This window comes from Leptodactylus fuscus, chromosome 7 (genome assembly GCF_031893055.1).
Source record: "Leptodactylus fuscus isolate aLepFus1 chromosome 7, aLepFus1.hap2, whole genome shotgun sequence".
Taxonomy (NCBI): Eukaryota; Metazoa; Chordata; class Amphibia; order Anura; family Leptodactylidae; genus Leptodactylus; species Leptodactylus fuscus.
Genome location: NC_134271.1, coordinates 107,078,690 through 107,222,868, shown reverse-complemented (window position 1 = coordinate 107,222,868; position 144,179 = coordinate 107,078,690). Strand labels below are relative to the sequence as shown.

The window sequence follows — 144,179 nt, the reverse complement described above, 5'->3', positions numbered from 1 at the left end:
ATATATTCTTTGAATTCCCAGTCAGAAACTGGCACTATATGGCAGTAGCAAGAAATGAGGGTATTTGTATTCCCAATATATTCTTTGAATTCCCAGTCAGACAATGGCACTGTATACCAGTAGTAAAAATTGTGGGTGCACGTAACCCCAATATATTCTTTGAATTCCCAGTCAGAAACTGGCACTATATGGCAGTAGCAAGAAATGAGGGTATTTGTATTCCCAATATATTCTTTGAATTCCCAGTCAGACAATGGCACTGTATACCAGTAGTAAAAATTGTGGGTGCACGTAACCCCAATATATTCTTTGAATTACCAGTCAGAAACTGGCACTATATGGCAGTAGCAAGAAATGAGGGTATTTATAACCCCAATATATTCTTTGAATTCCCAGTCAGACAATGGCACTGTATACCAGTAGTAAAAATTGTGGGTGCACGTAACCCCAATATATTCTTTGAATTACCAGTCAGAAACTGGCACTATATGGCAGTAGCAAGAAATGAGGGTATTTATAACCCCAATATATTCTTTGAATTCCCAGTCAGACAATGGCACTGTATACCAGTAGTAAAAATTGTGGGTGCACGTAACCCCAATATATTCTTTGAATTACCAGTCAGAAACTGGCACTATATGGCAGTAGCAAGAAATGAGGGTATTTGTATTCCCAATATACTCTTTGAATTCCCAGTCAGACAATGGCACTGTATACCAGTAGTAAAAATTGTGGGTGCACGTAACCCCAATATATTCTTTGAATTCCCAGTCAGAAACTGGCACTATATGGCAGTAGCAAGAAATGAGGGTATTTGTATTCCCAATATATTCTTTGAATTCCCAGTCAGACAATGGCACTGTATACCAGTAGTAAAAATTGTGGGTGCACGTAACCCCAATATATTCTTTGAATTACCAGTCAGAAACTGGCACTATATGGCAGTAGCAAGAAATGAGGGTATTTATAACCCCAATATATTCTTTGAATTCCCAGTCAGACAATGGCACTGTATACCAGTAGTAAAAATTGTGGGTGCACGTAACCCCAATATATTCTTTGAATTCCCAGTCAGAAACTGGCACTATATGGCAGTAGCAAGAAATGAGGGTATTTGTATTCCCAATATATTCTTTGAATTCCCAGTCAGACAATGGCACTGTATACCAGTAGTAAAAATTGTGGGTGCACGTAACCCCAATATATTCTTTGAATTCCCAGTCAGAAACTGGCACTATATGGCAGTAGCAAGAAATGAGGGTATTTATAACCCCAATATATTCTTTGAATTCCCAGTCAGACAATGGCACTGTATACCAGTAGTAAAAATTGTGGGTGCACGTAACCCCAATATATTCTTTGAATTACCAGTCAGAAACTGGCACTATATGGCAGTAGCAAGAAATGAGGGTATTTATAACCCCAATATATTCTTTGAATTCCCAGTCAGACAATGGCACTGTATACCAGTAGTAAAAATTGTGGGTGCACGTAACCCCAATATATTCTTTGAATTACCAGTCAGAAACTGGCACTATATGGCAGTAGCAAGAAATGAGGGTATTTGTATTCCCAATATACTCTTTGAATTCCCAGTCAGACAATGGCACTGTATACCAGTAGTAAAAATTGTGGGTGCACGTAACCCCAATATATTCTTTGAATTCCAAGTCAGAAACTGGCACTATATGGCAGTAGCAAGAAATGAGGGTATTTGTATTCCCAATATATTCTTTGAATTCCCAGTCAGACAATGGCACTGTATACCAGTAGTAAAAATTGTGGGTGCACGTAACCCCAATATATTCTTTGAATTACCAGTCAGACACTGGCACTATATGGCAGTAGCAAGAAATGAGGGTATTTGTATTCCCAATATATTCTTTGAATTCCCAGTCAGACAATGGCACTGTATACCAGTAGTAAAAATTGTGGGTGCACGTAACCCCAATATATTCTTTGAATTACCAGTCAGAAACTGGCACTATATGGCAGTAGCAAGAAATGAGGGTATTTGTATTCCCAATATATTCTTTGAATTCCCAGTCAGACAATGGCACTGTATACCAGTAGTAAAAATTGTGGGTGTATATAGCCCCAATTCTATTGCTAGGGGACTTGCAGGGTATTTCTGGGGTGAAGGTGGGGGGGCACACCGTTGGAACGGGTATCGGGGTATATATCGGGTATACGGGAATACACTGACAGTGTATTCCATTCAGGATCCTGGGAAAGCTGGGTTGCGGCGATTGAGCCCGTCAGTGCCACGTTACACTGACAAGCTTCTCCCTGGAATTTAGCTCTTACAAGAGCTGTTGGTTGTCTTCTCCTTCCTATCCTAGCCTGTCCCTGCCTACCCAGAATCTAAGCCCTAGCTAGCTGGACGGAAACCTCCGTCCTCGGTGAATTGCAAGCTCAGAATGACGCGAAGCTGGGCGTCGCTGTTCTTTTAAATTAGAGGTCACATGTTTTCGGCAGCCAATGGGTTTTGCCTACTTTTTTCAACGTCACCGGTGTCGTAGTTCCTGTCCCACCTACCCTGCGCTGTTATTGGAGCAAAAAAGGCGCCAGGGAAGGTGGGAGGGGAATCGAGTAATGGCGCACTTTACCACGCGGTGTTCGATTCGATTCGAACATGCCGAACAGCCTAATATCCGATCGAACATGAGTTCGATAGAACACTGTTCGCTCATCTCTAAACAGCTTCCATAGTCAATGTTACAATCACACACAATCCGAGTAATGTAATACCATTTCATGTGACCTAAGTGGAAGTATCAATGCATTTACTATTAGAAAATAAGAGGCGCCAAAACTCCCATACAAGACGACCAGTCATGTCTGCTACATATTTAATAGGTGTCTAATTGTGCGCTTTTATTAGAACGTAAAGTTGACCCAGTTATGACACAGTGGTTTGTAATGTTCAATGTCATAATGTAAGTAAATATAAGCAGACATCACAGTTTTGGCAACTCAGTAGAATCCAGAACTATAACTTTTACACCATTTTTTAGTTGGCTTAATTCTTGACAAAATTGTGGCCCAAAAATTTGCCGCACGAGCTGAAATTGTGATACAACTTATAAAATTGTGCCACAATGTCTGACTTAGAATATGAAGCCTCGCCCCCATGTTATATTAAGCACACAAACTGTTATGAAGTGTCAAATATAAACACATAGAATATTAGGTGTAATGCATGGACAGCAGTTTTTTGGGACAAATTACGCCACAATTCTGGTGTAAATTGCTTTAGGTGACATTTTGGATACAGAAACTGCAGCAAAATAGGGCAGGATGATTTTTTTGCAGCATGCTAACAAAAGAAACAGCTGTCACTGACTTCCATTGAAAGCTTTAGGCTCTGTACCCACGGAGCAACGCGACGCTCATTTAGACACGTAAACACGTGTTAGGGCGAGGCGCTTCAAAACAGATCCCATTCACTTCAATGGGTGCTGACTTACGCACGCTACGCATTGAAATCAATGGGAGGCTTTATAAGCCGGCACCCATTGAAGTCAATGGATTCTGTTTTGAAGCGCCTTGCTCTGACACGTGTTTACGTGTCTAAATGAGCAGCGCATTACTCCGTGGGAACGGGGCCTTAGCGTGAGCAAGTGTTTTTGGGGGGGAAAGGAAACACATCAAATCCTGCATGTGTGCACATACCCTTAGGCTGGTTTCACACAACATTTAGATAAAACAATTGTAGGCTCTTTGTGGTGTGTGTTTCATGGTGTGTTTTGTATGCTGTATTCCTTGTAATTTCCCCTCCATATTTTTATTTTTGTATTTTTCTTCCCAATATTTTGAAAGCCGTATTTTTTTTATTTTTCTGTTGACATAGCAGCATAAATGTTTATGGTACCACTCAATTCTCCATTTAATGGAAAACAAGACGATTTGTTAGGTGGAAAGGAAAGAATGCAGTTTTCCCATTGTTGTTTTGGGTCTTGTTTTTACAGTGTTCACTATGTATACGCATAACAAGTGGCTTTTAGACTGAGGCCCCACATTGCAGAAACACAGGAGTTTTTTTGTTGCAGACTTTGCTGCATTTTTTAGCGTTAAAGCTAAGAATGGCTACAAAAGTAATGGAAAATATATAGGAAATACTTAGATTTCTACCTTCAGCTCAAATCAACTGCTGGCTTTGGTTAAAAAAAACTGCAGTAAAATCTGCAACAAAATCTCTGTTTCAGCAAAGTGGGGCCTCAACCTTATTCTTTGGGTCAGAGTGTCTAATAGTGCGATTATTGTGATTGGTTGGTTCCCATCATTCAAACCTTAACCTATGAGCGTATTATCCCCTATTTGTGGCTAGGGGATAATATTAAAACTTGGTCCAACCCCTCTAAAGCATAACTCCAATTATAAACACCTTTTTACAAATGAATAGTACAGGGTAATATATGAAAAGTTGTAAGTAATAAGAATATATCTTATTAAAGAATTAGGTTTTTCTCTCCACTTTTTAGACAGAGTTACTTTCTGAACACTCGTCTATGAAGAGGGGAGGGGAAAACAAATTCTAGAAAATACACTCAAATAATTGTTGCTCATAGACTCTGCTACTCTGTGCTTATTTGACGCTGCTAGGTTGAAGTTAAGAGGCTAGTGGTGAACAGAATGAGACAATAAATCAATTAGACAAAACAACAACAAGTAGCTCAACCAACTATAGAGAAAATATCCAATCTGGTATGCAGAGCATGAACAATGGGCTGCACGGAGAAAATCGCTCTGGACTGCTAAGGACCTTGATACAATGGCAAAAAAATAAAATAAAAAAAACTCTAGCATGCCATATATAAAAAATATAACTTTTACTTTGTCAGATTAAAAAAGCATCCAATTCAAGAGGATCCAAGACATAATAGAATCTTAAGCTTTACATTTGATTGTATCATGTCTTGAATCATCGTCAATTGGATGTTTTTTTAGTCTGATGAAGTAAAAGATACATTTTATATATATATGGCATGCTGGAATTTTTTTATTTTATTTTATTTTTTGCAATAAATCAGTTACTTAGAAGCAGCCCCTATTACACCCCTCCCTACTATATAGAGTTGTATGTGTAGTTAAATACTGAGAGAAATGTAAATGATGTACACAAACAGTCAGATTGAAAATAAGGAACAGGAGAACAGCTTAATATCTGGTGAAGGTAATAGATATCCTTAATAAGATATATTACAAAGTTATTTATATTCACCTGTACTATTCATTTAAGAATACTTGTTTATAACTGGAGGTATGCTTTAAGGGATCTAGGTAGAAACCAGCTAATAACCAGGGCACTTGTTATAAGAAGAGGGTAGTTTTCCAAAGAAAATAACCTCTGCATCTACTATTTCTGTGAAGGATTACTTTCATATTACCATGTTGTCCTTATGTAAATGGGTTCAAAATCTAAAGTCATTTTGAAGTGCATGCAGTATGTTGATGCAAGTTAGAAATCAAGGGGATCACAATTGTACAGAGGTGATGTGAATATGCAGCCACAGACTGGCCATGCAGCTATTGTACACATATGGAAGCCCAGGATATAGCCATACTATCACAACACTAGATGTACTTCTTGTTAAAATAGAAGACCACTTTAAGGGAGCGTTAACACTACCGTCGGTGTCCGACAGCTAGTGTCCGCTGCTAATGTCCGTGCAAAATCTTGTGCGGACATTAGCAGCGGACACTAGCTGTGTCTGTGACATTTTGCATTGATTTAAATGGACATCGGGTGCGTTCTTTTACTGTCCGTGGGTGTCCTTAAGTGTCCGTTCCCAAAGATGTCCGACTTTTCAAACGGACAGCAAAAACCTACATGTCGGCTAGTGTCGGCACAAGATTTTGCACGAACATTAGCAGCGGACACTAGTCGTCGGACACCGACGGTAGTGTGAAAGCCCTCTTACAGTATATCTGTCTGAACTTCATAATTGTCAAATCTGTGGTGATATTAACCTTTTCCCTGCTGAGGGTGTAGCTCTACATCCTCCCAGGGTGGCACTTCTCTAGCTGAGGACATAGCTACTACGTCCTTACTTCTAATGCCGATATCTCTGGACTCGTTTGGTTATGAAGATAATTTTAGATTCATTTTAAAGATGGGAATGTCATCTTTAAAGAGGACCTTTCATCAGATCAGGCACATGCAGTTTTATATACTGCTGGAAAGCTGACAGTGCGCTGAATTCAGCGCACTGTCGGCTTTCCCAATCTGTGCCCGGTATAAAGCGCTATTGGTCCCGGTACCGTAGCGATTTACAGTCAGAAGGGCGTTTCTGACAGTTAGCCAGGGACGCCCTTCTGCCCAGCAGCGCCTATCGTGCTGTACTGTGGAGCGGGGAGGAACGCCCCTCCCTCTGCTCACACAGCTCGTCCATAGACGAGTATTATCAGGAGGGGAGGGGGCGTTCCTCCCCATTCTTAGAGCACAGCGCGATAGGCGCTGCTGGGCAGAAGGACGTCCCTGGCTAAGTGTCAGAAACGCCCTTCTGACACTAAAGCGCTACGGTACTGGGACCAATAGCGCTTTACACCGGGCACAGATCGAGAAAGACGATAGTGCGCTGAATTCAGCGCACTGTCAGCTTTCCAGCAGTATATAGAACTGCCTGTGCCCGATCTGATGAAAGGTCCTCTTTAAAATGATTCCAAGGTCTTCATGTTAACCCTTACTGTGCCGAAGCGATGCACTGTTGAAAACGCTATTTGGGATTGAGATCCCATTGAACCGACAGCGGTTTTAACAGTGATTCACTCCATATCTGTAAGGGCTATTATGAAGAACTTGATATCATTTTAAAGATGAGATTCTCATCTTTAAAATGAATCTAAAATTATCTTCATAGCCCAAATGAGTCCTGAGATACAGGACTCTAAATTGTCCTGTCACCCCCCCCCCCCCCGTTTCGGGAAGCATTTTGTGAACTGTAGTAGAAGGAGAGGGGGGAGGAGGAGCCCTACAGGCTGCACAGAGGTGAAGAATCCTTGTCATCTCTCTGCATAACCCGACTAGCCTTACTAGAGGAGTATCCTTATGTAATACCCTCTGAACATAACCAGGAAGTTTATTGGCGCTGTGACCCAGACATTTACCATTGTCCAGGTCACAGTGCAAAAAAAAAGTTGCGCAAACACACAACATATACACAAAGTCTTGGATAAAGTTTACATTTCACCCAATCCCTGTCCTGTCCATACCTGAGCTTTCTACAGTAAAATACGTCTCTAGCGATATCCGTTACACGCTAAAATAATAGTAATAACAATTATCACTATCGCTATATATGAACTTCTCACATATTGCAGTTTTTTTGGACAGTACATTTTGTTTGCAGAAAGGGATTGCTTGAGCCGCACTTTAGTGGCAAATTTGAGTTTTTGTGCAGTTTTCACTTGTAATCTTTGCCGCAAAGTTGCATGAAGGTGGTTGTATATATGAATTATTAAATTGTGTTTTTATATACGGTATGCTGTGCAATCTCAAAAAAGTTAGTTTTTGGTGTCACAGTCACAGTTTGCTAGGTGCAGTATACAGTAGATTTCTAACATATTAGTGAATAACAGCAAAATCCTGCTTGTCTTCTGTATCAGTATTTTTGGGAGTCCAAGGTCTTGTTGTAGTTGATGTTTATATATATATATATATATATATATATATATATATATATATATATATATATACACATTGTCTACACTTTAAGCTGTTAATTTTAAATTTATTTTGTATATGGATGTGAGATTGAACGTGAGCTTCAGGTGCAAATATGTGTTTTAGTGCATTTTTTCCAAAAATTATTTGTTTGTCACAGAGTTGCATGAGGTGGATGTGGCTATCGATGACCTACTGAGACATATGTAATCTTCAGGTTGTCTACTTTCAACAAATATATATTTCTTTCTACAATGTAAAATTTCTACATTTTATAGGATGATACTTTTTTAACATTTCCAGCTTCAAAGTAAATTTTTGTTCCTTCTAGTTCTTATGATTTTCTGAGGACACGTGCATGCGGGTGTCAGCCATAGTGATGTGTATGAACTCCGCACATGTTGAACTCTTATTTTTAGGAAGTTTGGTGCATATAATGTATTGTTTGGTTTCCATTTTTACCAACTATATACATTTACTTGCATTTTTTAAAAATAAAACATTCACTTTAAATCAAAATTGCATGAAGGTGCCTGTTTGCATACAGTACCAAGTAGCATTTTGACAATGCTGCAGGTGTCTACTTTGAAAAAAAAAATATATATAGGTATGGGGGGGTTGGATGATTTTTTTAATGTTGCAATTTAGGTTTGTCCATCTCAAAACTAGAGGTGCAAAATTTCCAGAGACCCTTGGCAGTGAAAGGGTTAATACCTCATAAGGCAGTGACTTTTGTCAGTCTTATGTTATGTTGTGGCACCATTGTGATAAATCCTCTTTTATGTTCTGATCTACAAATAAACAAGTAAATATGACATGGCTTTGCTTTTGGACGCATTTGTCCTTGGCACTTAACACATTTAATAGAGACATATGATGTGGTTGCCTCAATGTGTATAGCTAAGATATTGTGTACAGTATGAATTGAGACACGAAAGGCATCTTGTATGTTGTGGGAAAGACAGTAGGGATCTTTATTTCTATCACAGAGAGTAGATGAGGTTTACAATGTGTGGCAATGGAAGTTTAGAACAATACGGATGAAATGGAGAATGAAATAATTGGGACAAAGGAAGTAGCAATAAATGCCAAGGAGAGAGAGAGAGCTCTGGAGACAGAAGAAAGGTATGACATTGAGATGTGGCAACCATTTATCTGCACATTTTGTTTGAAGACATGAAAGTGTATTAAATATCTGACAGTATCTGAAGCGAAAATTAATCTTTAGTAAACCTAGAAGAATATAATAAGGAACTGATTAACAAAATAAGTATAAATAATAAAGCTCTACTAAACTACAAGGATACTACATAGACCTTGAGGACTTGGGTTCTGCATATGACCCAAAGGACTCATAGACAGAGCAGAGCCCAGTGCACAGAACGTATATCGCAGCGTGAGCTTGTATGGTTCCCTCAATATACATACCAACTTGTTGCAGAATTAATTTGGTATTCTGTTCACATACACTCCATAGATTGCTCACTGAAAATAGTGGACTGGGCAAGATGTTACTTAACGAGGAGCTTTCATGTCCTCAGGCACATACAGTGTAATACACAGCTAGAAAGCCAACTGTGTGCTGAATTCAGAGCACTATCGGCTTTCTCATTCTGTGCCCCAGGTGAAGAGCTATTGGGGCCGGTACCGTAGCTCTTCAATGTCAGAAAGGTGTTTCTGACGGTCTGTCAGGACCGCCCTTCCTCACAGTAGCGTCTATTGTGCTGTACTGTGAGAGGGGGCGTTCCAGACAGACTGTCAGAAATGCCCTTCTGACACTGAAGAGCTACGGTATCGGCACCGATAGCTCTTCAGCGAGGGCACAGAACAGGAAAGCCGATAGTGCGCTGAATTCAGCGCACTGTCGGCTTTCTAGTGGTGTATTACACCGCATGTGCCCAGAGGACGTGAAAGGTCCTCTATAAAATGAAGTGTTTGTTGATTCAATATGACAAAAGGCACCCTAGACACACACGTGGACAAAATTGTTGGAACCCCTTGTTTAATTTGAATGAAAAGCCCACAATGGGGGCAACATGGTGGCTCAGTGGTTAGCACTGCAGCCTTGCAACGCTAGAGTCCTGGGTTTGAATCCCACCAGGAACAACATCTGTATGGAGTTTGTATGTTCTCCCCATGTTTGTGTGGATTTCCTCCCATTCTACAAAGACATACTGATAGGAAAAAAATAAATAAAAATATATATTGTTATCCCTATATGGGGCTCATAATCTACAAAAACCCCACAATAGTCACAGAAATAACTTGAATCTTATAAAAGTAATAACAAATAAAAATTCTACGAAAATTAACAAATGAAAGTCAGACACTGCTTTTTGCTTCAACAGAAGTTTTAAAAAAATCAACCTCATGAAACAGCCTGGACAGAAATGATGGTTCCCGTAACTTAATATTTTGTTGCACAACCTTTTAAGGCAATCGCTGCAATCCAACGATTCCTGTAACTGTCACTGAGACTTCTGCACCTCTCAGCAGGTATTTTGGCCCACTGCTCATGAGCAAACTGCTCCAGTTGTCTCAGGTTTGAAGGGTGCCTTTTCCAGACCGCATGTTTCAGCTCCTTCCAAAGATGCTCAATAGGATTTAGGTCAGGGCTCATAGAAGGCCACTTCAGAATAGTCCAATGTTTTCCTATTAGCCTTTCTTGGGTGTTTTTAGCTGTGTGTTTTGGGTCATTATCCTGTTGAAAGACCCATGACCTGCAACTGAGACCAAGCTTTCTGACTGGGCAGCACATTTCTCTCTAGAATCCCTTGATAGTCTTGAGATTTCATTGTACCCTGCACAGATTCAAGACACCCTGTGCCAGATGCAGCAAAGCAGCCCCAGAACATAACAGAGCCTCCTCCATGTTTCACAGTAGGGACAGTGTTCATTTCAAGATATGCTTCATTTTTCCATCTGTGAACATAGAGCCGATGTTCCTTGCCACAAAGTTTAATTTTTGTCTCATCTGTCCATAGGACATTCTCCCAGAAGCTTTGTGGCTTGTCAACATGTAGTTTGGTTATTATTACTTTTGTCAGATACAAGTTATTTCTGTGACCATTGTGGGTATTACTTTCATTAAACGAGGGGTACCAACAATTTAGTCCACATCTATATCATAAAACAGATGAACTAGTTCAATACTAAGCAGAGAGTGTGCCTCCTTGTGTGCCCACTTATCACATATTGGGCAAAATACAGTACAATGTGTTATTTTTAGAGATGAGCGAACAGTGTTCTATCGAACACATGTTCGATCGGATATCAGGGTGTTCGCCATGTTCGAATCGAATCGAACACCACGTGGTAAAGTGCGCCAAAATTCGATTCCCCTCCCACCTTCCCTGGCGCCTTTTTTGCACCAATAACAGCGCAGGGGAGGTGGGACAGGAACTACGACACCGGGGGCATTGAAAAAAATTGGAAAAAGTCATTGGCTGCCGAAATCAGGTGACCTCCATTTTAGACGAATAGTGGATTTCAAATCCGGGTCATATGAGAATGTGAACTTTGTGACTATGAGACAGGGATAGCTGTACAGGCAGGGATAGCTAGGGATAACCTTTATTTAGGGGGGAATGTTATTAACACTCTATCGGGTGTGTAATTGTGATTTTTGTGAGATAAACTTTTTCCCATAGGGATGCATTGGCCAGCGCTGATTGGCCGAATTCCGTACTCTGGCCAATCAGTGCTGGCCAATGCATTCTATTAGCTTGATGAAGCAGAGTGTGCACAAGGGTTCAAGCGCACCCTCGGCTCTGATGTAGCAGAGCCGAGGCTGCACAAGGGTTCAAGCGCACCCTCGGCTCTGATGTAGGAGAGCCGAGGGTGCACTTGAACCCTTGTGCACCCTCAGCTCTGCTACATCAGAGCCGAGGGTGCGCTTGAACCCTTGTGCACACTCTGCTTCATCAAGCTAATAGAATGCATTGGCCAGCGCTGATTGGCCAATGTATTCTATTAGCCTGATGAAGTAGAGCTGAATGTGTGTGCTAAGCACACACATTCAGCTCTACTTCATCGGGCTAATAGAATGCATTGGCCAGCGCTGATTGGCCAGAGTACGGAACTCGACCAATCAGCGCTGGCTCTGCTGGAGGAGGCGGAGTCTAATGTCGGACCTGAATGGAGACTGGTGTGGAGCGATCTTAGACTCCGCCTCCTCCAGCAGAGCCAGCGCTGATTGGTCGAGTTCCGTACTCTGGCCAATCAGCGCTGGCCAATGCATTCTATTAGCCCGATGAAGTAGAGCTGAATGTGTGTGCTTAGCACACACATTCAGCTCTACTTCATCAGGCTAATAGAATACATTGGCCAATCAGCGCTGGCCAATGCATTCTATTAGCTTGATGAAGCAGAGTGTGCACAAGGGTTCAAGCGCACCCTCGGCTCTGATGTAGCAGAGCTGAGGGTGCACAAGGGTTCAAGTGCACCCTCGGCTCTCCTACATCAGAGCCGAGGGTGCGCTTGAACCCTTGTGCAGCCTCAGCTCTGCTACATCAGAGCCGAGGGTGCGCTTGAACCCTTGTGCACACTCTGCTTCATCAAGCTAATAGAATGCATTGGCCAGCGCTGATTGGCCAGAGTACGGAATTCGGCCAATCAGCGCTGGCTCTGCTGGAGGAGGCGGAGTCTAAGATCGCTCCACACCAGTCTCCATTCAGGTCCGACCTTAGACTCCGCCTCCTCCAGCAGAGCCAGCGCTGATTGGCCGAATTCCGTACTCTGGCCAATCAGCACTGGCTAATGCATTGTATTGGCGTGATGAAGCAGTGCTGAATGTGTGTGCTTAGCACACACATTCAGCTCTACTTCATCGGGCTAATAGAATGCATTGGCCAATCAGCGCTGGCCAATGCATTCTATTAGCGTGAACTGAGTTTGCACAGGGGTTCTAGTGCACCCTCGGCTCTGCTACATCAGATTGCTACATCTGATGTAGCAGTGCCGAGTGTGCATCAGATGTGTAGTTGAGCAAAACTGACTCAGCACTGCTAAGTCTGCATTCGCATAGGAATGCATTGGCCAGCCTTCGGCCAATCAGCGCTGGCTCTGCCGGAGGAGGCGGAGTCTAAGGTCGGACCTGAATGGAGACTGGTGTGGAGCGATCTTAGACTCCGCCTCCTCCAGCAGAGCCAGCACTGATTGGCCGAATTCCGTACTCTGGCCAATCAGCGCTGGCCAATGCATTCTATTAGCTTGATGAAGCAGAGTGTGCACAAGGGTTCAAGCGCACCCTCGGCTCTGATGTAGCAGAGCTGAGGCTGCACAAGGGTTCAAGCGCACCCTCGGCTCTGATGTAGGAGAGCCGAGGGTGCACTTGAACCCTTGTGCACCCTCAGCTCTGCTACATCAGAGCCGAGGGTGCGCTTGAACCCTTGTGCACACTCTGCTTCATCAAGCTAATAGAATGCATTGGCCAGCGCTGATTGGCCAATGTATTCTATTAGCCTGATGAAGTAGAGCTGAATGTGTGTGAAGTAGAGCTGAATGCTAAGCACACACATTCAGCTCTACTTCATCGGGCTAATAGAATGCATTGGCCAATCAGCGCTGGCCAATGCATTCTATTAGCGTGAACTGAGTTTGCACAGGGGTTCTAGTGCACCCTCGGCTCTGCTACATCAGATTGCTACATCTGATGTAGCAGTGCCGAGTGTGCATTAGATGTGTAGTTGAGCAAAACTGACTCAGCACTGCTAAGTCTGCATTCGCATAGGAATGCATTGGCCAGCCTTCGGCCAATCAGCGCTGGCTCTGCCGGAGGAGGCGGAGTCTAAGGTCGGACCTGAATGGAGACTGGTGTGGAGCGATCTTAGACTCCGCCTCCTCCAGCAGAGCCAGCGCTGATTGGCCGAATTCCGTACTCTGGCCAATCAGCACTGGCTAATGCATTGTATTGGCGTGATGAAGCAGTGCTGAATGTGTGTGCTTAGCACACACATTCAGCTCTACTTCATCGGGCTAATAGAATGCATTGGCCAGCGCTGATTGGCCGAATTCCGTACTCTGGCCAATCAGCACTGGCTAATGCATTGTATTGGCGTGATGAAGCAGTGCTGAATGAGTGTGCTTAGCACACACATTCAGCTCTACTTCATCGGGCTAATAGAATGCATTGGCCAATCAGCGCTGGCCAATGCATTCTATTAGCGTGAACTGAGTTTGCACAGGGGTTCTAGTGCACCCTCGGCTCTGCTACATCAGATTGCTACATCTGATGTAGCAGTGCCGAGTGTGCATCAGATGTGTAGTTGAGCAAAACTGACTCAGCACTGCTAAGTCTGCATTCGCATAGGAATGCATTGGCCAGCCTTCGGCCAATCAGCGCTGGCTCTGCCGGAGGAGGCGGAGTCTAAGGTCGGACCTGAATGGAGACTGGTGTGGAGCTATCTTAGACTCCGCCTCCTCCAGCAGAGCCAGCGCTGATTGGTCGAGTTCCGTACTCTGGCCAATCAGCACTGGCCAATGCATTTCTATGGGGAAAAGTTAGCTTGCGAAAATCGCAAACTGACAGGGATTTCCATGAAATAAAGTGACTTTTATGCCCCCAGACATGCTTCCCCTGCTGTCCCAGTGTCATTCCAGGGTGTTGGTATCATTTCCTGGGGTGTCATAGTGGACTTGGTGACCCTCCAGACACGAATTTGGGTTTCCCCCTTAACGAGTTTATGTTCCCCATAGACTATAATGGGGTTCGAAACCCATTCGAACACTCGAACAGTGAGCGGCTGTTCGAATCGAATTTCGAACCTCGAACATTTTAGTGTTCGCTCATCTCTAGTTATTTTATCTAGAAACACAGAGAGACTGCCCATACTGAGTGCAATACATAGGGGTAGATTAAGGGTTACATAGGCCTAGTTCAGAAAACACTCTCCCCTCCAATTCATGTCAAAGATCCCTTTAACAAAATAATGTCCCATAGCAGCCCTGCCCTCCATGCAGTATAATGTTCCATAGGGGCCCTCTACATAACATAATGTCTCTAATGTCTCATGGTGGACCCTCCACACAGTAGCAAAAACAATATAGAGATGACTGAGCTGGTTTATAAGAATTTTCAAAAAGATTTCGGGTTCAGACCTAGCTTATAATAATCAGAGGCCCAGGAAGCGTGAGTAAACATTAGAAACTGTGTTACTCACCTCCCTTGGGCTCCGCCACAGATCTTTCTTTGGGTTTCTTCAGACCTTCTGATTGACGTCTCAGCTATCTCAGTGGTCACGCTGGTGTCATTACACCTCTGTCATGTATGTTATGACACCAGCATGCCACAAATGGCTGAAGACCAATCATAGACCCCAGCGGTCCCTGATGAAGAGTTTAATAATAGCAGCTCCAGTTTGGACATGCTCCGTGAATGAAACTGCCAGGTGAACCTTGGAAATTTTCAAGAGACAAATCTTGCAAGGTTTGGCCAATGAATACCTGCAGTAACTCCCTTGCTCAGCTACCGTAATCAACTCTATCAGCAGATGCCAATACAAATTATTACAACATTGAAGTGTAATGAGGGTAAATGTGCGATTCCCCCACGTCCAAACCGCAGCACAACAGATGGGTATTCCTGCCCCTGTGTGCGGTTTAGGACAGGTGGAATTTTAATGAAATTAATTATAATAATTAACCCCACCTATAAGAAGGTAAGAGGAACCTCCTCCCCTTGTGTTTTTTTCTGTCCTGTGTGGGACAGGTGGAGGAGGCTTTTTAGCCTCCTGTATAGTTTGGAGAAAGATCTGGGTTTATATTCCAGTCTTTTGTCTTTCCTGTTACTGACATTTTTTCAGCTGTGTTTCAGCTTGTTCATTACCAGCAGTAAGGTAGCTACGTCCTCTCCAGTTTTTCCTGTGTCCAGTGCAGAAACTAAAACACTATTTTCTATTGCTATGTGCACTTGGTCAGCTGCCTGTTGTTTGTCAGTAGCCGTGCGCACTCACCTGTGCTGCTCAGCCGTGGAAGTCATTGCACCGCCATTATGGTAAGATCCAACCAAACTTTGTCTTGCAGTTTTTAAGGTGCATTTAGTTCCTAAGTGGAGACCATATGCTGTGGACCTGAGTATAGCAGTTCACATATACCTGTGTATATCTGACCATATATATGTACCTGACCATATCACTGCTTGATAAGTGCATATTTGTTTATTGCTCACTTGATTGTGTATTTAATGGTGTCTATCTTCCAGCCTGCTGTTGCAGACTCTGTGCTCTTACTCGGCTGACGGGCTGGTTGCTCCGCTGCCTTAAATCGCAGCTAATGTGAACAACAGCCTATTAATGCAGTGAGTTTAAGGATCACTGGATGCTCAGCGGCTTGCATATATGCAGATGTCTCCTCTTCTCCTAAAGGAGATGAAGCTCCGAGACGGAAAGTGTCGTCCAAAAGACCCTATAGGGAGTCACGGCCATTAACTTATCCTTCTGAAGGTTCCAACATGGTTGAAATTTCTTCTGATGAAGATTCTGCCTCTCCTAAAATCGCATTTCCAATGGAGAAAATGTCAAAATTATTTAAGTCCATCCACCCAGGCGGGCGCGATGTTGACAATGGGTTGAAATTTCTTCTGAGGAAGATTCTGTCTATCCTATAACCGCATTTCCAATGGAGGAAATGTCAAAATTATTTAAGTCCATCCACCCAGGCGGGCGCGATGTTGACAATGGGGAAGCCTCAGGTTCCACCTATAGAAGGTCTAGGACCTTTCAAGTGGATTCAGCCCTGGTCAAAGCTATGGAAGCAGAATTGGAAGCACCCAGACATGCGTTTTTCAAAAAATATAAGCTGAGGTGTCCCTTAGAAGGAAGTGGACGAACCAGCTGGCTTCCACCGCCAAAGGTTGATTTCGCTGTGTCCAAGCTCTCCAGGCGTACCGTAGTTCCATCCGAGGATGGGCAATTTGCCAGATGCCATGGATAGACACCCAGAGTGTGTCTTGAGGCATATTCACACTGTAGCTGCCTCTCAGGCTTCCATAGGTGTAGCCTCCTTTGAAGCCTACAGTCAGGCCTGGCGAAATTACAGCGGGATATTGATGATGGAGTCCCTCGTGATGATCTACTGATTTTCTGTCCGAAGCTTCCACGTACCAAGTGAAAGCAGCCGCCAAGGGTATGGCTTCATCAGTGGCCGCCAGAAGGCCTCTCTGGCTCAAGCCGTGGAAGGCAGACAATGCCTCTAAATATGACATTTGTGGTCTTCCATTCAAACCCGGCAGACTGTTTGGCAGACAGTTGGATGAGATCATGGAGGAATACAGATAGCAAGGGAATGTCCCTTCCTCAGTCCTACAGAGGTAGGCCAGTACATCATGGTAGAGGTTCTCAGCGCCAGTTTTCTTCCAGGCTGCTGTATGCCAGAAGATCTGGGTTCCAGTCCTGGGGATCTGGCCATCGTTTCTCCAAGGAGGAACCAAAGAAGTCATCTTTTTTGACAATCACTGTACCCCTCCTGTGGAGAGCTCTCCACCCGTCGGAGGTCGCCTAAAAAGCTTTCTTCCAGCCTGGCGCCAAAACATCCAGGACCCTTGGGTCCTCCAACTAATTCAACATGGATACCGCATAGATTTCGTGTCTCCTTCTCGTGCCAGATATATCGCAATCCGCTCTTTCTCCAGTCAAAAACAAGTGTGCCTGGAAGGTATGATCCAAGAGCATCTGGACAAGGCGGTTCTGGAGCAGTACCTCGAGACGAGAGAGGCGCAGGAGGGTATTATACAGTCTTCCTGGTACAAAAAGCATCAGGAGGCTGGAGGATGATAATCGACCTTAGGTACCTGAACCTCTTCATCTGCAAGTTACATTTCCGCATGGAAACTATAAAAATTGGTAGTCGTTTTTCTGCAACCTGGCGGCGTCCTCGCCACCTTGGATCTCAAAGATGCCTATCTCCACATCTCAATTTTTCCTCCCCACAGGAAATATCTGAGAATAGCTGTGCTATTAGACGGCCAATTATGTCATCTGCGGTTTGCGGCCCTGCTGTTCGGCATCACCTCAGCTCCTATATCCGGACGATTGGCTGTTGAAAGCTCACTCAGAGGAGCTACTAAGAAACCAAATACAAGTGACCACCTCCTTCCTCCAGAACCTCGGGTGGATAATCAACTGGGACAAGTCAGACGTTGTACCCTCCAAAAGGAAGTCTTTCCTAGGCTGCGTCCTAGATTCCATCCAGATGACAGTATCCCTTCCTCAGAGGAAGGAGAAAATCAGGACGGTGGTCAACCATCTCTCCCAGAGGCGCTGGGTGTCAATCTGAATGACCATGAAGGTCCTTGGTCTCATGTCAGCGGCTGCAGATGCAGTCCCTTGGGCACTTTGGCACATGCGTCCTCTCCTGAGCGAGGTCCTCCAGTGGTGGAACTGCAGCCCTCTAAGTTTGGATTCACTGATCCACCTATCCCTCAATACCAGTCTGTCACTCAGGTGGTGGTCCCATCTAAAAGACGGAAGGTCCACGGTCCAGCCAGTCTGGACCCTGTTGACTACGGATGCATCTCTTATCGGTTGGGGAGCCCATCTAGACGAGATGCACGCGAGAGGGACATGGAATTGGTCAGAGAAGGCCAAGTCATCCAGTTGGCGCGAGATCAGAGCCATCTACCTGGCGCTTCTACATTTTGCCCCCTTACTTCGGTGCAAGGCAGTGAAGGCATGTTCGGACAACCTAACCGCAGTCCTCTACCTGAACAAGCAGGGAGGTACCCGGTCCCCTGCCCTTCTGAGGGAAACAGATCTTATTTTCTCCTGGGCAGAAAAAGAATCTCGCTCATCTCATGGCGATCCACATCAAAGGGTCCTTGAATGTGTTGGCAGACCAGTTGAGTCGGAGCCTGACTGTGTCAGACGAATGGTCTTTGAACAAACAAGTTTTCAGCAAATTACCGAGATGTGGGGAGATCCAGATGGCCACCAAGTATATTACCAAGGTGGAGAAGTTTTGTTCCCTTTGGAGAACGAGCCCTTGGCAGTAGACGCCCTGTCGATTCCATGGAGGTTCAGGCTGGCATACATCTTCCCTCCACTTTCCATGATACCGAGGGTATTGATGAAAGTCAGACAGGAGCAGGCGTCAGTGTTAAGCAATCATACCCGTTTGACCAAAGAGGGCTTGGTTTACCCAACTCATTCAGATGAGTCGAGGGATATATTGGAGGCTCCCCCCAGTGCACAACCTGGTCACTCAAGGTGCCAGAGTATGCCAAGATCTCAAGAGGTTCAACTTGACAGCCTGGAAGTTGACCGGTCCATACCTGGACTAGAAGAGTTATCCTCAGCCGTCCGGAACACTATAGCTCATTCTAGAGCTCCTGCTACCAACCAGGCTTATCTCAGAGTTTTTAACACCTTCAAGTCCTGGTGTAGGGACAAGGTCTCATGACAATCCATCCACACAATGTCTGTTGGAATTCTTGCAAGACGGCTTGGATAAAGGCCTTACTCCTGCCACACTTAAGGTCCAGGTGTCCGCCTTGTCTGCCTGTCTGAACAGGCGCTTATCACAAGATGTCTTTACATCCCGGTTTCTGAAAGGCGCAACCAGGTTGAGGCCTTCTATAAGATCTCTGGTTCCCCAGTGGGACCTTTCTACTGTCTTAGCGGGGCTCTGTAATCCTCCATTTAAACCAATATAGGAAGCAGACCTAAAATTTATGTCTGTTAAGATGGCTTTTAGCTATAACATCGGCTAAAACTTGTAGGCGAATTACAGGCTCTGTCAGCCCATGAGCCTTACATAACTTTTTTCCCTGATCGGGTTCAGTTAAGATTTTTGCTGAGGTTTTTGCCTGAGGTTCTCTCCTATGTTAACCTGAGTCAGGTTATTTCCTTGCCTGTCTTTTTTCCTTTCCCCTCCTCTCCTGAGGAAGAGAAATGGCAAACTCTAGATCTAGTGAGAATCTTGCATATCTACCTAGAACATACTAAGAGTTTTAGGAAGGAGGAAAAACTTACTAGTTTCCTTTTTGGGGCGATCCAAGGGGGTTTAAGATCTAGAAACCCACATTAGCCAGATGGCTCAAGGAAGCAATAAAGCTGTCCTTTGTATCTCAGGGGTTTACTCCTCCAGATTTTGTTAAAGCCCATTCCATTAGGCAATGTCTACCTCTTGGGCGGAAAAACACTCGGTCTCCTTGGAGCATATTTGTTATGCTGCTACCTGGCAGTCTCAATCCACTTTTTAGACCTTAAAGGGTCAGAGGCTACCGCCTTCGGCCAAAATGTTTTGTCATCTGTATGCCGAGGCGGCCCTCCCTAGGGGTTATCTCGCTACATCCCCATCTGTTGTGCTGCGGTTTGGACGTGGGGGAATCGAGGGTTATGAATGATAACCTGTTTCCCTTAGTCCAAACAGCAGCACAAGAATCCCTCCCTATATTTGCTATTATTTTTTTACTTTATAACCAACACAAGGGGAGGAGGTTCCTCTTACCTTCTTATAGGGGGGGTTAATTATTATAATTTCATTAAAATTCCACCTGTCCTAAACCGCACACAGGGGCAGGAATACCCATCTGTTGTGCTGCTGTTTGGACTAAGGGAAACAGGTTATCATTCATAACCCTCGATTGCTTGCTACTGGGCCCCCCTTAGACCTATGGGCCTTGGCAACCACACATTTCGCCCTTGGCTATAGATAACTGATGCAGTGCCAGGTATAGCTATAGGGGCAGCAACTATAGGCTCTTCTAAACAAATCTCATCCACATGATGAAGAAAAAAAAAGTCACAGAGAACATATCAATTTACCATGTGAATGCTCACAGATGACTACAAGCATTGTAATGTATAGGGTGATCTGCAGCAAATTCACAGCAATTATGCAAGAATTCAGAAACAAAAAATGCACAGTTTATGCTGCTACAAATTTTGGGCAGATATGCTAAGCATTTAGCAAAGCTGAAAATTTTTAGCATATACATCACCAGTGCACATAAACTTAGGCTGGGTGTACAGGGTGTATTTAGTCAATGACATACAGATTGTCAGTGGTATTTCAAGGACCAAATATTAATCAGGGCAAAAACATCTGTGATGTTGGGAATCTGTGCCTCCTCATGGGAGTACTGTCGTGTAATTGTGTTTTTAGCATGGGACAGTAGATAGAGACAGAAGGAGAGGGGGGAGACTGTTCAGATGGTGGTGCGGTGATAGTGTTATTGGAGGTTGTAGGCCTTCCTGAATAGCTGAGTCTTCAGGGCCTTCTTGAAGCCTGTGATTGTGGGGGTCAGTCTTATGTGTCGTGGTAAGGAGTTCCAGAGTATGGGGAATGCACGAGAGAAATCTTGGAGACAGTTGTGCGAGGAGCGGATGAGCGTACAGCGGAGTAGGAATTCAGAGATATATGGAGGGGACAGGTTGTAGATGGCTTTGTATGTTAGCGTTAGTAACTTGATATTGGGGGGATATCGTCACTCCATAGGGAGAGAACCACCATTTAGCTGTGTGGAGTGTTATTAAGCCATGAGCGCTCCACTGTGCAAAGGAACATGCGAAGAATACAGGGAGATTAGGTCGGTGATATATGGAGGGGACAGGTTGTGGATGGCTTTGTATGTTAGCTTTAGTAACTTGAACTCAATTTGCTGGACAATGGGTAGCCAGTGAAGCGATTGGCAAAGGGGAGCAGCCGATGAAGAATGGGGGGCAAGGTGAATTAAGCGAGCAGCACAGTTTAAGGTGGACCGGAGGGGGGCGAGGGTGTTTGCTGAGAGTCCATGGAGAAGGGTGTTGCAGTAATCTAAGCGAGAGTTTGAGGGCCTGGACTAGCGTCTTAGAAGATTCTGGGGTGAGGAAGGAGTGGATTCGATGAGTTGGAGGCATTATTAGGAAGTGTTGAGGGATTGAATGTTTGCCTTGAAGGATAGGTCAGAGTCCAGGGTTATCCCAAGGCATCAGACCTGTGGGACAGGTGTAAGAGTGGTTCCGTTAACTTTGATACATGGGTCAGGTAGCGGGCAATACGGGGTGGGGTGAAGATGATGAACTCCGTTTTCGCCATGTTTGAGAAAGCGGGAGGAGAGAAAGGAGGCTATGGCCGCTAAGCAATCTGGAACTCTGGCCAACAAAGAGGTAATGTCTGGTCCAGAGAGGTATATTTTGGTGTCATCAACATAGCAATGGTATTGAAAACCATGAGATTCTATGAGTTGGCCTAGGCCGAGGGTGTAGCTGGAGAACAGGAGGGGTCCTAGGACGGAGCCTTGGGGGACACCTACAGAGAGAGGACGTGATGAGGAGGTGGTATGCGAGTAGGTGATGCTGAATGTGCGATTGGTGAGGTATGAGGAGATCCAGGAATGGGCCAGGTCTGAGATACCAAGGGATGAGAGAGTTTCTAAGAAGAAAGAGTGGTCGACTGTGTCAAAGGCAGAGGAGAGGTCAAGGAGGAGGAGGACAGAGTAATGTTGCTTGGCTTTGGCTATATGTTTAACAGAAAGTCCGCAAAGGAAAACACCGCAAACTTTCTATTTAAAGCACTGCTGGAAGAGCCGTGGTGTGTTGCCGCCGTGTTTTTTTCCCGCAGTGTTTTTTAGCTGCAGGATGTCCCGTGGGGCCTTAGTCTTAACGTTGCAGAAACAATGCTTTTGTTGTTGCAAATTTTGCTGTGGTTTTTGGAGCCAAGGTTAGGAGTGGAATGATCAGAAGGTAGAAGTATAAGAACTTCCTATATATTTCCCATTGCTTTTGTAGCCATTCTTGGCTTTAGCTCAAAAAAATCATACCAAAATCCACAAAAAAAGGTCTGCATTTCTGCAAAGTGGGGCCTGGTTCACGTCTACGTTCGGTAATCCATTCAGGAAGTCTGCATGCGGACCCCCTGAACAGAATACTGAACGCATTGACAAACAGTGAGCAGTGAAAGTACACAGACCTCATAGACTATAATGGGGTTCTTGTGCTTTCCGTGCACTGCCTGTATGAGTCATGCGGACAGGAAAATAGTTCATGAAACACTTTTCTGTCCGTATGTTCCGTGCGGACACCGCGCAGAAAGCATTATAGTCTACGGGGTCTGTGTGCTTTCATAAGTTCACCACTTGCCAATGCGTTTGGTATTCCGTTCAGGAGGGTCCTCACGCAGACTCCCCGAACGGATTACCGAACGCAGATGTGAACCAGGCCTCAATATGCGACCATGTTATGGATGTCTTAATGAAGCCAAAGTGTAAATCCAGTATCACTTGTCATCCTGGAGATGAATTAGGCCTTATTTCACGTCAGTGCTTTGCATTAGTGATTGTCAGAGACTACATAGCGATAAGCTATAATGGAAGCCTAGACACTTGTTCTGTGTTTTCAACCAGTTTATGATTTGGGATCCGAATACTCATGTGTGAATAAGGCCTTATAAGAGTATTTTTTTTATTACTCAGACGCCTTGTGTTGTGGTTCCAGAAACAAAGGGGCTGTACAGAGTCTGTATTGTATTCAGCACCATTGCCGCCTATATGATAACCCCTCCTGGCACGAAACCTGTGGCCATGTAATAATGCACTGCTATGAATGTATTGCCACATGTCGGTACAGCCTGCCATTGTACTGTGTGCTGCTCTCTGTGCACATCTCTGCGGGCTCCCGTCACATTGCGCGCCCCCTGCACCTCAGCGGGGGGATCAGGAGGAGGAGGAGGAGGGAGGTGAAGAGCAAATGGAGGCTGTGTCCACAGCACCGGCGCTGGGAGCCGCCTGATGAGCGCCGCGGCCCGCTAGCCGAGGGGGGGCGGGTGAGTGCAGCAGGACGGAGGGAAATGTGGGAAGGACCGGGAACGACAGACAGGCCTGAATAGCACCTGTACCGGCGGAGGGGGCAGCACCGGGCACTCTCTTATTATTATGTCAGGCCGCCATCACTAGCCTAGTTTAACCCCGTCGCGGCCAGAGGAATGTGCCATACCTAGTCTCGTTGTTGTTAGTAAATAGTCGCTCTGTGTAGTGTTATGTGTGTACACCGTGCAAACCGTCAGCGCCAAGGGTTAGTTACTGGAAAAAGGGAACGTTGTCCTATGAGGTCACGTTATAACTGTGTGACGTAAATAGGATGTGTCCCGATTTATGGGCTCTATAGGGGCCTCGTGTATAAAACTAGTGCGGAGCTGTTGCCCATAGCAACCAATCAGCTTGCGCGTAATGTTTTCTAACCCGCCCTTGAAAAATGAGAGCTGAAATCTGATTGGTTGCTATGGGTAACTGCACAATAGTGAAGCACTAGCTGCTATGCCTCTGTGTGTATGTATATATATATATATATGTGTGTGTGTGAGATATATATATATATATATATATATATATATATATATATATATATATATATATATATATATATATATATATATATATATATATATATGTATACAGTATTTGGATAAATCGGCCACACTTTTTTTTACCTGTTCTTTTTCCCAAAACTAGTAAACCTAGAAAATGTCTCTTATTGTTTTATGCAGGTGTCACAAGGCAATGTGTGACTACAGGATAACAATAGGGCTGCACAATAGCTCCCTTCACACAGGGTGGTTGTAGTGCAGGCGTAAATGTTGCCTGCACCTCAAATCACTTTTTACAGATTTTTATATGTACATTCATAGTAGTGTTTTTAAAATTGAGTCATTTTGTACATATTTTTTAAAGGGATCCTATCACACACACAATTTTTTCTAGGTACCACATCGGAATAGCCTTAAGAAAGGCCATTCTTCTCCTACCTTTCGTCGTATTCTCCATGCTGCCGTTCGCCTACAATCCCGGTTTTTCTCGGTATACAAATTGGCTCTCTCGCAGCACTGGGGGCGGCCCCCAGCGCTCAAACAGCACTGAGGGCGTCCTCAATGCTGCAAGAGAACACTCTCTAGCGCCGCCTCCATCTTCGTCAGCAGCATCCTCTTCTTCCGGCGGCGGCTTGTAACTTCTAGGCCTCGGGCCTTGGGCAGCGCAGACTGCGCATGCCCACAGGCCACGAGAAATGGCTGTTTGCACAGTATTGCAAGCATGCGCAGTCTGCTCTGCCCGAGGCCTAGAAGTCGAAAACCTGTGCCTGAAGAAGAGGACGCTGCTGACGAAGATGGAGGCGGCGCTGGAGAGAGTTCTCTCGCAGCATTGGGGACGCCCCTAGTGCTGTTTGAGCGCTGGGGCCTGCCCCCAGTGCTGCAAGAGAGCTAATTTGCATACCAAGAGAAACCAGGATTGTAGGCGAACGGCGGCGTGGAGAAGACGACAAAAGGTAGGAGAAGAGTAGCCTTTCTTAAGGCTATTCCGATGTGGTACCTAGAAAAAAATTGTGAGTGATAGGATCCCTTTAAGGTTCTGTTCACATTACATGTTGTGTAATAGTTTGAAATATACCATCAATGGCGCTGAGCTGTATCGGCACAACACTGTGCACTGTGGATAGAGCTGTCTGCAGCCGGCTCCCTTCACTGTGTTACAAGCAGTTAATTGGTCGTAGTTCCGGCTGTCAGACCCCCACCAGTACCATATTGGCGACCTCTCCAAAAGGCAGCCTTGGAGAGCCTATTTTAAGAGTAAGTTCAAACCGTGGAAAATAAAGAAGAATAATTCTCCATTTTCCACCATCGTATTCAGCCAAGGGCCAATACAGGACATTGGATTTCAGTAGCGGCTTTCCCCTGCCAATTCGGCACACATGAATGTACCTAATCTGCAGGGAGACTTGAGCCACGGAATCCACAGCAAGATTGAGCAGGGTGCTTATGGTTATTTCAACATCCTGCTGCGGTTTGCCTCCCATTCCAAATCCGTGGCAGATTCCTCTATGTGAACATATCCTAAGGGACCTTCACGTGTCAGAATTTTGCTTTGATTTTAAGGTAGATTTCATCCTGATTCTGCCTCACATTGTTTTCAATGGGAGACATAAATAAATGCAGGGCGAAAGTGTCCTGCTTGATTTTGCCATAGAACTCGTGGCACAAGACTCCCTGCTGCCTCGGCTTCCTGCCATTTCAAATGGAAGTGGAAGAGGAATTTTAGATTGGAGTCCACCTCAATTTCCTCTTCTATTTCCACTGTGTGAACATAGCCTAAGGATTGTCAGTGCCACATTTCACATAGCAATGCAAGTGAGTAGGGAAAGATGACACACTCTTTATTGAATGGCATAAATGGACATCAGACCCCCAGAAGTAGGATCTTTACATAACAGTCATTTATGACCTATCTTTTGAATAAGCCATGCATTTTTTATCTGGGAGTACCCTTTCATGGTGTTTGGCTATCAGAACTAAAAAAGACAGGAGCACAATTGGATGAAATTATAACAAATCTCATCTAGATATCACAGAAAAAAAAAATTATGCTGCTGAATTTCAGAGCAGATTTCACCCTTTGCTATATGAACTATAGTCTAACTTCCTATTAAAACAGTGGGATGCAGAATACTCTTGGTTTTCACAGAATATGATCCGAAATCCATGTGGAAAATCAGCCATGTGCACACGTCCAATGCAAAGAATAAAACATTGTTGCGTTTCCAGAATCAAAATAACCCTTGTTCTTAAGGGTTAACATTGCCCGGATGTTTATTCAGACCAGTCACCTGAATGGGTTGGTGTGCAGTGTCAGTGTTAGGGGTTGCTAGGTGTTCAGTTTACAATTACTAAGGGAACACAATAAGAGACAAATATGTCATGTGGAGAAAAGAGAAAGTTTCTGCTTAAGACACTTGCAAAAAAATGACATAGCAATACCAGAGATAGTGAGTATGTGACATGGTGGGAGGGTAAGGGTCCTGTATCTATGGATAGATTTCTAATGGAATACAATTATATTGTATATTATATATTACATTGTTCCATTGTCTCTTGTTATTGTTTAGCTTATTCTCATTTGTAAGCATTTCATATTACCCATATATCATATCTTTATAATCTTTCTTCTATCAACAGGAAATCCAAACCTTGTGATGCAAACTAGAGACACAAATCCATTTGTTTGGCAGGTACATTAGATACGAAGTCAATTCATGTTTATATGTCTGAGATATTCTCATGAGGTGTGACGCTCCCCTGGCTAGGGATTTCCTCACCTGCTGCAGTTGCCTGTGTATTTGTCATAATAGCTTGTTTTGGCTGCTTGGAGGTAGTCGTCATGCATATTATGAAAATACTATATCTAAATATATGTATGTATATCTTTTTCTTTATCTCTCTCTAGAGGAAAAACATGTATCCTTTAACGTGGGGTTATAAATAATTAGGAGAAAGGGGTATTATAAACTTGGTGCACAGATCTATTGGTGATAGTTAATGAGGCATTCTATTAGGTATGCCTAGGAGTTCTTCCATAGCTGAGAACTTCAGAGCTGTACACACTGCATGCCGCTATATTTTGTCTTTAAGTGACGTCATGTTAAAGGGTTTTTTTTCTGGGATCAACACAGGGCAGGTTATAAGTAATCACTGATGTTCCAACCCCAGTGTTTTTTTTTTTTTTTTTTGTTTTGTTTTTTAATGTAGATTGTGAGCCCCACATAGAACTCACAATGTACATCCCTATCAGTATGTCTTTGGAATATGGGATGGAAATCCATGCAAACACGGGGAGAACATACAAACTCCTTGCAGATGGTTTTATGTCCTTGGTGGGATTTGAACACCAGGACTCCAGCGCTGCACTGCTAACCACTGAGCCACCGTGTGGCCCCCAACCCCAGTGTTTACAAGAACTGGAGTTCCCAAGTCTTCAGATTGTCAAGTACAGCATTTGATCAGTTCATCAATTAATTCAATATCAAAAGCTCCTGTAAAATATGAGCTGTGTGACAATACAATATTGCCCAATAGACTGCTATGGGTGTATATTATGACTCCTTTCAACTTGGGAGTTCTGTGGAGTCAGGAATATACCTTTGTGCATGAACCCTTATGTCAATAGTGCGGTTCTAGCATTATCATAGGATGGCTTTTCTCCCATTGCCTAATGTTTATTGTGTTGTGTTTCTGTTCTCTCTAAGATATCATTTCACTGCATAAAAAATGAAACCAAACCCAAAGCTGTGATTCAGAAGAATGGGTCCTGATGTTCCTTTACTAAATGATTACAAGCAGGAATTCTTCTGGAAACGTTTTCCACAAACGGTTCTTGGCGGTCCACGATTCAAGTTGGGTTACAGTGCACCTCCATATATATACATCAACCAAGTGATCTTGTTTCTGACACCATGGGTCCTAGGTGGTGTGGGCACTGTGCTATACGAGGTCCATATCTTAGAAGACTATTATGCCGCCACACTTTCAGCAGGACTGATGCTCATCGTCTCCTTTGTCATTCAGCTTTTAAATCAGTATGCTCGCAGGAAGACATCCACCATAGAAAGACTACAGAATCAAAACACCCTCACAGATGAAGACGACTTTGACTTTTCAAGCTGCCTTGGCTCAGAGACTGTGAAATTTATAATACCGGGCAAGAAGTTTATAGCAAATCTGATATTTCATTCCATCCTTGCAGGGGGTCTATGTGGTCTGGGGACATGGTATTTGATGCCACATAGAATAGACTTGCTGTATGGAAACACAGGAGGAACAGTTATGATCTTTATGTTTGGTTGGTTAACAATTTGCATAGGAGAATATTCTTTAATTGTCAATTCTGCCACCGAGACGGCTACATTTTATGCACAAGACACTTATGAAATCACACCTCTTCTGAGACCCGTCTATATATTTGCTTTTATTGCTGTTGATATTGCACACAGGTAAAGTCAATATGATCCCAGGAGATTGATATTTTTAATGGGGGATTAAACTGGTCAGTGGGTATAACAGATACTAAATCTCTAAACAGACTATGAATTGTGAACATCATATCAGGAGAGTCCTATCAGGCTGTTGCTCTTCTACCATAAGTGATGGCAAGAGAGAAATTGTGACTTTTATGGACTGTTTGCCATTATTTAAAACGTCCCTGTCTGACACTGGCATGTTCACGAGTTATCTTCTAAAGTGATGGCGTATTACTCCACTAGGATTCCCCACTGACCCTGAGAATGAAGGGGTGCTAATTCAGCATTGCAGCCCCTTGACAGTCGTTCCCTGTACAAGTGCCCTCCCAAGAACTGCAGTGCACCCCTTTCAAGTAATTGGGACCATCCTGCAGTTAAGAGGTCAGACTGAGGGATTGTGCAGGGATGAAAAGTTGAGTAGCTGCCTTATTTGCAAGATTGGTGAGGGTCTTAGAAATTACGTGACTTGTTCAAATAGTAATATGTCACCTGTATGTGTTTTTGCCAATATATGGATTTGGAAGCCAACAAATGGGATAGCTTTCTGATTACTCGGAACTTAAAGGGGTTATCTACCTTTGGAATATTGATGGCCAATCCGTAGGACAGCATAGCTCCCAGTAATGTTTACATACAGGGAGCTGTGCTGTTCACTCGCCATACTATGTGTAGCAGGTACTGTAGTGCCTCACTGCAGTGTCTCACAGACTTTAATTAGACATCAGTATACCAAATGGAGATAATCCTTTTAAAGAATACTTGTCTTTTGGGGTGACTTTTCAGGATGATCTGCAATGTGTGCACATCAGGAATTACATTAATGCTGTTCACTAAGGTAGGTAGCTCTACACTTTAAGGCTAAGGCCCCATGGTGCGGAAACGCAGATTTTTTTGTTGCATATTTTGTTTCGATTTTTTAAGCCAAAGCCAAGAGTGGCTATAAATGGAAATGGAAATATATAGAACCTTATACTTCTAACTTCTGCTCATCTAGTCCTGGCTTTGGCTCAAAAAACTGCAACAAAATCTGCAAAAAAAAAAGCTGCTCCCTAAATCTGGACATTATTGGGAATTACTAAACAATATTTATACGGGTAAAGCACTTAGGATGAGATAGAAACTTTACCATCGGCTTCACTTTGCCAATGTCTCTGGTTCTCTCTCACTTGACTTCTATCTCTCACATGCAGTCTGATACTTCTATAAACAGACAGTTTGCTTTCATAGGCACGTGGACATATGCGGAGCCTTCAGTAGACATGAGTTTGTTGGGGATAAGGGAGTTCAGGCCAAATGATCTCTGTAGTCAGTGTTGAAACATACCGTGCCTTTCATTTATGTGAAATCTACAGTTTCAAAGATTATGTAGATGCAGTCCATTAAATTGCTAAATTGCTTCATATTAACAGAAGAAGCATTAGACGTTTTTATATTCAGCAGAGCGCAGTCTTCTAAATACGTTGAACTTGATGGACTGTTTTTGTTTTTTTTTTTCCTGTATTTTCCTTTTCTCTTATTTCTTCGTTAGTAGTTAGGCAACATACGTTATGTTTTGTGTTTGAAGATACATATTATATCCCAAGAGGATGACTTTTGTAATACTATACTTTGTATCTTTGCAGATTTATCACAACTCTACCAGCTTTAGTTTTGGCCAACAAAGTCTTACACGTAGTCTTTTTGTTCTTGCCCTTCCTTTGGGCCCTGGGCATCTTACCGCCTCTTGATGCACTTGTTCTCTGGGGAATGGAGCAGATACTGGAATTTATATTGGGAGGGTCACCAATGTCCAGTAATATAAGGTACTATTTATTTATATATGTCCTTTGCTGTGTGATGTGCTGATAATAGGTCAAGTTCACATCTGTGGATGGGTTTCCGTTCGGGGACTCCGCTTGGGGACCCCCCCAAATGGAAACATATTCCGCATAAAAAAGCGGTTACCTTTGGAAACCCGTGGACCCCATAGACTATAATGGGGTCCGTGTGGTTTCCGCTTGGTTTCTGCACTAAAAAGGCGGAGAGAAAAGTCCTGCTTGCAGCGCTTTTCTCTCCGCATTTTTCATGCGGAGAGGGGAACAGAGTGGCCCGAACTCAGATGTGAACTAGGCCCTAGTCATGAATGAAAAATACCTTTTTGTCTGAATTAACTTCCAGATTTCTTTGGATGATCTTTTTTTGTTCTTGGCAGCCATACACTTGTCTTATTCCAAAAGACTTTCTATTTTATTTAATCATATGGGAGTTCAGTCCCTTGAAAAATGTTGTCACTCGAGCTGTATGCTGTGCACAGGCAGAATATGTATGGGCCACTACATAGCAATAGTTGTCAGTGTAAGTGGATGCCTCGATTGGATCTTCAGCCAGTTGTAGGGTAGTACTTCATAAACCCACAGCTTTTTTCACTTATGCATTTCACTGAGAAATATGCCTTGTCCTGTAGTATTGGTTATTAGGTGAGTTTATATTTAAAATAGTATAAGAGGGAGACTGGCCAATGGTATACATGCTTTCTTCTGCAAAAAAACCCATGTACACTGGCAGAAAATTAAGAGTAATTTCATTGTGGCCATATAAAATATAAAGAAGAAGAAAAAAAACTGGGCACTCACCATCAAGAGGATACAGTAAAACTTTACAACTTTATTTTCAAAAATCCATTAAAAGTATACACGGGAGGAGGCACACCTGAGAAGAGGGAGCGACAGCTGTTTCGTGCTGTTTTAGCTTTGGCTTAAGAAACCGTGACAAAAATCTGCTATGTTTCCACAACATGGGGCTTCAGCCTAAGGGCCCCTTCACACGGAGTATACGCTGGATGATTCTGAACGTGTAAACATTCTGAATCAGAGGCGTTTAAAACAGATCCCATTGCTTTCTATGGGAGCCAGCATACGTGCACTCCCCATAGAAATGAATGAGCTGCTTTTTTCCATTCATTTCTATGGGGAGCGCACGTACGTCGGCTCCCATAGAAAGCAATGGGATCTGTTTTTAAACGCCACTGATTCGGAACGTTTACACGTTCAGAATCGGCCAGCGTATACTCCGTGTGAAGAGGCTCTAAGGCTGTGTTCACACGCAGGAATTTGCCATGGAATTCTCCCCTGAATCCGGAGCTGATTCCTCTTGCAATCCGCCTCCCATTGTTTTCAATCGGAGGCAGAGATCACAGCAGGATGTGGAAAAAAGAAGTGTCCTGCTCGATCTTGCCCATTCTTCCAGGCCTAATCAGTAGCGGGTGCCACAATGAAATTATACAAAAAGAGTGAGGTGACACTACTTAATGCAGATTTGAAGTAACAAGGTAGGATAAGGGGAATACACTATTGAATAATCCTAGCTCAATGAGCTTGAAAAAGTGCTAAAACAGCTGTCGCTCCCTCTTCTCAGGCGTGCCTCCTCCCGTGTATACTTTTAATGGATTTTTGAAAATAAAGTTGTAAAGTTTTACTGTATCCTCTTGATGGTGAGTGCCCAGTTTTTTTTTTTCTTCTTCTTTATATTTTATATGGACTATGTTGTTTACTGAGAGCACCACCATAGGATTATTCAATAGTGTATTCCCCTTATCCATTTTTTGGATCGGAACCTGAGGCTGCCTCCGCCTCAGGTTCCGATTAAAAAAACTCTGTGTGAACTTAGCCTTATATTTTACTAGTGTGAGCATTTTCAGATGTGACCTTAGTAATTGCGTGGATTTTTTTTTTTTTTTTTTTTAGTTTTATCTCTAAAACGGCAAAATGAGTGATTAGAAATTTTAATTTTAAGTAATTTTTAAAAACTTTTTAAAACTTTACTTATATTTTTAGTCCTCCTGGGGGACTTGAGCATATGTATGTGTGTTCAATACAATGCAAAACCTCTGTACTGCATTAGGCCGAATCCGGCTCAAAATCCTGACCAAAAAGATGGCTGCCATGGAAATCAATCCCGGAAAAAAGAAGTGACATGCTCATTCTTCACGCGGATTTACCTCGCTAATCTGCCTGAAGACACTCCCGACTAGGCCCATTCATTGGGCCTAATCTGGAGCGGAGTGCACAGCTACCCGTTTTTTTGGTTCAGATACTGAGGCGACCTCCGCCTCAGCTTCCGGACAAAAAAAAACCCTGTGTGAACCCGGCCTTATATTGCTGTTTTACTGGTGTTCTTGCAATAGTGGCATGCATCTGAAGAGTTGACAGGTGTAGATGATACCATCACCATTAGTGGTTGTTACCAGTGGGTGTCAAGGTTTAGGCACCTGAGCCCATGCCATATTCCTCTTGCATTCGCTTGCCATATATTTACATTGGGAGGTTGCAAAGCAGTTGGACAGTGTGCACGTTTGCAGAGAAGCAGGTTCTTTTAACACATTGTGCATTTGTCTCAAAGAATGGGGCAGAATTATGCTAGTCTTAAAAAAGACCTGACTAGCGCAAGGCACGCCCTGAATTATTAACAGGCTTCGGCCTATGAATAAATAAGGTGCACATGCCAGAATGGAAATGTACAGCAGTGAGGTGCTGACGTAGAATTCCTGCATAACTTAAGGCAAGAAGACTTGTGAATTATGATTAAGATGCGCCATATCACCTGTTTGTTTTTTTTTTTTTAAATCATTTATTAAAGCACTTTTTTTTTAAAAGGGCACCTTTTGCCCTTCTTGTCAGAGATTCGTTAAAAACTGGTTAAAAAGGCCAAACACCTGACTTTTTTTTTTTTTAAGTGTATTTTTGGACACCTCGGAAAAACAAATAGTGTAAGGGCCTCCTGAGGATACATCTACATAACTAGAATATGCTGCAGATTTTCTTTTGCAGATTCGTGGGTGGAAAATCTTCATTTTATTATAGGGGCGTCCGGGACTGTGGAGTCAGGACTCATTTTAAGTGGAGTCTGAAAAAAAAAGATTCCAGTTCCAGCTTCCAAATTCATTAATTAATTACATTATATAATTATTGATATTTTATAATTGGATGAATAGTTTGTTGTTCTTTCATGTGAATTTAGTGTAATGAATTAGAGCAGGGGTAGGGAACCTTCGGCTCTCCAGCTGCTGTGAAACTACAACTCCCATCATGCTCCATTCACTTCCATGGGAGTTCCAAGAACAGCAGAGCAAGTATGCATGCTGGGAGTTGTAGTTTTGCAACAGCTGGAGAGCCGTACGTTCTCTACCTCTGAATTAGAGGATCTTTACTGCCATCAACCATTTTTGAAGCACTTGGAGCAGTTGTCTGAGTTGTGTTGTGGAAAAATAGAGGAGTCGGAGCTGGTGGTTTTGTGTATTAACTGCAAAGCCCTGGTAGCAGCAGAGTAAATTAAACTTCAACAAAATTTTATCGACATGATATATTAAATATCTGTATGGTAATGCATGCAGATGTTGGCAGGGATTCATCACCAAAATGTGCAGCACAAAATAGTTATACATGCCACTTTGTGATATGATTGGGGTGCCGTGATGTAGGTTCCATAGTCCTGTCCTGTTGCAATAGCAGTCACTTACTGCCAGCTGTAATATAGGAGCAATACCATTAATGACACTGTGGATAGGAGAAGTGTCATATCACTGGGATATGACCACCGGGCCTCCAGCAATAAGGAGAACGGATGAAAAGTTCCCCATATATCATCCTTGTGAATGGAGCACCAGTGAACTTGTGCGAGCAACGCTCCATACACTTCTATGGGGGTGCTGCAGATTGCAGGTGGATAAGTGTCCTTTATTGCACAATAACTTTAATGATTTTTCCATAGTAAAGTTATGTCTCGTGTCATAAACTGGACACAGTTGATATTGTTCAATTTCATTAACTTTTACACTAAGGCAACCTTTAGAGTAGTATGAAGGCACCTTAGATCACTCAGTCCATTGCTATTAGGCTTTATTTTTCTTTGTTTCCTTTCTCCTGTTGTGTAACTTATATCTTTTTCTGTATCTTTCCAGGCTGCTGGTCATGTTTGTAATCTCAGTTGGCATAACCATATCAGCGTATTTCATTCCAAACTCCATTGGTCTGGTTCTGTTTATAGCTGGATTTGGCTTTATTCTTAGTCTTAATTTAACTGAGATTGGAATTGTGATCAAACATCATGTGAAAAAACAAGGGAAGTCCGCAAGTAATAATGATAGCTTCTTCTGGAAGATGACTTGGAGAGAACCTGTGATATATTGTGTCATTCTTATATTGGTTCTGCTGGAGTCTAGCTTGTTACATCACTACTGTTACTCCACCTATTCCTTACAAAGTCCTCAGGCCATTGTTGGATATTGTCTCATTATACTTCTAGCTTTTTTATGGATTCTCAAAGAAATTCAAGGTGCTTATATATTGGGGATTGTAAGAAATCCCTTTTTCCAGAATGATATCCGGATGTTAAATGTCTTCATGAAGAAACAAAACCGATTACAAAAAGCAGCTCTTGTACGGAGAATTCTGCTCATGCTAGGTAAGTAGTAGAGAATAAAATATAAATAATATAAAGAAGTGCATAACATATACAGTGGCCTAGAAAGGGGAAGCAGATAATTTTGCAAGTAAGTGAACTTTTGAAGTTTCCGGATTCCCATTATTTAGCTAAGGGTACATTCACATGACAGAGCCCTGCACTCGGATGTCAATAAAAGAACTTTTAAGACTGAGTGCATGTCTGAGGGTAGTCCAATTCTACAAATCCCTCATAGACTTGAGTCTAGTGAAGGATTTGTGAACTTCTTCCAAGAAATAGCAAGTTCTATTTTTTTTTTTTTTCCGGATTGTACGCAGACTGTTAAAGCCAATAGTCATGTGACTAGATCCATTAATGTCTGTGGGGATGTGAGCTGGCTGTTAATATCAGGTATAGCGTATGGCCGATGAGCCTTGTCATGTAAATGAGCCCTTAGGGTAAGTTCACACAGAGATTTTTGGACCTCCGTCTCAGGTTCCGGTCCAAAAGCAGGGTAGCCGTGGCTTGATGCCGTTGCAGTGCAAATGAATGGGCCTAGTCGGGAGGAGGGAGTGTCTTCAGGCCAAATCGCGAGATGACTCGGCCTGAAGAATGAGCATCTCGCTTCTTTATTCCGGGAGCTGGAAGAAACGACTCCCGGAAAAAAACTCCTGAGTGGCTCCCATTTATTTCGGCCTCAAAATCCTGACCAAAAATCTCAGTGTGAACTTACCCTTATGGAGGTTTTCCTAGGCGTTGAAGGCATATCCAATTCCTAAGTATCAGATTGGTGGGGACCCAGAGTTGTGGCCGCCGCATCTCCTTCATCGTTTTCTTGGCACATCACATACATTTTGTAGAGACTGTGTCTGATATTACAGTTCTTTGCAGCTTACTCCCATTCAAGTGTATGACTGAAGCAGCAGTACCAGGGCCAACCATTACTAAATATTTGGAGCTGTGCCTGGCAACCAATGAAGAGGATGCAATTCCTTCAATTGATGTGATTATTGGGGATCCTTGGAGATGGCGACACCCCCCCCTCCTAATCTAATATTAATGGAGTATGCTAATGACAGGCATTGTTATCAGAGTCCTGGAAAACCCTATTAAAAATAAAAAAAAATTTTCTCTTTTTAAGTGCTTTTCTAAAACCTTAAATGAATGTGAATTATGCTAATTATTTTTTTTATTTTTATTTCAGTCTCTCCTTTTGCAATGGTAGCTTACCTCTCTCTGGACACTTCACTGTATAACCTGCACTCTGTGTCAGTCTGCATTGGATTCACAAGGGCTTACAGGATGGTAATGTAGTCTTCTGACTAAACCATGTTCATGTGTATGACGAACGCTGCTGATGCTTCTGGTCCTGACACTGCTTTATTGTATCTAAGATTAGAACACTTCTCCACCAGCATCTTACTAAAACACTGGAAAATCTTTATTGGAGGCAGAAACACCATGTATCTGGCAATACCTGGTGTTTTTGGCTCAAATAAAGATTTTCCATCATTTTAGTAAGATGCTGGTGGAGAAGTGTTTCAGTTTTTTAGCTGTGGATGGGATCGGATTACTACCAAATGAAGACCCATATAGATTACCTATGCATTCCCCCATTCTGCCCTACGGTCTATTTTGTGATGACTACATCATGTCCGCATGATTCGTGCAGGCAATGCGCGGCAAGCACACGGACCCCATTATACCCTATGGGGTCCATGTGCTTTTACAGAACAGCGCTTGCAATTGTGTTTGTATTCCGTTCCGGGGTCTCCATGTGGACTCTCCTTGGACAGAATACAAAAGCAGATGTGAACAGGGCATAACAATAGCTGATTCACATAAAATGTAGTCTGTGACCGATTATATGATTCTTGATAGAATAGACAATTAGTCCTGTATATGCTTCAGAGGATATTCAGTGTCTTTTGTGAAGACTAATGATGTAAGAGAATAACCTTGGTTGTTCATGCCTGATGCAATTGTACTTTTCCTGCTTCTTTCAGATCTGGCAGAATACAGAGAATGCCATGCTTGAGATGGTTGTTGTATCTATTGTACAGCTGTTTGTGTTTAACACAAATGTGTGGTGGAATGTCAGCGTGGATACTGGCATACGACTCATTTTGGTAAGTCTGGAAGTAAGACATTTTCTCATTGGTGTGGTTGTCATGTCTCTCCCTAATCTCCTGCATGATCTTACAAAGGGCATGGAGAGAGGCTGATGCCATAATTGATGGTACAACTGAGGCAGTCATATGACCCCAGATACATTTCAGGCACTTTAGATGAATTGTAGCCAAGCTTGTCAATTTTGACAGGGTTTGCTCACTGTTAGGAAAGCTTGTCTTAACCCTTTCTTATTACTGTAGATCTGCCACTGTCTGAGGTGTCTAACAGCAGCCTACTACTCTCTCTGACCCACGCATGCATGCATATAGGGTTTTCATAGATTGTAAGCCCTTGTGGGCAGGGCCCTCTATCCCACTGTTAGACGGCCATCTCCCAACATACCGCTGCCTAACCTGGTACTACACTTAAAGGCAGTCTGTGAACTTAAAATTGCAAAAAAGACAAACACATTACCTTGTAGGGTTGTTATAAGGTTTTCCCATCTGCCTGTCTTATTTCATACCGCTGCCCTGTTGCAGAGATATTTAGAGTTTTATAAATGAACTTAAAATGACTTTAGTGTTGTGTAATCTGCAGTTTGGGCTTTGGCCAGCGCTGCAGATTACCACCCCTAATTCCCTCTGAGGTCCGCCAAGCACTGGATGAAGGACAGCTCTCTCATGGCTTTGGCAAGTGCAGGGCACGCAGTACTGATGACGACATAGTACACCTGAGAGCATCATGCTACGTACTGCACTTACTGTACCAAAGACTTTCCGAGAGCCTTTAAACAGGTCCTGATGGGGTCTTAAATAGTAACACTTTAAGTCCCTTTTCTATAGCTCAGTGTCATAAAATGTAAATACCCAATTTAGTGTGAAATAACTTGTGACCACCAACCTCCAATGTCTTTCATAACTCCTTATAGATTCAGTGTTTGACAACAGAGAAATAGATGTATGGTTGAAGAGGACCCATCCCCACGTCTGACATGTCCGTTTAAAGTAAATACTTGAATACATCATGTAATATCAATTCTGGAGTATTATTCCTTACTCTGCCTTGTGGTGTTCCTCTGTTATTCCTCCTGAATAAACTGGTAACACACAGTTGTTAGTTCTTAGAAGGAATAACAGAGGAATGGCACAATACAGAGTTCTAGGAAAAGATGTTCCAGAACTATATCATGAAGAATACAGGTATTTACTACAGTAGACATGTCAGAAGAGGTGACCGGTCCTCTCTAATTGGAGTATCGACAAAAATAGTGTTAATTTCTCATTGACTCTTAACCTCTGAGGGTCATTATTCCACTCAGCTAAACCTGTTGCATATAACATTTCTAAACATATACCACAGAATATGAAGAAACACAATAAACTGTAATGTGTAAAGTTTGACTATTACTCACACATTGCAAAATATGTGGAATACACTGCGATGTGCATATTGAAAAAAATTCACTGCACAATCCAAATAATGGTTTATATAATATGTAAATGATAAACTGGAACTTCCATGATGACGTCCATTCATAATAGAGCCATAACAGTTGTATTGATTCTGTTTCCTGACCCCATGGACTTATACAGGGGTCTGTCAGGTTTCAGTAATTTTTTGAAGGCATGGTAGGCTCTGCTGGCTGCAGTAAAAATGACCAGAACACTGACAACGGCTGCATAGTACAGATATAAAGAGAGCCTAATATATTGGTTTTATTTGTTTATGTAGCCCTTAGGGCATGTATCATGTGGATTAGGTAAAAGTTATGATTATTTCCATTCCCTGTCACATTACAGCTCACAGTGCTATCACACAAATCATGTTATTAATTGACTAGTGGCAAAGACTTCATGTCTTTGGCTGGGAGGCAGCTTGCTGCTGCATAAAACTCCTCCTTCTGATCTGTCTGCAATATAGGTCAAACAAGGCTACACTCCAATAATCGAGTGATCTTTCTCTGTAATTCCAAAACTTTATAACTTGAGAAAACCTGAGGTTCTGTTAACAGAACCCTTGATAGGAAACACTGATCACTGAGAGGGTCGGGAGCTAGCAGACAATAAACTGACTGATGGTCATTGATGTTACTTCTATTCATTGTAGGTGTGTAACTTTATCCTTTGCCGTTTCTTAGGTTGCTATAATACGTGACCGTCTCTGTCAGTTAGTGTCTAAGCTGCAGTTTGCATTAACTGTTCTGTTGACGTCCTGGACGGAAAAGAAACAGAGAAGGAAATCGACAAGCAGTCTGATCACAGTGAACATCATCTTCTTCCCCGTGGTGCTGACCTTCATTATCCTCTCTGCTCTGCTTTCCTCACCTTTACTGGCACTTTTCACTTTGCCCGTCTTCCTGGTTGGATTCCCACGACCAATCCGCAGTTGGCCAGGAGCTGTAGGTGCTGCAGCTTGTGTCTGTGCTGATACAGTCTATTACCAGCAAATGGTTCCAGGTTTTGCTGCTGCGTTGCAATATGCTTTTGCTTCAGGTAGTCTCGGTAGGTGTTCTTGTATGAGTGACAAGCATTGATATCTATTAAATATCCTAAAAAGCCACTTATTTTTGCATGAGTCAGTTCTAGGGATTTGGGCTTATGAGATGATGGCTTCTTCTACCTTCACTCAGTGATTGACAGATATTTAATATACATGCTTGTATAGGCAAGGCTGTCAGCCACTGAGGAAGATGGGACAACATATATAAAAGAGTATTCCCATGGTATATCCACAGGATATGCTTAAAAAGTCTTATATTCAGGGTTCCTATCTTATCTGGATACATCAGCTGGGAGATATTTTATCCTTAACTTTCATAGAATAAGGAGGTGGGACAATTTACAGATAGAATGTAGAACATTTTTTTACATCATATTGAATTTTATGTGTAAGATTAGTAATGTTCACAGGCTGTGCTCTCCATTGCAACTAACTACTACTGTCTCAGTGCAATTGTTACGTCTTGTTACGAAATTACGCACATATCTGTGTCATATGATCAAATAGTCATACTTATTAGGAAGACATGGATGACGGTAAATGGAATAGAATATCTGCATCTTCTTTTTTTTCATCTCAGAAGTATTGACAAAGGACAAAACAGTGGCTCAGTGGTTAGCACTGCAGCCTTGCAGCTCTGGAGTCCTGGGTTCGAATCCTGCCAGGAACAACATCTGCAAGGAGTTTGTATGTTCTTCCTGTGTTTGTGTGGATTTCCTCCCATTCTACAAAGACATACTTAAATGAAAATAAAAATGTACATTGTGATCCCTATATGGGGCTCACAATCTACATTAAAAAAAGAAATATTGACAAGAATTGAATTGACAAAAACAACTGCTTACATTTTTTTTCAGATTTACTGAATATGCTAAAAATGGATGTCAAACAGAAGGGCATTGTTTTACAGGGGGTTCAGTGTTCTGTTTTATCAGACACAACAGCTCGATAGACTACATGACCTGAACAAACCCTAATAAATACCTCAGCAGACTTTGTAAGAACTTATCCGATGAGGGCGATGCACTGACATGTCGTATGACTTTGTGTTGAAAGCCTTTTCTAAATAGACACATTTGAAGCAATAGTTGTAAAAATAAAAATGGACACTGTCCTACACCCTGATGTTTGATGAAAGAGGATGACTTTTATATTCTTTGTTTTCTAAGTGGTTTACTGGCGTCTCCATGGAGTGTTGCCACAGCACATGAGGGAAGTATGACAATCAGGCAGGAACACTACTCTCATCTTTCCAGTCATGTTCTCAATGCAAGGAATGGCAGCCTGGCAGATTATGTTACACACAGCAAGCAATGTTAGAGTTCAGAAAATGAAGGTGGATGCTGTTAGTGTTTTAGTTATAAGCAGATTTTCTCTTATACGTCATGTAGTGTGCTTGTGATTTGCTATGTCACTGAGGATGGTTGTTATCTTTATAGTACACCTGTACATCACAGAACGTACCTGCTACACAAGTCACAGGGTGACATATTGAGTTTGATCAACCTTACGTCTTGGAAACTATGCTAGTGTACAAAAGTTACAACTTTGGCACAAGCCTCATTTTGTTGCAACTTTTGTCCATTTCGTGTTTCTTTTGTCGCTTTTTAAAAGTGATGAGAAACATTGAGGTTTAGTGAGAAGTGAAAGGGCCTCCGGGAGACTGACAGATTTACTTTAATTGGTCCCGAACAGCCAAGAGATGTGCACACTATATTAAGAGGTGCTTCTTAATAAATATGGACGATATTACTCCGGCATACTGCAAATTAAAGGGATCTGCCAATAGAGATTGTGTTAGTAGAGTAGTAATGCCTTGATCTTAAGGGGCTTGTAATGACATTTTTAGGCACGCGTCTGTAGGAATTACCCTCGCTCCTAATGAGTTTTAATAATTTCCCTTTCAGTGCGCTTTATGTGGGCAGAGAAATAAGACTCCAGAGGTCAAACAATATCCAGTAAATGGCCCAATATTTATTTAATATTGGATTATTCATTGCCACCAGCATACATACATAGAGTTGTGACGGTAAATGTATTGCACTTAGAAATTGCTCAGATTTATATTTTATTTTATTTTTTATTTCAGGTCTTGTTACTCCGGGATCACATTTCCTTTGCCGTTTTCAGGACCGACTTATATGGCTACTAATTCTTGAAAGAGGCTACAGTTATTGCTGTGTTAACATAAAGGTAATTTCTTTGTATTTAAAGGATATGTGTACCTTAATAGGGGAATTCTGCATGATATGCCTCAGTGTCTGATTGGTGGGGTTTAAGAGGAGTAGGTGCTGGGGAGTGTTGGCCGTGCATGCCTGCTGCGCTCTGGTATCTATTTTGGCACTTATTTTGGCCGTTTAGAGGCCACCATACACATAAGTTAGTTGGCCAGTCCCACCAAATATGGCAGATTCACACCACTTATCTCTTATGTATTAAGGTGGACCCCCATATCTTATTTCAAAGCTCCATGAAATAGACTTTTTTAAAAAAAATCAGATTCTTTTTATTAACCAATCTTTCTTTACATAAAAACAAACAAACGACAAAACAAAATCAACATAACATCAATACAAGGTAAATATGGAGACATTATCTGACATGCATAGGGGGACTGTCCATTAGGACCCCCCCACTAAAACTCCCAAACATCCTTCGATTCATAGCAAAGAATAGCACTCTAGGGATAAAGAAGCAGGTAGAGTAGAAATGAGAGATCTATCCCTAATCAGAGACGGAAGACCAGGTATATCCAATAATGCCCCCCAAATTTTTCAAATTTAGTTTGGGCCTTTCTCTGTATGTATACTCCCCTCTCCAGCCTAAGGGCTAGTTCACACGTAGGCAAAGGGGCGGATTTTGACAGCGGATTTCGCTTCAAAATCCACCCCTTTACAATGGTGGTCTATGTAGACCACCGGGCTTTTTTTTGACATGCCCTTTCTTCAGGTGGAAGCCGCGCGGCTTCCGCCCCCGGCAGCTCCCTCCTATGTCGGCTCATTCATTTGAGCCGACAGCGGAGGGGAAAGCCGCGACCGCGATGGTCGCGGCAGGCGGGTTTTGACAAGAGGTGTCAAAACCCGCGGGCAGTTTACGTGTGAACTGACCCTAATAGTATTATTGACTCTGGATATCAATTCCACTAGAAAGGGAGGGCTCGGGTCAAACCAATGATAAGCAATTAATTTTCTTTCCTGGTACAATACCCTAGACAACCCTATAAATTCCGGACTTTCCGGGTCCACCCCCTCCCCCAAATGACCTAGAAGGCAAACTTAACAGTGAGCGCAGAATGAAATGGACTTTTACATAAAATATCAATATTTTTGACTCAGTAAGGCCTTGTTCAATCTGTAGGTATTTGCATGACTTAATCCTAACATAAAACAATTGGTTGTTTTCCAGGATTTTATATTGATGGACTGTGTTTAAGATTGGCCAAAATGTATAAATGTTGGACCTTCTCCAATCAGCAAAATGAAGACACAACTGCAGTACCAGATATAGTCTAGTATATATGGGAGCCACTTATTCAGAGCAGATCTCTATCTTGGTTCATAGATGGAGCTTGTTTTTATGGTCTCCTACGGGTTGCTGCATGAAACTACACCTATACCATTATTGCCCTGTAACTCTCTAAGCAACCAGAATCCAAACTTTATTATCACACACATACTGTATATTATTGAAAAAGCTATATTACATGATAGGAAGACATCCAAATTACTGAAAAGATGTATTTTTAGTAGGTAATATTTCTAACCCTTTTCCTGCCATAGGGACTGGAGTTACAGGAGACCTCCTGCCATACAGCTGAAGCCCGGAGAGTAGACGAAGTGTTTGAAATGGCATTTGAACAAGCAGAAAATTCTGGTCGATTGGCCCTAAATAACCATTTTGGGAACGTCTTAACGCCGTGTACGGTCGTTCCAGTCCAGGTGTATTCTGATGCTAGGAACGTCTTGTCTGGTATAATCGACTCACATGAGAACTTGAAACAATTCAAAGAAGATTTCATTAAAGTGCTTCTTTGGGTGCTTATACAAACTTGCTACAAAAAGTCGAGAGCACAAGAAAACACTGATGTCGAACAAAAGGAGTCGGATATTACGGCCCTGCCCGAAAAACACCAAGGACCTCTGGATGCACGTCCAGCAGAATATAATGAATCTTCAAAGGACATAGAAAGTTACAATGATGACATAGCCGATGAGTGGTCTGATGATGACATTTTTGAAATTCTTCCCCATCCAAAGAAAACTGGAGTCAAACCAGTTGTAGCTGCATCTGCTGATGGATTCTCCATTCCGGGCAGTGTTCAGACAGTACATGTTGACTCCTATGTAGAGCAAGATGTAGCAGTGGATAAACTTTACTCAGTGGTGGGCTTTGGTCTTCCCGCTACTGACAAAGGAAACGCAACTCTGGTTGAACGTTTCAAAATGGTGGAATTTAACTCCTCTTACTCTAAGTTTCTCAGCTTACCTCAGGACTGGATTTTAGGTTCCTTAATGGGTTCAAAAATAAGCGACATGAAGCAAATGTTCCCAACAGACTGGTATGAATTTGTTTTAACTCAGTTGGATTTCCACCATGTAAATGGAAAACCTTCTGTTTTACTTGAGGAAGGAGTAAGGGACAGAGCGCTAAGGGACCAATATATAAAAGGACTGACTTCTATTTATTTTGCTTTTTTCGGTATGGAAAATTCTTCTCCCAGTTCTGCTTGGCTCTTTAGAGCTTATTTGGGGGGTATACCATGGTCGGTTTCATTAGATTGGCTAACTGGAAATCCAGAATTGTTTCAACTTGCACTCAAGGCCTTTCGGTAAGGACCTGAATGGTAAATTAGTATTTTTATATGCTTTTATTTATGGAAAAAATACAGAAGAGGGCACAGAGTGAGTGGGGGTACAAAGCAAAGGATATACACCATGACAAGACAGTCCAATGCCTATAGTTACATGATCTGTAGTCACCAATTAGAAAAGCATTAAAACTAACCTGTTGTCACTGATAAGCATGGTCTTACAGGGGAGGGGGCAAAGGCTAAAAGGGCAGTGACTGCATAAAGTGGGGAGTAGGGTGACAGTACAAAAGGAAGACAAAGTCCATAAACAATGGAGGGGACGTCCAAAAACAATCATGTAAACTTAGCGGTTGGGGGGTGGTAGGTTGGTACCATTGACAACATATCATAGCTGCTTCATCCCCTGACCTACACCCTCAACATGATGGCAAAAATATATCAGAGCGGATAATCCATCATTCTTTGCTGCGTTTTTTTTTTAGTTAAAGGCAATAACGGCCACAAAAGGAATGGGAAATATATAGGAAGTTCTTACACTTCTCCCTTCTGCTCAATCCACACCTGGCTTTGGCTAAAAAAAATGCAGCAAAATCTGCAACAACAAAAAAAGCTGCTTTTCCACAACATGGGGCCTCAGCCTAGGAAAGAATATTATTTCATACCAAATTAAGAATGTTGTCTCAATTCCTTAGGGTGCTTCAAGTAGGGTCCCAATCCACATCACATACATGAAAGGCTGAAGTTCTAAGACTATATTTATTATATACATATTAATGTATTATATTTAGTTATCAAGTAGAACAAGCATAACGTTTCGGCCTACTAGTCCTTCATCAGACGCTTGTATGGTGGAGATAACCATGGTGTGATGATGGAGTGCTTTGGTAGATGTGTGTGGTATACCATACCGGTGCAGAGAGACAACTGGGGTATTAAGGACGTTGAAACCAAGTAGGTATGAATGGGAAGGTTTCTCATGTGGTGACCATGAAATACCTGTATCAGTAATTCTTTCTCTCTGCTCCTTAGTACATTACCAAAAAAACAAAAAAAGTTTCTGAATGAGCATGTATTGTTTCATAGATGTTGGCAGGACATCTGTGCAATCTAACAACACATGCTTTTGTTGACATATTGGCATATGTGTAGGTGTAATGCTATAGGCAATGTTTATATTGGTGTTTTACAACATAATGTAGTAGAAGAAAGGCAGAATATTTCAGTCTGACATAGTTCCTTTATGGACAGGGCTGTATGGTAGCTTGTAGCTGTCGGGATCAGTCGTGGTAAAATCGTAGCACTGGTGCGGCTGCAGTGGTTTCCTTCCCGCTATGCATTTGTTACCAGGGCAAAAAAGTTACCGACTCCAGCTCCAGCTTGAAAATAAAATGATTATTTGAAATTATATTCTACAATTATTGATATTGTATCATTAATTTGGTGAATAGTTTGTCACATATTTATTTTCATGGGAATCAATCACTGGATTTTTTTCCTGAATTAGTGGAGCTTTATTGCTTCTGTCTGATATTGGCTGTCAGTCATTTATGAAAGAATTGGAGCTGGAGTCAGGCTTTGGAAAAATAGTGAGTTCACGTTGTTGGTGACCGCCATAGATAAGTCTATAGTGGAACTTCCCCTTTAAAAGGAGTGCGGCGTGCAGTAGAGAATTATGTCCGACAGAGGTGTAGCAGTCTGTCAATCAGGACCATAGGAGAGGCACATGCTGGGTTTTAGTAACAGGAGCCTGAGCACTTGTCAGGCTCCCAAAACACCTTTTAAAGGAGCTCTATCAGCAAAATTATTCTGTATGTAACCCCCCCCCCTTCATTTTAAAATAAAAACATATATGTAAATTATACTTATCGTGGACAGTCATGCACGGTCCGACGTCATCTTCTGGCACGCCCTTCTTTCAGCGACGCACTCCGGTCCTGGCTCTTCCCTGGCTACTGCGCACGCTCTGGCGCCATTTTTCTCAATGGCAGTACGCTGGCATCCTCGAGGCAAGTGATACTGTGCACGTACCGGATTTGAACCAATCCTGACGGAACAAGAGGACGATGAAGCCGGGGAAGAGGTAGAACCGGAGGGCGTCGCTGAAAGAAGACGAAGGCGTGCCAGAAGATGACGTCGGACCGTGCATCACCACCCAGCGTGCACGCTAAGTATAATTTGCATATATGTTTTTATTTTAAAACGGGACGGGGGGTTAAAATAAGATTAGCGGTGCCTGATTAGCCTTTTTAAAGGCTTTTCACGCATATGTGGGGCTCATACAGTATAATTTTGCTGATAGAGCCCCTTAAAGTCCATCTACAACCACTTGAAGTGTATCTACTGTATTCACATTTGTGTTAATCTCTTTTCATCAGGAATTTCAGCACATTTCATATAAAAAATCTCTGTTTACAGCACCATTATTTCTATCAAAAACAGCAATACCTTGATCCTTAGAAATCAGTAGAAAAAAGAAAACTGGCATACAAGAATGATGTGCCTTAAAATCTGCCACATTAAGCCAAAATTGTACCACCAAACAGAATTGCAAGCCAACCCAGGTGTTGCAAAAAGTTAAACTGAAGCATCTAATGAAGCTCCAGATTTATCCCCCAACGCGAACCATTGAGATAAATTTGGCACATTTAGCCTCATTCTAAGCCGCCTAAATGAAAGGGGTTAAGGAATAGGAATTAGCCCTTAAACAAAACCCCCTCCACCCAACTAAATTCTAATTTACTTCTATTAAAAAAAATCTATAATTACCATTATCCCTGGGGTGGTCATGTGAATGGAACTCAAAATGGAACGTCACCAGTACTCTGTCCCCCCCAACCCCATCAATACTTACGTGTCTTCCAGTTTGGGAATGGCTGTACCCCTCTTCCTCTCTGCAAGCGCTTGCGCAGTCTGGAGGTGCCTGCGACTCATGCGCAGTAGAAATGGCACTCCTTCTCTACTACGCAGATGTCACAGGTACCTCCAGTCTGTCCACGTGCTAGGAGAGTCTCCAGCCTGTGCATAAGAAAGGAGGAGGAGGAGCCGTCTCCCAGAGAGGAAGGTAGGCACGTATGATGTGGTGGGTGGGGTGGGAAGGACTAGTAGTGGGTGGGTTAGCTTAGTTGAGGAGACAGGGAGGGGGGTGTAATGGATTGAGAGAGGGGGGATCAGTGATAGGGAGGTAGTGTAGAAGGTACACAGGAAGCATCACCATGTAAGCAAATGCAGAAGATACCAGGAGCTCCCAGAGACATCCAGAAATAATTGAAAACACTACTAGAGGTATATGGGTGTATTCATTAACCCATTAATAGCACTAACAGACTTTTTTTGGCCTAACCCTGGACAGAGGCTGAATCTATGAAGATTCACTATGAGAGCATTCCCCCTTCCCCCTCATATACTGAATTATTATGAATGAATTATGCTCAAAGAGTTCAGTTTTGTCCTCTTATATCAGTTTTTATCACTGCATGTGCTTAGAAACGGTTACCTTTGCCCACTATTTGACTTTATCTCATAGGTATACCTTCAAGCTCATGGTTGATAAAGCGAGTCTGGGGCCTGTCGAAGATTTCAAAGAACTGCTGAATTATCTTGAAGAGTATGATAATGATTGGTACATTGGTCTGGTGTCAGACTCGGAGTGGCAACAAGCAATTCTACAAGAGAAACCCTATCTCTTCTCCTTAGGTCATGATCCAAACATGGTAAGATATCATTATAGTATTTTGCTGAATCAGAATACATATGAATGCACCTTGTACTACATGTTTAACATAATAGCGACTGCCTATTGTCACTTATGTGTATGTATGTGCTAACCTTGCAGAAACCCTCCTGTATATAGCAGGAGCAGGTGGGGTCTTGAGCTGTCAGACCCTGGGGAGAAAGTAGAAGCAATTTATTATTGCTTTTTTTCTACTTCTTTACACACTAGATGACACTGAAGGAGTGCAATGTAGTGAATAGAGGAAGTCACAGAGTTGCTTCTATTGGACCCAGCAGTCATGTGGTCACCAGGTGCCTCACGGAGTAGCAGAGCCCCCGGGTCTTACCAAACCCATATCACCTCCGCCAGTGACGGTTGTCAGTAATAGTGGCTGTTTTCACCTGTAACTGGGACTCCTATGGATGCAATTAAAGAAAAAAGACTGTCTCCCAGGGGTATTTTATGACCTCATGGGAGGGACATATTCTGTAACAAAAGCACATACATATAAAAGAATTTACATCTAAATAAAAGCCCCAGCGTTGATTGAGGTGGCGAAAGCTCCTCTTCGAGGTACATGCACATGCAGGGTCAATGTATTAGATTAGGAGTGTCTGTTTAATCATCTCATAAGTGGCCCTCTCAAAACCCCCTTTACTAGCCGCCACATAAGACTCCTTGTCCCCTCCATCATTAGTATTACTTAAAAATTAAACAAAGACAATGAATACTCCCTAACTCCATTCCCACAGACACGCCTGCAGGCTCTGGTTGTAATGATGTTTGTGGCTGGACGCTCATCACACTTCCCTGCCGCAGACGTCATCAGTCAAAGGCAGGTCCATGCTCCACTGTTGTATTCATCTCTCTCTGTGTCCTAAAGACACAGATGGCGTTAAAAATGCTACCTGCTGCCCAAGACAGCAGGACAGCACCCGAAATGCAGGACTGTCCTGCTTGATCCAGGCCTGCTGAGGTGGCCTCCATTACCATAGGGTCCAGTGCAGATGCATCATTTACCCCCCTATGGTTAAAGAGGACCTTTCATGGTTTGGGGCACAGGCAATTCTATATACTGCTGGAATGCTGACAGTAGCTCTTCACAGTCAGAAGGGTGTTTTTGACAGACTGTCAGGAATGTCCTTCTCCACAGCAGAGCCTATCGCGCTGTACAGTGTGAGCGGGAAGGAACACCCCATCCCCTCCTGATAATACTCATCTATGGACGAGCACTGTGAGCAAAGGGAGGGGGCGTTCCTCCCCTCTCACGCTGTACAGCGCTCTAGGCGCTGCTGTGGAGAAGGACGTTCCTGACTGACTGTCAGGAACGCCCTTCTGACTGTAAAGCGCTACAGTACCGGGACCGATAGCGCTTTACCCGGGGCACAGATCGGGAAAGCCGATAGTCCACTGAATTCAGCGCCCTGTCGGCTTTCCAGCAGTATATAAAACTGCATGTGCCCTAAACCATGAAAGGTCCTCTTTAAAGCAGCCTTTTGCACACTTCAATTCAGAAAATGTGCAACATAATCCATAGGCATAGCTCCATGTCAATTTCTCATTCAAATGATGCAGATTTTTTTTTCTGTGCGGAAATTGACTTATGGTGAGAATTGTAAAATCCACAGCTTGTCAATATATTTCTTTTTTCCAGTGTGGATTTAAAAAAAAAAGATTACCTCAAAGTTCACACCAAAATCACTACATATACATGTGAATTCTGGTGTGGATTTTCTGCTTGTAAATCCTGATAGTGTGCATGTAACCTTAAAAGCATTCATTGATTTTACTCATGTAGAGACCGTAAAAACTGGGTTAAATGGGGTGATGATATCAGATGCTCCAGAGCTCTTGGCCCCTGACCCAGATTACACAATTGCCTTTTCACCCACTGACAAATTACATTTTGATTTTTTACAAGGCTCGCCCTGTTCCATTTATTGCACTAGATAAGCAGAGGGGGCATCACACTGCCAGGGCAGTGACATCTGATCATCCGCCAAGATAGATAGTTGATACATTTAGAGAATAAGTAACTACAAGCTTGTAAAACAGAATTTATCATAGTTTTTAGTGCTTGAGTTCTTGAAGCTAAGGTCTCATGCACACAGCAGAGCTATGACGAATCCGCTTTCGAACAATATTCGAATCCCCGCAGACCCCCTCACCTGTAAACAGATCTATTGGGGTCTGGTCTATTTGACAACATTAATAATGTTGCATATGGTGCCGTTATTGCTATGAATATACCAGATAAATTAATTCAGTTGTAGCTGTACCATAGATGCAACATATTGTTTAGAGCTGATATTTAGAGCTGTATCATCCAATGACTGTAAGCTAAAGGCGACCATACACATCAGATAAATGTCAGCCATTCCTGTTCATTTTTCGGCTGGCCATTTGTATGGCTGTGTCTCGATTTGCCAACAACTGTAGATTTCAGTCACACAGTACTGCACATGTTGGATTTCAACATGCCCAATCCTTTTGCCAGTGGCTTATTGAGGCTTACATGTAGTATAGCCCAGTATGCATGCAAACACGATTATAGAAAGAAAAATCATTCAGATTGGTTCATTAGTAGGAAAAGTAACAGCACCACTCTCGGCCCTTGCCTGTGTCTGATTCTGTAGCGTAGCCCCATTCACTTGAGAGCAGCTCATCCACACAGAACTTGAAGAAACCACTGTGGGGGCAATTCATCATGGGCCTAAGTGCAACAAAAGGCTGGCATAGATTGTGTGCCCATTATATCATGTAAACCCTAATGAATATGGTGCAGGTAGTGGCTGGAGCTGAAACGCCACTTGTGACTATTTTAGTTGCAAATCGCTATTTTGCACTACAAAAGTGGCGTAACCCTAATGATGAATTCCCTCTTGTATGGTGAATGAAATTTTTATGTGCATTAGTTATTTTCTTATTTAGATTTATGAAATTTCTGTTCCATACACTTGAATGCAGTTGCTACAAATTCATGCACATAGTGCTAAAAAAAAAACAACCTCCATTCAGAAGCGCATAACAGATTTTCAGATACACTTTTCTGCCAGGCCCCATATGTTCTGAATCCAGGTAATAGACTGCCTTTTACGTGTCATTTCCTAGATCCCAGCAGCACGTTATTATCAGGCTGGACACATGCCCATAAACCCGGCCCAGTTACTGATCTCCTTGTAGTTTGTTGACATCAGCACTACTGTATTTCCTTGCTGGGATTTCATGTAAATCCGGTTCTTCTTAACAAGCCGTAACTGTATTGGATAATATTTATCTTGTATGCAGGGTGTATACACTGGCAGAGTGCTCACCTTACAAGAACAGCTCGTGCAGATTGGAAAACTAAATGCAGAAGCCGTTCGTGGGCAGTGGGCAAATCTGTCCTGGGAACTGTTGTACGCCACCAATGATGATGAAGAACGCTACAGTATACAAGCCCACCCCGTGCTCCTACGTAACTTAACTGTGCAGGCAGCAGACCCACCTCTTGGATACCCCATTTATTCCTCTGTACCTCTCCATGTGCCTTTGTATTAATCCATATGTAATGTGTTTCTGCATGTTCAGTGGAAAACACTAGTTTGACCTAGTTACACAATTCTAGATGCTGCTGTTGGATTTTTTTTTTTTTTTTGTTGGTCATATATATATAATTTTCTTTTTTATTAAACTGCACGTACCGATGTTGTTCCCTCCACATTACCTCTTCACTTTGTTTTATATGTCCGATAGTAAATTTGACAGGCGACTTGAAATGGGTCATTGCTTCCTCTGTAAATAGGTGTACACTTTTCAAAAATGTCTGTCCAAAATGTGTATAATGTATAATATTTCTTTTATAAATTGTTCATTTTGATTGTAGTAAATCAGTTTGTTTATGTTGGTTTGTTACGTCAATTGCACCAGATGATGCAAACAATGGAGGAAATCTATAAGGCTAACTGCATTAGAATTTTTAGGGTTTGTTCACACAGCGGAATTTGCTGCGGCTTTCGCCTCCCATTAATTTCAATAGGAGGTGGAGATCAAAGGAGGACACGAAACACAGAAGTGTCTAAGAATGCACCAGATTTACAGTTTGAGCATCTTTAGGCTCCTTAGTGTAAGTTTACACCGCTTACAAGATTAGTTACGTTATTATGTTGAAAAGTCGAGTCAAGGATTTTTAAGGTCAATGTGCTTTTAAAAAAAAAAACTTTATTTAACACAAGGTCAAAATCTCAAATATCGTACCAGGAGAAAAATCTCAGACAGGAATAACTGTCCTACCATATTTCATATGTACTCATCAAAATTAACAATAGCCATTATTTAAGTCCTGAGTCCTGTATGCCAGATCCTGAGTCCTGCTCATGCCTTCAGTACCTGCCAGGACTTTCAGACTAGCAGGTAACACCATCTTGAGGAGCCGATTTTATTTTTTTTTTTTTCCCTTTGTTGATAAGTGACTGCTCTTACATATGCTGGCACGCCTCACAAAGTATGCTTGAAAAAAATTAGAGAAGGCTTCCTAGCTACAATGGAGATTTTATCATTTTGGTGGCCACATTTTAGATCCATATAAGGCTGTTAATTCAGTTTATAGAAGATTAGACTAAAAATTTATAAAAATAGTCAATTTCAACTACAATGAATGTCTGATCATATTTCAGACGAACAGGGTTAGAAATTTTCAAGATCTTTCATCCTTTGCTGGATGCCACAGTACATGCTCAGTAACAGCCAACATGTAGTTGTGTCTACCAAATGGTCATCAACCATCCCCCTACATCAGTCTGTGTACAATCGCCCTCCTACATCAGTTTGTGTAGAACCATCCCCCTACATCGGTCTGTGTAGAACCATCCCCCTACATCGGTCTGTGTAGAACCATCCCCCTACATCGGTCTGTGTAGAAACATCCCCCTACATCAGTCAGTGTACAACCATCCTCCTACATCGGTCCGTGTATAACCATCCCCCTACATCAGTCCGTGTACAACCATCCTCCTACATCGGTCTATGTAGAACCATCCCTTGGGTTCTCTGTTCCTACAAAGGTGTGCACTGCCTAAACCGCTCTCCGATCCTCCAGGTAGTTCTATTGACCAGTCACAAGAGCTCATGTTGGCACTTCCTAGCTTAAGGTACACATTATCCAAAATCATTGTGCCTGATGATATAGGCAGCTTAAAGCATTCTTGCACCTATGAAGTATTTCAGAAGATTTTATAGTGACATCAGGAGAGGCGCTAGGGAATACCATTTTGTTGTTGGAGGCAACCGATAAAATGCCAAAGCTTTTCTTGCAACTTCTAGAGGAAGGTTGTGCTTTATGATTTGCTTTAGCCAATGGCTAGGATCTATGGTGACCCGTGCTGTGACTAGTGTTATGACTGTAAAATGCACCCATACTATCACCATCTGAATGTTTATGCTGTTTGAGCTATCGCTGGATATTGACATTCATTTTGTGAGCATCTGAAAACAACACTGGTAGAAGAGATGACCCCAACCCTGCAGTGACTATGCCAACTAATGATTTTGTACATGGTATGGTCATGCTACCTTATACTAAATCTGACTTCTTGTTACTGCCATTAGTAGGTGTACGTTAAGATTTGTATGTATAAAAGAGCAAGTTAGATCAAGCCCAGAACAAAAAAAACAAAACAAAAAACCTGTATATGGTTTTGAATCACATGTCTATCCAAGATCAAGCTACTCTATCACACAAAAAGCATGTAAATCAAATAAAGCATATAAGTCTTACCAGAGGATCTTTCACCATCTCCACCAATTCCAGTTGTTAGCATCTGTTAATAGGCACTGATTCCAGCACAGTTGGAATTTTTCCTCTAGCCCCGCCCTAATGAAAGAGCCTAAATGGCATAATAACAGGCACCAAAACTAACACTGATTACTCGGGAATAGTGGGGGATAGAGAAAAGATTCCAACTGTCCCAGAATCAGTGAAGGGGCTGGATTTGTCAGACATGGTGAAACCTTGACTTGTGCAGGAGCATATATAAGAATTCGCTCATCTTGGAATGACATATTTTGATAATACTCTTCGTACCAATATGAGAAAAAAAAAATTGACTATGTTCTATATAGTTGGTCAAAGCATGATTATGTAGATAGTGCATATATGTTTATATCGGTGCTCTCCCTCACCGGTAGTGCAATAAAACATCAAAAATTGAAGCCAATAAGCGCAATCCATGACAGAGCCGGTAGCATTGCTCCGGTGTTACTTTCCTGTTCATAAGCATAATACAGATCTGCTGCTTCTCATAATGGCTGAGGACATTTTCATTTAGGAGGTTTTCTTTGAAAATGCAAAAGTAGAATCGGCATCCTGCAGCGAAAAAAAAATGCACAAGGTGTTAATACAAGGCTTGACACTGTGTGGTCATATCCTTAAACTTCCCACCAGAATGGTTGACCATGATCTTACATTATCAAGGGGGCATTTTTTTTTATTCCCCCACAATATAATTTAGTCCAGATTTACTACTGCGGTTTCAACTAGACACTGGGATAAACATGGCTTTAGTTTGTGGTAAAAGTTTGTCTAAGTTTACACTGTTGAAATATTAGTAAATCTGGACCTTTATTTCTAAACCCAGTTTAAAACCAATGACTTGGAGTGTTTTCTGCTGCTGAAAATTTAAAGCAAAAACTGCAGAAATTCTTGAGTCTTTCAGTGCAGTGTGGACATACCCTAAAGTGACAGTGGAAGGATGGGGAGTCCAGTTGGCTAGGAATCCTTAAAGCTACCCAAGAACCTTAAAGAGGTTGTCTAGGCTAAACAAGGTTTTCTAATTAGGCCATATGCGTCTGTCGCTGATACTGCAGTGTCCTCCCAGGGAGGTCCGGGCAGCTGCCTTCTTGTTGATGACTTTCTCGCCAACTTTTACGTTCCAGATCCCTTCCACTGGGGCCATTGATTGGCAATCAGGAAGGAAACCAGTGACGTTGCAGGTAGTGATGTACCCCGTTCCCTTCTTGAGACCGCTGATTGTCCTCAGTGGTCACGTGTGGCAGGTACTTCCGTCTGAAGACAGCGGAGCTGCAGGATTAGACTGCTGGTGGGAGGCACCAGAGACCTGTCACTATGGTTTTATTTATTTATTTTCACATCCGCTGGCCTAATTAATAAATAAAATTTTAGGCCGGACGACCCCTTTAAATCACCACTAGCTATCCCCCCCCACCCTATATATAAATACTTGTCTGAGACTACATGTGTTGTCAGGGCAGAATAAGCTGAGACACTGATTAAAATCCAAGAATTTCCAGCAACTTGCAATTCTACCATCACTAGCGACAACATTTGGAATTTTTCTGAAATGTGTATTCTGAACTTGCCACCTGCTTGTATGCTAAGAATTCTCAGCCTTCAGTTTCAGTGCTTGAGGGAAGTATAAACTGTCACGTTCTCATGCATACTTTTACTGTTCCAACATGTAGGAGACCAGGATACTTCATTAGTCTACATTAGATCAGGCCATGATGTGGTACGTGCAATTTTAGAAAATGACCTTACGATGCTCCATTCAAACAGAACGGAGCTTATTACATATTCATTCAATACGTACCATTGCAAAGTGTTATACTTTGTTTCGGGAACAACAAGCCACCAATGTTTGCATTTTGGGTTTACATGCGCTGCCTTTGACGGATTCAAGCCTGTTTCAGCATAAGATGCTATGTACATGAAGAGAAGAACTACATCTAGCTATTGTATGACTAATATTTAGCATTATTTACCAGTTTCTGGTAGAAGCAAGACATATATAGAGAAGTACTGACATGTACTGATAAGTAAAGTGTTCTGGCTGTGAGAGAAAGCAGCTTTTCTGCACCATGAGGCCTTAGCCTAGGTCTGAGTTTCTTCTCTGCCGTTCCTGCTCACTCCTCCCCCTTCCCTCTCCATAGACTTGTATGGAGTGTCTTTAGATGGATATAGAAGGGGTTTTTGGAGGAAAATTAATTTTAGCACAGGGAGGGGGAGCAGAAGGAGGCATTGCTCTCTAAGATGTATAATAACGTTTCTTAGAATCACCTATAATATTCATGTATGCAAAGTTGCCCAAATTGCATATATTCATTATATAGGTCTTCACACCCTAAAGTGGGTCATATGCATCACTTACTATTCCACTTTTGAAGTTCTGTATTCTCTTCTGACCACCTTTCTGAGTTAGCCACCATCCCCAGGTGGGAGCATACTGCCAGAGGTAATACAGCATGAGATAGGGCTGGTCTGCAATCCAGGCTTCATTCAGGTTGTTTGCAGTAGAAATCAAAATAAGACGAACGCAGCGGTCTGTTTCCATCTTGTGACTTTGGTCTGTTTTTGTTCCGACAGACTTGAAAGACAAGAAAAATGAGGTGACACCCATCCCGTGGTGGATCTTACAAGGCAGATTAAAACCGTGCAGATTTTGTTTAGTTTGCACATAGATTTATATCACAGAAAAAAAATTACTAAACCAAATCAATACATCTGAGTAGAATAGTTTTGGAGGCCAGTGCATGGTATTAAAGGAACTCACTAGCCTCCAGAACACCCTTATTCAGATGAGTGCCATTGATTTTAGTCAGATATTTGTACCATATAATCTGCTCTACGTGAACATACCCTTGAAGTCGTCCTTTGCTCACTTTCCTGTATCTCTGCAAGTTTTTCAACTTTTCCAGACAGGATCCAAATCCTGTTTTTTGGCACTACACATACTGACCCTGTATAATATGAACTATGCTATAAGTCCTTCAAAGGTAGACATGTCTACAATACTTGGAATAGTGTAAGCACACAAAATGCGCTATTAGTTAGAGTTAACTTATAAGCACCACAGGTATAAGGTAACCACATGAACATACATTGAGGTCCACAGAGAAATACACGTGCAGGATTTTACCGTTTCAAACTGTTCAGTACAAGCATTTTCCACTACTTTAGACTGTACGGGTCCTGGGCATATATTGATGACGGCGATATCTGGATAACATCCAAGCTCAACTCTCAGGCTATTAAAGAATCCCTGCAATATAAGAATCCACAAGACTATTAATTTATTACTTTTTATAGAATACACCTTAAAAAAATGATTTAATACAATTTAAGATTCAATTTGGTGCGTCATTTATAGGGTATACATATAGTCATTGCAATGTATGCAGTATATCGGATTGTGTACTGGGTGAGGTCAAAGTTGTGTAACATTATGGGCTACGGTCTGTATTGCCTTCAGTTATTCTTACACGTCTTGTGTTGCTGCCAGTTCAGAGCTCAGTAATTCTCTCTAAAGAACAATCCCCTTTTACCAGGGATATTTTGTGCACTTATTTCACTATCAAGATTAACATTAGCATCTTATTCAGTTTAATGGATTATTCTCATCTCAGCAAATCATGGCCGAGATGGGAATAAATGGGACTGTTCTGGAACAGAAGAGCAGTGCTGCTGTATGCTATTTCCTTAACTCCCATACAAGTTAATGAGTTGCAGAAACAGCGTAGAACTTTTAGCTATGCTGTTTCTGTAACTGTAGATTTATATAATTGCTTTAGTCCAGCTGTGTGACACTCTTTCCGTAGCTCCCATTCACCTCTATCGGAGTTACAGAAACAGTATAGAGCAGTGGTGCTCATCTGTTTTCTTAAAGAGTACCTCCAGGTACATTATCTTACTCAAGAAAAAGGTTTTCAGCTCCATTTTTCACATGTTAGTCTGTAAAGAGGGAAGGGGAAGCTGCTCAAATAACTGCTGCTGCTACATAAATAAGAGGCAATAAGTCAACTAACCAGTCAGCAGCAGCCTCCAGCTCCACCCCTCCCTTCTCCATAGAGTTCTATGTGTGAGGCTGAGCATGGAGTATAAGGCAAACAAGCAGTCAGATTGAAGATAAGGAGCAGGAGAACAGCTTAATAAGTGGTTAAGAAAACAGATCTCCTAACTTAATCAATTTTTCTTGTATTTGCATGCCAAATTAATATATGACTGGAGCTACGCTTTAAGTCCCCTTTCCCCCCCAAGTGGTCAGAACTTTTGGGCAGTTAATCCCACAACGGCCAAGATTTATAGAGATATTTATATTGTTGCAGTTATGTGTATACATGTGGACACTGATGGAGATTGTGACACATGGAACAGTATAGCAGTACATTCTAGCACTGGTTTATTGTTTTGTGCTCAATAACAAGTCCACAAACATTTGCCTTGATGATATGAAGCAACTCGTTTGAGCAATTAATCAAATAAACACTGATGAAATATTTACCTGAAGCGCATGCTTACTGGCAGCATAACCTGTTGACAGGGGCACTCCGATCAAGCCTGTAATGCTGCTTAGGGTGACGATCTTTCCTTTCTTCCTCTCAATCATGTGGGGTAAGACATGTTTCGTTATGGAGACCGTTCCTATATAATTCAGCTCCATCAATCCCTGATAAACATTCAGGCCTGTATCCACAAACAGCGAGCGCTGTGACCGCCCACCATTATTCACTAGTATGTCAATCTGCAGAGAATGAAATGACGTGAAAAATTATAACTTTTACATTCTGATAATAAAAGGCCTCTCAAAAATATTGAGAGCGACTACAAAGAAAATCTCATGATGGAAGATCTGGCATATTGCACCTCTGCACAGCCCAAAAACAGACCATGCAATACTTAATTTCTTCTATGGTGCTGCACCAGGACTGAATGCTTTTTGCCAGATTCTAACTTTATTCGGAAAATATTATTCTTAAAGTTCAAAATAACAATGGAAATTCATATCCATTACACATGTGTGCCATTGTGTGAAACATGCCACTCAGTGACATCTGTCAGAGGTCTACATCCAAGGGATGCTGAAAAACAACATGTGATAAAGTCTTAGGCTAAGACCCCACGTGGTGGGTTGCAGCAAAACAGTCATGCGGGGGAAAAAAAACACGGTGACAACACATCGCGGTTTTTCCACACTGCTGTCCGTAGGTAGAATTGACATGCTGTGATTTCCAAAATCATAATGGTTTTGGAAATCGTATGCATATTTTTCCCGCAATGTGTGGATGAAATTCACCTTGCAGAGAGTGTAAAACACCATTGCAAAATTGCAGCATTTACACCACGTGGGGCCCCAGCATTAGGAAGCCTGCACACGGAGTTATATTCCGCTCATTCTAAACTTAAAACTCGTTCAGAGTGAGCGGCATAAAAACCAGATCCCATTGATTTCTATGGGTGCTAGCATACGTGTGCTACCCGTTGAAATCAATGGGAGGCTTTTTTTCTATTGCTTTCAATGTGATACGCGCATAGATTCCACCTTTCATACCCTGTTAAAATGAAAGGGAGTCAGAAAAAGCATTTTGTGTAATCTCATCCATACATTGCAGAAAGAAAAGAAAAAAAGGTTAAGTTGCATTTTCCTTATATATTTAATAGGGGGAAAAAAAAAAGTCAGTGGAAATTAAAAAGACGTTTTGTAGCTGTGTTTCACTATGTGGGGCCTTATCCTTAATCATTTATATTTAGATTTTTTTTTTTTTTCTTTTGTGTAAGGTCACTAATGGTCCATATGATTAAGAACTTGGAAAAATGTCACATTATAGTGTATGCTTACTCTTCCAAAATGTTTTATGACTTTGTCCGTCGCTGCCTGGTGTGTACTCAAATCGGTCAGATCAAGAGGAACAATCAATAGATCCTTCTCTTCCAAACTGCTGATCTCTGATAAAGAGAAAAAAAACAAAAAAAAACCCCCCAAAACATATGATATATAAATCACTTTCGACCATAAGCATATTAAACAAGTTCCGCAATTCCTTAGACGACCACTCTGCATTTATAAACTACAGGCTGCTATAAGCAGCATATGTATTCTGCAGAGGGCAGCTATGGTGAATCTGCCTTAAAGGCAGCTATCTGGCACTTTTACATCAATTGTTCCTACTGAGAATAGGAGCCACAAGAGTAGAGATCTATTATGGTGTGGAAGATCACACCCCAACAGCCTGGCATTGAACCTCAGGTCATCAATATTCATAGAATTACATAGTGCACTAAAGCTGGCGATTATCAGTGACGATCGGCCAAGTAGATGATGAAAACATCCACTTGTGGCTGAGTGATGGCAGATTGTAGTCTGCCAAGAAGAGACTGACAATACAGGACATCATCGGTCAGCTGTTGCCTTAAAATACCAGAGTTTGGCTCATGTTCAGCCAACCTGCACAGACACATTGTTGTTTTTTTTTTTAAACTAAACTGCCCCCAAAGTTAAGGCACTTTAGCTGCTACTACAGATATACACCAGAAAACTGACATAAATGGTGATAAATCTGATGGGTCCCCACCCACACCATGCAACAATTTTTGCCACAATTGGCACTGAAAAAGTTGCAAGCTTGAGATTAGCTTTTTATGCCACTTTTCTGGTGTAGTGACATAATAAATCTGTCACAAGGTAGGGCCCCAACAGACCATTGCACACAGTGATGTCGATGCTAATGGAAATAGTGTTTTATGAACATTTGCAGCTTATGTAAGTATCTTACAATAACATTATTGCATCAGCTAGGTGAATAAATGATATAGAATAGATTTCCATTATAACTATCGGGCAAGGTGTGGATCAGGGCTGGTGGCGCGTGTTTGGCACAGGAAACAACATTGCACCAAATCACACTAAGATATTATCCCTCTAAGCCATAAAATTGATGCATTCCCTCTCAGTATATCTAGTACATGTATATTGGTACTGCTGCACACTGTGCTATTTAAGCTCCATACATTACTACTTGTACTTACCTTGGAGAGTTTTAACACTACATATACCCTACACATTTAGGTTCTCCTGACATATATGTTATATGTCAGATTATACCGACTAGCAGGCAGCATACACTGGGGATACTGCTTTTTCTTTTTTTACAGCATAGAATAGAGAATCATTGATTATAATCCATATACAATATACGTGCACCTATGGTTGGCAGATACCCCCGAGTAGTATGTATTAAATGTATATATTTCTCAGGTTTCCTTCTTAAAGGAATGCACGGACAGGCAGTGTACAACAAAGTGTTAAACATCCCATTGCCAAGAAGAGCCATAAAATGTGCTGTTTAATTGGAGACATGTGACACTTTCTGGCATGGAATACGTGCACAGTGGCGTAAATAAGAAAAATTAAATCCATCTTGCAGAAACAGTAATATACAGCGCCAATGTTAGTAGAAGTAATTCTATAGATCCTACATACCAAAAAAACTGCAATTATTTTTTTTAGGATCATTTTATACACCAGGTACAAACCTCAGTCATGTAACTCAAACATCCAGCCACCTGAGGATACCTGTATTTATTTGCACGGTTCTCCTTTGTGACATACGGTGCCCTTTATACTACAGGATGCACGTTTTGTTGTGTGACTAATCCGACATAACGCATAAGCACACATCACTTACATTATAGAGTTGCACAACTGTGCAATTGCAGGAAACACAGTTTAAAGGGTGAAGAAATGACATTTCTATGGACAATAAGGGTTAAGGAAATCATCACGTAGCCACCAGATGTGGATCCTATACTGTAGACCTCACATCTGTAGAGATGGGGCCCTCAGTGACTGTTTACATGCAGGGGCCACAGCTCAGCCTCACTACTGACCATACTCTTATATACTGGAAGATGTCATACCAAGACACTTTTTTTTCACCCTCAACAATTCGCCTTCTCTTCTGGCGGACAGGATTATTGAAGCGCCTAATTTTGCAAGTTGGTAACATAATTCCTCCCCGATACCACTGGACGCCCCAGTGACCCAGATGACGTTACCACGCAGTTTACTTTCTGTGAAGACAAAACACAAGTTACTTGTATTAAACTAAGTTTTACAAAGTATTTGGCACAGCAGAACATGATGCTGGCAATGGCAGTCCCATAAGTTACAGCTGTGGAACTACAAGTTCCAGCATGGCAGAAAATGACACTGGGAGTCTCATAAATTGCAAAGTCACAGTTTGTATAGTTGTAGAACTAGAAGCACCAGCACACCAGGGCAGTGACAGACCTAGAGGATGCAGAGCCACACTTTGCACCTGTCAGAGGGCAGCACATTGTCTTACATGGCTGCCACAATATACTGTCAGGATGGAGAGAATATTAAGCTTATTACACACTCGTCACGCAGCTTATCTTCTAGCCAGATAATTACCTGGGGAGACGCCAAAGCGCTCAGCCCACAACAAAGTCAAGTCTCCATCGGCTCTACCAATCCGGACGAGCTGTATGACACAGTATAGGAGGAAGCCGAGCACCAGTAACGTAAAGCAGGTGAGCAGATCCATAGCCGCACTGTGGACGTCGCTCCTGGCTCTGCTGTCAATCACTGGCCGTCTGGAAGGGGCGCGTCACGCTCAGAGCCCGCCCCCTGCTAATAATATGAAGGGCGTGGTCATCGCACAGCCCCTCCCATTGTGTGTGGAAGGTTAGGCTGACAACTACCTTCACAGAACCCCTCCCAGATCTAACATGGCCGCGGCACGCCATGTTAGATCGAGGAGGGGTTTTGGAGGTTTGTTGTTGCATAAGTACAAAGGCTTGCCAAGGATGGAGGAGAGACAGGGCTGCTGCTGAGCACATGACAGACATAGGGGATAATGGACGGCGTGCAGCACAATACACTGTACTCTGCAGAATAGGGGATTCTACAATAGAGTCACTTGTACATACATCTCATACACCTATTATATACAGACTTATATACACACACACACACACACACACACACACACACACATATATATATATATATATATATATATATATATATATACACAAGAATTCATTTTTATAATATAGAGAGATATATATGATATTAAAGGATTATCTTAATATATATAATATATATATATATATATATTATATATAGATAGATAGATAGATAGATAACATTTCCCTTCATTCTATTAAGAAGGTTTCTATATCCTTAGGATGGGATATCAGTATGTTATCAGTGAGGGGTACAACACCTGGGACTCCCACCAATTAGCTGGTTGAAGACGCCGCAGTCTTGGTTGGCATTGTGTTCAAACCTATTTACTTGAATGGGACTGAGCTGCTGCAGTACCGTATGACCAATGAACATAACAGCATCAGCACAGGGAAGATGTCACAGCAATCTTAAAGGGGTTGTCCCATCACAAGGATCCTATCTATACTGCTTGTTAATGTGGATGTAAGACTTTTCCTACATACACTGCTTCAGCAAAACGACTTTGTTTGTCCACTATCTTACTTTATTCATTTTTTTTTTTTGACACATCCCTTGACTTATCTGCTCATAAGTCAAGTGATGTATCTGCTGCTCTGAGGGAGGAGGAGCTAAGTGCTGCTATTCCGGGGGAGGGGGGGTAGGCCGGAGGAGCGGAATAACAGCATTGCTCCTGCCGCTGTTGGCTTCATGCAGGGCAGGAGCATAGCAATGTTGCAGGCATCTGTGCCGGCGTCTAACCCTCCCCCACATCCGCCTCTCTCTATTACAGCGGATGCCGGGTCTGTATTCGCATTGTGAAGGCTAGACTGGTCTCACCATCTATGAGCGTGCATGCCGCTGGCTTTGCATATGTAACCCCGCCCACCAATGATGCAACAAAGCAGGAAGAAGATTTTACAGCACCGAAGACTGGTGAGTATGCGACATGGGAATACCCCTTTAAAGCATAACTAAACTTTCGGAAAACTTTAGATTTTCTGTCAGTATTTGTGTCATTAATACATTTTGGATCCTTTCTGGGAAATCCTGCATTTTTTCAGTCTTTTCCTTGTATTCCTTGTCCTGTATTGACAGCAGTTTTTTTTTCCTCTCAGCGAATTATGGTGTAAAGTGTATGGCAGGGGTCTCAAACTCAATTTACCTGCGAGCCGCTGGAGGTAGAGTCTGCTGCCAAATCAGGTTTTCCGCAAGAAAAGCTCTTACAAAAGCATTCCAATGTTATCAATATCAATAGATATGTTTTAAGATTAGCAACCCCGAGATACAAAATTTATATGGTTTTGTTTACATTTTAACCCCTTAACAAAAATCCAAAACTGTGCCAATTTTTTTTTTCTAAAAGTCGCCATATTCTGACACCGACCAGAGGCATTAGCACTGGGTATCTACTGTGTAAAACAGTAGACACCTGGCAGCTATGGCAGCCACCCGACTCCCGGGCGACCGCTATAGTTTAACACCCGGTGTCTGCTGGGGGCCGCAAACTATTGTCACGAGGGCTGCAGTTGGCCCGCAGGCCGCGAGTTTGAGACTCCTGGTGTATGGGCTTGGAGTACGGGGCTATGTAAAATGTGGAGAAAATGAAGGTAGGGTCAGTTCAATCAGTTGTGGTGCAGGACTTCCAGAGGTGACTTCATGGTGTGCATTGCAATGGCTAACTGTGGAGGGCACCAGAACACCGGGGATAGGTGAATATATTTTATGTTTCACCTTCCCTGGCCTCCTCCCTGAGTTGTCCAATTCTTGGACAACTCCTTTAATTAAATTGTACAGCTGCTATGAAACAAATGGTGTGCAATGTAAAGCGTGAAGAGGTCACGGTGCTCGTACGATTGCCATGGACCCTTCAAACAACTGAGCAGTAGATTGATCTCTTATTAATGATCTTTGCTGAGGATAAGTCATCAATAATAATTAGCTGAACAACAACTTCAAGCCACATCCCCAAACCATGCCCCCTTTGTCACCCTGGCTGGTATTTTTTGGTGAAAAGCTGGCAAGCCTACTCTCAATGAGAACCTGCTCATCAACTTACAAGACAGACTTCTTCTTATTCCTTGTGTACAGTGTCTTCTGTGTGCTTGTAACATGCACAATAAAGTTATATTAGGAAGTGCTGTAGAAAAGGTGATGTTTATATACCAATGATAAAATACAAAGAAATCTCATCATGTTACTATTGCCATAGTCTGTGATGGATTCATACATTAAAGGGTTTGTCTGAGCTTAAGTCCTCAGCATAGGCCATAAATACCTGATCAGTGGGGGAGGGCTCACAGATGGCTCCTAGACCAATGGGCCGTACATAGCCATTTCTGGCGCCCATCCTATATACAGTATTATATTCAGTGCCAGAAGGAGAAAGCTCCGTTCCCTATATAGTATATGGGCGCTGTCACTGCAGCTCTACTGACTTCAATGGACTCAACACACTAGGAGTGATAACAGGGGGGTTATCCTCCATAAACTCACCAGCGGCTAACCCACTGTGATCTAGTAACATAGTGGATGAGATTTAAACCTGAAGTACAAAGTAAACTAAGCTGTGGTTCTCAATATCTGACTAAATGTCAAATATTGCTGTAAGTTATACCCACAATTCAAATGTATGTAGTGGCAGCTGCATGCAGATGAAAGCCAACATGCATGTGGCCAGCAATTATTACACTATTAAATGGGCAAACACCTGTATAATAATACAGTCATTGGCAGTCACATGCAGGTAGGATTGTGTCTACATGCAGCTGCCTCCATGCTAGAAAGTAGCCTAAAAGCTGTAGGAGGCCCCTAGCAATGCCCAACAGATGTCCTGCACAAAAACTACTTGATTGCAGGTGGGTTTCGTTTTGGCAACTTTCAGAGGGATGTGCTGTTGAATTTCCCTGAAATCATCAGCATGTTCATAATGTGTGGCTACAGCCTTACAGCAGTTTGCATTAAAGGGAGTCTATCACCTCCTCCCAAGCATATTCAACAGCCAGCACCATGTTAGAGCACATTATAATAAATATAATTACAATAAAAACTATATTTGCCTATCTATAACCCCTTATGTATGGAAGATCCAACAGTAGAGCGGGAACCAATGGCTTCCTCCTCTATCGTCTATCTGAACCTTATCAGTGTCCTGCAGATGCCAATACAGTTGAAAGTGCTTTTGGAGTTTATAGAAGCCCCCAGCTATGCCTCTGCTATGTAGTAGTCAGGGTACTCCCTTTATATCACTGCTGGAGATTTATTAAAACTGTCCAGTATCAAAAAAATGTGGTACAGGAGAATGATTTACTGTATATATGAAGTGTGGTGAGAATATCATATTTCTCAATGCAGTTATGCCAAAACTGATGAAATGTTTGCATGGTGTCTATGTAGTGCCACCATAATAGGTACAGGATCGCCTTCGAAGTCTTTCTAATAGCAGCTATTGTTGGACTTTAACACGTGTAGAGCCCCACCTCTCCATTTCAACTAGTGTCCAACTTACATACCTTTCCCCATTAAATTCAGCTTTGAAAATGACACCATTTGCCACCATGTTCGTCTTTTGTTTAAATTGCCATTGTGATGCCATGTCGTAGGCACATCCATGGGGGCCAATCATGGCAAAGAATTTCTTCCACTTCCTATCTCTTATTTTGATATTTAGAAATATATGTTCCCTATTTTGCCAATGACAATGTTACAGGACCATATGGGTAGAACATACCGTACATTCACATAATACAATATGTATATTATGTAATCCAAACTTATTTATTAAGCCTTAAAATGATGTTTGCAGACCTAGTTATACCTGTGCTTGAGTAAACCAGGTGAAGTATGTGACACAGTCCTGAAAGTACCTTTGTAGCTGGATCTGAGGCTGCTGTAGCTGTGATTACATAAATTGGATTAAAAGATTATATTCATCTGCTGCCAGATTATATTCAATAACACACAAAAATGTTTAATCTCTAGAAAAGAAATACATAAATGTTTGCTAGGGGTAAACTCACCTTTCGTGTGATACAATATGACACATAGATATAGAAAGCAGTTACTTAAACCTTTATACTTATGAGCTAAAGGAGTGCAAGATTTGGTAAAACATAGAAAGACTAGTGACTGGTAAGGGGTCCTAACTCATGTACCCCAATTAATGTCATCTTCAATCCTAAACCTCATTCAAGATAATAGTTAAATGTGGACCTACAGTGGCCCCCTTGACTTACAATTTTAGGTGGTTCCAGGAAACTAATGTCGATGACTAAGGCTGAGTTCACACCTGCACCTGATTTCTGATCTGGCATTCTGGTCTTCATTCCACCTGAAAAATGCGGAGAGAAAAGTCCTGCAAGCAGCGCTTTTCTCTCCACAATTTTTGGGTGGAAACTGGTCGCTCCCCATTATAGTCTATGGAGCTCTAGGGATTCAAATAAGGCCTGGTTCATATCTGCGTTCGGTATTCTGTTCAGGGAGTCCGTATGGGGACCCCCCCCCCCGAACGGAAAACCAAACCCATTGACAAGCAGTGAGCTTATGAAAGTACTTGGACCCCATAGACTTATAGTGGGGTCCGTGTGTTTTCTGCGCGGTGTCTGCACAAGTCAAAGTACTTCATGAAACACAGAGACCACGCAGAAAACACATGGACTCCATTACAGTCTATCGGGTCCGTGTGCTTTCATTGCTCACCGGTTGTCAACACGTTCAGTATTCCGTTCGGGGAGTCCCCATGCGAACTCCCCAAAACGGAAAAATGAATGCAGATGTGGGGGGGGGGGGGAGGTGGTTTGGGGTGGTTCTGGGGGTGGGGGTTAGGCAGGGGGTCCAGGGGGGTGCTTTGGGATGGGAGCGTTAGGGGGGAATGGGGGTGGGGGGAGGGAATAGGTAGTGAGGCCACACGGGGGAGTTGGTATGTGTAGCACTGGCAGGGGACGTTGTTGCGTGCCGCGGCTAGGTACCGGATTCTGTGTGTGGATGGGAGTGGCGGGCTTTGGTGCAGTACGGTGAGGAAACTGGCTCGGCTATACCGCGCATGCGTGGGGAAGGCAGATGGGTGCGCGGGGGAGTGTGGGCCTGTGTAAGTGGTGATTAGCGCAGGAAGTGAGGGCGGCGCGGACGAAGTCGCGGGTGATGCTAATATATATATATATATATATATATATATATATATATATATATATATATAATATATTCTGCCCAGAAAACCCTTTTAAACACTGAAAGGGGAATTTTATACTCTAGGAGTATAAATTAGGCATGTGAAAAAGAGTTCAGGAATTGATCTCAAGAATATTGAATTTTGTCTACCATCCTTATGTGCTCTAAGGCTAAAACGAAAGACCAAACAACAATTGATGTTGCTATTTCTCAAAGTTTGAAGCAGAGAGCATACCTGGAGCGCACACTATGTGCTTTCCCTATTACTGACACTTTAATTTCATAATCTGTTATCCTGTAGATGACAGCTCTGGAGTTCACAGGAAAGCCTTTGGATTTTAAGGCCCTATGGGCTCTATCCATTTTTTCTGAAATGTATCAGTAGTGCTTAGGGCTTTGTTGAACAGTTTGTAGGACTGATTTTAGGACTGTGTATATTATTACTATCCAAAAAATCCAAGATAAAACTTGCCAGCTACTGCCGAAGAGACTTCAATGGAAAACAAATATCTGTAGCTTTAAAATTTAACTTTTATTTTCGTCCATAGGTTAAAAAAGTTACATAGTAACTTGGAGTCTGGCCTGCTGTATACAAGGCGACGCGTTTCGGAACTACACGTTCCTTCGTCTCGGCTCAGCTCAATGCACTAACACAGGTGCTTAAAAACAACAGACAAGGTCCCTCCTCCTTACAAAAGATTTAACCCCATAAATAATACCCATTAACCAACAACATCATAAATATTGATACATAAACATATGCACATTTGATTACATAATCACATTAACTATGATAATAATAGGTATAAGTATAGGGTTGTGAACGAAAAAATACATATAAATACTGCACAAAAACTGATGCATATGCAGAACAATCGCTGAATATGAACTAGATTCAATATAAAGCACCATAAAAGACTTGAATCCATGCAATGATACTCATATAAGTGAAATGAACCTGGATCGGATGAAAGAAATGACCAACCCAGAAAATAAGAGTGTTATAATCGGCGATAACAATATCGCGTCATCAAAACACTCTAATGATTAAAGTACATAAATGCCAAAACACATTGACAGCATCAACAACAATGAAGAGTATATAGGTATAAATACTACTATAAGATCTACATTGTTAAAAAAAATCAATTTATGATATATAAACAAAACATATAAAGGAGCCAAAATAGTAACGGCACTACTAACCGAACATATCCCACACGATCTAGCTGATGTCATGTGATCATCAACAAACCCACATGACCGCTTTATTGCATGGTCCGAACAGCAACCCCATTACTAGGTAAGTATTAATACAATATATTGAACGATGAACGGCCATGTTAAAGAATGACTTAATATATATAGGCCAAATCAGATCTGATATTTAAACCATTGGGAGATCGAGTGTTTAGCGTTTTAATCCAATGGGCTTCTCTAAGTAATACCTTTTTATGCCAATCTCCACCCCTAAGAGGGCGTGCAACTTTCTCGATTGCATAAAATTTCAAATTGGAAGTGCTACCTTTATGTTTATGAATGAAATGTTGAGCTGCTCCTGAGATATTGGTTTGATTGTTGTTAATGCTGCCAATGTGTTCCGACATACGTCTTTTGAGCTGTCTTATAGTGCACCCTACATATTTAAGTTGACACTCCGAACATTCAATTATGTACACCACATGATCGCTTGAACAGTTAAGAAAAGATTTAATCGCATATCCCTTACTGTTGTCAGAATTATGAAACGTTGTAATTTTTGTCGCATAACGACACATATTACATCTCGCTGTGCCACATTTGTAGAATCCTTGAATGTTAAGCCAAGTGGCAGATTGTCTATGTTCTTTAATATAAAGACTAGGGGACAAATGGTCCCTAAGACTTTGACCACGTCGGGCTACTACCTGTACACCTCCTTCGAGAATTTTTTTAGTTGCAATATCCTGCGACAATATGGGCAAATTTTTCATAATAATACGTTTAATCTGAGAGAATTGATTTGAGTATGGTGTAGAAAATACCATTTTATGAGATCCATATATTTGACTCTTTTTATTAGTGGAACTACGTAACAAGGAATCCCGATTCGTATTATCAACTATATTTAATGCGCGTTTGAGGCTCCAATTCGGATATCTACTCTGGCGCAGTCTACTTAATGTATCATATTTTTGCTTCTGATACTCTGAAGGATTCGAACAGGCTCTACGGGTGCGCAACAATTCACCCACCGGTATTGCTTTAAGTGTATGAGCTGGATGTAAGCTGGTTGCCAAAAGAATATTATTTCCAGCCGTAGGTTTACGATATAAGGAAGTTTCAACTGCCCCTGTACTGCTGTTTCCTTGTAAGGTGATGTCTAAAAAGGAAACAATAGTTGGATCCGTGGTATACGTAAACTTTAAATTAAAGTTGTTTGAATTAAGATAGGTAACAAAACATTGGATACTCATAGGGTCTCCTCGCCATACCACCAAGACGTCATCAATGTACCTACCATACCACATGATGCTGCCAAAAAAAGGATTACTAACAGAAAAAACAAAATCCTCCTCCCACCACGCAAGAAACAAATTAGCGATGGATGGTGAAAAAGGGGCCCCCATAGGGGCTCCTTTGATTTGAAGATAAATTTGACTGTCAAAACTAAAAAAATTGTGCCTAAGCAAAAAAGCTGTAACTTCTAATACAAATTCCGATAATATAGGGGAAAATTTACTATATTTCTGTAAATGATATTCCAAAGCAATCAAGGCAGCATCATGCGGTATGCTAGGATAAAGCGCCTCTATGTCACAAGTAATCCAACTATAATTGGATCTCCATATAAATTTTTGAAAAAACTGAAGAACCATTTTTGAGTCTTTTAAGTAACCTGGGGTTTGCTGTACTAATGGTTGTATAAGTGAGTCCAACCATATGCATAATTTTTCATTTAAAGAGCCTATACCAGCTACTATTGGTCTCAATGGAGGAGGAATCCTCCCTTTATGAGTTTTAGGAACTCCATGTAGTATAGGCATGATAGGATGTGCCGGTATTAGGTGTTTCGATTGGGATTCCGAAAAGATACCCAATGTAACACCTTTATTGACAAGTTGTTGTAACTTCACCTGAAAAACAACAGATGGATCTTTGTCAAGTGGTCTATAGGTGGTACCATCTCGCAAGATCTCCAGACAACCTTCCCGGTAATCGTCACTATTCATTATGACGGTCTTCCCATCCTTATCCGCCTGCTTGATTACTATTTCTTTGCGCTTTTTTAGATCATATAATGTCTTAAACTCGTGTCTGGATAAATTAGGTTTTTTGTTATGAATTCGCATATCAACTCTAAGAGCTTCAAGGTCCGACTCAACAGCCGACTGAAATTGGCTGTACGACTGAGCCCGTGATCCTATTGGGTAAAAATTTGAATTGGAACCCGAAGCTCCTACACAATGTATAGAAGCATCATTCATAGGGACACTTTCATTTGATAAATGTAATAAACCTAACAGAGTGACCTGTTCCTCAAACATCATCCCAGCAAAATCATTAGTAACATCACCATTGATATTGCAAACAGAAACATCCTCAATCAAATCCTCACTAGCATTTGTAATGGACTCCATATAAAAATGTCGTTTAACCGTCAAGAGTCTTATAAATTTATTCACATCTAGTAGGGTCGCAAATAGGTCAAAATTTTGGTCTGGGACAAATTTTAGGCCTTTGGCCAGAATGTTAAGTTCAGACTCTGAAAAGGAAAAAGAAGATAGATTCAAAACAGAGTCCTTATGGTCCTGTAACTTTAATTCTGATGATGATATTTGTTGGATCTGGTTTGATACCGAACTTTTGGACGAGTGTTTACGTCCGGCTCTCCTTGATCGTTTTTTGCCATCCGGACATTTGATTTTCTCCTAGGAAAATATGTGGAAGATAATGCATCATCCTGGAAGTCTGACGAAGAAGCATTAGAGCTATCATTAAATGTAGAATTATCTGATCCAAACTCCGAGGAGCTAAAGGACACCTTTCGAGATAGATTTGTACCATTTGATTTATATTTATTTTTGTTTTTAAGTATGGATCTAGGTGTTTGTCCAATATTTTTTTGCGGATATACATAACCGGTGGTATAATCTTGTGTATCCCGTGTAAATTTCTTTTTCTTAACTGCCATAATTTGTTGTTCCGTTGTGTCCAGTTTTTTCGTAATATTGTCACGTAGACTATTATAATTAACCTCCTTTTCGAAGGAATGAATATGTGTGGCTAAATCCATTAGATCTTTTCTAATTTGATCCAATTTAATTTTTTCCTGCTGTATAATCAAATTCATCAGACGAAAAGAACATTCTGACAAGATGGAATTCCATGTCGTTATAAACTGTTCATTATAACTGAAAGTGGGAAATTTCTTGAGGCGTAAACCTCTAGGAACCATTTGGAATTGCACATATTTCTCTAAAGTTAAACAATCCCATGACACTCGCAATTCTTGATTCTTTAAACGCTCCCATTTATACATCAGTTGTTTCAAATCCTGGTTGGTTTCACCCAAGGCCATAGTATTATTGTCAAAAACAGTTGCTATTTTAGCTCCATCAATGTTAGAAATAATAGGTGCTGTAGGTTGAATACTGTTCGTTACCATGACGGAATTAGAAGATATATTAGAATCCATATTAGCGGGAGCACGATACTAAGTCCAAAAAACGTACCAATACAAAAAGAAAAAAGTATGTATCAGCTCACCGTATAGAAAACTTGATCATATAGAGTCCTCCGGGGAGCACGGCTTGCAGGTGGACACAACACTGCTGGTAATGATATCCAAAAAATCCAAGATAAAACTTGCCAGCTACTGCCGAAGAGACTTCAATGGAAAACAAATATCTGTAGCTTTAAAATTTAACTTTTATTTTCGTCCATAGGTTAAAAAAGTTACATAGTAACTTGGAGTCTGGCCTGCTGTATACAAGGCGACGCGTTTCGGAACTACACGTTCCTTCGTCTCGGCTCAGCTCAATGCACTAACACAGGTGCTTAAAAACAACAGACAAGGTCCCTCCTCCTTACAAAAGATTTAACCCCATAAATAATACCCATTAACCAACAACATCATAAATATTGATACATAAACATATGCACATTTGATTACATAATCACATTAACTATGATAATAATAGGTATAAGTATAGGGTTGTGAACGAAAAAATACATATAAATACTGCACAAAAACTGATGCATATGCAGAACAATCGCTGAATATGAACTAGATTCAATATAAAGCACCATAAAAGACTTGAATCCATGCAATGATACTCATATAAGTGAAATGAACCTGGATCGGATGAAAGAAATGACCAACCCAGAAAATAAGAGTGTTATAATCGGCGATAACAATATCGCGTCATCAAAACACTCTAATGATTAAAGTACATAAATGCCAAAACACATTGACAGCATCAACAACAATGAAGAGTATATAGGTATAAATACTACTATAAGATCTACATTGTTAAAAAAAATCAATTTATGATATATAAACAAAACATATAAAGGAGCCAAAATAGTAACGGCACTACTAACCGAACATATCCCACACGATCTAGCTGATGTCATGTGATCATCAACAAACCCACATGACCGCTTTATTGCATGGTCCGAACAGCAACCCCATTACTAGGTAAGTATTAATACAATATATTGAACGATGAACGGCCATGTTAAAGAATGACTTAATATATATAGGCCAAATCAGATCTGATATTTAAACCATTGGGAGATCGAGTGTTTAGCGTTTTAATCCAATGGGCTTCTCTAAGTAATACCTTTTTATGCCAATCTCCACCCCTAAGAGGGCGTGCAACTTTCTCGATTGCATAAAATTTCAAATTGGAAGTGCTACCTTTATGTTTATGAATGAAATGTTGAGCTGCTCCTGAGATATTGGTTTGATTGTTGTTAATGCTGCCAATGTGTTCCGACATACGTCTTTTGAGCTGTCTTATAGTGCACCCTACATATTTAAGTTGACACTCCGAACATTCAATTATGTACACCACATGATCGCTTGAACAGTTAAGAAAAGATTTAATCGCATATCCCTTACTGTTGTCAGAATTATGAAACGTTGTAATTTTTGTCGCATAACGACACATATTACATCTCGCTGTGCCACATTTGTAGAATCCTTGAACGTTAAGCCAAGTGGCAGATTGTCTATGTTCTTTAATATAAAGACTAGGGGACAAATGGTCCCTAAGACTTTGACCACGTCGGGCTACTACCTGTACACCTCCTTCGAGAATTTTTTTAGTTGCAATATCCTGCGACAATATGGGCAAATTTTTCATAATAATACGTTTAATCTGAGAGAATTGATTTGAGTATGGTGTAGAAAATACCATTTTATGAGATCCATATATTTGACTCTTTTTATTAGTGGAACTACGTAACAAGGAATCCCGATTCGTATTATCAACTATATTTAATGCGCGTTTGAGGCTCCAATTCGGATATCTACTCTGGCGCCGTCTACTTAATGTATCATATTTTTGCTTCTGATACTCTGAAGGATTCGAACAGGCTCTACGGGTGCGCAACAATTCACCCACCGGTATTGCTTTAAGTGTATGAGCTGGATGTAAGCTGGTTGCCAAAAGAATATTATTTCCAGCCGTAGGTTTACGATATAAGGAAGTTTCAACTGCCCCTGTACTGCTGTTTCCTTGTAAGGTGATGTCTAAAAAGGAAACAATAGTTGGATCCGTGGTATACGTAAACTTTAAATTAAAGTTGTTTGAATTAAGATAGGTAACAAAACATTGGATACTCATAGGGTCTCCTCGCCATACCACCAAGACGTCATCAATGTACCTACCATACCACATGATGCTGCCAAAAAAAGGATTACTAACAGAAAAAACAAAACATGGCATTGGCATTTATGTACTTTAATCATTAGAGTGTTTTGATGACGCGATATTGTTATCGCCGATTATAACACTCTTATTTTCTGGGTTGGTCATTTCTTTCATCCGATCCAGGTTCATTTCACTTATATGAGTATCATTGCATGGATTCAAGTCTTTTATGGTGCTTTATATTGAATCTAGTTCATATTCAGCGATTGTTCTGCATATGCATCAGTTTTTGTGCAGTATTTATATGTATTTTTTCGTTCACAACCCTATACTTATACCTATTATTATCATAGTTAATGTGATTATGTAATCAAATGTGCATATGTTTATGTATCAATATTTATGATGTTGTTGGTTAATGGGTATTATTTATGGGGTTAAATCTTTTGTAAGGAGGAGGGACCTTGTCTGTTGTTTTTAAGCACCTGTGTTAGTGCATTGAGCTGAGCCGAGACGAAGGAACGTGTAGTTCCGAAACGCGTCGCCTTGTATACAGCAGGCCAGACTCCAAGTTACTATGTAACTTTTTTAACCTATGGACGAAAATAAAAGTTAAATTTTAAAGCTACAGATATTTGTTTTCCATTGAAGTCTCTTCGGCAGTAGCTGGCAAGTTTTATCTTGGATTTTTTGGATATCATTACCAGCAGTGTTGTGTCCACCTGCAAGCCGTGCTCCCCGGAGGACTCTATATGATCAAGTTTTCTATACGGTGAGCTGATACATACTTTTTTCTTTTTGTATTGGTACGTTTTTTGGACTTAGTATCGTGCTCCCGCTAATATGGATTCTAATATATCTTCTAATTCCGTCATGGTAACGAACAGTATTCAACCTACAGCACCTATTATTTCTAACATTGATGGAGCTAAAATAGCAACTGTTTTTGACAATAATACTATGGCCTTGGGTGAAACCAACCAGGATTTGAAACAACTGATGTATAAATGGGAGCGTTTAAAGAATCAAGAATTGCGAGTGTCATGGGATTGTTTAACTTTAGAGAAATATGTGCAATTCCAAATGGTTCCTAGAGGTTTACGCCTCAAGAAATTTCCCACTTTCAGTTATAATGAACAGTTTATAACGACATGGAATTCCATCTTGTCAGAATGTTCTTTTCGTCTGATGAATTTGATTATACAGCAGGAAAAAATTAAATTGGATCAAATTAGAAAAGATCTAATGGATTTAGCCACACATATTCATTCCTTCGAAAAGGAGGTTAATTATAATAGTCTACGTGACAATATTACGAAAAAACTGGACACAACGGAACAACAAATTATGGCAGTTAAGAAAAAGAAATTTACACGGGATACACAAGATTATACCACCGGTTATGTATATCCGCAAAAAAATATTGGACAAACACCTAGATCCATACTTAAAAACAAAAATAAATATAAATCAAATGGTACAAATCTATCTCGAAAGGTGTCCTTTAGCTCCTCGGAGTTTGGATCAGATAATTCTACATTTAATGATAGCTCTAATGCTTCTTCGTCAGACTTCCAGGATGATGCATTATCTTCCACATATTTTCCTAGGAGAAAATCAAATGTCCGGATGGCAAAAAACGATCAAGGAGAGCCGGACGTAAACACTCGTCCAAAAGTTCGGTATCAAACCAGATCCAACAAATATCATCATCAGAATTAAAGTTACAGGACCATAAGGACTCTGTTTTGAATCTATCTTCTTTTTCCTTTTCAGAGTCTGAACTTAACATTCTGGCCAAAGGCCTAAAATTTGTCCCAGACCAAAATTTTGACCTATTTGCGACCCTACTAGATGTGAATAAATTTATAAGACTCTTGACGGTTAAACGACATTTTTATATGGAGTCCATTACAAATGCTAGTGAGGATTTGATTGAGGATGTTTCTGTTTGCAATATCAATGGTGATGTTACTAATGATTTTGCTGGGATGATGTTTGAGGAACAGGTCACTCTGTTAGGTTTATTACATTTATCAAATGAAAGTGTCCCTATGAATGATGCTTCTATACATTGTGTAGGAGCTTCGGGTTCCAATTCAAATTTTTACCCAATAGGATCACGGGCTCAGTCGTACAGCCAATTTCAGTCGGCTGTTGAGTCGGACCTTGAAGCTCTTAGAGTTGATATGCGAATTCATAACAAAAAACCTAATTTATCCAGACACGAGTTTAAGACATTATATGATCTAAAAAAGCGCAAAGAAATAGTAATCAAGCAGGCGGATAAGGATGGGAAGACCGTCATAATGAATAGTGACGATTACCGGGAAGGTTGTCTGGAGATCTTGCGAGATGGTACCACCTATAGACCACTTGACAAAGATCCATCTGTTGTTTTTCAGGTGAAGTTACAACAACTTGTCAATAAAGGTGTTACATTGGGTATCTTTTCGGAATCCCAATCGAAACACCTAATACCGGCACATCCTATCATGCCTATACTACATGGAGTTCCTAAAACTCATAAAGGGAGGATTCCTCCTCCATTGAGACCAATAGTAGCTGGTATAGGCTCTTTAAATGAAAAATTATGCATATGGTTGGACTCACTTATACAACCATTAGTACAGCAAACCCCAGGTTACTTAAAAGACTCAAAAATGGTTCTTCAGTTTTTTCAAAAATTTATATGGAGATCCAATTATAGTTGGATTACTTGTGACATAGAGGCGCTTTATCCTAGCATACCGCATGATGCTGCCTTGATTGCTTTGGAATATCATTTACAGAAATATAGTAAATTTTCCCCTATATTATCGGAATTTGTATTAGAAGTTACAGCTTTTTTGCTTAGGCACAATTTTTTTAGTTTTGACAGTCAAATTTATCTTCAAATCAAAGGAGCCCCTATGGGGGCCCCTTTTTCACCATCCATCGCTAATTTGTTTCTTGCGTGGTGGGAGGAGGATTTTGTTTTTTCTGTTAGTAATCCTTTTTTTGGCAGCATCATGTGGTATGGTAGGTACATTGATGACGTCTTGGTGGTATGGCGAGGAGACCCTATGAGTATCCAATGTTTTGTTACCTATCTTAATTCAAACAACTTTAATTTAAAGTTTACGTATACCACGGATCCAACTATTGTTTCCTTTTTAGACATCACCTTACAAGGAAACAGCAGTACAGGGGCAGTTGAAACTTCCTTATATCGTAAACCTACGGCTGGAAATAATATTCTTTTGGCAACCAGCTTACATCCAGCTCATACACTTAAAGCAATACCGGTGGGTGAATTGTTGCGCACCCGTAGAGCCTGTTCGAATCCTTCAGAGTATCAGAAGCAAAAATATGATACATTAAGTAGACTGCGCCAGAGTAGATATCCGAATTGGAGCCTCAAACGCGCATTAAATATAGTTGATAATACGAATCGGGATTCCTTGTTACGTAGTTCCACTAATAAAAAGAGTCAAATATATGGATCTCATAAAATGGTATTTTCTACACCATACTCAAATCAATTCTCTCAGATTAAACGTATTATTATGAAAAATTTGCCCATATTGTCGCAGGATATTGCAACTAAAAAAATTCTCGAAGGAGGTGTACAGGTAGTAGCCCGACGTGGTCAAAGTCTTAGGGACCATTTGTCCCCTAGTCTTTATATTAAAGAACATAGACAATCTGCCACTTGGCTTAACGTTCAAGGATTCTACAAATGTGGCACAGCGAGATGTAATATGTGTCGTTATGCGACAAAAATTACAACGTTTCATAATTCTGACAACAGTAAGGGATATGCGATTAAATCTTTTCTTAACTGTTCAAGCGATCATGTGGTGTACATAATTGAATGTTCGGAGTGTCAACTTAAATATGTAGGGTGCACTATAAGACAGCTCAAAAGACGTATGTCGGAACACATTGGCAGCATTAACAACAATCAAACCAATATCTCAGGAGCAGCTCAACATTTCATTCATAAACATAAAGGTAGCACTTCCAATTTGAAATTTTATGCAATCGAGAAAGTTGCACGCCCTCTTAGGGGTGGAGATTGGCATAAAAAGGTATTACTTAGAGAAGCCCATTGGATTAAAACGCTAAACACTCGATCTCCCAATGGTTTAAATATCAGATCTGATTTGGCCTATATATATTAAGTCATTCTTTAACATGGCCGTTCATCGTTCAATATATTGTATTAATACTTACCTAGTAATGGGGTTGCTGTTCGGACCATGCAATAAAGCGGTCATGTGGGTTTGTTGATGATCACATGACATCAGCTAGATCGTGTGGGATATGTTCGGTTAGTAGTGCCGTTACTATTTTGGCTCCTTTATATGTTTTGTTTATATATCATAAATTGATTTTTTTTAACAATGTAGATCTTATAGTAGTATTTATACCTATATACTCTTCATTGTTGTTGATGCTGTCAATGTGTTTTGGCATTTATGTACTTTAATCATTAGAGTGTTTTGATGACGCGATATTGTTATCGCCGATTATAACACTCTTATTTTCTGGGTTGGTCATTTCTTTCATCCGATCCAGGTTCATTTCACTTATATGAGTATCATTGCATGGATTCAAGTCTTTTATGGTGCTTTATATTGAATCTAGTTCATATTCAGCGATTGTTCTGCATATGCATCAGTTTTTGTGCAGTATTTATATGTATTTTTTCGTTCACAACCCTATACTTATACCTATTATTATCATAGTTAATGTGATTATGTAATCAAATGTGCATATGTTTATGTATCAATATTTATGATGTTGTTGGTTAATGGGTATTATTTATGGGGTTAAATCTTTTGTAAGGAGGAGGGACCTTGTCTGTTGTTTTTAAGCACCTGTGTTAGTGCATTGAGCTGAGCCGAGACGAAGGAACGTGTAGTTCCGAAACGCGTCGCCTTGTATACAGCAGGCCAGACTCCAAGTTACTATGTAACTTTTTTAACCTATGGACGAAAATAAAAGTTAAATTTTAAAGCTACAGATATTTGTTTTCCATTGAAGTCTCTTCGGCAGTAGCTGGCAAGTTTTATCTTGGATTTTTTGGATATCATTACCAGCAGTGTTGTGTCCACCTGCAAGCCGTGCTCCCCGGAGGACTCTATATGATCAAGTTTTCTATACGGTGAGCTGATACATACTTTTTTCTTTTTGTATTGATATATTATTACTATATAATTTTAAACACTACTAAACTACTAATTCCATGATGCTGTACATTTGAGTCTTCAATGTCTTCTTGAAGCTTGTGATAGTGGGGGACAATGTAATGTGCTGTGGTAGGGAATTCTAGGGTATGGGAGGTGCACAGGAGAAATCATGGAGATGGTTGTGTGAAGAGCGGATGAGAGCAGAGCGGAGTAGGAGGTCTTGAGAGGATTGGAGGTTACGTGTGGGAAGGTAGCAGGATGTTAGGCCAGAGATGTATGGGAGGGGGGGTTGTGGATGACATTTTAAACTCTATTTGTTGGGCAGTGGGTAGCCAGCGGAGGGATTGGCAGAGGGGAGAGGTGGTTTAAGCGAACGGCAAACTTTAGGGTGGACTAGAGGGTGTATACAGCTATGGGAGCTGCTATGATGTGGGTCATGTTATCTGGAGGGTGTTGGGGAAATACAGGAGCTGCTGAGTCGTAGAAGAATCAGCTCGGCTCCACAGTAGGTGCTAGGAGGCTGTATTCCTCCTGTAACTAGAGCTATTGTATCACCTCTGTTATAGAGGAATTCAGAAAAAAAAAAAAAATGTCATGTTAAAATGCTCCCCAAAGGTCTATGGAGGGCACAATATATAAATAAAATATATAACTAACAATTAAGGAAAAAGACTAGGGACTAGCTCTAACACCTAGTGACATAAAGCTTTGTGTCCGCTACATAAAAATTACTGTTTCGGAGAGGGAAAAGTATTTACAAAAAAAAAAATAGCATTTTAGAATAACACACAAATTTCTCCTCCTTTTTAACTTACACTGGCTGTTCCTTGTGAACTACTTATTTTTTATGAGAAGGGTTCCCCAATGATAAAGTGATCACAGGGTTCTCTGCTGCTGCGACCCCAAGAGATCAGCTATAACATAGAGTGAATGTAATATCCAGAGGGAAAATAATGCATTAGAGACATGTATTTGAAATCAATAGAATGACCATGCAATATAAGAGTGACAAATACAAGGTAAATGACCATCCATGTGGCCTCTAAACACAGTAAAATAGAGCTAGTTACATCCGACACTGCAAAATGCCAACAAGGTTTTGCAAAAATTCTTTCAATAGAAGCTTCACTTTTATCTGTAATGTAAGATAAGGTCTATATACTGTCTAATATTGTAATATAATGTATGTAATACAGCATGTAATATTCTGGATTAGCAAGATTGGTCAGGAAGGTAGATGGACGTGTTAAAACTTCAGACAATGCCAGCGTGCATGTATGTGTGTGTTTGAACATGTTGATATGGTGACTCACTCATTTATAAATAGAAGAGAGACATGATGAAATCTGTGAGTGGTTGTGAGCAGTGAGGTTAGGAAAGACAGGAACATTTGTGAATAAAAAGATGATGGAGGAGGAAAGGAGAATTAAATGGTGGAGGAGGAAGTAAAAAACGTAAAGGCAAAATATATTTATCTCAGTTTATATGATATTTATAAAAGAGATTGTACAGGAATTTTTTTATGGTCTAAATTTAGCATAGGCCATAAATATCTGATTGGTGGGAGTTTGGCATTCACTTCCACATGGATCAGCTATTCAGGACTGTATGCAATCACATTGCAGAGGACCAGAAACAGATAGCTCCATACACAGTGTATGTTGTCTGTTAGGATAGCAGATGCAGTTCAGAACCAAAGTGAGAATCAGCACAAGATATTCTAATTTCAATGGTTAACAAGGCGCTGTGTGCCACACCCACTCTAACTCAACAATGGTGTTCACCAGAGCCCCAGATGGTGAGGATGGACTTGGCTGCACTACTGGGCAGAGTGGTATGGATCGGGAAACGCCAAACACACAGAGCACCACAAATCACAGTAAACCAGACACTGAGATCTCTTACCAGCAGATGTTTCAGGTAGTGGTGTAGGTGGAGGGATCCAGAAGCCTGAGGCGGGTGGTCAGCAGTTGGCAGAAGAGAATAAAAGCGTAGTCGTATGGTCCGGGTTGTCAACAAGAGGGCAATGCAGTACAGTGGGAAATCCAAAGGGAATGTCAGGCAGGCCGAGTCGGTAGCAGTAGAGTAGTACAAAATCAGTATTCAGGAAGCAGAAATCTAGAGGCAAGCTGGGGTCATAAACAGGAGCAGGCACAGTACAAAATCAGGAGGCAAAGGCAAGGTCAGAGGTCAAGGCAAGGGGTCAGAAACACAGGTAATCAGATAACAAGAGAAACGCTTACTACCAGGACATGAGGCACAACTGAATAGCCAGCGGAGGTCTGGAGCCAGAACCCTCCTTAAATAGGCTCCAGCCCGCCGCTAGGCTGAAACCAGAAGTCCCTCTTCCGGCTCAGGAGGAGACCGGCGACCCCCTCCCAACACTGCAGAGGCTCTGGCCTGCCTCCCGAGACCTGGAAGCGGGGACTCAGGAGTGCAGCAAGGAGAGGGCGGGCACCCTCTGCACAGCGCTGCAGAGGTTCCGGATCCATTCGCAGCATTGTCGATGGGAACTGAAGTAGTGACGTCCAGCCACTATACAGTGTACAAAGCTATCTGTTTCTGGCTCCATGCACTGTACAGTTTGGGAGTAGACGCAGCCCCAACAGCTAATTTTCACACCGATCATATATTTATGGGTTATCATTAGAATAAAAATTCCCAGACAACCCCTTTAAACTTCCAATGGGAAATATCATCAACTCAGTTCATTTTAGCAATGTTATTGCAAACTATCATGTTGAATGCTCAGGCTACTGCTTAGAAAAAATGGGTGTGCTCAGGTTCGAGCTTACTAAGTATATGGCAACTGAGATCCAGTCCTGGATTGGATTTCTGAGTATTCTTGCCAGCTTTTATTTACTTCTCAAAGGCTGTGTGGTGGGGAGGACCCGCAGAGAAGATGTTTGTGTTGCTGATCTGACTATTAAGATGATGAAGTCAGTAAAGTTTGTTTCACAGTAAAGCAATGTTTATTAATGTCTGGTCACATATAAGTGTTGTGTTTTTGTACAACTTTATTACCGATGAGATATGAGTAGACACAATGGTAGCCAGTGCATTCGTACGATTAGGGTTTCTAGTAGTCGTAATATAGAAAAAGCAAAGGTAATTTAAGGAGACAGTAAAGCTAAAATAGTCTGACTGGAGGAAAGTGAGCTTTTTGTTCACCTGAGGAAAGGTATGAAAAATAGGTAAAAAGCTAGATGAGAGGTAGGGGAGGGATCAATAACAAAATAGTAGACTCAGGGGCAGTTCAGTTTTGGGTAACCAGTATTTATCTCCAGACTAGCTGAAGACCTACCCAACTTAACCCATTGTTCATGCACTTAATGGTGATACCTTGTTTTATGTAAGACTGGACATGGCACTGTACTGGTGAGAGGTTCCATTGGTTACTCGTCCTGGTCCGGTGGTTGTCGACATCGATTTCGCTGCTGCTGTGGTTTGGACGTTGCTGGCGTCGTCTCTGCTGGGCTCTTTATTGAGAATAAATAAATTAAAAATGTCCTTTAAATGTGTGCATGTATGTATATATTTGTATATGTGTATGTATTTGTAGTTTGTGTATATGTATATATATAGATTTATATATTTAATATAATTTATGTTTTATATATGTTTAGTATTTATCATTATTTATTATTTATATTTTTTATTAATATATATATATTTATACATATCATTATTTTGCATATTTCATTAAAGCACTTTTGAGCACTTTATGTCACTTATCACTTATACACTTTATATTTAATTTATTTATTATTATCATTGTATTGAGAAATTTTCATTATTACACTTTATTATGTATTTTATACATTAAACATATATCAATTATTAGATTTACACTATGAATTTTATATTAGTTATTTGTATACACTGGTTTCTTTTATTAAATATCATCAGTGCATATACATATTATTATTTTGTATATTTCATTAAAGCATTTTTGAGCACTTTATGTCACTTATCACTTATACACTTTATATTTAATTTATTTATTATTATCATTGTGATGAGAAATTTTCAATATTAGACTTTATTATGTATTTTATATATTAATCATATATCTATTATTGGACTTATATTATGAATTTAATATTAGTTATTTGTATACACTGGTTTATTTTATTAAATATCATCAATGCACTATGTATTCAATTTGTTTATATATTATGTAAGTGTCATTGTTTATGTCTTTATACATTATGCACTTCATTGGACATTGTTATGTATTGAGTGGGGCTATAATAATGTTATTATTAATTCTAATATTCTGTTAGCTCCATACAAAGATTTATTTAATGATTGTTGTACTCCAGCTGTTTTTGTTAGTACGGCGGTTCGTCCCTGTGGCCGTTTACAATATATTATATGTGGCCGGCGCGTGTACGCGTGCGCAACCGGCCCAACTTTATTAACATCTCATATATCTTTGGAGCACAATGACGTCGTCACGCTACGCGTACGTGATGACGTCATTTGTGACTCACGGTCATGCGCAGTAGACAATTTGCCGTATCAGAAATACACGAATGGAACTCCTTTGAGCAGGTGAATTTTATTATTGTATTTACTTTGGTTATATATACCGCGCCTTGGTTTATAGTCATTAGCCTCCTGACGAAGCCGAGTGCAGGCGAAACGCGCGTCAGGCGTTTCTTATGGTCCTACCGGTTTCAGACTGAGCCCCCCCTGTCGTTTTCTTCATTGCTATATTCTTGATCACAGGAAATATGTCGGCACCTACGGGTATGTATTAAGGTGACCCTATTTGGGACACTTTCTTACTTGTTTACCACCTTCTATTCTTATTGGTCATATTATTATGGTTTGTGGACTTTTGTATTCAAGTCCTCTTACCTATGTTTGGTGTGTAATACTAGGCATTTAGCTTAAACTGGGGATTATATTCCTCTTTTTGTGACTTTTCCCTGTATCTTTGTATCATCTTTTATATTTGGGGTCATACTCAGTTTGTTACCGGTGGGAGGGTTATGGCACTCCTCTGCTATTTAATGGGGAAATTTATCTTTTTTCCCTATGTGTCTCCCCTGTCTTCTTATGTATTGTTTTGTGTGATATTTATTAATAAAATTATTTATATTTTTTACGTTTTGTGTCTCAAGTTGTTTGAATTATATTGTTATATTTGTTTTGAGGCCAGTCTTTGATATTCTGTTGGGTTTTTGTTTTTGGTTTTCAGTACTGGTGAGAGTAGTCTGGTGCTGGATCATGTTAAGTTTTTAATGAGTCTCACAATATGGTGAACTTCATGTGGTCAGTATTAGACAACAGATTTGCAGGATGTTTTGGATTTGGGTAGTCAAGAAGGCGAGATGGCAGTCCAGTGTCTGGTGGGGATAACTGTGGCAAACCTGGTTTCTAACGGTAAGCAAGACCAGGCAGGTCCTAGCTCAGTGAATGCCATTCTTCAATTGAGTCCAACTCCAACTATGCTGAATAATTCTATAATGAAGGGTGGTGCGCGCCACAGAATTATTGCCACGATCAGTCACTTATTTCCATACAGTTTGCATTTATTGGCAGTACACTCCTTTCACAAGAGGGGACATGCTGTCAACAAACGATTTTTATACCCCATGAAAGATGTGACAAATCATAAACATTTGCTGATTCCTGGACATATTTACAAGAGGCAATGATCGGGAATGTACATTCATATGAAAGATTGTTCAGACGATCATCAGTCTGTGTAAAACGGTCAACTAAGCAAGGCTGTGAGATAATAGATCACAAGTGTGGTGAACAGAATAGACATTTGTCTTTCTCCTGTTAAAAGCAGTTAAACGTACTGTATAATACTGAATAGTATTCCTAGTTGTACATGCAGGTGATGTGCCTCTAGCAACATCGTAGGAATGTAGAGTAACAGATTTCAGATCTATGAATTAATTCAGGATCTAGCCTTCAAGAATGTCTTGAGAATGTATCCTCCTTTCATATAATTCACTGAAGCACTCTCAATATTCATTCTGTAGCCAGATACATATATTGTCATTTAACCTAGCAAAAATGAATATAATGAACATGTCTAAAATTGCAACAAATAAAAAAAACTGATGGTAATGGGGCTTTCCAGGTAAAATGGAAAACCCTAGGGTCGGTGTCAAGAATAAAAGCAAGAAGTTATATTCACTTACCCCTAGCCCTCCTTTCCAGCATCCAGTTTCTTTCATGGACACATTGGTTGGGCTGAAAGTTACGCAGTTTGGGTGACTACTGTAGCCACTCATTGGCCTCAAAAGACACATTTTGCATACTGATGACATATTGGAAATTAAAATACAGGTATCCATCATGTGACCTCTGAGGCCAAAAATAATGGCATAGGTTACTTATAAAACATGAAGACCCCCCAAAAATATATGTAATAAATCTGCTTATTATTATGTAATAAACCAGCATTAGCAAAGAGGAGGCTGCAAAAGGTATGGAGACAGTCTCAACTGTGTGAAGTTGTAACAGGTTGTCAGAGATCTGAACAACCCCCAGCCTCACAATCATACGACAATCCTGGATGTAACATTAAAAGGTGGACCCTCTAGCACACTGGCATACAAAAGATAACAAAGCAAAGTATTTATAATATCATAAAGAAATAGATCTTTTACTAAGCCTGTCCATGGAGATTACAGGAGGACTTTATTAGATTACAACTTTGGTTGTGTCTCCAGGCATCTGAACATAATGTCTTCTCCATGATCAATTTTTGTAGGAAGCTTAATCCAGCCCATTTTGGGAACCTCCCATCTGTGAGTGGGTCTGGCTAATTATATGCTACAGTCAATAATGATACGACTTATTTTTGTAATATACCATAATGCTGGTGGTGGGCTTCATACTGGAATTAAATGCCCAGCAAGTGATGCCGAATGTTTTATCAAGTCCGGTCATACCAAACATGAAGATGAAATCATAATCCTTTCAATCATTATGTAAATCGGGGTGGTTCTGACAGTCAACGGTACAGGTACCTGGTCTCAGAGAAGCATCTGTGTTCCCTGGCCCTATTACTGTATGCAGATTGTTATACAACATGAATTATGACATAGGTTTTGAAGTAATATTTGGCTTTGAAGTAATATTTTTCTTTTGTTCTATAGACATAGTGTTGGCCTTGCAGGATTCCAGGCTCCAGCAATCTAGCTATGTGTTTTTCCTGACTAACAGACTTTCAAGGCATTTGGCTTCTTGGAATTTACCTTTAAATGAGATTGACTATCTACAATTGAATTGAGTTCCTGTAATATATCTTATTTAATATTTTTATTGAGTTAGGATAGGTTCATACTATCGTTGGAAGTCCAGTAACATGAGGACCATTAAAAAGCCAAAACAAAAAAAAACACAGATGCCTATAGTAACAGACAGTAAACGGATGCTGATGTGTTAATTTTTTAAAATGAATCTGGTATTATACAGTCCGTTCTTTTAGGTGTTTTTGTTCTGCTTTCTGAGCATGCGCAGAAAAAAATGGCCAGAAGTAATGGACGTTACAACGGATCACTGCCCGTTACCATCTTTCCATACATCCACTAGCCATATACAGTAATGTAAAAAAAAATGTGGGCACAAGAGATGAGCGAACACTGTTCGGATCAGCCGATCCGAACAGCACGCTCCCATAGAAATGAATGGAAGCACCTGTGACGCCGGCCGCCGGCAAAGTCAGTGTCACGAGTGCTTCCATTCATTTCTATGGGAGCGTGCTGTTCAGATTGGCTGATCCGAACAGTGTTCGCTCATCTCTAGTGGGCACTTAACTTCTGTCATAAGTTTGTAATTTTCAACATAGCCAAAAGTCCTGCACCCGATTATCTCCACCAAAATAACAGACCCGTGATGGATTTAACAAAAACATATGCTAACAGACACAACAAATCTCAATGAAATTAACAGGATTTTTAATTGATCAGTTAGTGTGCATCGTTAACATTTTCTGATGGATGCTAACAAAGGACTCTCACAATGGTAGTGTGAACACCCCCTTACTTTTTACATATCAGTCTATGGAGAGGGCAGGGGGAGAAGGAGGCTGCTGTAAAAAACACAAAGATAACTGCTGCTGCTACATTCTATTCTGTGAGTCAGGGAACTCTTTTGATACTGCTATGCTAGAGATAACAGACAGACATCACTAATAACAATGAAGAAAAGTCATAACTAGACACAGTAGGATGTATACATATCTTATTTCAGAGGTCCTTTTTAAAGGGGTTGTCCAGCAATGAGTATAAAAAAAGGTTTACTTTTTTCCAGAAACAGTGCCACTTCAAACAAAAGGAGCTGGACTCCAATACCAGACACAGCGCAGTTGCTGTGCAAATTTGTGAGGTGAAAGTAGTCATTGCTTTACTTATCTTGTACTGATCTTGATTTACAGCCTGTATTATAGTCCAGAATTCTTTTTACAGTAGTTGCTATTGGAAATAGTGAGCTTGTCAACAAAAACACTGCTATCAGTTTAGTTAGTCCTATAATGTCAGTTTTTCTTACACTAGAATACAGTACAATGTGTGACGATAGAAAGCAAGGCCATGAGCGGTCAGTTATGGAGCCTGGAGAATTGTTAATGCAGCCCAGCATTTGATACAGGTTGTAACACTGGACAATGATTAAGTTAACTTTAATTTACTACTTATACTTACTACTATAGTGTACCTTTTATCGCTTCAATTACAGGGTCTAATCCTCATCTCTTTTTTAAGAAGACCTGTGGCTAAGTTTGGGAAGCGCAATGACATACATCAGCTGAGCACTATTACCCTGAGCATTTTGGTGTTTTCTTTATCCAAATGCGATTCCAAAGATATAAGCCCTTTAGTGTTTATACAAATTAGGGTATAATAGCAATATGGGTGGTAACACTGCATGACATACAGCACCCAGAGACCCCACCCCCAGAGAAACCACAGTGTTACCACCCACTTGGTGTTAGGAACCTGATGCGACAATAACGGACATTTAGTCCTGGGCAACCAAAATCCCCAAACACCAAGGTCAAAACAGTCCTGAGTGTAAGACGCTCTCCTAACTAGGGCGGAACCAAGCCCCTGAGGTCTTTGGCAGAGCTCCTGATGGTTGAGTTGGACTTGGTAAATTCTGGGACCCAGAACCGCAACTGCTCAGAGAGTGCCGCACACTCAGCACACTCCAAGTAGCAGAGGACCCAGAAACACTAACCTCAGCAGATGAAGAAACGGGAGAGCTGGTCAGTAAGGAGAGAGATGTTCTGAGGTATGTCAGGAGATAGCAGAAACACTGTAGGAAGGTCGTACAGGCCAAGAAGGTAGACAGGAGGTCTCGCAGGTTCCAGGGATAGCCAAAACGAAGTCAATCAAGCTGGGTCAGTACACAGGAGGTCACGAGGATGCAGGAGGGAAAAGCAAATACGTAGTCAGGAGAGTCGGGTCATGTACAAGAGGTCACGGAGTAGCCAAGGAGAAGTCAATCCACAGGAGGTCAGAAGGTAGCCAAATGAAAAGGTCAAGGGGAGGTAGTCTAGACAGTAAGCCAAGGTCATCCACAGGAACACAGAAGGACAAACAGGAGGTGCAGGGCCAGGATCGGAATAGAAGCGCAGGAGGGAGCTATCACCAGGTATACTGAATAACCAGCGATGGGCCAGAGCCAAAATGAGGCCCAAATAGCCTCCGGCCTACTGCTGACCTCCCTGACCCGGAAGTAAGGTTTCCGGTCCCAGGAGGAGACCAGAATCCCTGCATACTATTGCGGAGGTTCCGGCCCTCCTCCATAGGACCGGAAGCGCTGATGCGCGCCGACAGTAGAGCAGGCTGGCAGCCTCTGCGCGGTGCAGTGGAGGCTCTGGCCTGAAGCATTAACCCTTGGTTAAAAGACCCTAATTTGTATCAACACTATCTTAGGAAAGGCTGAACCAAAAGGTATCAGACAATGCGGGTCATTGTGCTTTTCAGACCTGGTGACAGGTCCCCTTTAAGTCTGTATGTATAGCCAAACAGCAAAATTATATTTGTGGAAATATTAAAAAATTACCTACCTGCTTTCCTGTCAGTCTGTTTTTACAACATACTTGTATTCTTCATGAAATAAACATTCTAGATAATTTTTTGTACTCTGCATTGCACCATTCCTGTTATGATATACCCAAATTGACAATTGGGCGTTACCAATCTCAAAGTAGTATCCTCCGAATCACCTATAGGAATTTATTGATTTTGACCATCTCACCTATTATTACACTTCGTAGCCTACACTAGAGTTCCCGTATAAGCATAGTGGCAGTATTTACATTTTTTTATCATCTGCATTTGGGGCGCTTCACCTGGAGGACCATTGTTCCATCTAGTATCCCCAGACAGTCTGACACTGGCAGCAGTAATTGGACTGGTTGGACTGGAAATACAAGTAGTCAATTTATTCATAAACTACTGTGAGAAAAGTCTATTGGAGAATGCGGTTACATGATGCAGCCATGGAACATTTCATACAGTGTATGGAGCAGAGGGGAAAGGGGATTGTAACACTGTCACCAGTGAATTTACTCCATATACTATACATTAGAATACATCTGTATTATTATTTTTTGCTTAGGTCATCTTCTTTGCTTTTACAGTCATCTGATTTACCCGGCTGTTTTTTCCACAACAGTCACTGGCCATTATTTTTATTATAGGCGGACATGAATCAGCTGTGTTTATTTTACATGACAAAACCTTCCTTGACGTTCATAGAAAACCCATACTAGTTTCACTGTCAATAAACACTGCTGCCTGGCAACGCTGGGGCATGCTGGCAGATTTTTAGCTCCAGGGCAAATGTTTATTACTGGCCTAGATATCTAGTTCACTTGCCCTTATGTTTGCAGTTGTGAACACTCACGCATTTTGAACAATTTACACAGATCAATGTAATTACTCTGATAGTTCTATAGAAGTGTAAAGTATGGATTTCACTAGATGCTGAGAAGTGGGTGGAACGGTTAAACATGTTGCCCAGGACCCAAATACACATTATTACATTATATAAATAATAATAATTAGAATGAAAATTCCAGGGGCAATTCTAGGCAAACCACCATCTGCACAGTGTTTGTACGTCTACCAATACATGCTGGGGTTCTCTACAGTTTGCCCTGCAGTCGGAAAGCCCTCTGACCTCTCACTGATAGTGGTCTATGTCTGTTTGTATGCCCTGTAGCAAAATTTTGATGGTAAGCTCAATGAAGCAATCATTGGGGCATAACAAGAACCCATGGGGCCTCAGTCCATCACTGCAAATGAGTATGGGATTAAAAATGTTTATTTCAAAACCTTCAATAAACTTTAATGTTAAAAAAAAAATGTTTATTTTGGTCTCCAGCCTCCCTAACTGGCCATACACTTTCAATAGTTGTGAATTGAATGCTATTCCTAAAGAATTCTCCCCCATACACATATATGTCCAGCAGAGCCTGCATGGCTGGACTAGGCAGAAGGGAATAAACTGATGGCATTAAAGGGGTATTCCCACGTCGCATACTCACCAGTCTTCACTGCTGTAAAATCTTCTTTCTTCCTGGTTTCTTGCGTCATTTGGTGGGTGGGGTTTCACATGCAACCTGCCGTTTAGCTCCACCGCCAAATTAGCATGTAGCCACGCCCACCACATAGCATGATCCTATGGGGCGGCTGAAGGGCCTGTGATGTCATCAAAGGTCCTCAAATAACACTATATGCACAATATTGGACTATGAAGTACAGGCAGGAGCAACTCCATTCTGTGTTACATACAGAGACTGCCTGTCTCTGCCATAATGAACACAATTGAATTAACTAGTCTGATAACTGGGAGAACAGAAGACGAGTTCAGAAATGAAAGCAGCTCCTCTCCCCTATCTGAGAACAGGAAGCTAGGTCATGTGGTGTAGACACAGGAATAGCTAGAAACACAGGCTGGCTCCCGTGCACTTAGCCCCTCCTCCCTCCCCCCTGAGAGCAGGCAGATACATCACTTGACTTTTGAGCAGATAAGCCCAAGGGATGTGTCAACAATGAATTGAATAAAGTAATATAGTGGACAAACAAAGCAGTTTTGCTGAAGCAATGTATTTAGGAAAAGTCTTACATCCACATTAACAAGCAGTATAGATAGGATCCTTATTTCCTATTAAATCAAAGGTATGGGTATATTGCCTTTTCCTCCAACATATGCTGAACGAATGTTAACTAAACCTTTCATACATATAGTTTTACCAAACCCACTGATTTTGACAGGATTGTCCAGTCATCTTAAGTCTATTGTGCATGGCCATCTTTATCCTCCCATCTAAAGACTGCCGTGAAAACTAGCTGATTTTCTCTTTTTTTTTTTTTTGTTGCTACCAGGTCTGCGAAGGTTATCCAGCTGACCTGCCCCATATTTTGCTAGTTTTTAAAAATTCTCAGTATGACTACTTTTGCATTGAATGTTAAGGTTTGTATTTGTTATGTTGAGTAACCCCAGTTAATTTCTCTGTTTTTTGGCTGACAGTGTAGATGATCCGATAAGGCCTCAGCAGCTTACTTTTACCCTAACTCAGTACTTAATAATTTATTAAACTTTATGTAAACAAGATACAGAGTTAAACAGTCACTAATAAGATCAAAAAGTTTTTACGGGTTAAAGTAAAGTTTATCCAAAAAATGTTGTTTACGTCAGCTACCGCTGCTGTATTAATATTTTACCAACAAAAAAAAAGGGAATAAATTGTATATTTCATGTTTGGTCTTTAAAGGAAACTGTCATAGGATCAACCAGCTAACCACATTTTTGGCTATTTGTTGCAGGATATACCGTAACACAAAAACTATAATTTTGTATCTTTCTGCCATTGAGTTAAGGGTTCATTTTGGTTGTGAATTAATTTCTTTTTGTAGTGCTATGTTGTTGCATCTATAACATTAACACATATTTAATGGCAGTGAAGGAAGGAATATAAGTCTAACTAGGTACGTCTGAGACGAATTTCCTCAATATGTATTTGCAGTGGCGTAAATACTGGGGTAGCAGGGGTAGTGGCTGCCACAGGGCTCGGAACATTAGGGACATTAATAGGCAGTTACCAGATCAGTAAGTGACGCCATGGGCCCCACAAACACTATCATTATACTTGGGGGTCTTCTCAGACCCCTGAGTATAATAATCGGAGGCCTGGGAGAGATAAGGGAACATAAAAAACACAGTTACTTACCTCTCCACACTCCATACAGGCATCGGGCCTAGTTGTGTGACGTCCATGACTTCACTTGACCTGGACCTGCGTCCCGGGTCAAGTGTTGTCCTGACGTCATTGAAGATGGCCGACACCATCAAGGACTGCAGTGGAGTCGGGGATAGGTAAGTGACAGTGTTTTTTATGTTTGTATTCCCCCTCGGTCTCCGATTATTATACTCTGGGGACTGTAAAGACCCCAGAGTATAATAATTGTTTATGAGTGTTCATTATGGGGCATAATAGTATGTGCAGGGGCCACAATGGGGCATAATACTGTGTGCAGGGGCCACTATGGGGCATAATAGTATGTGCAGGGGCCACAATGATGCATAATACTGTGTGCAGGGGCCACAATGGGGCATAATACTGTGTGCAGGGGCCACAATGGGGCATAATACTGTGTGCAGGGGCCACTATGGGGCATAATAGTATGTGCAGGGGCCACAATGATGCATAATACTGTGTGCAGGGGCCACAATGGGGCATAATACTGTGTGCAGGGTCCACTATGGGGCATAATAGAGCGCGCAGGAATGCGGGGGGGGGGGGGGTTAGTCGGTTGAGGTCTTCGGTGTCGGTCAGGGGAGTGGCCCCATGTCAAAAGTTCGCCAAGGGGCCCCGCCATTCCTAGTTACGCCACTGTGTATTTGTTCATGGGTCTGCGAACGTTATAAAAAAGAAAAAAAGCTTATATTAACCTCAACCAATTCCCTGTCCCCACAGTACTAGTGCTACTAGGCAGAGGCATAATTAGCTCATGGCCTTCAGTGTAAAATCAGTAACAGGGCCCCCACTTACCATGTGACTTATGTTGTAGAGAGGCCTTTGGGTACCATCAGACTCAGTGGATTGGTAGCGAATGCTACCTCTGCACCTCCTATAGTTACGGTCCCGGGTCCCTACTCCACTTCATTTTCTTATACCACCATGAGAGAATGTTGTACTTAGCTTTGCATTGTTCTTCAAAACTGAAGCAGTTATATGGTTCCTTTATATGACTGTAGATGCAAATGTCTTTCTATCATGTTTTAGTCGTGTATTATTTATAGGATCCAATATATGAGACACTTGTACCATCCGATTTTTGTCTTATAAGTAAGGGCATCTCAAAGGCTTGTTCATCTAGGACAATTCCTACTTATTAGAAAAGTCCCTTGTATTCATTTCATCCCGCTGGTGTCAGATGCAACAGAATTATTAAAAGACGCACGTCTCTTAATCATTTTGACACATGTAGGGTAGTCAGTGTGCTAGAAGCTTAAGTTTTAAGGTGCAATGTTAAATTTGTTGAGCCACAAAGCTCCCCCACGCCAATGCCACACCTATGTTATAAAAAGTAGCATGAGCAGCATAAAAAGTCAAAATGTTTAGCCATGAAATGTATATTAAATTCCCACGATTGTCTATTACCCACTTTTTCACCGCAATCCCTGACAATATAGCTGATTATTCCTCCTACACTACAGTAAGTAGAACATATTTTACCACTTACAGCATGCTGACAATAACTTTTCTAGCTACCCAATCCTATTATTTGCAATATGCAAATCACTTCAGTATTTCTATAAGTCTAAAGCATCTTAGCTTATGAATAATCACATTCACACTACAGCTTTTCCACATTACTCACACCACTGACTTGTTAGGTGACGTGTTTATTGCACGTGCTGTTCTTTCTTTATTTGCCAAAACTGCCATTGTATAATATGAGTTCAGACCTTAGTTGTTTTTTTTTAAAACTATGGATTAACATTTGACTAAGTACAATGCAAAAGGAAAAAATATCCAGGAAAGTAAGGAAGGAGAATATACAGAAATGTTGGTTTTACCCTTAAAGGGATCCTATCACTCATACACAATTTTTTCTAGGTACCACGTTGTAATAGCCTTAAGAAAGTCTATTTGTCTCCTACCTTTCGACTACTTCTGCACGCCGCCGTTCTCCTGCAATCCCGCTTTCTCTCGGTATGCAAATTAGCTCTCTCGCAGCACTGGGGGTGGGCCCGAGAGCTCAAACAGCACTGGGGCGTCCCCAATGCTGTGAGAGAACTCTCTCCAGCGCCGCCTCCATCTTCGCCAGCAGCGTCCTCTTCATCCTCTTCTTCTGGCGGTGGCTTGTAACTTCTAGGCCTCGGGCAGAGCAGACTGCGCATGCCTACAGGCCATGAGAAAATGGCCGTTTGCACAGAATTGTAAGCTGCCATTTTCTCGTGGCCTGTGGGCATGCGCAGTCTGCTCTGCCCAAGGCCTAGAAGTTACAAGCCACTGCCGGAAGAAGAGGACGCTGCTGGCGAAGATGGAGGCGGCGCTGGAGTGCTCTCGCAGCATTGGGGATGCCCCTAGTGCTGTTTAAGCGCTGGGGCCCGTCCCCAGTGGTGCAAGAGAACTAATTTGCATACCGAGAGAAAGCAGGATTGTAGGCGAACAGCGGCGCGGAGAAGACGACGAAAGGTAGGAGACGAATAGCCTTTCCTAAGGCTATTCCGACGTGGTACCTAGAAAAAATTGTGTGTAAGTAATAGGATCCCTTTAAGGGTTATTTTCTGCTTCTTATTAGATGTGTGGTAAGCTGAAAAACTGTGACCAGTAAGGCTACGGTCACACCTGCATTTAGTGACTCCGTCCCCCATTCTGTTTGAAAATGCAGAGGGAAAAGTCCTGCAGGACTTTCCTCACCAGATTTTTTTGGCCGGAAACCCGGCAGACCCCATTGAGTAACCGTTTTTTAAGTGGATTGGGTTTCTCTTTTTTGGGTCCCCAAGCGGACCCAAAGAACATAAACCCCCAAAAAGTTGTGAACCTAGCATAACCAGCGCCAGGCAATAGTCAATAAATATTTCACTGTGCTGAGTGAAAACACTGACGACTCGGCCCCGTGTACGGCTCACAGTTTAACAGGCCCTACGTTGTTGCAGATTTTATTGTATTTTTTTAGCAAAAGCCAGGAGTGGATTGAGCAGAAGGGAGATGAGTGAATGAATAGGAGCTTCCTATGTAGTCCCTATTCCGTTTGTAGACATTCTTAGCTTTGGCTCAAAAAACCACAACAAAATCAGCAACGTGGGGCCTCAACCTTAAAGTCGATGACGGTCAAATACAAAACAAATCTAAAAAATCAGTCTTTTGTTTGCATCAGGTATTGAATTTGTCTTCTGCTGGGCTTAAAGAAGTTTGTCTGAGATTTTAATAATCTTACCTAAGTGCAGAAAATAGTATAAAAAAACCCCAAACTAATCTGGACTCATTAAACCACTCTAGTGATCCCCACCGGTCTTGCAGTGATACGTCACATATATCATTCATGTGAATGCAGCCAGTCATTGCAGTCCCATTCTGTAAATGCTCTCAGGACAGTGTTGCTGGAGCCAGGGGTATTTAACTGATGAGAATAGCTTATTTCTTTATTTTATACTATTTCTTACTTTATGAAAGTTTCTTAAATTCCCAGATAATCCCTTTAAGAAGACAACACTGTTTCAAAAAGAAGCCGTCCTGGTTGTCAGCCGATCTCTTCCTGTCCAGGTCCTGACATGTCATTGGATATATAGGATGTTTTTCCTGCAGCCTTTTTTGCAGATCCAAATGGCACATTACCATATTTTTGTTTTTTTTGATCCAGTATACAAACCTGTGGACACAACCTCTGGACTACATAGTACTACAACAAAACAGGCCACAGTCATCTACAGTGAGTACAAACTGGAGCAACATACGCCTTATATCTGTAAAAGAGGAGAAACAGGTAGACTGTGATAGAGAAATTTTCTTCAAGCAACCTTTTATCCCATGTATTGATTTCTTCTTTTTACAAGCATGTTTTCTCCATACTGTCAGTATATCTATGTTTCTTGGAAAAAATGTATTTATTACTGAATACCAGTTCATTGCTATGGACATAATGCAAATATTATGTATTCTCGCACAATGTCAATCGGAAACCAAAGACATAAAATCAATAAAAATGTATTACATTGTAGAATGTTAAACAGACGCAGCCAAAGATAAGCCTTAACAATGGTACTGCTTGTACACAACAGGGTGAAATATGGAACTTTAGCCCATTTTCCTCAAGATATAACCTATTGCTATCTTTATCCCACAACAACAGAGAAGAAAAACTATCAAATAGGCCACATAACCTTAGCACTGCTAAGTAAGGACACACTTGGTAAGGCTGGGTTCACATCTGCTCTCCGTACGAAATCAGTTTTTGAAACTGTCGCAAAATCCTCAAAAGCTGATTTCAAATGGTTTGTTTTAAAACCCAAAAAGGGTTGCAAAAACCATCTGCAGGTCTGTGTTTGGAGCATTTCCATATGGTATCCGCTTTTTTTGGGTGGAAAAAAAGTTGGACTTGCAGGACTTTTTCTCCGTTTAAAAAAAAAAAAATAAGGATCCCAAACGGACAGCGACCAATCCTTTTTTTTTTTTTTTTTAACATTGAGGTCTATGGAAAGCAGGTTACAAATGAATAGCAATCAGCTTGTGTCCATTTTGCATTCTGATTTTCCTTCTGCGTATGCTCAGAAAGAAGCAGGAGGGGAAAAAAAACCCCGAATCGGTCAAAAACAAACACAAACTGACATAAACAGGCAGTTTTTTTCAATGGCCACCGATTGACTAATCCGTCTAAAAAGACAGATTGTGGTATCTGCTGTGTAACCATTTGGAATCCTTTTTGTACCAAAACGTTTTTATTTTCAACAGTTTGCAGGCGGACGAATACTAGGTGCAGGTGTGAACATAGCATAAGCAAAATGTGGAGAACAATTTGGACTGAAAGGTGAAATAGCAAGATCAGTAGGTGAGTCGGAGAAATCCCAAATCCCCATGCACTTTCCATAGCACCAGCATTCTCTTTGGCAAAGTTAAGTCATGTTAAAGGGGTATTCCCATCACGCTTGTTCACCAACCTGCAGGCTCTGTGCTCTCTTCACTTCCTGGTTTTCTCAGCACATTGGTGGGCGGAGTTTCACTTGCTCTGCTATGTTTGCAGTCAGTAATTAGGGACTGGTTGTAAATGAATTACCACAGTATGAAGCTGATGTAGAGGCTGATGTAGCAGAGCTGGATTTGTGTCAGTCTGTAATACATACATAGGTACTGGACTCCCTATCTCAGCCCTTATCAGCCAAATTCAATTAAACCGACTGATAAGTGGAAGAGCAGGAGATAAGAGCTCAGAAATCCCAAAGCTGTCACCTCCCCTATCTGAAGAGCTCCATTGTTTGTCTGTGGCAGAGACATACACAGCTCAGAGCTGCTCCCAGCACTCAGCCCCTCCCTCCCACCCCTGAGAGCAGGCAGCTACATCAATTGGGAACTGAGCAGATAAGCCCGTGGTCCGGGTCATAAAAAGGCATGTAAACAATGAAGTGAATAAATTAAGAGAGCAGCCAGACAAAGCAGTTTTGATAAAGCAATGTATTTAGAAAAAGTCTTATATCCACATAAACTACCAGTATAGATAGGATCCTTGTGATGGGACAACCCCTTTAAAGTGTAGTGCACATCACTATGTGCCTGCCCTGCATGAAGACAGCAGCGGCAGAAGTGATGCTGCTATTCCGGGGCGGGGGGGGGGGGGGGGGGTGCGGGGTGCGGAGGAGCGGAATAACAGCATCGCTTCTGCCGCTGCTGTCTTCATGCAGGGCAGGCACATAGCGATGTTGCTGGCTTCACTTGTGCCGGCATCTAACTCCCCGGCATCCGCTGTAATAGGCGGATGCTGGGGACTGTTAGACGCCGGCACAGGCACATCGCTATGCTTCTGCCCTGCATGAAGACAGCAGCGGCAGAAGCGATGCTGTTATTCCGCTCCTCCGCACCCCGCCCCGGAATAGCAGCGGCAGAAGCGATGCTGTTCCACTCCGGGGTCACATAGGCAAAGCCAAGCGGCGAGATGCCGCCGGCCCTGCGTGCAAGCTCAAACACCAGTCTAGCCTTCACAATGCTAATACAGACCCGCAAGGTGTCGGGTCTGTATTCGCATTGTGAAGGGTAGACTGGTGTATGAGCGCGCACGCAGGGCCGGCGGCATCTCGCCGCTTGGCTTTGCATATGTGACCCCGCCCACCAATGACAAGACAAAGCCGGAAGACAGAAGATTTTAGAGGAACGAAGACGGGTAAGTATGCGACGTGGGAATACCCCTTTAAGGATTTATGTCATGAAACCTCCCACTGAACCTGAGTACTGGAGGAGTCTTCTTCCTGTATAAGGCCGGGTTCAGATGGGGTTTTTTGGTCCGGAATTTGACCCGGACCACTCCGCTTTGGATTAGGCCGCCCAAATGAATGGGCCTAGTCGGGAGGGAGGTGTCACGAGGCGGATGTTTGAAGTTAAGAGCATGTTGCTCACAGGAAAAGGAAATGCCCTGCTCCCATTGATTTCAATGGGAGGCGGTTCTTTGAGCAGGATTTTGACGCGGATTACGCGTCAAAATCTTGACCAAAAAACCCTGTCTGAACCCAGCCTAAGTGTACAGTCACACACAGGAAAATGGTGAGGAATTTGGTGTGGAATTTCAGTGCTGGAAAAAAAAGCCTAGCAGAAGAAGGAAACCATTGTTCCCAATGTACCCAAGTCAATGGGGGGCTATTTTTTTCAGCACTGAAATTCCACACCAAATTCCGCACCGTTTTCCTCTGTGTGAATGGACCCTACACATTCAGTCTCACCACAGCCGGGCTGAATGTAGGTGTTGCTTTGTGGATGGACAGCAGGCACTCCCATTCACTTGGAGTGCTCTACTTTGGCATTGTGTGGCACTGCCACTTATGAGACTGTCCTGTGTATTTCATTTGGTCATCTCACTATAGTATGCGGCACTGTGATTGGGCTCCATATTGTATGATTATTTATACACAATATTACAGTATATGGTGATGGAGGCAATAGAGCATAACACAACGCCAGCCCTGCCTATGACATATTAGGACATTGTGACTGGAATTGCTCAGTATTCTAGTCCGTGCTTTCTATTCTATTGGTCTACATTGTATGATTGTTTAGTATCACTACAGCTCTCACTTTCTGGCACTGGGAGCCGTAGTTAGAGAACATGAGGACAAGCCCCAGCTCCAGTGACTGGCACATTACATGGTTGTCAATCACTAGAATGACGTCATGGGTTTCTGGCCGCTCCATACATCCGGGTACCCGAGCGAGGAATGGGCGGGAAAAGGGGCCGATGACGTATACGGGAGCGCTCACGGCGCACAAGCTCGCTCCCGTTGCGCGTGCAGGAGTCTGTGACAGAGAGGGGGGTGTTACGAGCTCAGTCCCAGGCTGACTCTCCCCGGCCGCTCGGCTCTCTTCCTTCAGTGACATCTCATTCATAGACCCTGCCCCCCCCCCCCTTCGCTGGCAGCCGAGTGACCGCTGCACCGGCCTGCTCCGCTCCGTTCGTGTCCCCCGTGGGGGTTGGGGGGAAGGGGAATGACGAGACCGTCTGTTCGGGGCCGAAAGACGCTGCAGCTCGTCAGCACCGCCTGAGAGGCGGCCGCCTCTCCTCCGCAGTCTCCAGCGCTTCTTCTTCTCCTCCGGCGGCGGCAGGTGAGTCCTATTTCCGACTGCGCAACAAGAGCAGAGTCTTGCGGGGGAGGGAGGCAGCACGGTGGGGGTGAGGCGCAGGCCGGGGCGCTGAGCTGGGCCTAAGCCTTGCAGCAGTGGGCGGATAGCGATCTGGTGTAAAATCCCACTGCGCAACCAGCGGCAGCGCGGCCTGGAGAGGTGCGGGAGCGGCGCTGTAATCCGGCCTGTCTCCCCGCAGCCTAGGACATCCACCGTGCCAGGGTCGTGAGTCGGGAGATTTCAGGCGAATGAACCCCCTCCTCCTCCCTCATCTCTCCCTCCTACTTCTCCCAGCCCTCATCCTCCACCCCCGTCACCCACTTATTTGAGGAGGGTTTGTTATTAATGTGCCCCCTCCATGGCTGTCACATAAACCTGTAGGAAACTGCTTACCTGGCAATTCCCTACTACAAGGGCATGAGCCCGGGCACTGACACCTTGGATCTGATGGAAATGTCACATTGCAGAATCCAGAGCTGCTGTAGGGTCCATAGACAGAGTACAGGCCTCTCTGGGCATTCCTGGCCCTGACCATGTGTTAGTACTGCCCTCATATTGTGTTGCTGGTTATATTAGGGTGTTTGCTTACAAGCCATCCAGTATACTCCTTTGCTAGATGTTGTAGTAGTGCCTGCAATGCTACACCCTGGACTGAACCACATGTTAGTGCACAATGTGGTAGCCGTAGATGTCCCAGGCTTGCAGGAAACTGGAAAAAAAAATCCTGCTATTAGAAGTCTGAGCAAAAATAAGAAAAACCTAAATATTGTCCATTAATGACTTATAACAGTATTAAAAAAATGCAGCAGTATGTGAATATGATTGTAATAACTCCTCTTCCTGTTACGCTCAGGAACCCAACCCCTGCCCCCCCCCATAAGGACATGCTCAGACAGCTGACTTTTGAAGACTGATGCTTAAGAAAATCTTCGGCATTAGTCTACATGCACACAGCTGTAGTGGTTTTTATAGTCTGCAAAAAAAAAAGCCTTCGAATTGCACTAGTAGTCATCCGTAAAGAGTAGTATGATCTCATACATAGGGAGTCTGTGCTACAAATATGGATAGGAATAGGACCAACTCCATGTTTTGCAGTTAGTTTTTACAGCAAGGACACTATTGGGTGTGTATGAGGCAATAGAAATTAATGGGGGGGGGGGGGTGTCTGTATACAATCTGCAACTATGGATCTGTAATTACGGATAATATACTAAAAGCTAGACTTATATGTATGGGGTCTTGCCTATAAACACAGATGAGCCCTCTGCACTTTCTGCATCATGAATAGACATGTGTTGTTTTTTTTTTCCCTTGTGATGTGAATTTGAAATCCATATGTGGGATAAAAACCTTGGTAGTATAGATTGCAGAGTGATATACCGATTCAGCACTGAAGGCCCAATGCATGCTGGGGAATCTGCTCGGGAAACCTGGTCTGTAGTTGGGTTTTATCCCACAAAAATCCAGCCAGTCGTAGCGATTTGGGTCTGCCTTCTCACTGCTCTATCTGTTCTATATTCAGTACAGGACAGTGAAGGCACTCCTAGTATCATGTATTACTATGGTATAAGGACTCCCAGTCTCCTGACCAGGTTCAGGCAGGGAAATCCAACTGGTTTACTGATCTCAGATTTCCTCTTGTGCATGGAGCCTTAGAGTGTCCTCACACGTAGGAATTTGGACTAGTTCTGCCTCAAAATCTGCACCAAGCTTAAATAAGTCGTCTTCCAATTGTATACAAAGCAGGAGACTGAAGAAAATAAGTCCTGCTTGATCTTGTACCAATTCTATGGCTGACTTGGCTGCAGAAACCATGGGACAAGACATTCAGCAGGTTAGGTCCATTTATCTGGAGAGGAATTTCTGCACCACATTCTGTGTGTGAATTGGGCCTAAAGGGAACTTCTGCACAGAACATAACCTGAATATGGAGAAAAAACTGATGTGGATTTGAACTTTCAATTAAATCTGTGATAAAATCTTCGTTTTATATGGGGTTTCTCTGCAGATTTTGTGTGTAACAAATGCTAAAAATTCCCAACTGAAATTGACATGTAGCCTTGACTTAAATTACCTACTTCATATCTGTTTCCTCTTCTTCCCATCACGGGGTGGAGATGTCATTTGTTAAAATCTCATCCACTAATGTTCAGTAGAGTCCAGACAGAAAGTATGCGCTGTAGGTACCTACCCATTGGCAGGGAAAAGAGCTGCTGCAAGGAGATGATGTAGAAGACACTACCTTATTACAGGGTTGTCTATTTACATTTCTATCATGTACTACCACATTTCCATCAGCAGTGGTTTCTGCAGGGAATTTTTCAACTTCCCTTTTAGGGTTTCGATGGCCCGAACCACAATGACCTGTTCAATAACCATACTTCTGTACTTATAAAAGATGTTGGACTTAAATCCATTACACTATGTCCATCTTTGGTGAACCTGGACTTATACATTTGAGAATTGTGTAGCAACTTCCTGCTGAACACTATTGATAGATTTCCTTTTTATGAATGTGAATTGCCAGATAGATGGCAGGAGCTGAATTCTAGTTTTTTGTTGAGCGAATACTGAATACTGTTCTCAGCCTATGACGCCACACAAGGCCTGTTGTCTATATCTCGGGTGAATTGGAGTAGGTTCACCTTTATATGTCTGCATGTTTCTTGATGTTACCTGCTGATATCGCTTCACTCAGACTTTAGTCCAAGTTCACACGTGAATAAGGTGTGATGTAATTTGGTCTGGAAAAAAAATGCTTCCTAATTAGGAAGCGGTTTTTGGACCTTGAGGCGTTTTTTGTTTTTGTTTTTTTGGAGCGTTTTTGGTAAAAAACCGCTTCAGAAAATGCCAGGCGGTTTTCCCCACAGTGAATGGACCGTAAAACACTGCGTTGCGGTTTTTGGCAAAAAAAAACCCGTCACTGTTTCCGCCTCCCATTCACTTTTTTTGAATTCCTGAGGCGGAATCCGCCTCAAGAAAGGTCATGTTGCTTCTTTTTGCCGCTAGCGGAGAAAAGAACGCTAGCGGTCTCCATAGACCATCATTGTGAGGGGGCGGATTATGACGTGGATTCCGCGCCTTAATCTGCCCCCTCTGTGCCGTGTGAACGGGCCCTTAGGCTGAGGCTGCGTTGCAGAAACCCAGCTTTTTTTAGTTGCGTTGTTTTGAGCCAAAGGCTGGAGTAGATTGCGCAAAAGACAAAAGTATAAGCTTTCTATATATTTCTCATTCCTTTTGTTGCCGTACTTGACTTTGGCTCAAAATGGCAACATAATCTGCAACAAAAAAAGCTGTGTTTCTGCGATGTGGAGACTTGGTCTTATAGTTATTAAAAAAAAAACAAAAAAACTTTTGCACAGTTGTTGGATACATTACAGCAACAAGTCCTCCTTTGAAGCATGTACCACACCTCTATAAAAAAAAAATCCCGAAACTTAGTTAAAAGTACAGTTCCACACAGAATTTCAATTTACTAATGGACTACAGAATTACTGTAAATGTATAAAATATTAAAGACAACCTTGCAAACGAGCCCAGCTCTTTGCATCATTTAATAGGCATCATGCCACTGATTCCAGCAGTTTTTTCTTTATTCTAGCCCCCACCTATCCTGAGTAATCAATGCTGTTCTTTTTAGTGTCTGATATGCCACTTAGTCTGTCAGGATGGTGGGGTCAGGCAGGAGCAGACTAAAGATGTGATTCTGACACTGGCTGTCTCTGATTGGAGATCTGAACCACACACCCTGTCTGACACCACCCTTCTGACATTAAGGGGCTGAAATAGCAAATCAAGCATCAAAACTAACTGTGTTTGGTAAGGGTGGATTCACTTCTGCGCCCGTGCGCGCTTTAAGCAATCCAGCTGGGTTTCCGTCTTCTGCCCCGAGAAACTGGACAGGGGATGGAAACACGGCAGTCAGTTTTCAAACCCATTCAAGTGGATGGGTTTGAAATGTGAGCGCCCGTGAGTGTTTTGTACCTGTCTGCGGCGAATTGGTGGAGGTGGTTAAAGGTCCTTTTTAACTGTAAAAGTAGTTGGGGGTATAAACGGTTTTATAAGTGAAATATTCCAAGAGAGTGAACAATATAGAGTTCAAGCATGTGCAGTGTTCCCATAACTGTGACAATCTGTGCTATGAGGGCAATTGATTCAATAGAAATGTGCTAACTCTAGCTTCAAAACAAAAATAACCATATATTACAATTGGCTAGGCTCACACATGGCTTGGATGTTGTGTTAGGAGCCTCTGCTGCAAATTCATATTAAAATCCCAGATGAAGAATTATTACATAAAGAACTTCTTCATGGGACAAAATGACAAGCCCTGTAATGGATACCCAGCTGATCCCTTTATAGCAAGTTGATTGGTTTTCTGTTCCTATGATGGAGCAGAAAAGCAGAATAAGCACTGTGGAGTCCAGCCTCATTATTAAGTACATAACTTGCTGCATACTTCATCTCAACTTAGGAAAAATATTATTCGTGAGCCATTTCTGAAGGTTCATTGAGTTGAAATAGGACCCACTGCCCTGTATAGAATTCTGTTCATTATGATATAACTTTTTTTTTCTCAATTTCATAAAATCTGTGATGATGATCTTGTGATGCACTGGTTATGGTTAGATTTTGATATAGAGTCTAGCGTTAGTGAAATAGTGTATCTTATGTGCAGTTTGTGAACCTAGCCCTCATGCTGGGTGGTTATGACCTAAATCCAAATCTACAGTAGAGATGCTAGTAAGGCCTCTACTGGGCCCCTGGAGAGGAAGCTGCAGGTATTCACCAACAACATGGAGTCTATCCATCCTCATGTATTGAGAATTATATGCATCATGCAGCCATTGTTCAATACTGGCTCAAGTGGTTCTGTGGATAATGAGTATGGTGGCCAATGGGAAGACAGTTGTTGGTGACTGCCTGCCGCTTCCTCCCCAGGGGCCCACCAGAAGCCTTCTTAGCATCACTGCTGCTGCCATGATTTCCTCCCAAATGCTCTGCTGAGGAGAGCAGGGTGATGTGTTTTAGGCCGGGATCAACACTTGAAATGAGAAGACAGAACAGAGTAGCAATGGACAAAGTGGTAACCAGACTCTAGAGGCTAACATGGCGGGATGAACTCTTGGAGCAAATGGGGGTATATGTGGGCTTTGGGAGTGTGAAACTGATGCTGAGCTACATAATGAGGAGGCAGCGGGAAGACGTGAGAGTGAAACGTGTGGGCAGTGTTGGCTGTAACAACATCACCATTGTGGGGAAGAGTATGTTGGCTGAACTAGTTCTGGATTAATAGCCCACCCCTACAGATAGTGCTGCCTGTGAGCATAATCTACTGTATGTACAACTCTGGCTCAGTTAGGCAGTGTGAACTTGCTCACATCGATTATTTTGCATCCATGCATCTTGTTTCACAATGTGACTAAAGGAAGTGTATTTTTTTTATTTTTTTTTTAATTTACACTTTCCTGCATATCAAAAGTTGGTGAGCCCAAAAAGTCTCACAAACCTATTGTCCTTGACACTAGAACTTTAACAATTTGGGACTTCATACATTCCCTTAGTGTGATCTGAATGTGAATAACGTCTGAGCCTCCATCAGTCACATTTACTGTAGTGTGAATTACAATTTGTGACTAAGGCTATGTTCATTTCTGCTCCATCAGTGCTATATACAGCCTCGAGGGAAACCAACAGCCCCCTCATGGATCTTATAAGGTGTATTCACACATAGCAGATATGTTAAGCTGTTTCTGTCTAGATTTGTGGACAAATAAAATCTGTATCATGTTATCGTAAAGCAAACTTTAACAAATTTCAACACACTGGAAAAAAAAATGTGCAAAAATTGCTAGAACTTGCCAGTTTTAACTCTGAACTGCACATGGAAACTACACTGTAGCTGTAACGAGAATCTAAGGACCCTATCACATGGGCTGGTACAAGCTGAAAACAATAGGCTAGCATTATGTAAGTTCTGGAAAATCCCTTTTAGGCCTGGTCTCCACATAGAATAAACGGTGGCATTTTACATCACCTGCAAAGTGGGTAGAATTCTGGCTAATCCTATCCACACATTGCAGAAAAATTGATATTGATAGTTGATATGCTGCGATTTCAAAAACCGTTGCGTCTTTGTAAATCGTAACATGTCAGTTATACCTACGAAAATGCCAGTCTTTTCCTTATAGGTGCAATTGAAGCAGAAAGTCCGTTAAGGAAAACTGCACTTTCTGTGACACACTGTGGGAAATACTGTGGTGCCTGTGACTCATTATGTGGAACCATAGCCTCAGAGAGTTATTTCCAAAGGTATGTCATGAATACCTGATAGATGCTGGTTCTATCTCTTGAGACCTGTCTGTGCCCGTATCTGAATTGGAGAGGACCGCGTATGTGCATGTTTCCATTTACTTATACGTGGAGAGAGACTCACAGACTGCCCTCTTTAGATAGGTGTTGGATCTGCATCTGTCACTGATGATAGATATGTTTATGCCTGGTGTATGCATACTGATATCCACACTGATATTGGAATACCCCTTTATATTGTATTGCTGCTCATTTGAGGAAATGTGATTCTCTTCTGTATGATGCGACTTAAAAAAAAAAAAAAAAAATTCCTTGTTACCCAAACCTTAAATTAAATGTATTGTTGATGCCCTCATGTAGAACCTGACTGGCTATGATGCTGCTTTAATTTAAGCACATCCACTAACTAGTTTTAATTAGGGCATCTTACATCATCTCTATAAATTCTAGTTCTTCGCATTTGATAATAGTTGCTGCTCTGCTGATTCCAGCACAGTTGGAATTCTCTCTGGCCTTCACCATTCCCGAGCAACAAATGCAGGTAGTTACTATATAAGCTCTTTGGTGTGAGGCAGGGGTGTGTGAAAACAATAGGCTAGCATTATGTAAGTTCTGGAAAATCCCTTTTAGGCCTGGTCTCCACATAGAATAAACGGTGGCATTTTACATCACCTGCAAAGTGGGTAGAATTCTGGCTAATCCTATCCACACATTGCAGAAAAATTGATATTGATAGTTGATATGCTGCGATTTCAAAAACCGTTGCGTCTTTGTAAATCGTAACATGTCAGTTATACCTACGAAAATGCCAGTCTTTTCCTTATAGGTGCAATTGAAGCAGAAAGTCCGTTAAGGAAAACTGCACTTTCTGTGACACACTGTGGGAAATACTGTGAGAATCGCACCCCTTGTTTGCTTCTTCTTGACCCTGCCCTCCTGCCCCTTTAAATATATAAGCCAGGGACCAAAACTAACAGCATTGATTGCTTGGGAATGGTGGGGGGCTAGAGAAATATATTCCGATTGTGTTGGAATCAGTGGGGCAGAGTATTAAATGATGTAAAGAGCTGGACTTGTTGGAGGTAGTGAAAGGTCCCCATTAAGTAGTAGCTGCAGAGGAAATGTATTAAATGGATGGTCTAAATGGCTATGTTATACTACTAAGGCATCTTGATTCCACCAGAACTAGAGCCTCTTACACGCGAATAGTGAGGGACCAACGTCTTTGCCTCAACATATGCCCTGGGGTTGTCTTCATGAGACAACCCCTTTTAGGCTATTATCAAAGGATCAAGATCAGCACTGGTACCAAGGAAAGGACATGCTGTTTATTCATAGTTGACCTAATGGTTTGTTTGCACACAGGTCACTAAGGGCAGAAGTTGGGAAATGAGCCAGTATAGTAGAGAACATAGGAATTGTAGATTAACCCAATGTACCATACCACATTTATTTTGTTGTTTTCAGAACAGTCTTTTATCAAGAAAATTCTACAACTGGAGCATACTGCAGTCGATGGATATTGGAAAGGGGTCAAGAAAAAAAAAAAAAAAAAGTCTAGGCCAATTTAGGTGACCTGTCCCCAAGTTTGGATGTAAGACATATCTAGTGCTAACCATTTCCACACTGCCCATAGAGCATATATGTCCGGAGAGTGATTGTCTAGTGCTGCATGGATGCACTGGTATGTCCTTGCAGTTTTCAGCAGTTGCTGAAATATGGGGAGCCGATTGTAACTACCCTAGAGAAGGCAGGAAAGGTTTATTACTGTCCCTGCTTTCCCGATGGCTGTGTACACAGCACTCAGTGAAAGCTGAATACACAAATATGGGGGCTGCCCTCTGATCCGGCGGTCACATGATTTACTAGGATCAGAGGCTGTTAGAGTTGCTGGGTCCTACAGGATTCCTCCTGCTAATGTACCAGCCCCAGTTACAGGGGAGATTGACCTACCGCCACAAAACAGAGTTCAGATTTGCCCAAAGGTCTGTTATGACCTTATGTTGACACGGAATACAAAAGTTAAAAAAAAAAAAAAAAAAACCTCAATAACACACCCTTATTACAGATTGTAGCCCCACCCCCAATGGCACCATACAAAATAAAAATTGCCATATTGGGGAGGAAAAAAAATATATATATATTTTTTTTTTAGTAGCACTTTGTGCTATTAAATGAGAAAAAAAAAAATGAAAACTGAAAAACTGCTTTCCCTCCTCTTTTGTTTATTCCTGGATATTAAAAAAAAAAAAAAAAAATGCAGAAATTACTTGAGTAATGCAAATGATGAAAATGTTATAGGTCTCAAAATCGCACATGCAAAAAAAACCTCTAAAATGTCTGGTCCTGGAACAGAAATTGGTCTGATATTAAGTGATTAAAGGAATATGTTTAGTATGTAGTTGTGTTTGAGTGTGTGTTTTTTTTTTTTTTTTTTTATTCAGAATAAAAAAAAAAACTTCAGCACTTTAAAAAAAAATAACCCGCAAAAATCCAAACAAACTTTTTTACGCTATTTATCAATAGCTAAAAACATCACTGTTCTCCTCTACAATAGTTACTAAATAACTCTGAGGGTGTTTACACTGAGCACACAGTGATGTACGTCTGAGGTTCTCTCTTCTTCCCACTGTTGTATTAAATGTACAACAATAACCACTCCGCTGAATGACTGGAGGGAAAAAAATAGATGTAGAAAAGGCTTAATCAAATAATGTGTAAAGAAAAAAAAAAAGGCAGTTGCCTCCACTACATTTCCTACACATAAGGAACTTTTTTTTTGCCAAAGCCAAGAATGGCCCAGCCGCAATAGTAATGTATAAATGTATAGAATCTCCCATAAAATAGTGGGGGAAAAAAAGCTTTCAAAAAATAAAATGTTCTAAATCCCTCCTTTCCCTAGAATACATATACAAGTAGGAAATTACTGTGAAACACATACACATTAGGTATCCCTGTGTCTGAAAGTTCCCGGTCTACTGAATATAGGGTATCTGCAGTGCCCCTGTTCTGTCAGGAAGGGGTTAATAGGAGCACTGCAAATACCCTATATACAGTCAGGCTGAGTTCCAAGTGGGGGAAAACCCCAGTCCTCAAGCTCAGGGAAGGGGCAGACAGACAACCAAACACCCCCTACCCTTTCCTAGCACCTGGAAACTACTGCACCCAAAAACTCCAACCATTTTAATTTTTGAAATTTTCCAGCAGCTGCTGCATTCCCCCCTCTAGGCTTATACTCTAGTCAATAAGTTTTCCCAGTTTTTTTGTGGTAAAATTAGGGGCCTCGGCTTATATTCGGGTCGGCTTATACTTGAGTATATACAGTACACTCAATACCTTTTACAATGTTTCTAAGCACTGAAAACTAAAAACAAATTTTTGTGGGAGATTTAACAAGACTGGTGATTCCTATGCCAGGCTTGATCTCATTTGCACCAGAAGGAGATGTGCCTATTAAGAGGCTAATGCGTTTTTTTTTTTTTTTTTTTTTAGAAATAAAAAATCTCCTGTTCTAGAATCTGAAATCAGGCCCGAGCTAGATGCTAGTATACATGAGTCCCCCTTTGACAACAATAACAAAGGATTAAGTCCCGCCCTTCCTATTTCCGGTCGAAGATCTCTTTCCGGTTTTGAGAGTTTGCCATGTCTAGCAGGGGTATAGGCATACTGTTTCGTGGTTACGACGAGCCTGCTGCAGAACCTCATTTGCTAAATGCTATACAGTATATATATTTATTTGCCGAATGCTATATATATGTATAGCATTCGGCAAATGAACACTGATTCTGCAGCAGGCACGTCCTTGCCACGGGCAGGCAAGAGTTTTTCTCATTGGAATGAATAGTCCGATGTTAGACTCCGCCTCCTCAGACGAGCCTCTGGCAGAACCAGCGTTGATTGGCCAAATCACTGGCAACTGGCCAATCAACGCTGGTCTATTCATTTCAATGAGAAAAAGTCAACTGGTAACAGCATACTTACCTGCTCGTAGCAAGGACGAGCCTGCTACACAATCAGCCTTCATTTGCCGAATGCTATACACTGTATAGCATTCAGAAAATGAGGTTCTGCAGCAGGCTCGTCGTAACCCGAGGACCATACCCTGAAGTACATACCCAGCCCTGGTTAATTCACTAAGGAACAGGAAGTCTTCTTGCCGCCCTTCCATTGCGCATGTGCCAACCGGAAGTTCGCAGGGGGACTCATGTATAGATCTAAGCTATGATTTGTCATGTTTCTGGCGTAAATTATAGTAAATCTTTGAAAATCTGGAGACTCTGGTAAGCCCAGCATGCCCATTTTTTGGTACAGTGGGGTTTGAATTGGCAAAAAGTTGTAAATTTTGACTTAAAAATGACATTTTGCTAAAATGTCTTCTTACAGATTTTGAATGTAACTTTCTTGCATAATAAAAACACACACTTGTATTACTACCATGTCTATGCCTTATACACATTGCTGTATTATGGCTCTCTGATTTCTTAACCACTTCCGGACCACCCATAGACTATATACATCTGGGAAGTGGTTGCCTAGTTCTGACAGGGTTCGGGGGATATTGTCACTCCTTAGGGAGAGACCACCATATAGGTGTGTGGAGACTTGTTAAGCCTTTAGCACTCCACTTTGCAAGGAACTATGGGAAGAATATGCAAATCCGCCTTCCATGATGTAATTAGGAAGACAGTTGCTGCCTCATTGTTGCAAACCAATAGAGGGCGCTCACTGGAATGTGCAAGCCTGTCTTAAGACAGGATTCCAGTGAAATAACCCAATAATGGCTGCTCCCTTTAGCCTCATGCCCGACCTTCCAGCATATTCTTCCCATAGTTCCTTGCAAAGTGGAGTGCTAAAGGCTTAACAAGTCTCCACACACCTATATGGTGGTCTCTCCCTAAGGAGTGACAATATCCCCCGAACCCTGTCTAAGCCTCTCACCTCTACCAGGTTATAGTCCTCTCTACATCGGGCTGATGAGATCCAACCAGATCGAAACAGCTGTCCTCGATTGAGAGACTATACCTGGTATTAATCCCAGCGTCATTGCTAAACAAAGGCCTCTTGGAAGGTCGGGCATGAGGCTAAAGGGAGCAGCCATTATTGGGTTATTTCACTGGAATCCTGTCTTAAGACAGGCTTGCACATTCCAGTGAGCGCCCTCTATTGGTTTGCAACAATGAGGCAGCAACTGTCTTCCTAATTACATCATGGAAGGCGGATTTGCATATTCTTCCCATAGTTCTGACAGGACATACCTGTACGTCCAGTCAGAACACAGCAGCTGCACGGAGATCGTGCAGCTGCTGTCAATGGGAGCCGGCTGTAACTTCAGCCGGAGCTCCCAGAGAGAAGATAGGAAAGATTTATTACCTCCCCTGCCTTCTTAATCGCTGTGTATACAGCACTCAATGAGCGCTGTATACACAGCTATGGACGCTGCCATAATTCAGCTGCCCTCTGACCTGGCGGACACGTCAAGTACAAAAAAATAAGTGATCAGATGTCCCCAAAGGTCTCTTATCACCTTATGGGGACACAATCTGGGAAAAAAATAAAATAAAAATATAATAAAAAAGTTTAAAAAAAAATGTAAATAAAATAATAATAAATAAATCGCTAATAAAACTCTGTTGTTAAAGGTTATAGCCCCACCCCCGACGACACCATACAAAATAAAAATTACCATAACGGAGAGGAAAAACTATATTATAAAGTTTTTCAGTGAAACTGTGTTATTAAATACAAATAATAATAATAAATTGAAAACCAGACACAATTTCCCTCCTATTTTGTTTATATTTTCCCGGATATAAAAAAAAATAAAAAATTAAAACACATTCGAAAATAAAGATAACATAAAAATAAAGCCCTATGTATCCCCGAAAAAAGACGCAAAAATTAGTTGACTGAGACATAAGAGAAATTTTACAGACCTCAAAACTGCACATACAAAATAAACCTAAAATGTGTCTGGTCCTGGACCACAAATTGGCCTGGTACTGAAGTGGTTAAGTTATATAAAGGGGTTTTTGTTTTGTTTATTCGTTTTGGGTTCTGCATGAATCCAGCAAAAAACATTGACTAAAAATTTTATATGGTGTATATGCAGAGGTATTATGGTATGTTGAAAACCTGATGGATGGCATCCATGTGACTGTGACAGGGTTCTTTTTAACAGTATTGTAATCTTTGTGCAAACCCCAAGGAGTGGTCAGCTGTAATCTGTGGGGAAACCTGACTGTAAGACCCCATGCAGAAGTTGACAAGCGAGTGCACTCCATTGTGGATGCAGGTCTCTGGGGGCTTCCAATCCATTCTGATCCAATGAAACCGATTATAGAGCAGGCCCTATCCTTCTCTGTGTCATTGGAACAGAATGGGAGCACTCTACTCCAACTCCACCCCACGTCAGAAGCACTCTCGGTCGTGTGCATGGGACCTTAGTGAAACTTACAGCATCACAACCAGGAAAATCTGAGTATTTTAGAATTGCTTTATTACTCAGGGACAACCTCTTTTCAAAGCTATTTACTGAATGAACAAACACAAAACAAAGGACAGCCATGACAGTGTAAACATACAGAAGATAAAATGGCAGCAGAACATAACACCATTCTGTACAAAACAAGAAAAGCAAAATAAAAATGAAACCGAAATATGTGCAATAAAAATGTTTGCAATAAACCAGTGGAAATAGGGGATAAAGAGAGAAGGGTCTCAAACTTATCTTGGTGTGAAGTTTAAGGGTGCAGACTCAAGGGCTACAAATGTAGATAATATGCTAGTCCTGTAATGTTAGACCTATTTATCCACGGGGACTATATTTCATTGAAATATGAGTCTGTTATGACTGAATTTACACTGACCTGACTGAAAAAAACTGAGACGTGCCTTGCGGGTTGCAGAACACCTCTGGAAGAAAAGCCACTCCCAGGAAGATTTCCTTAGTTACAAAGAGGCAGTTCTCACATTTAAGACCGCACTCACCTCCGCAAAGCAGGTCTACTTCACCACACTCATATCTGCACTCTCTCGCAACCCCAAACAGTTATTCTCCACCTTCAACTCCCTCCTCCGTCCTTCTGCCCCCCCCCCCCTCCGACATCACTTATCTCAGCTGACGACTTTGCCTCTTACTTCAGAACGAAAATTGACACCATCAGAGACACTCGCCCTACTCCCCCGACAACCCCTCTACCCAACTACTTGCTGCTCCTCATCCTTGACCTGTTTCTCCACCATCACTGATGGAAAAACTCTCCTCCCTAATCTCCAAATCCCACCTCACCTCCTGTGCGCTTGACCCGATCCAATCACATCTCATCCCCAAACTCACTGAAGTCATTACTCTGGCCCTAACTCATCTCTTCAACCTATCCCTAACCAATGGATCCTTCCCCTCAGCCTTAAAACATGCCACTGTCACTCCTATACTTAAGAAACCGTCCCTCGACCCGTCCTCTCCAGCCAACTATCGTCCCATCTCACTCCTTACGTACGCCTCAAAACTGCTAGAGCAACACGTCCACTCAGAACTCTCCTCCTATCTCTCGTCCAACATGCTCTTTGACAGATTACAGTCAGGCTTCAGACCCCAGCACTCCACTGAAACTGCCCTAACAAAAGTCACCAATGACCTTCTAACTGCCAAAGCCAAGCACCATTACTCTGTCCTCCTCCTCCTTGACCTCTCCTCTGCCTTTGACACAGTTGACCACTCTCTCCTGTTAGAAGTTCTCTCATCCCTTGGTATCTCAGAACTGGCCCTTTCCTGGATCTCCTCATACCTCACTGACCGCACATTCAGCGTCTCCCACTCGCACACCACCTCTTCACCTCGCCCTCTCTCTGTAGGATCCGTCCTAGGACCCCTCCTGTTCTCCATCTACACCCTCGGCCAACTCATAGAATCTCATGGTTTTCAATACCACTGCTATGCCGATGACACCCAAATATATATCTCTGGACCAGACATTACCTCCCTGTTGGCCAGAGTTCCAGATTGTTTAGCAGCTGTAGCCTCCTTTCTCTCCTCCCGCTTTTTCAAACTCAACATGGAGAAAAGAGAGTTCATCATCTTCACCCCACCCCGCATGGCCCCTCCACCTGACCCATCTATCAAAGTTAACGGAACCACAATTACCTCTGTCTCACAGGCCCGATGCCTTGAGGTAACCCTGGGCTCCGACCTATCCTTCAAGTCACACGTTCAAACCCTCAACACTTCCTGTCGCCTCCAACTCAAAAACATCCACCGAATCCTCTCCTTCCTCACCCCTGAAACTACTAAAATAATCTCCCGCTTGGACTACTGTAACACCCTTCTCCATGGACTCCCAGCTAACACTCTCGCCCCCCTCCAGTCCACCTTAAACTGTGCCGCTCGTTTAATTCACTTCTCCCCCCGATCTTCATCGGCTGATCCCCTCTGCCAGTCCCTCCACTGGCTACCATAGCTCAGCGAATTGAATTCAAGCTACTAACATTAACATACAAAGCCATCCACAACCTGTCCCCTCCATATATCTCTGACCTAATCTCCTGCTACCTGCCCACACATAACCTCCGATCCTCCAATGACCTCCTACTCCGCTCTGCTCTCATCCGCTCCTCACACAACCGTCTCCAAGATTTCTCCCATGCATCCCCCATACTCTGGAACTCCTTACCAAGACTGACCCCCACAATCACAGGCTTCAAGAAGATGCTGAAGACTCATCTATTCAGGAAGGCCTACAACCTCCAATAACACTATCACCGCACTGCCATCTGTACAGTCTCCCCCTCTCCTTCTGTCTCTACCCCCTTTCCCTCATAGATTGTAAGCCCTCGCGGGCAGGGCCCTCTACCCCACTGTGCCAGTCGGTCATTGTTAGTATTATATCTACCTGTATATTTTGTGTACTGTATGTAACCCCCAAATGTAAAGCACCATGGAATTAATGGTGCTATATTAATAAACTATAATATGATGAGAATTCTAGATAGTGTGACTATATTTTAACTGTACGTATTCTACCCATGCAGAGTTATGTGGGACAATGCCAGTGGAGTAAATAAAAGTTTAGGGTTCAGAGGAATAATTCCATTTCAAATAGCTGTCAAGGGTGTTACACAAATAATCCTCAAGTAGGGAGAATGTTTGTCCCAAGTCTAAAATTCAGTGTTGAGTCATTACAGGGCATAATATTGGATTTGGATGTGTTAATTTTTAGGCCCAATAGTCTTGCAAATCACAAAAAAAGTAGAGACTAGGTCCGGGACAGAGTGATTAAATGGCTTAAAGTGGATTACTGTGCATTCATGTCAAGGTTGGAGCAAATGTCTATATCTAGGGGTTCTATGGCAAGGGCAAATGGCATAGGGGACAACCTTGTTGAGTGCCTTTGGAAATCTGGTGGGAGTTTCAAGTATCTTGTAGGGTTGCAATACAGCACGTATAAGGCATGTTGGAAGGAGCCTATAATACCTGTGAATCAGAGGACCTAGACTATGCAGCCTCAGGAGAGACCGACAAAGGTTTTGTCAAGGGCTAGAAGAGAAATGGGCATTTTATGTGAATTAGCTCAATGTATAATGTTACGGAGCTTCCTGGCGTTATCTGAGGCTTGTATACTGTGAAAAAACCTTGGACAACCTCTTTACATGGAACAGAGATGATGGTTGTTTGGAGATTATGTATCCTATAGACAGCTGTAACTCTGACTGGATTTGCGTTAATTTCCCCAAATTACTCTGTTATAGTAATACCATTATTTTGTAGGTTATTTTATTATTCTTGCCATGGGTTTTGTTAACTCACTGTAATTCGTGTGAAAGAAAGAAAGAATCCTTCTAATCGTGACATAGGACTTTGCTTTCCATTTCAAGTACACATCAAATAGCAGTTCTTCCAATCTGCCTGTGACATGCGTGTGTGGAGGCATTGGAGGATTGCATTATATGGGGGCTGAAGCTACATTGAATTGTGCACCCCTGAACAACAAAGCTGAACAAAAGTAGCAAAATCTAAGCCTGAGCTCCATTTACCCAGGCCACTCATTTAAATCGATCACGTCTGATGTGGATGTTGATAAAACAATGAAATTGTTCTCTCTTACTAACAGCCATTGACAGTTCGTCTCTAAAAATGATCAGTAATTGTATATACCACTTGTAGTGACACATACATTTACTGAAAGCAGAATTCTAGCAAAAGCATCCTCCGGTGTTTCCATCTGTGCCATTCCCAAGCATAGTCCTGATGGAAGTCTCGCACCGTTCCCCCAGACCACCACATTGTTCCTTTTAAACAAGCTTTACACCCGAGGACCTTGGGTTCACAAGTGGTGGTGTAGTGTCTGTTTTTTGTTTTTTTTTCTTTTTTTAAACTTATATCAGCATTTATTTAATAAGTGTTTAATCCTGGTTTTAATGTATGTGAGAACTGTCATGAACATGACCACATCTTAAGGGTTTGTTTGTTTTTTGGCAGTAGATTTTGACGTGGAATCCACCTCAAAATCCGCCTGCCAAAGTGGCTGTCATTGACTTCAATGAGCCGCTCTCTTCTTTTTTTCCACCAGCTAATAGCGGAAAAAAGCGAGATGACCCTTCTTGCCGCAGATTCCAGCATAGCTATGTGGAATGTTCACACATGGAATACATATTCTGCTGTGTGAACATACCCTTATACTGCCCCACACAAATATAAAACAAAAATTGCTGGGGAATGTGAGAGATATTGGCTTCAGATTACCATGTTTGTAGACACAAGCAGCAGTGCTGAAAGTGCGAGACTAACATGCCTGACACTTGTTACATTGTGGTTCCTAGTGGTTAAGCTGCTTTTTGTTGGGTTCATGTTGACAATCCTGCTGTCCTCTATGAGCTATAATTGACATCTAAACTGGAGAGGAGAGATCGTAAACCTGTGCACCTACTAACTAGTAAGAAACCAGGAATGCCCTGCTACATGGGAAACTAAGTGGTCATTCCAACTATATTTTAGTAGTCCTCACCATAGCACCATAGCAATACAGTTATCCAGCAGTCCACTAACACTCTCCATTGATCCTGAGGATAAGTGCCTTTAGTGGCACAATCCCTCTAAGGTCTGGGCCACATGTTGTATAAATTCACCGTTTTGACAGCTGCATTTTACATTACATGAAAAGTGGGTAGGATTCTGGCTTATCCCATCTACACATTGCAGAAAAGAAACTGCTCTCTGTATGTAAAAATGGAAGTGTGCAGTTTTGAACACGCATAGTCTGAGCATGCTGCTTACCCAAGTTGTACATAACTCAGGCTTAACCCACCAACTTATTACTGAAACCAGAGAGAGGAACGGAAGCATGGGAACCCTTTATGCTAAGGGAGCGTTCACACTACCGTCGGTGTCCGACATGCAGTGTCCGCTCCTAGTGTCCGCGCAAAATCTGTCACGGACACTAGGAGCGGACACTGGCCCGATGCCCATTCAAATGAATGACAGGTGTCACGGACACAGCCAGTGTCCGCTCCTAGTGTCCGTGACAGATTTTGCGTGGACACTGCATGTCGGACACCAACGGTAGTGTGAACGCCCCCTAAGGCACCAAATTGAAGAGAGGTTTTTTTTTTTCCCCCCCAGATTTTGTTGGCAAACCCAGGAGGGGCTACAAAAGTAATGGGAAATGTAAAGGGAGTACTTATACTTTTGGTCAATCTATTCCTGACTATAGCAAAATGTTCAACAAAAACAGCTTTTTTGCAATGTGAGACCTTAGCCGTCAGGTTTATTTATGTCCTCATTATGAGGATTTTGTGTTTATGATGCAACAGGGTTATGAGGGATATCTAGGCTTTAAAAGGGTTGTCCACACCTCATATGGACTCAGAACAGTTCCTTGGTATTTGTTTGGTGGGGGTCTAACATATGGCCCAGGCACCAGTTATCTCCTTAGACTGTAGAAGTGGTATACAGGCTGTATGGCCAGAAGCTTCTCTATTCCCATTCATCTGAATAGGAGCAGAGATGCTTCTACCTTGTATACAGCTCTGGAACCTGCATCAACTGACTGGTGTGGGGTCTGGTTGTCAGAACTCCAGCCATCAGATTGGGTCATGGACAACCACATTTTATTTTTCGTTGGTTTCTACTTTTGCGGTATGATGGCCTGTCAGGAGAGACAATCTACTGTATATCAGTTTGGTGGGAGTTCTATTCCTGACACCCTTACGGGTCAGTTAAAAGATCAGTGATGCTTGGGGCAGCACAGCAACCTATTCATTGCTTACATGGGACCATCTACCTGCACTGGGAGAGGCAATGCGCAGGGTATTAGTCCTATTAACTCTTATGTAAGCAATGAAATTGGGTTTCATCAATTACCCCAATATCATCATGGCCTCTGTGAATAGCTGGTTTGCAGAAGTGATAAGATTCTGATGTGACTTTTACCGGTGTGCTATTGGTGGCCTCTAGGGTTACACCATATACATTGTAATGTTGTATGTTTTTCCGATGCAGCTACAAATCTTAAACTGTTTTTGTTTTGATTTCTCTTTCCTTTTACAGAATTAAAACTGAAAGACAATGGGGGCGTTTTTAGACAAGCCAAAGATGGAAAAGCATAATGCTCAAGGGCACGGAAATGGATTGCGTTATGGACTAAGTAGCATGCAAGGTTGGAGGGTTGAAATGGAAGATGCACATACAGCTGTGATTGGTTTGCCAAATGGACTTGACGGATGGTCTTTCTTTGCTGTATATGATGGTCATGCTGGTTCCCAGGTTGCCAAATACTGCTGTGAGCATTTGCTTGATCACATTACAAGCAACCAAGACTTCAAAGGGACTGATGGACAGCTGTCTGTGGAAAGTGTAAAAAGTGGAATCAGAACAGGTTTTCTTCAAATTGATGAACACATGAGAGTTATTTCTGAGAAGAAACATGGTGCTGATAGAAGTGGGTCAACAGCTGTGGGTGTTATGCTCTCGCCACATCACATTTATTTTATCAACTGTGGAGACTCCAGAGGCTTACTTTGTAGAAGCAAGAAAGTTCATTTCTTTACACAGGATCACAAACCAAGTAATCCCCTTGAAAAGGAGCGGATCCAAAATGCTGGTGGCTCAGTAATGATTCAGCGTGTAAATGGCTCTCTTGCAGTTTCAAGGGCTCTAGGTGACTTTGACTACAAATGTGTCCATGGAAAAGGCCCTACAGAGCAGCTTGTTTCACCTGAGCCAGAAGTTTATGAAATTGAGCGATCAGAAGAAGATGACCAGTTCATAATTCTTGCATGTGACGGCATATGGGATGTCATGGGAAATGAAGAATTATGTGATTTTGTAAGATCCAGACTTGAAGTTACTGATGACCTTGAAAAAGTATGCAATGAAATAGTTGACACCTGCTTGTACAAGGTATTGTATGTCTCTTATGTTGGTCAGGCCCCTCCTATAGTCAGTAATATAAAGTTGTATATTGTATAGGCTTATGCTGTAGTTGGCTTGCTGCATGTATTTGTAGACAAAGGAGGAGTAAGTCAGTAGTCGTAAAGAAATGTATTCTGGACTTAATAACTTGGAGCCTGTTATAGGAAAAAAAATAATCAGTCAAATTTTTAATTACTGTATATGTAAGGGTCCCATCTAAAATGTCTTTATTATTTTGAGGCATGCAAACTCTGTTTTGGAAATGCCAACAGGGCCAGAAGCAGAAATAAAGTAGGCATTATAGATAACATACATTGGGATTTAATACCATAATTTCTAAAATGCTCTGCTCTTAGCGTATTATCATATTTCGCCCCAATGCCACCCATTGTTCGCAAACTCTCTCCTATGCAGTGGCCATAGACACTACAAAGTTACCCTATGTATGTTTGGCAGGTCAGACACAGGGCTGGTTAAAAAGAAGGGCGAGCAAAATGCTGCCAGTATAATACATCCACATATCCATATAAACTTTAAAAAAAATGGGGGGGGGGGGGGGGAGGGGGAAAGGTATATAAATGTATATATTTTAAGGATACTTGGGATGGTTTCGATTTAAGGCTGAATCTAAGCATGAGCTGCTAGCAACATTTTGTTGTGCAAGATCAACAGTGTGAAATCCCATTGTGAGAAAAATATACATGTTCGGACCACAAGTAATCATTATACTTGTATTTCCAACAACTGGGATGAATCAAACACACAATGCATTTTGGGTTTTTAAGTACCCTTTTGTCAAGTGTGCATCACACTCCGTGAATGCACACTCTGGAGCCGATTTATTCAGGGAATGTGATGCCTCTTGACAAAGGAGTACTTAAAAACCCCGAAATGTGGTGTTTGATTCATCCCAATTTTTGGAAATAAAAGCTTATTGGTATATCCTTTCTGGATTTGTGCAGTCCTTTGGTCCCCACATCTATATTTCTCTCACACTCCTGACGTGGTGGTACATCAGTGACATTAGCGATCCACTTGCTATTGCTTATCAATTGGTTGTGTTTTAAACGCAACTTGTCGAGGTGAGATGCCAATCATATTCTGTTTCACTGTATTCGTAAGTGATAACGAAAGGACGACACACTGCTTGGTGCTTGTGTTTTCTGTTTGTCTTCCTAAATGTCATTGTGTCCAGAAGAATACCTGATAAATGGAGGTCAATAGTGCCTATCATAGTTCACAAGTTTTACTTTAGGTCACCCTCTGCTGTCTTCCACCCTTCCAAAGTGTACTGCAAAGTTTTCAGGTCCATACAAAATCAATCATTTTTAAAGTCAGTGACAGAAGTATCCAATTCTAAGAATTGTAGGTTAAGCACTGGGGTCAAAGAAAAAGACATTAGATGTGCTGGGGAAAAAATTGACAATAAGTTTACGTCCGAGCAAATTTTGCACGGATGTAAACTTTACACTTTTGCAAATATGAATACGAATGCATCAGACTTTTAAAGATTTTCACTAAAAATCAAAGAGGTGTCAGTTTTTTTTCTGTTGAGTTGCCAATGGATATGGCCATGAATGCAGGAACTTTCTATGGTTTGTCCCTTATCATACTCTTATTTCCTTATTGTAGCCAGGCTATCAGACAGGGACACTGTGCATGAGAAGATAATCCAGCCACTATAGGGAAATCATGACTGGTTTTCTTACAGGTGCCAGTAATCTGAAGCTATGTGTCTATATAGGTCATGAAGTCCAGGACTCTCTTCATTTAGTCCACGCTCCATGCTGTAGTATAACATTGTAGTATTTGCTTTTGTAACGTGTTGTTTATCCTTTTTCTAATGTCCTTCTCATTTCTCCTTTTAGGGAAGCCGAGACAACATGAGCGTCATACTGATCTGTTTTCCAAGTGCTCCAAAAGTATCACCCGAGGCAGTGAAAAGAGAAGCAGAATTGGACAAATACCTGGAAAGCAGAGTAGAAGGTGGATCACTTAACCAAAATAAGTAACCTAATGAATTGTTTTTGTTAAACTTGCCTTCAAGTGCCATGTAAATGTGGCAGTCAAAGGTCACTGCAGTCTATAGGATGTGAGCTTTGTCTACTGACACAGTTCTTACAATTTTGACAATTCAGCTATTTCTAGATATGTGTTCTTTTTAAAGTAAACTGAACACAATTCAGGGAGGTTCTAAATCCAAACGTTGCATAGTTTTTGTATATCAAAGTAAGCAAAAGAATCTGTTTACTCTTATGAATCAATAGTGTGTCTGATATAACTGCTTCATATGTTCTAGTATGTATATCTTTGCAGATATTTTATCAGTTTTTATTTTTAATGTTGGCATTATAAAAGCATTGCATTATTATTTAGAGCACCGCTGCATGCTTTGTAATGTCTTCAATCTAGTGAATATTTTAATAGTTGCAGTGCCAAAATCCTGCTCCTAGTGCTGGCCAGTTAGGTGTAGTTTTACAGGATAATCATGGTGTATTGGCCTGCGGCTCATTGGCAGATTCATGGTTTTGGTAGCACTTACTGTTAATATTGTGTGTATGACCACTGCAGATAACATATTGTCAGCAGAACTCACAAAATTGTAGTTGAATCTGCAAACAGTCTGCTCTCATATCTATGACTACTCATATTTGGCCATGCACTTTCACTAGTTTTTGGCTCATTTTGCCTTCCGTTATTACTTTTATTGGCCCCCCTTGTGTTCTCAATGGTGAGTGGGTTATAAGATGCTGTTAGATAGCTCTGTCATTGGCGTATCTCCTTTTTACAAGCAAAGGGATTGGACATGTTGAAATTGTACTTGTGCTTGACTTTTCAACCTTGGCAGAGCTATAGGAAACTCCAATACATAATACATAGTTGACCAAGATCAATAGGTTGGGCTGACCTTAATGTGTATTGCCACCTTAAGAAGCATGTCGGGAGTAGTAGGTTTTTTTTTTTTGTTTTTTTTTTTTCCTTTTATACAATGAGTTTGGCATTAGCCATCAAACCTATTGTTCTGTTAGGCTAGGTTTACATCTGCGCCGGAGTCTTCAACAGAAACAATCGAAAATTGGTGGAGAGAAAAGTCCTGTGCGGAGGAATTTTCTCTCCAGCATTTTCGGTATAAAAACGACGGAAACCCAACTGACACCTGGTGGACCCCATTGTAGTCTATGGGTAACTGCTGTTGTTGCAGTCTCTGGACCCATGCGCAGATGTGAACCTAGCCTTACAGAAGCTTTGTGTGAATGTGGTTAAACATGACAAAAATGCTCATTGTGTGTCCATTCATAGGGAATAGTTACCCAAGCAACAACCAAGAATATCCAAAACATCAAATCACGTTTTTGACCAAGAGCCACAAACTACTTGAATCGCTATTTAACCAGCTTTACAGACTTGACTGATTAGTCTGTCACCCATTCAATTCAATGTAGCATACAGCAAAGAGATTAAATATAAGTAAAATAAATCCTAAACTTTGTAGGTTCTTTACTTCATTCCGGACCTACTATTCAGCCAGAGCATGTCTATGAAAGATCTTGTTCTAGGGACATATGTGGATAACACATTGATTTCTATGGGAAGTGTAATAAGTTTCCCCTGTGGTGGCGCTGTAGAGACACTGATTTATTGTGGATTGGATTGTAACTTTGCTGTGTAATTGTTCAAGTTGCAGTATAGTGATTTTAGAATGACTGTTATGTCAAGATTATAACTCTAATACATGTGAATATGTGCAGCATCACTTACCTACTTATGAATAATTATGATAGTGTGTTAGGACACAGAATCCACCAGTCATAACTGGCAATGTCACATCTTATCTACTCCCCTCTGCACAATGACGTATGCACAGGTCATGTAACCTGACTAGCAATCTCTCCCATAGACCTTAATAGGTTCTGCTCCAGACCATTGTGATTATCACCGATGATTCATCTTTAGGAGACAGGAAGGATTTTTAAAATGGAAGATTTTTAACATGGAAAATTTATAATGTCCCTAAAAATTCATAGATATGATTCAGAGACTTTCCCTTTAAGATGGGCATAAACATTGTATCTGCTAAACCTGATGATTTTGATGTGATAGACTGATCATCTAATGCAGTGATGGCGAACCTATGACGTGTCACAGGTGACATGGATTGGCAGCTACTTAGTGTTATTGCAATAAGCAGCTGCTGATACTTTTTACTCACCTGTCCTCTCTCCTGTCCTGCTACCCTCTGCTGCCTCCTGTAGGTAGCGCTACACTGATGTCATGATGCTGAAGATCGCTGGGATGCTATGTACAGTGTCCCAGCTGCCTTCAGCGTAGGCAACAGCGCACCCTGGAGGCAGCAGCAGAGGGTGTCCAGGTCTGGGGTGTGGACAGGTGAGTAAAAAGTATTGGTCACTACTGTGTGGGGTGGGGGGATAATAGGGGGTCATATGTGGAGGGTGGGCTTTAAAAAAAATGGGTCATATACTGTTGGGGGGGGGGGGGGATATAAAAGGTGTCTTAAACTGTGTGAGGGCTATAAATAGAGGCATCATATGTTTGGGAGGCTAAAAAAAGGGGGTTGATGTACTGTGGGGGGCAGAAAATGGGGTCACAGTGTGAGGGCTAAAAAAGGGGGTTATATACTGTGTGAAGTAAATAAATCAAAAATATAATTTTTTTTCTTTCCCCCCTTTTTACTGGAACTACAAATATTACAAAATTCTGGATATTTCTAGATGTGACACACCACCCCAGTTAAGCTAGGTTTTTTGTTGTTGTTGTTGTTTTTTTTTTTTTTTAATTTACGAATTTTGGAGGAGTTTGGCAATGGCTTCTGCTGTTATCTCTGTTGAGAATACCTGCATGCTCAGCCACGCAAGTATCTCCTATATAGCCAGCCTTAGTTTTGGATTAGAGGCTTGTTCACCTATAGTATCTCTTGTTTCTAGGGGCTTTCTACAATAAGCAGTTTAGCTTTGCTCAAGGTTAGATTCATATCATATTCTCTGCGTTCTGCAGGGCAGCTGCTGCTTGGGTTTTGTTCAGTACGCTAGCTTTATATCACCTGGGTGCCATCTGTTATCAATACTGTAAATCTCAAGTGCCCATAGACTTCCTCTACTTTGTACTGTATTTTACATTAATTCCCTATTACTCTCTCATCCTAAACACTAAGTGTAATTGTCACCTTTTTACATTATAAATGATATATTATAGTGAAAGGGTTCCTAGAAACAAGTCTCCTATATTTTTAGTTTTTGCCCAAGTGTGCATCTTCAGGAGCTTGGTAAAGACCAGCGCATTAATTAGGGTTATAATCATTTTAAAACTTTTTAAAAATAATCTGCAGTTTCTGGTCCTTTCTAGAGATTTATTATGACTTATATATGAAATTTAGTGAGCATTTTTTGCCCCTCTCCCTGGAGTACGCCCAAATGAATGGGCCTAGACCAGAGGGTGCAACATTCCACCCACGGAAAAAAGTAAGCTGCCGGTCTACATAGACCTCCATTGTGAGGGGCGGATTCTGACGTGGATTCAGCACCAAAATCCGCCCCCTCTTGCGCCTTGTGAACGAGCCCTTACATGCTGGAGGGATTCCATGGCTGTAATAATGAAAACTGCTCTGCAAGTTGCATTTTTAATACAAATCCTTTTAGGACAATAAGTCTGGTTACATATTGTGACAATTCTATTTTAATTAGAAATATTTTTGGCAAGTCAGTCGGGACCACTCTGAGGCAATGCAAGGGCCTAATAGGATGTCTGTAACATTTAGGCAAAATGCACTAAATGCTATATTGATCCTGAAAAGTCATACTGGTTACCCCAGAATGGTACCAATGAGTCCTTCAAAAGTGAAATGGTTTTTCCAGGGCTTAAAGGGGTTTTCTGGGACTCTTAAATATGATCCGCCACCTGGAACCCGTGGATCAGCTGGTTGAAGCATCATTCTCAAAGTGGCCGTGTGGCCTTACTTGGCCTGATTGCAGCTAAGTCCCATTCAAGTGAATGTCAAGGACAACATCTATAAAAATGTACGGTGCTGTGCTCGGTAAGTAGTTAAGAGGCTGCAATGCTCACCCAAGCACTTTGAAACAGTGGAGCAGCCTTGGTGGTAGACCCTCAAGGTTCTTTAATTGATGACATAACCTAAGTTTAGGTCATGATTTAATTATGCATCCTGGAAAATCTCTTTACCTAATCTAAGCATAAGTCATTGATTGATCAACTGAAGATCCGTGGGGGTCCGACACCTGGCTCTCCCTTGTTTGTTCCTGGCTCCGTCCCATTCAAGTGAATGGGCTAAGACACCATACCAAACACAGTCTGTGTTTAAGTAGTGAAAAGGACTCAGTGCTCACCTGAACACTGCTGCCTCTTCAAATAGCTGATCAACAAGGGATCTGGGATCTTCAATTAATTTAAGATTAATTTAAGATATTAATTTAATTCAATTAAAACATTTTTTTTTGTGGATAAGACGTTCGAATAGCCTTTAGAAAGGCTATTCGTCTCTTACCTTTAGACGTGGTCTCCGCCGCACCGTTCCTTAGAAATACCGGTTTTTACCGGTATGCAAATGAGTTCTCCTGCAGCGATGAGGGCGTCCCCACCGCTGCCAGAGAAGTGTCTCCAAGCGCCGTCTCCTTCTATATCCGCTGTGTCATCTTCAATGTCTTCCGGCGCAGGCTCGTAACTTCTAGCAGAGCAGACTGCGCAGGCGCACAGGTCACAGGAAAATGGCCGCTTGCACAGTATTGTTAGCGGCCATTGGCCTGTGCGCTTGCGCAGTCTGCTCTGCTCTGCTACGAGCCTGCGCCGGAAGACGACATTAAACATGACGCGGCGGACGAAGAAGGAGGTGGCGCTTGGAGACTCTTCTCTGGCAGCGGTGGGGACGCCCTCATCGCTGTTTGAGCGCTGGGGCCCGCCCCCATCGCTGCGGGAGAACTCATTTGCATACCGGTAAAAACTGGTATTTCTGAGGAACGGCGTAGCGGCGATCACATCTAAAGGTAAGAGACTAATAGCCTTTCTAAAGGCTATTCCGACGACTTATCCACAGAAAAAAGTTTTAATGGTAGAATCCCTTTAAAGGGGTTTTCTGGGCAAAATTATTTTTTTTAGTCAGTTAGTGCTATTAAGTTAATAAGTACACCCAAATACCTTTTAGCATTGTTTAGTGATTTCTGGGTTTCTCTGTGAGCTCCTGGCATCCTCTGCAGAACAGAACTTCCTACTCGGAGCTGATTCGCATTAATTCTCACCCCCTCTTACACCCTCCCTGTTTCCCTAGCTCGCCTGCCCACAACTCGCCCTTCCCAACTAACTCAAACAACCCCCACCCCATAATACTTGCCTGTCTTCCTGTCCAGATCTTCTGAGCACAGGAGATTACTTTCTTCTGTAGGGCTGGTTCATCTACTTGACGTCTGCTTGTGCAATAGAGCCGGAGTGTCAGTATGTGCTGTAGCCAGTACTGTGGCTCTATTACACAGCCGTGAGAGGCAGGCAGACATTAAGAGGAGGAGCTGGTCCCCCAGAAGGCAGTGATGATTTGTGCCCAGGAGATCTGGACAGGAAGACAGATAAGATTGATGGGATGGAGATTAGTATTGGTGACATTTCATTTCCAGAAACTGAACGTCACCGGAAAATGTGCATGGGGCAGTCACTGGACCGCCCTGGCGATCTAGGTAAATATACTTCTTCTTCTTTCTTCCTCCTTCCTCTTCTCTCTTTTTTTTTTTTTTTTTTTTTTTTTATAAAACAAAGCAAGTTAGGTAGGTAGCTTAGCGTAGAAGTATAATTTTATCCCAGACAATCCCTTTAAGCCTGAAAAAATGTGCTAATAAAATTCAGCAACACAGAATTTAAGAAAAAAGTGGAGATTTTATTCATATCATATATTTATATAGATTTTTTTTTTATGGCATAATAGTAACAAAGGTTGATAAGTTAGTGATACCAAACTTCTATACATAGCTTTTCTCACTTGAGGTATAGTTTAGAATTTTTCTAAGCACATAAAGCACTTTTTACTCTGTGGGCTGTGTCATTGTGTTGGCTCTAATGCCTAGATTCCTCCACATAGTATAACGCTATCGATTGACAAATATGCACTTGTTTTCTCAGGTAGTCTATTGTGGCATTTACAGCAGATGTTACGCTATTGGATTCCAAATGCAAAGTTAATCTTTGGCTTCATAAGTTGGGCATTTCTATAGTTTGTGTCTGTGTACAAGTGCATGGTCATTATGTCCTTGCCTAAATAGTCTTGTTTGCTGACTTTTCTCCTTTTTTGTAAATTTTTGTGCTATAAAACTGACAGAGTAGTTACTAGTAGTAGTCACTACAGCCTCTGTGGACTCATGCATAGCCATACATAGGACATAGAGCATTGGAGAGTAGAGGTCTCCAGCAGCCCAGACCTCTTAATCCCCTACTCAGTGTGTAAAACACCATTATATTTGTGATCACTGTGGGTCTGACTGTTTGGCATCCCAATTGATCACAAAAAGGGGACCTGCAAATGGTCTGCTGTGAATAGAGCAGTGGTGTGCGTTCTTGGCCATAGCTTCATTCACTTCTGTAAAAAAAAACAAAAAACAGTCATCCGCATTCCCACAAAAGTCTTGTAGAAGTGAATAGTGGGGCCTAAGAATGTGCAGCACCAGCCCTTTCACATGAAACATTTAGGGATATCTGCAGACCACTTTTCTCTTTAATCACTTGGGGTGCTGGCAGTCTCACCCCAAACTATGGGACACTTTTCCCTTTTAATTTAAATCTTCTTAAAACTTAGGTTTTGACAAGTGCAAAGGCAGAACTGACTTAGAGGGCGGAAGATGTTTTGTGCTCCAGCATTCTCCTTTTAGCCCCTGTACAAGTTTACATGGCTCAAACCTTGTGTAGTGTGTACAATATGCATAGACTATACTCTCAAACATACCATTTGTACAATATTGTACAGGTACCCATACATGTCTATTAACTAAGTGCAATGAATAAGGAAAAGCCTTGTGGAGTAGGTGAGTGTAGCAAAGTGTCATTAAAGAGGTTTTCCAACTCTTAATAATTAGCATATTGCTAAGAATACCAAACTGTAAAATACTTTCCTTCTGCTCCCCATCCATCATGGGTAGTGTATTTACACCTTGTGCTCTGTTGTTTTGTGTTGTGGTTTTTTTTGTTTTTTGTTTTTTTGTCATGTTTAATGGTCTTTTAGGGATTGGAAAAACCCCTTTAAACTTTCACCCTTGACCTGATGGGTCTTCTAAGTGTAATGAAAGATAATGCGCAATATTGTCCCTTTCATAAAAGGAAGCAATTCAGTATTTTGTGTTGGATTTTGGTTTTTTGGATTTTTTTTTTCCTTCCTAACTTTTTCTATTTTAAACCCATGACATACTCTTTACCCTGGTGTGGTCTTTTTGGCAGTTGAATTAAGGGGTGTGTTCCTGATGGTGATCAGTAGGAGCACATGGCAAAGTGTACATTCACTAGCACTACAGTGATCATATGTGCCCCCTGGCATTATAATATAGAAGTATTGTTATGGTGTCAGACAAGTTCATTACCTGACATTTTAAGGCTTGGGCTACAGTCACACTATAGTTACTAATGCCAGTTTCGGTCATCTGTCATGGGTTAACAGGAACTGACACTTGTACATCTACTTCTGTAGCCCGTCCATCTGTGTTCAGTCCCATTGACTCTAATGTAAGAAAAAAAAAAAGAGGGACACTGTCTTCCATCATGTTTGTTTACTTCTCTGATGCAGGACTTTTTCCTCCATCAGAAAAGTAAAAAAAAAATAAACTAAAAACAGAAAGCTCCCATCATGTTTTCTACATTGTGCGGGCACAGACTGAGGGGGCTCAGTCTTAATCTATCATTTAATGTCTGTCTGCTCTCATCCTGTGACGGAAGAGCGCACCAGACATTAGGGTTGTTTATTTCCAGATGTGGTAAATCATATAGTTCACAGATTTTGCCACAATTTTTATTGCGCACTTTTTTTTACCCTACAAACAGATGGGTTTTGCAAATAACAAATCTTTGGTTATTTTGCCACACTTGCCCTTAGTCCTGATCTAAAGTTACTTCATACTCGCAGGTGTTAAGGGAATATCTTGTACAACATTCAACTTTGTAGGAGACCATATATAGAAAATTATTAGAGAAATTTCCATTACCTTGTAGATCAACTATGCAGGATAGGAGAAGGCTAATAAATACTATTCCCCCAAAATCTAAGGCAGAGATTTTTTTTATCCTTTTTAATTGCATAATGATAAAAATTGGAACCTTTTGAGTTTTGGGGATGTATAATTTTGTATGTGGGTTATTCTATTTTGATTTCTTCCTTTTTAATGGTTTTTTGATTTGTCATCTGTATTATGCCGTATGTATTATAGTTTACTAATCTAATGTACTTGTTTAGTGGAGACTGTTCTATGTAATCCTCTTCCAGGATGTTACTGTCTAGAGAACATACTTTTTATTTTTGTATATTTAATTTCAGCAATAGATTCAATTGTAGATTCAATTTAGATGTTAACCTTACACAATAAAATAATTTGGCAAAACAAATCTGATATCTTTGCTTTTTATTCAGCACCAAACCTTATTGTGTAAAAATGTATGGGTTTTTTTTTTTTTTTTTTGGTGTGTGGATGATCTGATGTACTAAAAAAAATGGCTTAGCGTTTATATATTGAATTGCATGTAAAATGGTCAGATTGCTTCAGGAATATTTATCTGTAGAGTAAAGCATTCATTGCCTTTCATTATGGTACACAGAAGGCATCTTATCCTGTGACAAGATACTGCATTCCTTTGCATGATTGTAATGGTTAGCTGTGCTTTACACTGGTTGCAATTGAATAGCACTTACAAAACAAGTACTTCTAATTCCTAGAGATCATAAAGAAGCAGGGTGAAGAAGGTGTACCGGACTTAGTCCATGTGATGCGTACGTTAGCCACTGAGACCATCCCTAACCTCCCACCTGGAGGAGAATTGGCAAGCAAGTGAGTTGACCTGAGTATTTTGTGTCTGTCACATTTATGTGTAGGAATAACTATGCCACACTTCATGAAAATAAGTTTAAATGATCTTTTACATTTAGTATTTGACTAATAAAACCCCCTACATTTATAATTCCTGCTCATATAGAGGTGTAGTGATATAAGTCAGAGCAGAAAGCCTTTGCAAAGAGGAGCTTGCGGCCTGGCATACCCTAAATTACATGGTTGTCATTAAGCTATATGCACACAAGCGTGTGCATGTAGCCGGGCCATGATGGAATAGCACTGATAGCACCTGGATGACATCCGTGTGCCTTCACTGCTTTGTTAGCAGGTATTGGTGGATCTGTCCTGAGTTTGGTTTTGGTTTTTTCTTTTTGTTGCCCCACCACCCCTTTCCCCTATACACTGGCCCGTGATGATATACGGTTGTGTGTATTGAGCCATATAAATGAGTCAGTGTCCTAGCTGTGAGACACACGGCTAGCACACAGGTCTCATGCGCATAAACATGCGTGTTGTCAAAGTGTTGATCGCTAGAGGTTTTGGCTCCTGGAACCTATGGTGATGCGCTTGTTGCTAGCCAGTCCATTATAATAGAACAAATTATGTGTTTTCTCTTTGCTCAGAGACCTGTAAGCTGGTTAATCACTTCATGTGAAACTTTCTTTGGTTTTATCCAGAGCTGTGGGGTCGGTAGGCCAAGAATATGATGACCCATTGTCAGACTTCTACTGCGGCTCATTAATAAATGACTGACGGCAATGGTCAGTCATAAGCAGTAAAGCTGTCATCACAGTGATACTCATCCCTATGAAAGTAAATGCAATACCAATAATTGTATACGAAATGATAAAACAATCTGGTCTGCCAGCAACTTGTATGGATGGAAAAATGTCCAGTTTTCTATTGCAAACCCTTTTGCCTGGAGAGGGGTTTCTGCCGTGTAATTTAAAGGATGATATCCAGATTTGCTGGTGCTGCCACAATTGTTTTTCTTTAAAAAAAAATTTTTTTATAAAAATGATATATAGGTCATTAGTAGAGATGAGCGAGTACTGTTCGGATCAGCCGATCCGAACAGCACGCACGCTTTGAAATCAATGCACGCGGCGGGTTAAGCGGCCGGCCGCCGTCAAACCGGAAGCACCAGGTGCTTCCATTAATTTCAATGCATGCGTGCTGTTCGGATCGCTGATCCGAACAGTACTCGCTCAACTCTAGCCATTAGTTTAAGATTGCTTGGGGTCCTACATCTGGCCCTATCATGATCCACTCTTTTGACCATCAGAAGCCATATACCTGGTATACAACTGAATATCGCTATGCTCCTATTCAAGTGAATGGGAGCAGGCTGCAGTTCCAGGCAGCACCTCTACACTGTGTCAATTGGAAGCTGTACATCCATAATATGTAATTTTTTCTTAGCATTAATGAACTTTATTTTTATGAATTGTGGCATATTGTTGTATAGCATGATCACTTTTTGTGTTGTGCATAGTGTTGCCTGCCTCCCCTTCCTGTTTTAGCGTTTTGTGTTCCCCTTGTTTTTATTGTTATACCGTCCCCTTAATACACTTTCCTTTTATACTGGCCTGGATAATATATGAATCGTTAATCTTTTTTTCATTTATTTTTTTTCCTTCTGTTTCCTCCTTGGTCAGAGGGCAATAAAATATGCTACTAGTACCTTACTTTTTGCATTGTTTTCTATGAATGCATACAGAAGGTCTTGTTTTTGCTGCAAATGTAGCTTTTCTCCTGAATCCATATACTGTAGGTGGCTTCTAAACTCTAAAGTTTGTTCCTAAACACTGATCAGCCGTAACACTTAAGGCCTGGTTCACATTTGCAAATGGTTTCCGTTCAGGTGTCCGCTTGGGGTCCCCTTAGACTATAATGGGGTCCATGGTTTCTGCACGAAAAATGCAGAGAGAAAAAGTGCTGCTTGCAGGAGGAGGACGGAATCCCCAAACGCAGATGTGAACTGGGCCTAAAACTATGACCAGTGATATAAATATTAAGTTGTCATGGCACCTGCCAAAGTTTTGGATACTAGTGAAGAGTAATTGGCACCAGAATGCTCTAGGAGATGAAGACAAGCCAACAGAGGTGTGTTATGCTCCAGGCAGTGTTCTACTGGGAATGCTCGGTTCCTTGCATTTATGCTGATCGTACTTTGACACTTACAGCCTGCCTCTACGTTGTTGCAAACCAAGTACAGCCCTTCATGGCAACTGTATTTCCAAATGGCAGTGGCCTCTTTCAGCAGGATAATCCAGATGCCCAGACTACAAGTATTAGGAATGCTTAGAGAAGCTTGACTGTGGTGACCAGTTCTTCCTAAATTTCCCACATCTCAATCCGGTGAAGCATCAGTGCTGGAAAAGCAAGTCTGATCTGTAAGAATTAGAGATGAGCGAACACTGTTCGGATCAGCCAATCCGAACAGCATGCACCCATAGAAATGAATGGAAACACCTGTGACGCTGACTTTGCCGGCGGCCGGCCGGCGCCACAGGTGCCTCCATTCATTTCTATGGGTGCGTGCTGTTCGGATCAGCCGATCCGAACAGTGTTCGCTCATCTCTAGTAAGAATGTCTCTAGTTGTTACTGAGGGTTTGCTGGTCTTCTAGACTGTATTAGGTGGTTTTATAGTCATGACTGATTTAGTGTATGAGCTTTTTATATTAAGGCATTTGAGCCCACATATAGAGGGTTTGTATAGCTATAAATCATAATGTACATCTTAATCCATAAGCCTTCCTTCCGGCAAGGTGCATAAATTGTGCCACAGATTGACCAGATTTCACCCTTTATACTTTGATATAGTGTAAAATCGTTTTTTGGGGAAAAAATTTTTTTTGACCGAGCCATTTCAAAACCAACCCACATGTCATTGTGTTGAAATTTGCCAGCGTGGAGTCTGCAGATCCACCATTTCTACATTTAACGTAACACAAGCAAGTTTGTGTCATTGGATGTCATTGCAGTACAAGAAAATGAAAACCTATGATACACACAAGTGAAGGGAGACTGTTTTCTCTGAAGAGAGAGATTTATGTAGACTTTTTTTTTTTCTTTTCTTCTTCTTATACATCCAGTGGTCCATGGAGGAAAAAGTATGTAGCAGTTAAATGGTTTGAAAACAAGACTTCATTTTCATGTATTTTTATTTATTGTACTTTTTATTGTATAATGTACACTGGTGGTGGTGATATAGTCCAAATGTAAGCATATCCAGCAAGAGATTTAGTAAATCATTGCATTCTTATTGTCTTATAGTAAGTCGTCCTCCATGTTTGTTTATAATACTGTTGTGATTCTTACAATTTGATTTAGGCGGAGTGTAATTGAAGCAGTGTACAACAAACTGAACCCATATAGAAACGATGACACTGTAAGTATATTACATAAACCTTTTAAAGTCTTTCCAAGTCATAAAAAATTGTCCTGTACAAGATAAACTATCATAGTGCATCTGCTATAGATGTTAGCCCGGAAGTTGAGGACTCCCGGAGGTGTGTAGCTCCTGCAATCTCAGATAAAACACCAAGATGGCAGGTAGTAGCAAAGCACTCTAGGATGGGCAGAAGTTGACTTTTGGTGAAACAAACCGTTGCAATCGTTTTAACCATCAGAAATAGCTAAGTAATTTTCAAGTGTTAACTGCATAACAAACTGACAAACTAACAAACAGCAGAACTCTGTAAGACATAGAGCAGAAGAATCGGGACGTGAGGGAGGACACTGACGCAATGTGGACGTTAAAAGGGTTGTCCATTTTTGCCTGAACAGTCCATTTAAGTGCCACAGTTGTGAAGGTGATAAATGTGATCTGTTTCCAGATCACCTCAGTGTGGCCTTTAAGTTCCGCACAGTAATAGTTTTTTCCTGTATAACTAATTTTGCTACTTAATCTCACGTGGTATGATGGTGTGATTTTCGCTAACTTTGACCATGAATGTGCACATAAGGGTGTGTTCACACAACAGTTATTGGGGTTTGTTCATCTGTCATAGGATGAAAGCAACTGACATTAACGGTAGTAGAGTAATGGGCACAGGTGGAGCCCCTCCGTTCCTGTTGACTGTAACAAAAAAAGAAAACATACTGTCCCTTCATACTTAGATATTTTCTGAAAGTAGACTCCTGCAACATTGTCAAAAAGCCGCTTAGCACTTTAAAAATCAAAATTTAATGAAGGTGGAAGTTCGTATAAAGTGCATATTTTATAAAACAAAAAAGCATATACATTTTATATTGGTTGGTTGGATATTGATTTGCTACACCTAAATGCATTGAGCTCATTTGTACCAATTAGGTCTACACATGAACTGTAAGGAACAAAATTCTGTTTTTAGACTAAGGCCCTGTGTAGCGGGCTGCAGCAAAAAAAAAAAAAAAAAAAAAAAGCATGGTGGGAAAAACCATGGAGGCAACAAATTCAGTTATACCTATAGGGAAACCACTGGCATTTCCATAGGTATAGTTGACATGCTGCAGTTTCCAAAACATGAAAATCGCAGCATGTCTGCTGTGCATATTTTTCCATAAGGTGTGGATGGGATTCACTAGTCACCTTACAGTGACCTTTTTTTCCGCTAAGTTTCCACAGCAACCAAATGAAGGCGTTTACGCCATGTGGTGCCTCAGTCTTAAGCCTTAAAATGCAGGCACTACATACAATGAAAAGCAAGTTCACCCCGGAACCCTGTATAATTCTTGAAAGCAGACAACCTGAAAATTACACTTGCCTCAATGGATGATCCACAGTCCTATCCAACTTCATGTAACTTTGTGACAAAGACACCTCAACAGGAGCTTTCAGCCTTAAAAACAAACAGAAGCCAAGCAATGTTTTGCGGTCATCCACAAATGTATTAAAAATCTATTCTGCACACAGTAAACAGTTACCTTGATGCCAAAATTAGCATTTCTGAGTACAGTATACCTCATACAAAAATACAACTTAGTGTTTTATGTGTGCAACACCTTCATGCAACTTTGCAGCAAACAGATTACAAACAATATCAAATTTAAAGCTAAAGTGCATACTCAAGTAACCACTTTCTGTAAACCAAATGTACTTCCCATAAAACTGGAAGATGTGAAGAGTTCTTGCATACTACATGTGTGTATGTATATGTATATATATATATATATATATATATATATATATATATATATATATATATATACACATACACACAGGGGCAGGTGTTAAAAGAAATTCCCCAGCCAATTTTGTTGCCAGCAAATTAAAGTAAATGCTTACATACCAATATTTTCCATACTCCTATACAAACTGTAACCCTAATGAATAAAGCTAATCTCTCTACTTGGGTAATGGGATAAGTAGGTCAATTTCAGAATTGCGTTATATGGGTGCTTTATGGCTCATATATTATGGACACAACCTCTGTAGTTCATTATTACTACAGTTGGAGAGCCATAGTTCTAGATTTGGTGACCCGCTTCAAGACTCTGTTTCACCTGTCCGATAGATGCAAAAAAAAAAAACAAACACAAAGTTATGCCCACTTGAAAGCAGACAACTTTTTTTTTCTATCTGATGGAACGTCTTTCCGTCTGTCAGAAATATTTTTACATTCATCTCTTGTGATTTATTAGCTTGTAATGGATATCAATAGAATAGCATCAGCATGTTTTACTCTATAAAGATCAGGATGGGGGACCGTGTTGAATGTAAGCTTTGATGAATTTGAGTATGTTAGGGTAAGTTCACATGGAGGAATTTGCCATGGATTTGGGTGCAGATTCTGCTCAGATTTTGCTTCTGATTGTTTTCAGTGGGAGGTACAGGTCACAGCAGGATGATGAAATGAGTGCCCTGCTCGATCTTACCGCTCAATCCTCTCTGCTGGTTAGGCATATTTATCAGGGCCTATTCGGCAGCAGAAAGCCACAACTGAATACTGATGCCCGGTGGCAGAAGCTCAAGATCATCTTCTGCTGTGTGAACTTACCCTTTAGTGTGTGTTTTGAAACTCTTGGTGTCACAATCTGGACACTGGTAAACATCTGGGTCACAACTCCAAAAAACATCCTGATTAGATTGAGAGGTATTGCATAAGAATACCCCTCTGACAGAGGACAAAATTACAGTATTCTCACTAACTGATAGATGACATGTGTAGAGACAGTTACCCCCTCCTCCTGGGGTCAGGTACAGTTAATGCACAGGCAGTGATTATTTATTTTTTGAATGTCAGTGAAGTTCTTTCATCCACTTCAATACTCGGCCTGGGTCTTCTGTGCAGCCCTGTGAAGAGAGGACTGTCTGATCTCACGAGAACTCCAGAGATTACGCAGCAGAAGCAGCTCGGACACTGTCCTCTGCTAATTGGACAGTGTTAGACTGACGTAGCTGCTTTCTTCATTGTCAGAAACGCCCTTCTGACAGTGAAGCCCTTAATTAACATACAGGGCGCCAGAATTAACGGGGCTCAGATCTCCAAAACAAGCAGGGCTACAGACCTAATTCAAAGTGCACCAGAGTCTGTGCAGCTGCATCTGTAACATGGGACAGAAAGCTGCACAGGCTTGGAGTGGTGACAGGTCCTCTTTAAAATGAATCCTAAATCTCATTCGTAGCCCTTCATGGATCCTGAGAAATAATACTGAAGTGCCTCCCTATCATATGACATGCGTGCATGGCAGGGAAAGTGTTAAACTCCTGCATGGTGACTGTTATGTGTGCACAGCAGCCAGTCATGGGCCTCTAGGTGTTGTCAAACACTGTGACATCACTTACAACTGCCTTCAAATAGCAGTCCCTGTGGACAACATGTCATGATGGAGGAGTGTAAACACAGATGTGTAGGGTGATGTAAACAGTGGCAGATGGAGCACTAAAGAACTCTGAAGAGAAATACGCTGACAATTTTTTTTTTTTTTTTTGCTGTTTTTTCAAACTAGTAGTTGTTTCAAAGGGAATGGGAATGGAATGGGAATGCTTTACTGATCTGTGAATAAACTGCTTTGTGATGGAAAGCTTCTATTTAGCTCCAGCATGATTTTAAAGCTACATGCACATGACTGTGTTTAGTCTATCAGTCAGTAAAAAAAGGCACAGATGGCATACGAGTTAGTATTCATATGTCATTTGTGGTTTGCACTGACCCATGTATGGGCAGGTATAGGACTTGCTGCATATTTTGTGGATCTTCAATTCAGCCCGGCTACAAAAACTACTGCTGTGTGTAAGGCTGAGTTCACATGGAGTTTTTTTTTGGTCAGGAATCTGCCTCCAAATAGAGTACTATTGGGAGGCTTTTTTTGGAGGCTGATTTTGTGGCGGATTTCTGACCAAAAAACTGTGTGAACTGAGCCTAAGAGTCCATACTTTTTATCTGCAATGTGGATCCAAAATTGCGGATAAAAAGTACAGTCACGTGCATGAGGCCTTAGCTGACATTTTTGTTTCCACCTCCTTCTTTTCTGTTTATTTTTCCCTCTGTAAATTTGCATAGACCTTGAAATCAGCATAAGGAGGTTTCTAGTGTGAAATTTATCAGAGGTGGAAGGAGAAGAGAAACAGTCTTTAATGAATTGGAAAAAATGCTTCTGTCTGCTCTTGGGGCCCGTTCACACGGACACAGAGGGGGCGGATTATGGCGCGGAATCCACGTCATAATCCTCCCTCTCACAATGGTGTTTGTTTTTCCGCTAGGTTTTTTTTGCAACATGACCTTTCTTGAGGCGGATTCTACCTCGGAAGTGAATGGGAGGCAGAAGCCGCGTCTTGGTTTTTTTTCCGAAAAACGCAACCAAAAACTGTGATGCGGTTTTTACAGTCCATTCGCTGTCCGGGAGGGAAAAACTGCCTGGCGTTTTCTGAAGCGGTTTTTACCAAAAACTGCTCCAGAAAAACGCCTCAAGGTCCAAAAACTGCTTCCTAATTAGGAAGTGTTTTTTTTTTTTTTTTTTTCTGGACCAAATTACACCACACGGTATTCACGTGTGAACTAAGCCTTAAAGTTTTTTTTGTTTTTTTTTATATAATTGCTTGTACTACCGACTTATCTTGTTTGAAAGGTTGGAGACCATTTAAATTAATGAATTATTAAATGAAAAATTTTGCTAACTAAAATGTTTTTTTTTTTTTTTTTTTTTTTTTTTTTTTCTTAAGGATTCTGCGTCAACTGATGACATGTGGTAAATGTATCCGTTTAGCAATGGAGTTTACATCCATCCTCAATGAACATACAGCCCAACCTCAGTGATCCTTCTTAGCGTCCATCCTCAACCTTTTTTCATTTACAGAAGGGAATATGATGTGGGTGAGCTTGGTGAAAAATAAAACTCCCATCAGTACAAACAGCCCCTCCGAATATTGTACTGTTTTCCTAATACCCTTTCTCTACACACACATATTATATATATATTTTTTTTTTTGTAAAATGGAATTTTCTGTTAATGTACCTTCAGACAATACATGTTGTAAATCAGACTCCAGCAAATTCTGTTGTATGATTTTTTTATTTTTGTTTGTAAAGTGCAATTGTCCTTGTACAAAATTGTCATATTTAATTATGGACTGCAAATTTCTCTAAAGGTTACAGGAGATCTAGCTTGTTATGTGATGCAACCAGTTATCTAACCCTATACGTAAATGTGGTGGTATTAGATTGGACAGAGAGCAGCAACATAACCAGCTGGGGGGTCCCTACGAAATTGTTTATAGACTTGTAACTTTAGTGTACAGTATTTTTCAGGATGAAGAGCAGCCTTCCATTCTGACAGCTTTGATTTTTGGCTTGGAGATATTTGATTACAGAATGTTCCTCTTTTTGATATTAAAATGTGACTGACAATGCAGTCTTTTATGAACAAATCTGTACCCACGATTTAACCATTCAGATCCATTATCAAATAATCAGTCGTGTGTGTCGATTGTGTGTTTTTTTTTTTTTTTTTCGTTTTTTTTTCCTTTTTATTATAAATAACTACACTGGCTGGGTCTGTTGCTGCTACAGAGAGTTTTGAATTCCATTTTATCAATAAAGCTTGATTTGACAAACACAATTATTAAAGGAGTAATTTCTCGTCTGCTTTTTGGAAGATTCTGCCATATATATTGGGGGAAAAAAAGTAATTTGTAGTAATGAATATTGAAACCAATGTGTTTGAGGGAAGCATACCCCCCCCATTTCCTTATTACATTTTGCAACTTTACTATATGTTAAGTTCTATTGCAAGCAGCTGTTTGTTGTCCTGAGCTCTGTCTGTGGTAAAATAAAGTTCTGATCCAAGTTTCACTTCACTAGTTCACGTGATGAGCAAAACTAGCGATTGCACAGTATTTGTGATATGCAGCATGTTAATGTTTTAATGACTGGTTTTCTGCCACCCAATATAATTGTGACAGTAACTTTGTAAACCAAGCAAACTTTGTCCTCATGTCTTTTTGTCACCTGTTGTAGCTGAGGGGTTTTTATTTTATATAAAGTACTCATGGCCTATCCTTAGCATTCAGTGTCAATATCAGACTGTACTCTCAGCTTATGAAAGTTGAAGCAGTTTGGAGGGCCTATGATAATGGTGCAATACCGAGCACATCTGCTATAGAAAGTAGGGTGGTACACATGTAAACCAGCACTGGCTCAAGTCTGATATGTATTGAGTCCCCTACAGACAGCCCTACTAATTTGATATGTCTTGACTCATCTAAAGACGGCCCCACCATTCTGATATTGATTCTCTATTCTTTGGATAGGCCATATAGCGTTAAACTCCTGGATAACCTCTTTAATCCTAGCCATGTATATTAACATTGAACTTCAATTACAGCACATATAAAGGAAAGACTTCAAGATTGTGTGAATCCCACAGAACCTGCATAGTCAAACTTGTTGAAAAGTGTGAATTTTATTATAATATGAGTGACCCTTAGAAAATTCTATTGTTTCTTGAACTCTGTCGACCTTTAGACCTTTTGTTGTAACTGTTGGATATAATAAGGTGCTTTGAAATGACAAGTCAATAAGAGTTAACATGCTACAAGCTGATAGCCGCTTGGGTTACAGCAGCTCATAGTTGTCCCCTTACCATAGATATTGGTCTTTTTTTACTGTAATTTATGGACATTGCCAATAGCCATGTAAAGATTCCTGTGTGACACCCAGAAGCGGTCTCACTGCAACCACCATTTACATTCTGCAGATGCAACCTATTGCTGTTGCTGGTGTAGATGAAACAGACATGGGATTTCCCTACAGATTTGATGTCTCAGTTGTACTATACATGTTCCTCTATTTTTATTTGATTTAGTTTTCCTTTTGTAACAGTGTTTCTGTATCTACATCCTTAACCTATCACTGAGGTGCTGAAATTTGTCTGTTTTCCATTTTGTTACCTTTACAAGCATGAATGAAGAACACAGACACATGTATTGTATTAAAATTAGTTTTTTGGTTCACCAGACCTTTCTTTTATTTAACTTCAAATAAAGACTGCAAAATGTCCTATTGTTGTACAGTGAAAAATGTTCTTGTAACATGTTTTACTTTTAGTGATTTATGTGCATGTGGTCACGGGATAACCTATCTGACTAATGTTTGAGTTCACTAGTAAATTATTTTTTTTTCCTAGATTTATGAAGCAGTGCCATTTATTTTCCTTAAATGAATCAGATTGTTTCCTTATAAGAGGCAGAACCTCACAAGTGTAATGTGCAGCTAGGCATAAAAATACCATTGTAAATATAAGATCTTACATGAAGTATGTGAGAGTGTACACTTAATCCAGACATATGAAGGCACATTGTGATTGGTGGAGGCTCTGACAGGTGATCAGTGTTAAATGTTGGACCTTTTACAGCATTCACGATGCAGGTTACTGCAAACTGTGAGTAATCTCCCTTATAGGAAGGTTGACTGATAAATTATATACAAAGTGGCATTATCATTGCTTGCTTTAGCCTCACATGCAATGTTTGATGCCGTTTTCTGTAGCTAAGGCGAGAAATTAATCTATCAGGAATAATATCTACAATGGTATGTCCAGGGCAGTCAAATATTCTGAGGCGTAATTATCTGGATTTGCAAGGGGGAAAAAAAAGCGTATTTTTGCTTCATCAATTTTTCGCTAAGGCGTTTCTCTGCAGACTTCTCCCTCCACAATGCATATGGTAAATTCTGCAACAAACTCCATGATTTACATATAATTGGGTTTTGCTGCAAATTCATTGCTGTTTTAGTTGTGGACATAAGAATCTGCAGTGTAAAATTGGTACATATGGACATATTTTTATTTCCTATTCATTTGAATCTTTCAGTAACTAAACAAAGGGGCTTTGCTTTCCCCCTGCCCCTGAAATGGCACCACTTTTGATAATGTGTCTGGTATTGCAAGTTGGCCCCATTCACTTGATTTTAGGCACTATTCACATGGTATTTAATGGTAGTTTGCACAGCATTTTCCCCTCTGTTGATCAAAATTCTCCTCCTTGTAGACATTGTAAATCTACATCACCTACGTCAGTATGTTCTAAAGTATTCCCTGTAAGCTCAGCTTAGAGGGAATACTAGAGCACACAGCCTTCTAGGGAAACTCTAGGCATACCTTCAGTGCTGGTACAGGGAGGTATGGATGATTTGAATGGGGCGCCATGCAAGGTGGGGATAACCTTGGGGGATAAAGAGTGGGGATATCTGCTTGTCAGGAGCCGCCATTTTAGCAGCAATGGAGACGTGGTTGATAGAGCATCGTGTGTTCATGTACAACACCTTTATTGAAACAGGCCATTCTGTCATTCAAACACAGACGTTTCCGGAATCATTTCAACATTGGCCGTCATGGTCGCGTTCCGAAGTTTGACACAATAATGAAGGGGGTGAATCACTTTCAACGAACAGGTTCTTTGAGACCTAGAACTGCACGAGGAGGTGACCGACTGATACAGACCCTGGAAAACATCGAAAGGGTGCGTGAAGTAGTTGAAGCCAGCCCTTGATGTTCGGCCATACGGCATGCTCGTGCTCTTCGCATGTTGGACTGATCAAAGAACCTGTTTGTTGAAAGTTATTCACCCACTTCATTATAGTGTCAAATTATAGAGGCATTTTTCAAAAGGGCTGAATTACTAATGAACAAAAAAAAAAAAAAAAAAAAAAGTTTTTTCAGACACGTGTAAGGGTGGCCATACAGAAAGATGGAGGCAGATTTATTGTTGTTCCTACCCTACCACAAACAGTCTATATTTGCAGTTACATTGTCTAGACATGTTTTAATGCATGTTTAATGACTCGGGCAAAAGATTTTGATGGAAATATTGCAAATCAAGGACTAGTGGCTCTCACCAGAAAACTGGATACAGCTAACTTTTTGGGCACTGACTGTGTCATTGGTTGGATATGGCCGTGGCTCTCTTTGCATGACCATGTTGGTGAATGGCGTTGCATTGCAGTGCTGTGACAGTTGCAAAAAAAGTCAAGCAATGTTTGTGACTAGAAGCCACAGCCTTCTCAGTCACCATGCAACTCGAATCACTAATTCAAGTTAAGTAGTTGCGACACTGTCATGCGACTGGAGTTTTGGCCAAAATTACTACGTGGTCCTAGCCTAAAACTATTGTGGAATTATACAAGACAAGTATGTGCAAGACTGATGTGCTTTGCCCATTATAAAAGGATCTCTTGTGGGCAGGTATGCCCATGGGTGCTGTTAGGATTGC

At 41.4% G+C, this 144,179-nt stretch overlaps 3 protein-coding genes across 5 annotated transcripts; 2 read left to right on the top strand and 1 right to left on the bottom strand.

The window, feature by feature from the left end:
• The first annotated feature begins 23,277 nt into the window (after nt 1-23,277).
• PCNX4 (pecanex 4) lies at nt 23,278-51,806 on the top strand. The gene is made up of 12 exons (XM_075282706.1): nt 23,278-23,404; nt 26,582-26,634; nt 27,649-28,392; nt 30,042-30,221; nt 34,355-34,857; nt 36,041-36,141; nt 36,843-36,965; nt 39,086-39,449; nt 41,537-41,640; nt 43,227-44,275; nt 47,781-47,967; nt 51,258-51,806. Exons 3-12 carry the CDS (start codon nt 27,704-27,706, stop codon nt 51,507-51,509), a joined length of 3,552 nt encoding a protein of 1,183 aa, XP_075138807.1. The 5' UTR covers nt 23,278-23,404; nt 26,582-26,634; nt 27,649-27,703; the 3' UTR covers nt 51,510-51,806.
• Nucleotides 51,807-52,149: 343 nt separating this feature from the next.
• Nucleotides 52,150-62,350, bottom strand: DHRS7 (dehydrogenase/reductase 7). 2 transcript variants are annotated; one of them, XR_012717254.1, is made up of 8 exons: nt 62,174-62,350; nt 61,657-61,809; nt 59,579-59,685; nt 58,244-58,483; nt 56,882-57,004; nt 56,114-56,329; nt 53,621-54,312; nt 52,150-53,538 (listed from the first exon to the last, which is right to left on the bottom strand). XR_012717254.1 is itself a non-coding variant. In XM_075282785.1 (7 exons), the coding sequence occupies exons 1-7, from the start codon at nt 62,304-62,306 to the stop codon at nt 54,271-54,273; spliced, it is 1,014 nt and encodes a 337-aa protein (XP_075138886.1). In that variant the 5' UTR covers nt 62,307-62,350; the 3' UTR covers nt 52,150-54,270. The 2 variants fall into 2 exon arrangements, 1 of the variants encoding a protein (XP_075138886.1); XM_075282785.1 differs by having other exon boundaries at nt 52,150-54,312.
• Nucleotides 62,190-141,923, top strand: PPM1A (protein phosphatase, Mg2+/Mn2+ dependent 1A). 2 transcript variants are annotated; one of them, XM_075282781.1, is made up of 6 exons: nt 62,190-62,292; nt 119,585-120,436; nt 122,317-122,434; nt 131,370-131,481; nt 134,822-134,879; nt 139,635-141,923. In XM_075282781.1, exons 2-6 carry the CDS (start codon nt 119,603-119,605, stop codon nt 139,662-139,664), a joined length of 1,152 nt encoding a protein of 383 aa, XP_075138882.1. In that variant the 5' UTR covers nt 62,190-62,292; nt 119,585-119,602; the 3' UTR covers nt 139,665-141,923. The 2 variants fall into 2 exon arrangements, with proteins under 2 accessions (XP_075138882.1, XP_075138881.1); XM_075282780.1 differs by lacking the exon at nt 62,190-62,292 and adding an exon at nt 100,381-100,713.
• The last annotated feature ends 2,256 nt before the right edge of the window (nt 141,924-144,179 follow it).

Coding starts and splice junctions, on each gene's coding strand:
- PPM1A (XM_075282781.1), top strand. CDS start 119,603: ATGGGGGCGTTTTTAGACAAGCCAAAGATGGAAAAGCATAATGCTCAA. Junction 131,482..134,821: donor GGAGGAGAATTGGCAAGCAA/GTGAGTTGACCT, acceptor AATTTGATTTAG/GCGGAGTGTAATTGAAGCAG. Junction 134,880..139,634: donor CATATAGAAACGATGACACT/GTAAGTATATTA, acceptor TTTTTTCTTAAG/GATTCTGCGTCAACTGATGA.
- DHRS7 (XM_075282785.1), bottom strand. CDS start 62,306: ATGGATCTGCTCACCTGCTTTACGTTACTGGTGCTCGGCTTCCTCCTA. Junction 58,484..59,578: donor TCATAAAACATTTTGGAAGA/GTAAGCATACAC, acceptor CATTCTCTGCAG/ATTGACATACTAGTGAATAA. Junction 56,330..56,881: donor GTACTGAACAGTTTGAAACG/GTAAAATCCTGC, acceptor TTGTCTTTCAAG/TCTGTCGGAACAAAAACAGA.
- PCNX4 (XM_075282706.1), top strand. CDS start 27,704: ATGGGTCCTGATGTTCCTTTACTAAATGATTACAAGCAGGAATTCTTC. Junction 36,142..36,842: donor TCACAAGGGCTTACAGGATG/GTAATGTAGTCT, acceptor TGCTTCTTTCAG/ATCTGGCAGAATACAGAGAA. Junction 41,641..43,226: donor ATTGCTGTGTTAACATAAAG/GTAATTTCTTTG, acceptor TTCCTGCCATAG/GGACTGGAGTTACAGGAGAC.